At 39.1% G+C, this 144179-nt stretch overlaps 5 protein-coding genes across 7 annotated transcripts; 2 read left to right on the forward strand and 3 right to left on the reverse strand.

The window, feature by feature from the left end:
* Positions 1–27989: 27989 nt before the first annotated feature.
* Positions 27990–63650, reverse strand: poc1b (POC1 centriolar protein B). Of its 3 annotated transcripts, none has more exons than XM_039614295.1 (12): positions 63348–63650; positions 62743–62827; positions 62169–62340; positions 62011–62015; positions 60464–60571; positions 60239–60354; positions 59932–60065; positions 59781–59849; positions 59519–59671; positions 59274–59351; positions 29627–29935; positions 27990–28825 (listed from the first exon to the last, which is right to left on the reverse strand). In XM_039614295.1, exons 3-12 carry the CDS (start codon positions 62307–62309, stop codon positions 28667–28669), a joined length of 1272 nt encoding a protein of 423 aa, XP_039470229.1. In that variant the 5' UTR covers positions 62310–62340; positions 62743–62827; positions 63348–63650; the 3' UTR covers positions 27990–28666. The 3 variants fall into 3 exon arrangements, with proteins under 3 accessions (XP_039470229.1, XP_039470228.1, XP_031592111.1); XM_039614294.1 differs by having other exon boundaries at positions 62743–62911; XM_031736251.2 differs by having other exon boundaries at positions 61836–62015; positions 63348–63649.
* Positions 63651–64053: 403 nt separating this feature from the next.
* On the forward strand, positions 64054–72706 carry cep41 (centrosomal protein 41). The gene is made up of 11 exons (XM_031736306.2): positions 64054–64239; positions 64556–64619; positions 64720–64767; positions 67211–67272; positions 67523–67592; positions 67685–67829; positions 69443–69609; positions 69692–69759; positions 69870–69984; positions 70996–71211; positions 71565–72706. The coding sequence occupies exons 1-11, from the start codon at positions 64207–64209 to the stop codon at positions 71681–71683; spliced, it is 1107 nt and encodes a 368-aa protein (XP_031592166.1). The 5' UTR covers positions 64054–64206; the 3' UTR covers positions 71684–72706.
* A 3590-nt stretch (positions 72707–76296) lies between these two features.
* LOC116317513 (carboxypeptidase A1-like) lies at positions 76297–83264 on the reverse strand. The gene is made up of 11 exons (XM_031736302.2): positions 83117–83264; positions 82443–82524; positions 82125–82259; positions 81911–82018; positions 80382–80483; positions 79987–80088; positions 79744–79854; positions 78776–78866; positions 77100–77296; positions 76856–76940; positions 76297–76603 (listed from the first exon to the last, which is right to left on the reverse strand). The coding sequence occupies exons 1-11, from the start codon at positions 83191–83193 to the stop codon at positions 76416–76418; spliced, it is 1278 nt and encodes a 425-aa protein (XP_031592162.1). The 5' UTR covers positions 83194–83264; the 3' UTR covers positions 76297–76415.
* A 1110-nt stretch (positions 83265–84374) lies between these two features.
* On the reverse strand, positions 84375–88962 carry LOC116317505 (carboxypeptidase A1-like). Its single transcript, XM_031736294.2, has 11 exons — positions 88807–88962; positions 87636–87717; positions 87337–87471; positions 87141–87242; positions 86656–86757; positions 86389–86490; positions 86152–86262; positions 85807–85897; positions 85365–85564; positions 85148–85232; positions 84375–84716 (listed from the first exon to the last, which is right to left on the reverse strand). Exons 1-11 carry the CDS (start codon positions 88872–88874, stop codon positions 84529–84531), a joined length of 1266 nt encoding a protein of 421 aa, XP_031592154.1. The 5' UTR covers positions 88875–88962; the 3' UTR covers positions 84375–84528.
* Positions 88963–93443: 4481 nt separating this feature from the next.
* tes (testis derived transcript (3 LIM domains)) lies at positions 93444–107132 on the forward strand. The gene is made up of 7 exons (XM_031736293.2): positions 93444–93686; positions 98107–98192; positions 100559–101081; positions 102748–103485; positions 104675–104890; positions 105037–105195; positions 106327–107132. Exons 1-7 carry the CDS (start codon positions 93660–93662, stop codon positions 106516–106518), a joined length of 1941 nt encoding a protein of 646 aa, XP_031592153.1. The 5' UTR covers positions 93444–93659; the 3' UTR covers positions 106519–107132.
* Positions 107133–144179: the final 37047 nt, after the last annotated feature.

Consider the following 144179-nt stretch of genomic DNA (forward strand, 5'->3'; position numbering starts at 1 on the left):
AACAGCAACGACACTTTTATCATATAAGAGGAGCTGAAGCCTGGAGCGGAAGCCATGCTACAACGATGTTATTAAAATGACCCAGCAGGAAAACACAAACATGCACAAACCTGCACTATTACATCTTATAAAGCCGATTTGATGGATTCATTTGAAGACTGACTTGGGAAAAAATCTGGATACACTTATGTGGCGAAAACGATCCAACACAAATATTTAATTTCTTATTGGTGGCATGAATGTATGAATTAGTGAGGCTCTGGACAGGTCAATGGAAACGTAATTAACATGGGTGAGTATCCCAGCAATAACTCAAGTGGATCTTTGATCATTAAGGCTGAAAGTGTTATCACTTTATATGCATGACACTATGGCTCATGAAAAACTATTTACCGAACATTTAATTAGATATGGTAATCCTGTAAAGAGCTCAGTGCACTTAAAAAAAGACAGTGTGATTTCCTTCAGAGGTAGTTCCTGTTTAAATATGGTGGTGTTTTGATAGTGTGTTTATCTCTGTTGCTTCCTGTCTTCTTCACACCTCAGAGAGTAATAAGATAGAATCACTGTAAAGGAGGAGTTTCTCAATCAACAAGAGACACAAGCTGAGAGACTGGATGGCAGATGACTCAGTATTTTTCCATTCCATTCCAGTCTTGGCTACTCTTGGCTACTAAAGTTGTTGTATGCATTGTTTTTGTCTTTTCTTTTTTTTTGTTCTCTGTAGTGAAAGAATTCATGCCAGCATGTTCACAGTCCTCCACTGTATTCTGCTATACAGTACATGTTTGTTTATATCAAACAGCATGAAATCTGTAAAACTTGCTGCATTGCGCTAAAGACCTTGTGAGTGAAAACCATGATTGTTTTCAGTTTAGCAGAATATACAATAATATACTCGAGTTTTAAAAACCCTCTTACAATAATGATTCATTTGTTGTCTGGAAATTGTGTTTTTATGTATTGTGATCAAGGAGGGGCCTCTCTAAAATACGCTCTATGAGTGGTAAGCAAAAGATTTGGCTTAAAGTAAAATGGAGCATGTATGTGTTTAGTCTTTAGTGAGTTTCAGTCATACATAACACTTCCTGTTATGTCAGATATGGCTCATGGGTGCGCCTGTGTTGTGGCTCCCCAGCAGTGTCTCTGCATATGAAGTGTGTAATGGCTCCAGTGTTAATTTTGGCCCAAAGACTTCTGCACACCCCTCCACCTCCTGCAGCCCCCTAGGCATGACAGAAGCCCCTATGAAAGAAGCCAAGCTGTTACTATTCACCTTCAAATGAATTCTATTCTATTTCAGCTCTCCCTCCTCCTCCTCTCTGCGTTTCACCCTCTTCAGTACCTCTACCTCTTCCCTGCTGCTCGCCCCATTCTTCTCCCTCTGCCCCCCCTTTTTTTGCCCTTGGCCCTCTTTTTTGCTATTGCCCCCCTCTCCCTTCTTCTTTCACCCTTTCCATTTCATTTGTCTGCATACATGCACATAAAACACATCAAACATGCCAGAAATCACTAATTTGGGCCAGACATATATAAACGCAGTGTGTCAAGACTTTGTGAGGTCATTTTCAGACTTGCTCTGATCAGCCTGAATGAAGCGTTTTTAAAAACCTTAATGATTTAATGTGCGAGTCGTTTCTGGCTGGCCAGATTATTTTCAAAAAGCTCAGTTTTGCTAGCTCAGTCGATTTCACAATGCAAATTCAAAATGACAAGAAAAAGAAGCATTTTTAAAATAAACTCATTTGCCTCACTTAGGCACAGTCTCAGCACAAAATTGGGCCTCTACACCATTTTAACTGACATGAAAACACTGTTTACATGCTGAAACTTAATATGAGAGCTTTCAAATTTTTTACCCTGTCCGTCCTGATCACATCAACATATAAACAGTGTATAAAGGATGGAGTTAGCATCACTGAAATGAGGGCAAAATATGCAATGGGGGCTGTGCTTTGCAGTGGTGATTGTGTATGTACACATAGTATCCAGGTGCCGACTATACTTTTCTGGCCTTTGATACTAAGCTATGGGCACACACAACCCATGAAGATGAAAGTAGTTCCAGTGTTGCTGACTGGCATGAAAACAAAAGTGATAAACCATAAATACAGAGAAAATAAGCTATGAAGACAAATTGTGGCAGATGCTTGAAGTTCAAATTGTGTGTCCTCACTTGTGTGTTTTGTACAGAGAGCACGACACGGGCCATCATCTCCATGCCTTGATCATTGTTACAGTGTAGGCTGTGGTTGCAAATTGCATTACCAGCACGTAAACATAGGGATGACTTCATCTTCAGGCCAACCTGTAAGTTATCACTGCTCAGTTTACTCTGATAAAAAGCCAATATAATCATTCCCAGGGGGGGCTGAAGGTTTGTGATACTTGTGTTTTGTTTAACAAGATAATCTTCATAAACTGATGTCACATAATTTTTTTCAAACATAAACACAATGGCCAGAAATGCAGTGTTACCTTTGAACTACACTATGGTCACATGACCACCGCACCAAGCCTTCTGATGATATCTCTGTGACCAATTCTGCAGTCTAATTTTGCCACTTGTTAACAAATATTGTCTCAGATATGTGTAATAGCTGTCCAAGCTAACCACTAAATAACTTGTTCGTTTCTCAACTGAAGTCATTCATTAACTGTTTACATGCTTAGTCTTGCCTTGTTTATTACTAATTTCTTTGTTTTGTACTGCTGGAAAATCCCCTGACTCGCCTTGTCAGCTTGTTTCACTCCACTCATTTCCTACAGACCTACACAGACTTATTACACGTCCACTTTGTGGTGTCATGATCTTATCTTTACTATTTACAGTCAGTTGGTTTACATTTCCACACTGAGTGACTTAATGGATGTCTTACTGATTCTCTTAGAGACTGTGAAGGCAGTGGTAAGATGTGTTTAAATCACTATACTGGAGCCAGGGAGTTTAAAGGTCAGTGACTTCCTTGATTTAATATCTCCTACTTTCTTGACGCTAATGTGCAACTTAAAATGAAGATTTGCACTGTGTACTTTCTTTGCTTTCTTTTTGAATGGTGCCAAATGAAACACCTGCAGTGTTGTAGCTTCTGTTTCTCTGGGTGTTTTCCACCATCAGGCTCCCCCACGTCAATCCCAACCCCCTCCACATACACACCACACCACCAACAACAACAACAGCAGCCACTCCTTTAACCTCAAACCTCTTTTCTCATTCAGCAACTAATCTTTCCCTCCTTGTTTCTTTGCCACCGGCTGCTCGTCTCAGACGAGGAAATCCTTTGTCCACAAACAAAGACCATGCACTAATCAGGTCTGGAGTCTCTGTGTGTGTGTGTTTGTGTGTGTGTGAGATGTATGCATATGACACATACTCAGGAAGTAACAATGTCTTATTGGTGCCTGAGAATGACATGGAGAAAAATTGAGACAGACAGTGAGAAAGTGTCTGCAGATATTATTGCACTGCCAAAAAACTAAAGTTAGCATATGACACATAGGAAGTCTGCATTTGAACTTGAACAAGGAACCTTTGTTGAGCATTAAAACTGATACTTACTTGGAAAAAAAAATGCAAAGACAACATTTCAAGAATTCAAGAATTAGAAGTCAATAGAAGACTAATTTGGGGTAATTGCTTTTAAAGAACTTCTATTCTTATTTGGTGAATAAAAGCAAAGGAAGAGAAACATGACAATTATGGGAGAAATGGACTGTGGGTGCGGGTGAACCTACAGGCTTCCAGAAATAAATGTGTGGTGAAACCAAAAGTCATGTGATCCACAAAATTAAGCAAACAAACAACAAACACAAAAATGCGAAAGTTAATGGATAAATGTAATGAGGACCTCTATTCAGTTCAATTTATTGTCATTATGCTGAGTATGGGTGCTGTGTGTATGCCTGTGTTCACATGCTGAAGCACACTTATGTTTAAAAAAAATATGAGTGGGTGGTCAATTATAGTGGTATGTTCAGAAAAATATATACCATATTTATATGATGTGTTTAATAGACTCTAAGCACACTCACATGAACACGACAAAGTACCATGGTTCAAAATGGACAAAATGCAGCACAATCCAAAGGCGGGCCAACCCTCTGCGAAAGCTGAAGAGTACGGCATTGAACAACAGAAATGTCATGCATCATGAAGACATGATGAGGATTCTTTTGAAGGCTTTGAGCTGTGGTGGAGGTTCAGATTAGCAACGAAAAAACAAACAAACAAAAAAAAAGCCAGGAGGTGCTGCCAGGTTTCTGCTAACAGATAACAAGTGCATGGTTTCCTCCCTTATCCACTCTATCTGTACAGGGGCACCAAAGTAACACTCAACACACAAGCACGCAAACTCATAGGTGAACGGCACGCAATACCAATACATCCTGTTCTCTTGTTCTTTCTATTTTTTTACCTTTTGAAGGCAGACGCATTTGTCAAAAAACTGTGTATGATAGCAGCTTGTTAGGTTTTTTTATGTTGGCTATGACGATTGACTCCATGAAGAATGGAATGATGGTTTTGTCTGTAAGAGCAAAATGCAATAATAAAAGAGCCCTCCTTTAATTTAAATGAGCTTCTCTAAAATCCAAATGAGAAAGCTTTATGCTTTATTAGCTGTTGTTGTGAAAGGATGTGTTGGTTTAGGGTCCTATGTTTTTCCTACCCATAACCCATTTCTAAAATCTGTCCTTTGAATGATTTGTAGGAGGAAAAAAAGGTGAAAAGTGCATTCTCAGATACAGTACACGCTCACACTTTGATATCCAGGGAGGTTCCCTCAAGCTGTTTCGTGACAACTCCAGACACACACACAGACACACACCCTAGTCTGAGCTCTGTAAAAGACAATGCTGGCTCCAGTGTTATCAACAGCTCCATCGCTTTGTCTCTGCTCTGCACCTTGTCACTGCTGTCCTGTTTCTGCATCTGCGTGTGTGTGCGTGCATGTGCGTATGTGTGTGTTAAAACAGGCAGGATGGGCTAGGGATTGCGCAATGTGCTCGGTCACCTTCGGCGAAGTGTCACATTCACATGCTAGTTGTGTGAGAGACCCACAGAGAGGATTTCCCCTTCACTGTGTGTCCACTTCCCTCTGTGTTTGGTCCAGTTATGTCTGTCACTCTGCATTCAGTCACTTGGATTCAAAACAGGTTTATTTCCTTTCATTCCGCAGCTTTCGGAAGTACATTTAGAAAGTGATTTATATATCACCTTAAGCTCGACGGCGGAGGTTGCTCCATGAGGAAACGGGAGCTGCCTCATTACATTCATTATTGTTTGTTCAGAAGGGGATTAAGCTGTATATTTATCTGATTCATACGGGCCACACCTAGACTGCATTGAACCAGCATCAGTGGTGTGCTCGCTGCTTTCTGTGGCACAATCAGGATTTCTGAAATTCAGAATGGCAGAAAGGATTTTACCACATCCTCTACATATTGATTTAACCCTGCTAAAAATTCTATTCAGTCCAATTTATTGTCATTATACTGAGCAGAGCCAGTGTAGAACTAAGATAGAATAGTAAATGGTAAATGGACTGATTCTTATATAGCGCTTTTCTACTCTCACGGAGTACTCAAAGCGCTCTATACAACATGCCTCATTCACCCAATCACACCCATTCTCACAAGCACTTTATCTACACTTAGTGCTTTCTAACAACATTCATACACATTCATACTCCGATGGATGCATCGGAGAGCAAGTTGGGGTTAGTATCTTGCCCAAGGATACTTGACATGCAGACTGGAGGAGCCAGGGATCGAACCACCGACCTTCCGATCAGTAGGTGACCTGCTCTACCTCCTGAGCTACAGCCAATTTCTACAGTGTGGAAATTGGCACAGTAGATGGGGTACAGTAGCCTTTCTGTACCCTATCTGGTACAGAAAGGCTACTCTAGGCTACTAGAGTTTGTTTGTTTGTGTATTTGTTTGTTTTTCTTACTGATGGACACATGATCAGTGGACATGTTTTGGGGGTTTATTTTCTTTAACAAAGGTTACACTTTGATCACTTGATAGCATAGTACTTCCTCTCTCTTTTTCTACCAACTCTTAGGGGGTCCCACAGGAAGTAATTTGTAGTGATGTAGCAATGAAGACACCACAGAAAGTCAATGACAGTCAGTGACTTCAAGCAGCTACAGGGGAAATATCACATGTAATGCAAACTTAAAATTTTCTCAACTTTGAGATGGGCAATTGAAGCAATGACCAATAAGAGTGCAGGATATTGCTGACTAACATATGGCACTGTGGTACATACATTGCATTTACAGCCTGGTACTACTGTACAGTGTCCGGCTGTAGCATCTTTCCCTGTGCAGATGCCACTTTAAGGGAAATATCAGCTCTTATCAGGTAATCCCCAACTGTGTCTGTCAGCAGTCTGATGTTTTTTAGAGATATTGTGTGTTTATTATTATTATTATTATTATTATTATTATTGAATAATTATGTTGAAAACTTTGAGAGAAATGAAAATAACTAATAACATTGCAAGGAGCTGTATCTTTATCTGGAAATGAGCTATAAGTTATCACTGAGACACACGTGAGTTCCTTCATTCAAAATGTTATAACTGTAAATGGTTAAATGAGCTAAAGATCATCTGATATACATTAGGCAAAAATTCTGATGAATATTTTCAGCATTCAATATTAGATTTGATCTCTAAGATAACCTTGTTATACCTTAATTTGCCCTGGAAAGACCTGATTCCAAAGGTTTTTCCCAAGGTTTATAAATACTCCGGTCTCTCAAACCTTATCCTATCACTTGGTAGACATGGGCTTGTCAGGCTACCGCTCTTAATTCTGAAAAGGTTATGACAAGAGAGCAAAATGTCATTATGAAGTCGTGTCCTAAAATTTGTAAAGGAGTTTAAGAAATGGTAGTGATGACAGAGGTTAAGGTAATGTCTGAAAGACCAAGAAAAGCCTCAGAAAGAACTGATCAAAGGATTTCTACAAAGGCAGAGTGAAACATTGTTTAATCTGCAAAAGATGTTCAGGATGATTCAGTAGAGTGCAGGTGTAGTGTTTTACAGTTTCATAATGGTGAGTAGTGAAAGTAGAAAATATATTTTTTTAATCTGTTAAAGGAGAATAGGAGAAAACAATCTCAAAAAGAAGAAGGAGAGCTTATGACAGACAGAGTGGGGGAACTGATTCAAATATTAATTAATTTTATTAATGCAATTTTTTTATTTGCATAATACAAATACTGACATTTTGACAAGGGACACAATGATTCACTGTCTCCTATATGGCCCATACAAGCTCGAAACCAACAAGTGACCCTCCAAAACTCAGAAAGATTATGGGGGAAAAAATGTAAAGATGTGCATTTTTAAAAATTTTAATGGCAACATTACTCACTTTCTAATATTTGATGATCAAATTCAAAGCCTTTTATCCACAAAGCTGGATTTTTTTAAATTTTACTCTATATTTATAGGGTGATTATTGACTGAGTCTTTTTTTTATGTTCAGCATGATTTTTTTTTGTATTAAAGTTTAACATTAAATCTGCGCTGTGATATTTTTGCAGCTGACACTGTTGTGGCACAATTTCACATAAACACAACAGTAATGTCAATTTCATCTCACAACACTGACAGCTGTCCAGCAGTAAACATGACGTGTTTACTGCTGCACCGGCACCAAGCTCTAGTATATTTTGGTAACATAAGCATATCAACTGTTGCCGTCAGAGAGAGGTAATGTAAAACACTAAAAGAATGTTTACAGTGTCAACAACGATCCTCCCGAGTTATATAATATCAATAGTGTAGTATAGTATGTAATCTTTGAGGAGTGAAATTACACAATGTTTACCATGAGCACAGGTGCCAGCGTACTAACGTCCTTTCTGCCGTGCATTCTTTAATTCTGTGTTCTAGTGAAAACAGGAAGAGTCACACTAAAGGGAGTCCTTCGAGAGCATGTGTGCAAACAAACAGACTTGCTGGAAACAGACAGTCATGAGGAAAACAGGAAACACGCATGGGGAGGGTTTGGAGACTCAATGCTGAGCTGTGAAAGTGTGTGCTTTGTTTTGGTTGCATTTCCATATAATTCCATATATTTTGGGATTCTGTTAAAGAAAACGAAAGACAAGAATCTGGAAAACAGAGAAAAAGCAAAGACAAAGGAAGAAGAAACGATTCTGACAGAATAAATGAAACCATACGGGAGAAAAACTACGCACTCGAATAAGAATTTTTCAAAAAAAAGGCCATCACTCCTGCATGGATCCACTTTTTGTCTCTTAAATATCACTCACATTCTTTTTTTGGCCCACTTGGAGGAAGAGGGTCTGTTTTACTTTCTGAGCAGTTGGATAGGCATTTAAAGTATAGCTGCAAACAGTCTACCATCAAAGCACCTTTATGAGGTCAGCCTATGGGCAAGTAAAAGCTCTAAAACTTCTTCTACAGTCACCTGGTCCCCTGGGTAGGAAAGCATTAACTAGCAATCCATATCATTTGCACCACAGTGCTTCACAGTTGTTATGAGTTTTCTCTTCTGAAAAAGTGTCCTTATATGTACTATGTACAAGGATGTGGGTAAATTCCTTTCTGAAACAACTCCGCTCCTGATTCCAACCATTCCTAAACACCTGGGATCTCATTCATAAAACAGATTCATGAAAACCACCTATAACTACGTATTTACTTTTTAAAAAAGCAAACTAATAAATAAATAATTTACTTTAAAATGTTATAATCAGTGTTAACACAACTGATTGTCATGTTCATTATGTTGGGGGAGCTCTGGAACCACATATCTCCAAGTCTGCTGTGATCATTTGGTTGCTGCACATAGGGAGCACAAATAAAACAGAATGCACTGTTCTACAAAGAGCATTTAAGATAAAAATGAGGTAATCACCCCTATTCTTGTTTCAGTCTTCCTTCACATTGCTGTGTTCTCGTCTGTGCATATCTGTGCAAGTGTTGCAAAGATATTCTGTAATAAAATCTGGGGTTCTTTTTTTTTTTTTTTTTCAATCCCCATTTTTAGGGGGAACGCATTATTTTAAAAAATGTTGGTCAAATTCACTTTTAGATGATCTGAAATCAAATAATAAAATAATTGTATTAAATTATACTATATGCTATAGAAACACACGGGTTAACTTGCCTTTTTTTTTAATTGCAAAACATAAATACAAAATGACAATTTTATATGTCAAAATATTAAGTGCAAAAAAAATCCAAAAAGCCAGCAACTATCATGGGAGGCATTGCTATAGGACTATACATATCTCTAGCTGAAACTTGTTACATTAGAGCAACAGTTAAACTCCACATGACAGCAGATGAGGAGATCTGAGCTTCTTGGAATCAGCATCACATGGCCTCCTCTCACCATCCGCAGCATCCCAGAAATCTCTCCCCACAAAGAAAAGCAACCGCACGTCAGGAAATGAGTTGAGACACACAAGTTCAGACAGGACCTTTCAGTCTGTAACAGCTGTTTCAGTCTTATACACAAACAGACAGATACTGTCGTGTTGGTCTGGAGCTTCCCATGCAAGTAAGGCTAAAGTATGGGAGGAATGTGGTAAACACTGAGAAAGGAAGAGGCCCTGAAGCACCGTCAGTAATGACCCTACAGAGCAGAGGATGACGGGATGGCGAGCAGGATAAGAGTAATTATGTGGTTGTTTGTTGGTAATTTGCTGGTTGCTGTGTGACCTTAAGTGAGGAGGCCCCTGTAATTGGGCTCCCATTACAGTTATTACTATCAGAGTCAGGGAAACCTACATGAGGACTGTGTGCATTTGGAATTAAGCTCATATGGATTTGAAGAGAAGTTAGAGTTGGAATTTGAAAGCACATGTTATGCTAGTATGAAATATGCACGTTCAAATTTGACTTTCATTTTAGTTTCTCTTTTTTGCTTATGATAAAGGGTTTCCCCAAGCAGCACTCTGAAGACTGTTAGGGTTTGGCCACACCTGTAAGCCTCCACGCACAGCATAAATAAATTCTGTCTCACATCCTCCTAAGATCAAAACTTTTGATATTTCAGTCAGCTTGGGATTTTTCAAATCCTATAATTATCATAAACCAGGTGTAACCTTAGTTATTACACTTGTTTTTACTTTTGGTCTATTTAATTTTGTTACAATAAGAATTAATGTTGAATATTTAGTTTTTTAATCTTGTTTTATGACTTTGCACAGCTGAGTTTGTTATTCAGTTAATTACTTCAACATACCTCTATAATTAGGTATAGAGATATGTTCCCCTCGCCCCTGCGGGTGGTCTATCCTTCAAGCTCAGGTCCTCTACCAGAGGCCTGGGAGCTTGACCTTGTACAGTTCTAGGCATTTCAGGATCGAGGTGTGGGGCATTGAGTCATAGGCCTTCATCTAATCAGTCTGGGCAGTGCACAGGTTGGGTAGCCTAGTCTTGCACTTTCGGCTGACTGCTTGGTCTACCAGTAGCCAGTGTTTCGCTCCTCTGGTATTCCTGCCAATCCCTTTCTCTGCCCCGCTCATTTATTGAGCCATGTGCTTGTTCATCTTAGCCACTATGATACATGACAGGAGCATGACAGGAGCTGTGGTACTGAGGCAGGTTATTGGTCGGTAGTTGGATGGGACCGGCCCCTTCTGGGGGTCCTTGAGGATCAGGACTGTCCGGCCTTCTGTTAGCCATTCCAGATGTCTCTCGTCAACTAGCAGCTGGTTCATTTGTGCTGCCAGACGTGTGCAGAGTGCAGTCAGCTTCTTCAGCCAGTAGGCGTGACCCATGTCAGGGCCTGGTGCTGTCCAAATCTTTGGACTGTAGACCCTTTCTTGGATGTCTTACACTGTGGCTACTGAACCCGTTCAGGGAGGTTGCTGTGGTCTGCTCTCAGATCCACTAGCCACTGAGCATTGCTGTTATGGGTTTCGTCCTTCTCTCATATGCTCTTCCAGTATTGTTCCGTCTCCAGCCTTGGTACTCAGTGGTACTGAGAGTACACCTTGGCTGGTTCCATGGAGAACAGCTGGTTTACTCTCCTGCCTTCTATCTCTCTGGTGTACCTCTTCAAGCAGCTGGCCAAGGCTGTGAGCAGTTTCCGAAGGCCTCAGATATGGATAGCTTGCTATACTTGTTAGGCACCTTCTTTGCCGCAACTTTCTGCAGCTCCAATAGTTGGCTAACCTCCCTCCGTGCTACTTTGATCTTGGCCTCTAGTCTCCATGTTGCTCTTCAACTTGTTCACAAAAACTGTAACCATTAGAGAATCAGATATTCACAACCTCAGATGTGCCATTAAATACAGCAACTTTAACAACTGCTGATATTTACTTTTTCCTATTTATCTTTGAGTTCATTTCAGTAATGTTTTCCTCTAAATGATCAATGTGCCTTTTAAACCCACTCAACAAGGATTGCTTAAAGAAGTTAAAACATTAATTAATGCATCACATTTAAATATGATGAATCTCTCTTTATTGACAAACGACATACCACAGGCTTTTAAGGTGCTCATGATTAACCATTACTTAAAAAGCCCTTACATGGTCAGGCTGTCTTTCTAAATATAAATCAATTTATTTAATTAAAAACTTTCAGTCAGGATTAAGAGTGCATCATTGCACAGAAACAACACCAGTAAAGGTTGCAAGTGATCTTCTTATGGCCTCTGACTGTGAACTGATCTCTGTGCTTGTCCTGATACACCTCAGGGCACCATTTGATACCAGTGACCATTTTACTACAGACATTAGAACACACTTTGGTATTAAAGTAACTGCACTGCAGTGGATTGAGTCATATCTATCTGATAGACTCCGATTTGTGCATTTAAATTGTAAGCCTTCCTCAAATGTAAAAGTTAATCACAGAGTTCAATGTGCTCATCTCTAAATATTGTGTTATTTATTTCTAGGCTGGACTATTAAATTTCATTCTTATCAAGTTGCTCTATATGCTCCCTGAAAAGCCTTGATTCAAAATACATGACTGTTGGAGTTTGTTTCTAATATTACTGTTGTTGTGAATTCGGGTATATAAATAAAATTAGAAGAATAGAATTGAACTGTAACATAGATCAAACTATTTATTAATAAATTCCTAAAGAAGGAAAGACAGAAAGAGAGAGAGAGAGTGCAAGCACGAGAATGTCTTAAGGCAGAGAGAGCAGGTGACATGAAGGTGAGCGAGAAAAGAAGATCATTGTTAAAAGCTGCATACAGTAAAACAAGAAGAGATCAGTTAGTCAAGGGCGACCCCAAATCCCAGGCACTCAAATATATGGCCTTGGTAGATTAAACCAAGGGCATATATACTAGCAAATTTTTCACAACTAGTATGTGAAAAATCTTACATATGCTAGTTCTCTTAAAAACTGCTTTTAAAAAAATGTGTAAGTAAAAGAAAAACTAATCATTTGAGTCTTATGTCATTTAATAAATAACGGTAAACTAAAAAGTCATATTTGAAAGAAAATTGCTTATATTTTATTTGAATTTTTTCCTAGTCTAACTAGAAGCTTGATTCCAAAATATGACACAATGTTTGATTCTCTGTAGGTTTTCTCCATCTTGTTACAGAATCTGTTTAGCTAGCAGGTCCTTTGTGAATTGGCCCGAAAGCTGCATTCTGTGTGCACAATTGATACATGTTTGTTTTGCTCACCACACCAAACTCCAGAGTGCACTCAACACTCCTGTGACCCTTGACAAGAGTCTCAGGATGGTATTGGGTGCTCTGCAAATATTAGCAAAAAAAGTAGGGGACTGCTCTGCACACCAAAACAAGAACACACACACACACATACACACACACACACCACCACCACCACCACCACCCTTCCAGTGTAGTGCGGCTGTGGACCACCCAGACTGTCACACACACAGACATACGCATACACTGGCTCACTATTGTTCAGATGTCTGGAGTCGATCCAGGAAAGCAGGCCTCGCTCCACTCCACCTCCTTTGGAATAATTAGCACAAGGAATGGCCTTTGACCCACTGAGCAATAGGGAAGAACTGACCTTTGAGGAACACACAGGGGTACGATGTCCTGAATTGTACATGCCTCTCTGAAGATAAACAATAACTTGGGTTTTAAAGAAAGTGGTTAATTAGCTTCTGCAAAGTGAATGACTGATCTCCATTTAACTATATCAAAGAAGCTATTGGAATATTTTTAGTGAGAAGCTGAACTTTGAACAACTTGCTTCAGGACATCTTTGTTCAAAAGACAGCAGCAGTGTCAACGCCTTTATTTATGAGGGTTATCATAAACTGTTCTTCGCTGTCACTTTGTGGTGGTATGAGTCTGCTGGTATGTTTATGTTTTTAACTACACGCTCTCAGTTAAATAATGTTTGAATGAAATAACATAAGTTGTGAAAGTTTTAAGCTTCACATTTGAAACCTATTTAAATATTTAGGTTGGGTTCACCTTAAGTTGCACTTTCTATCACAGCTTGATAGTGTGGACATTTAAAAAAAAAAAAAAAAAAGGTAATAATATGGAATATGGAACTAGTTTATCAGTGGTGGATAAACCATTTTACTGGCAAAATGTATTTATTTTAAAAAAGCATGTGCTCAAGTGCTCTGGCTTAAAGATTCACCAGTTTGATTTTGCGTCATTTTATCAGCTGAGACCTGCAGTATGGTCAGTTTAAATCAGCTGACAGATTTTCTTTCAGTGCTTCACCAGCTGTGACAGTGACACAGAGTGACAGTGAGCAGACGGACGCTTTACGCAAAGAGCAGATAGCTGTTAGCCAACAGCCTGGGATACAGCGATTACCGCCGTCACTGCTCCACAACCTGGGCCACCAACTGTCACTATATTGAGCTACATCACACACAAGGCAAGGCGGCACGTGCCTAGTTACACATGCCAATCTTCAAAGACCTACAATAGCCCCCTCATTACATTCTTTACATTAAACCCAAACAGAGCATTTTTCATATATTGTACCATATGGATGGAGAACATGTAACATATTCTTTCATCCAAGGACAGCCATGTACTTGATTTCTTTTGATAAACACATATCTCCAACTCCTGTCCTCATCTGTGGTGCCGTCTGACCCAACCATTCTTCCCTGTATGAATGATATAAACATGGAGCAAGTCAGTGTTGGTAACGCTGACAGACCAAGTCAGCACCCACACATCCAGTTGCTAACTTTACTCTCCACTTCGCAAACCCCAATACAAACTAACCCCCACCATAGCCAGCACTCCCTGGCTCCCTCAATCCCATCATCCCTGCGTAGGGCCGGCTGCCCACAGGTCTCGTGCATGGCTGTGCCGTCTTAAAGGATCTCCCTACCGTTAATGCCACTTAAGCACAAAGCACTTCAGCTGTGGAAGGCTCAGTGCCGACAGTGCCTCCCTGTAGATCAAACATCACCATCCCACAGCCGGCTGTGTGCTGGCTGGCCCTTTTCCGGCTCAGCATGCTATGGCAAGCTGCTGGGACAGGAAGGGTGGGGGTTACTGTACCACAGCCTGCAATGACTGTAAGGGCTGTGGGAGTTTGCCAGCAGCAGAAAAAACAAGGGAAAGACTGAAAGTTAATGGGATTTGATGTGACCACACAGAGATCACACAGAGGTCCACCTGCTTCTTTTGACTGATGTATATGCACCTTTAGACATTTCTGGAAATCACGCTGGATGCTGATTTAAGAATATGATGGCTATGTAGTTCGTTGTGACAGCGTTACTTTTTGCTCACAGCAAATTCTGAGGTTTGTACTTCACTCCAGAGCCAAAAACATCTGACAGGAAAGGAAAGTAATGGAATGCAATCCTACTGTGGATCATGACTATTGCTCGGTCCCAGGACCTGCTGGTCTCGACATGGGAGTAAATGAAAACATAAAGTTAAAAGAAGAAAAAGTAGCTTACAGGAAAGAGATCTAGGAACTCAAAAATCAATCTACTTTGGATGACAAAGATTCACCAGATTCCATTCATTTCTACACAATGTCAGCTAATGCAGCCCAAGTAACTGGACATGTTACACAGAATATCAACTTAAAACAAATTTGAACAATATTATAAATACACTGTAATATTACGGCAGATTGAGCCAGATATCCGCGGACTGGATCATACCTCAGACTTAGGTGTTAAATATTACTGTATGACAGCTATCTAACTGACATACTGTGAACATGTCATACATGTGCACTGTTTTAAAACTAACAGCTTTCCAATGTTTGTGCCATTGCTGCTCTAATTCAGTACAGCGATAAACAGGAGGAACAACTGGCTGAGGTGGGAGAAGTGGACTGTCTGGAACAGCAAAGCAACTGTGTGGTTGCCAGTCACACAGGAGCGCCTGCAAGTCACCATAGCAACAGGAACTGCATCTCAGAGGTATATCTGTGTACTGATTTTCAGTCATTACATTTTGTTAAATTTGGTTCATAAACTGGTGACATGATATTTAGCGCCCTCCTTCAAACAATTAAAAATGCTGTGTTCAAATGAAATTAGTGATTACAACATGTGAAATCTTGTACGCTAGCACACAAATAAAAATTCTAAATCGTGAAGAGCTCAATAAATCAAAACCTAATGTTATAGCATTAGGAGCTTAATTTTAAAATGAATGTAGGTATTATTATATGTTGTTCCTCTCCCAAAGTGATTTTGAGCAGTTGGTCTATGACAAGCAGGTAAGACTACAGAATCACTATTCCTTCTATTAGTTCATAAAGCTGATTGTGTCCCCAGAATCAGATCTAAGGGTGCTGAGGGAGTTTTCAATTACTGTGATCCTGGTTCTCTGGAACAAGCTGTCTGCTGACCTGAGGTCAGTTACAACAGTGTCTATATTCAAAAACAGGCACGAAACCTTTTGAATCTCATAAGCCGACACTTATTTGCTAAGTGTGTATGTTATCTTGTACTTATTTGAAAAGTTTTTCCATTTTCATTATAAACCTAAATAGGTTTGTGTTGTCCGTGTTAAGCACATTAAACACACAGAGTTTGAGTATAATGAAATGTGCTATATAAATAAAATTGCCATTGCAATGAGGTGGTAAAATAATTGTCCTCAGGTAAGACAGCAATAGGCAAACTGTCCAGCTGCATGTCCATTAACCTGTCTTTTTGTTAGTGCCACTGTTTCCAACCCATACATCATAGCAGATCTGACTAACGTCTTATAAACCTTCCCTTTTCACACTTGCTGCTGTCTTTTTGTCACAAATCACCCCACGTCTCCACCCACTCTACCCTGGCTATACTCCCTTTTTCTTGGGTGGTTGACCCCAGGTATTTAAAGCCATCTGCTACCTCTCCTCCTTGCAGCTTCACCGTTACACCTTTTTCTCATTCACATGCATGCATTCTGGCTTGCTTCTGCTGATTTTTAATGCTGCTTTTTTCCCCCAACGTGACAGCTGCACCTTCAAACTCCAATTGTTTTGACTAATTTCAAAGGTTACTCAGTGTTCCTCTGTGTTTTCCGGTCTGACACTCTCTTACAGCATGATAAAGGACATATGGAAATCACTTCAGTTTGTCATCCAGTAAAAGTGAAATTAACTTCATTGACTGAATAAGAAATTTTAATGATACACAGCAAAAAAAGAGCAGCTGATCAGTTTTCTAATCTGTGTTATAGTAGCAGCAATTCCATTAACATCAAACATTAGGAGCAAACATAAAAATGTTTATTTACATATATATTACACATAACATTATGAGTACCGACGTGTGAAGTGAAAAACAATGATTATCTCTTCAACATGGCACCTGTTAGTGGGTGGAATATAATAATATGGAGGAAGTGAACATTTTGCCCTCAACGTTGACGTGTTAAAAGCAGGACAATGGACAAGTACAAGGTTTTCAGCAAGTTTGACAAGGTTCAAATTGTGATGGCTAGATGACATGTTTAGAGTGCCACCAAAATTGCAGCTCTTGTGGAGTGTACCCAGTCTGCAGTGGTCAGTATCTAATAAAAGTGGTCCAAGGAAGAAACAGTGGTGAACCAACAACAGGGTCCTGGGTGGCCAAAGGTCACTAATGTACGCAGGCAGTGAAGGCTGGATCTTGTGGTCCAGTCCAACAGATTGGCTACTGTAGCTGAAATTGCTGAAAAGGTTCATACTGGTTCTGGTAGAAAGGTGTCATATTACACAGTGCATCACAGTTTGTTGTGTATGGGGCTGCATAGCTGGAGACCAGTCAAGGCCTCCGTGCTGACCTCTGTCAACTGCCGGAAGTGCCTACAATGGGCATGTGAGCATCAAAACAGGACCACAGAGCAACAGAAGGCGTGGTCTGATGAATCATGTTTTGTACCACGACGTTGGCCGTCGTTGGGTGCGTTCATTGCTTACTTGAGGAACACATGGCACCAGGAAGCACTATGGAAAGAAAACAAGCCAGCGGAGGTACTGTGACACTTTGGGACAATGTTCTCCATTTCCATTCATTTAGCTGCACTACAGGCTGCATGATGTAACTTTCAAGATAAAGTTTGGGGCTTGGATGGATATTCACAGTGACTAGAGCTCATCAAAACTGTTGTGCAATTATTGTTACATGCTTGTCTTTATGAATTTGCCTCTGTATGTTGTTTATGTGAGCAAGCAGTTGTACAACTTGCTTCAAAAGTACGGAATCTTTAGTGTTTATGTAAAAAAAAAACACTTCCTGCCTTCCTGGCGCCTGCTCCTGACTTAGCCACAACATAGCCCCCCCCCCCCCCTTTACTGCTCAGGAAGACCGTCTGTGAGGTCATAGGGTTACAGTGTGTTTAGCAGAGGGACAGTCCACAGAGACTTAACTGAGCACTTCTGATAGAGCATGACGAATTATTCACAAGTTTAGATCCAATACTGCAAGCTGTGCTCAAACTTCCACAAACCAATCCATATTTACATTTTACCTTGGTATATAATAATAATCTTTCATTTCTATTTTATGCTTCTGTTTTCACAGCGGCAGTGAGGTTTGAAACTGTTGTGCATTACAACAATGAGCTGTGGAAAATGAAAACTCTTATATGGACATAAAACAAGATTCCAAGAAAGCAGAACAATGTTGAACCACCACTGAGTTCACAAAACAAGAAAATAATAATAATTTTAAAAAAGAGTTCATGTGGTTGACCGGTGAAAGGTAATGGGCGAGGCACAGCTGTTGATGGAATGGAGAGCAGACTTAATGAAATCAATCAGTTTACCAAAGAGGGGTTCCCCTCTTTTAGTCACTACACTGATGGCTTTCCAAATGGGGGGAATCTGTTTTGTGCTATTAATCTCTGATTGATCTGTGGACCAGCTCTTTGAACTAAAGAACAAAGGCTTCCTATTGGGTTACACAGGTCAAGATTAATGGTGCGTGAAATCAAGGCCTCAAAGCGGTAAACCAGGAGAAGACACTTATTATCCCTCGGGAAGATTGATGTTTCTCCAATACATATCTGTGTACAAAATTTCTATGGAATTTTGACATCCTTTTTTGTCTACAAATAATAGAAAATAATCAGATAAAAACTGAACTTCAACACAGAGTCCAAGGTTTAGGTTCCTCTGTTGTTGACTAAGCAAGAACGAAGGTTTTTCCTGCATATTTAGGGCACCTGACATTTACAACTTCAGTCATTAATCAGTACAGGAAGTATACAGTAATATTTCTGACAACACAATTTGCTCCTCACTTTCTGTTATCTGTGACCACTTTCTTCTGGGTCACAGACAACAGAGGAGAGACACTGACAAATGGATGGAGAACAACTGGACGTAGAAGAGGGAGGGAAACAGGAGTGCAGAGTGGAGAGAGAAGGGTGGACCCAGAGAGAAGGAAGCCACAAAAGAGACAATTTCAATTCAATTTATATAACACAAAATTGCAACTAAACAACCATCACTTCAAGGCTGTTTAAATTGTATATTGTATGGTAAAGTCCATGGTAATATTAGAATAAAACATTTGTCCCTAGCCACCAGTTTCAGACCAGTGTCACCTGCTCTGGTCCCAGCAATATAATTAACTAGACAGATACCCTAGAGACACGCACTGGTTTTCTTGAGTCACCAATGACCAGATTTTTGTCCTTGTAAGTAGTGTCCCAAATGTGAACATATCAGTGGTGTATTGGGCACTTCGGTTTCAGTCAATGCTTCCTTTCACCCAGCCAGGACTGGCTTCCCAGCTGCTTTTGAAAATCTGTACCAACTACAAGGGCCTAGCTACTTTTGCCTGTACCAACTACAAGGGCCTAGCTACCTAGAGGGTTATTTTGAAAGGTGTGGAGCTGTGTCTCCAATTACCTTAGCCTGGCCTCTAAATCTATAACCTGGCTACATTTATTACAAGTACCATTAATATTAAAGGAGACAGAGGAGTAACTAAACATTTGACAATCTGAGCAGGAACATGCTGGCGAGACAGTTGCTGCTGCAATGCTGCGGGTGTTTCGATTAGGATCTAAGCTAATAGCTATGCTAAGCAAGTGAATCCCTAAAGACAAAATGAGTGAGTATGTATATAATTTGCTGGGGACTTAAAATAAAGTGAGCACTATGTAAAAGTTAGCAATTTGTTTACCAAGCTACACAAATTTCACTACAGAAGTAAAGTGTTTCCTACCGCATCAGGAAACACTTTCAATATTGTAGCGCAGTTAGAGCACCACCAAGCTACATTAGCAACTAGAAAAAAAAAATAGTGTTTCTTCTTGCAGGCAGTAGAGTAGTCTGCAGTGTGTGGGCCTTCACCAACACCTGGTAGGGATTAGATGAAGGATTATGGGTGGGACTAAAGGAAAGACTCTATTGTTTTGGCAGGTTGCAGATTAGTGTTTGTGAGGAAGAAGGGTTTTTCCAAAACACTTGCTTTGAAGGTTCTATTTCTTAAATCCTAAAGACTTTCTTAACTTAGTAAAACCCAAATGAACAAACACACTCACACCTATATCTATATGTGGGACTTTAACTTGAGTTTTATGGGGTTTAAGTTATTTAGAAGAGAAAACCTTTGAAGTAGAAAATTAGGAGCAACTTTGCTTTTTGACATCGAGTGAAAAGGTAAAAAGAAAACAGTGACGTGACACTAGGGCTTGCTTATTGAGATCTTTCCCTTGAGTATTTAACTCTGGCAAGCTAAATCAAAGGGTGAAAAAAAAACGTGTATGGTGAGCTATAAAATTGTGTCCAACAGTTGCATTTCTGCTTTTATGCAGATGGTTTATTATACATGTGCAGCTGTTTTTTGATTAAACACTGTTTTGTGCAATAGGGGAAAGGCCTTAATGCAGGGCTGACAGCTAGTATGACAGTTAGGATTAAACTGCCTTATTATTCATCATTATTATTGTTGTTGTTGTTGTTGTTGTTGTATTTTTAGTCATTATGAATTGTCAGCCCGAGCTTTACATTATGTAAGGTTCCCCAACTTTGTGGATTTCTGTTTGCAGTATTAACCACATGAATCACATCCAGACCTCTTAAGAGAAAAGCTCTGACTGAGCAAGGATGTCTGTTTTCTTGGTTTGTTTTTCACCCTTATTTTTGTGTTAACCCACATTTATACTGTATGTAAGAGTATAGTGTAAGTGTAACAATGAACAGTAGCAAAAGTGGTGCATCAACAGCAGATTGAAAGGCAGGGAGATGCTCTTGAAATCCAGTGAGTAAATATAACGAGGATGGAAGGATAAGATAGGGTGAAAGGGATCAGAGGAGGAATGGAGTCAGGAGACACTATTGTCACGTACTGGGAAGTGGGCAACACAATGGTGCATTGTGGGAGTTGACACAGAGGCTCGAAAATGCTGAATAAAGAGCTTTGGCTTGGTGCTGTGTTGAAAGCACTAGAGTGTAAAAACAGGCCAGAAGCATCCATTCACAATAATAAAAAAAAACTTTTACTCTGTCCTATAAAATGCTTTAATTTTGTACTCTTAAATCTTATTGACTGATTTTGCTGCCACTAAGTAAGTGGAATTTTAAATAAAAGTACATACATTACGATTATTTTGTTAATCATTGATGCTAAACTCTTAGCTGCTTGTCAAGATTGCTAAAAAAATGTATTTTTCTTAAAAGTTTTAGTGTAATTTTGGGGGTATTTTTGAACATGTTTTCTACTGAGGATTTACATTTTGTACTGTAACCTTTTAGGTTGGGGCTTAAACATATGTGTTTATGTATAATCACACTACCACTGTATGTTTAAACCAAAAATGATTGCTATTATACAGGAAACATTTGGCCTTAAAATAATTACAGGTTGTTACTATAGTGAATTTCCCCCACAAAACGTATTCCATTAGCTTTGATAAGAACCCTGTTGTAAATGATGAAATTCTAATTTAAGTCATCCAGCCACTTCAGTTGAAAGGTTTAAGTTGTGCTTTTCATGTACTTGCTTGCACTGTTTTGTCATGCTTCATGTTAACTTTCACACACTGAATCAAAAGTGAAGCTTGACCCAGTGTGACAGGGAATGTGGGATGTCCTGGCATCTTCAGGCCCCGGCTGTGACAACAGGCTTAGAGAAAACACTATTAACCAGGAAAGGATTCTTGAGTCGTGAGCCAAACACATGACTAAAGAGACACATGGAGACCTGATGGGAAAGGAGTAGTGACACAGTTACCACATGAAGAGAGAGCATCACACTTTCAGGATCTGCTAAGCTGTCTGTCAGTCTCAAAGATAAAGACAACATGTGAGCTGTTTGCTTAAAAACTTAAAACAAAAAGCTTTTAATTACACTGGCAGTGTTAAAACTCTTTTCCTTTAACTTGTAATTAACAAAGTAATTAACTGCATAAGCATTGCTTCTACTATTCAGTTATGTCTGCCATATAAATAAAAAAAATATCACACTACCAAATCAGGAGTATCATAGACTGTGTTTTCTCTGGCGGTTAGTAGTTAGCTGGAATGGCAAAGGGTGAAACTACCAAAATAATTGTAGAAATACTGTGTGGTAAAACAATAGGGAAAAGATGAAGGAGGAGAGACCAAGTAAATCAAGAGTAAACCTTCGACAAGTATTCATTTGGATGGAGCTTCAGATTCAAAAGCAACATTTGGTTTCTTATATTTAAATGTAGCTCAGCCTACCTAGACGACTACAACTGGGTAACCGTCACAACTTTCTGTATTTGGCAGTGTTACAAGTACCAGCATGTACTCTGTTTGAGATTATCAATGGCAAGCTGGTAAGCATGTCTACCTGGCCCGTTAAGCTTCTTATGACATCTGTCAGCTAAAAGAAAGTGTTCCTGGAGTGCTGTAAATGACTAGTTTAGGGCTGCATGTGGGGATTCTTTTAAAAAAACTTCTTTTTTTTAAGTGAAGCAAAAGTCAGAAAAACCTGAACTAAAGTTATATATATAGAGACTTACATATCTAAATCTATATATTAATAATCTTTTGGTTGCTTGAGCACTACAGTTTGTGATGGGTATGGATCTTTGTTGTATTCCTTGATCTTTGAGTATTCTTCTGAAACACTGACAAAGTGCAGTGCTTTTCAATAGGTGTTTTTCCTCATCAAAAACATCAACACAGAGGTTGAAATATTGAATAGGAGGCTGAAACAGTCAATAAATGTTGTATTTTTAAATCATTTTTATTAGTTTAGACATATGAGACGAGAAAGGCAGGAAGAATAATCTACTACAGCTGACGCTAAGTGTTGTTTCACTGAGATCAAACTGACATCAGCAGAATACATCATGGTGGAAATAAACTGTTACACTTGGCTACAGCGTCACTGGTAGATATTGGCAGGTATTATAGACATTTCGGGCTAATGATTCATGCAGAGAAGCAATATTGCCCATTTATAGTAAGACTGTGTAAATTGAGTTTTGGCCCAGTCTGTGTTTGTCCCTTACATTGTGGTGTATCTAAAACAACCTGTAAAAGACTAAACACTAAACTCCTAATATGTTGTATGGACCATTCCTCACAAAGTGAATAACACAGCCAAAAAATTATTTTATTTAGTAGGTGTGTGTGTGTGTGAGAGAGTGAGAGAGAGCGAGAGAGAGAGAAGGGTTAATAGGATATGGCAGTCAGAGCTGCTACCCACAGCCCAGATGGCACTTCCCATAAATCTGTGTTCCTCTGCGCACGCACGCACGCACACGCACACACACACACACACACACACACACACACAAAGAGTTTGGAGCAAGTCGCTGCTTAAGTGTGCTCACTTGCAGATCCTCTACTGGAACTCCAGAACGACAAATAGTAAGTCAAAAGACAAAGTGGTTTCTCTTGAGACAGATTAAATGCACTCTGGAGGCTCACCAAGTCGGTTGAGGCAAAGCAGGAAGGATGCGTGTCCCACTAGAATGACCTTCAACCGACATGGCCCAGGAGCAATAACACCCCACGATGTCAGGAAGTCCACCACTTCCTTATCTGAGGAACTGAGACGACCTGTTCCCACATTGTGTCCCTTATTCCAAAGAAAAAAGGAACGGGGAAAAAAAAAAACGCTGAAACGGAGCCACATCGGAAGTCCAGCAGGATTTGTGGGAAGGGAGTACGAGAGATTTATATTCTGTTTTGTTTTATGGTTTTTTTTCTTTTAGTTTTCTGGGAAGTCAAAAAGAAAAAAGCTGAGTTTGAGATCAGTCTGATAAGGCAACTGTGAGTCTTCGTCTCAAATTATGATTCCTGTACTTTACAACTGTTGAAAAAAATCTTCCTTCGCACTACCAGAAAGTAGATATAACAAAATGATGTTAGTCCCGTGTTTTTACAGTTGTGCACACACAATATTGAGATTAAGGTTGCATTTGGAACTCATAGGTTTTTTTTAATAGATGAAAACAAACGTTCTAAGCTGAAATATTCCTTTAAAGTTTACTTCTTTTAATTTTGCATTATCAGCTATTTAAGAGAGCTGTTCGTCTTTTTAGCTGCACAATGTGTCTACAGACAGAAAAAAGAAGACAACTCCTGTTTAGCAGTTAAATTGAAAGTCTTAACCCAATCTGTGCAAATAGGAAGACTTAGGAAGTGCTTAAGACTTCATTATGTTTTTCTCTCAAAAACAGCCATAAGAGCTTTCATTATAATTGCATTATAAAAGCACTGTTGAAATAGTCACCTGTATTAAATATGGGATAAAAATATGTCATGTAAGCACAACTATTTAGGGTTCAATACACGCTGTGCCCAGGATACAGGAAGTCTGAGGAGAAACAAATTCCATTTTATTGGCAGACAAAGGAATGGAAAAGGCTGAACCTGCTGTCCGAGTTAGAGGCCTTGTGTACATGCATCTGCGCTTCTCGTAAGTGAAAAAGAGGAACAGGAAGGCTGAAAGACAGACAGAGAGAAACTTAGCTTAGGGATCAAATGACAACAAACAGATCTAACAGGGCTACAGGTCGCTTTGAACCTTCTCAGTGCGGAAGTAAACTTTTTTTTTTTTTCCTGAGCTCTCTTTTTTTCATTACGTTTCTTTTTTTTTTCCTTTTTGCCCCCCTTTCCACCGGAGATAAGCTTTAACATGCCAAGCCCTGTAAAAACAGGCCTAAGTGTTTAAGCTGAGACCATTCTGCAAAGGTATCCTAATTTGTGATGCTGCATCACGCTGCTGAAGTGTGTGGCACAGGGGGGAGATTCCTAGTTGTATGGCAGATATAGACTGCAAATACATATAGCCTTGTTTTAAAAGATGATGGCCCCAAAGGTTGAATTACTATTATAATCAAATTTTACTTGTGGCTTTATTTCCATCAATCCAATGTCTCTGTTGTGACCTCCAGCGTAAGCAACCACTTAAGATCACTTCTTTGCATATCTGTATTGCCAAGACATATTCCCAAATATTTGTGATTCCTTATAAATAAAATAATGAAAATAAACAATCAGTCAAGGTCAGTTCAGAGAATGTTTTCAACACTGTTTTTAAAAACATTTTTTTCATCTTCCTACCAGCAACATGTGTCCTCATTTTTAGATGCTGAACCAAAGGCAGTGATTAAGGGCTGTATAAGTGTCACATTATACAGTAAATGAAGTAGCAAGAATATCTTTCTGTACATGTGCATCTTAAATAAAGTACAATCAGTAACTGTTAAAGCCATATGCCGAGACCAGTGAGAGCCGATACTATACTGCAACTTAATAGGCGTGGGTGGAGGGCCCCCTTCTCCCCTGCAGTCTTTCTTCTTTTCTCTCTTTCCCCTCCTTTCTCTTTTTTTTCTGGCCTCCATTTATCACCTCATCCACCTAGCGTGGGTTACCATGGAATGTCTGAAAAGACAATCCCATGGTTTTTTTTTTTAGAAATGGTGTAGAAGCAGTAAAATAATAAGAGAAGTTGCTCAGTTGGGAGCTAAAGGTGTTTGGTTTCCAGCTTGTGCTGGGTTTGAGGCAACAAGCAGGTTTACTGGGTAAAATGATGGTACATGAAAAAAGGTTGGTGGCCAAGATTAGCATCTGAAAACAGAAGAGTTCTTATAACAGCAGGGCATATTAGAAAAGCAGTCCAAAAACAGAATTCTCTTCTTGGCAGACTTGAAAAACCTGTGAAACACAGGTTTTCACACATTTGATCTGTTAAACTGCAGGAGAATTTTAAGAACTTTGTTCAACTTTGAGTTTTATTGATGTTTTTCAATGTTAAAGAAAACAAGTGCAGTGAAAACTGTATGTTAAATGTTTCTTAATGTCAGCTTTCAGTGCTGTAAACCTAACGCCTCTGTTGTGCTGGGGTTGACAGTTTATCTCTTAAATCCCGCACAAATAAAGACACCAGCATTACAAGATATCCTCAAGGTAAAAGAGAACGTTTTTCTAGTCTTCTTTTGGGGATTTGGGTTGGCAGAACCTTAAAATGATAAAATCTGAAGGATAAAGATTTACATCCCCATTTTAAATTAGCTTTACATCCTTTGTTTCTTGACCGGTCACCGTATTTACAGCAGACAAAGACCAGCAGATAAGGCTCATTTAATAAAATAGTCAATACTGGTTTGACAAGTCCTTCAAATAGGCATCAGAGCATTGCTTCCGCAAATAATTCCATGGCTAATTAACCAAAGGACATATGCGTACACACACACACAATCATCATTCAGTAGTAAACTGTGACCGTGCAATTGCCTGGTGGCAAGTCCGGTTGTTAGAGCTCCTTCCTCAATATAAACAGGAAGCCCCTCCTCTAGGAAGCTATTAACATGTTATGGGATCATGTTCACAATGCACTAACAACACACACAGCACTTGTGCTCACTGTAAAGCAAGTTCTGTGTGCACTTAACGAGATCTAAGTGGAAGTGAAGGGGGAAACTGGTCATTAAATGTTTGCATGTGAGTCTCCTGCTTCAGTGCACAAAAGATTTTGTGACTGCGTTTGTTGGTTTGTGTTTTCACTTATACAAAGTAATGAGAGTTGCAGGCTGCGAGGGCAAATTTCAGCAAAGTGAAGTCATTTTCATCAGCCCTCTGGTTCACAGTTTAGAGTTACATTCAGTGTTAGGCATCTGTTTAAGACCTAATGCATTTCAAAGGAATCACCACTCAAGAACCACTTTCTTGCAGTTCAGGAGCTCTTGATCATATTTCACCGTCTTCATTTTCCATTTTTAGCTGTCATGGAACTGACATTATTTTAAGGGACTTAAACATTCATCTTCTTGATAAATCACACACTTTTCACAAATGTGTCAGTGAAGGAGATCGGTGAGTGTATAAATAGTGATTTTTACTGGTGAGTGCAAAAGGACATTTGAGAAATTTACAGGTGGCTAAGTACTGAGCAAAACTGGAAGATTTTTCATGTAGAAGTCATTTTACATCAGATTTCATCAGCACCTATGGTCATGAGTTTTGGGTAGTAAGTGGTTTCTTCATAATTTTTTCTTCTTTATAAACGTTAGCAACAGTTAAAAAGATCCTTTCAGCATTAGGATGGTAGATCGGAAGTACAGCAACAAATACTGAATGTGAGCGTGTTCAGTCTTCTACTGTTTTCAGTGGTTTGAGTGTTTACTTCAACTTTCTATATTTGTACCTCACCCGTTTATGCTGTTTATCATTTTTAATATTACAATAGAAAACAACAGGATTTCGACCACTGCAACACTTCACTGTGCTTCAGGTAAAGTGGACCTGGGTTTCTCAGCAGCCTGAACCGCGTTATGTAACTGGGAAGGAGAACAGGGAGCAGGAGGATGAACACCAATGAAGCCAGAGAGGAAGCCAAGGATGTGGTGGAGGGAGCAAATGGCAGCCTCTGATAGCTCCCTCTTTGTGTGGCTTTTTTTTTTTTACTGCTTCCTCCCGTCCCAGCCGCATCGCTCACCGCATGGCCTCCGCTGGAACAACATAAACAGCTAGAGACCATAGACTGGGCGAGAGCAAGCCAGAACATTTCAGGCACAGAGCCACATGGAAACAAATTACAGGAAGGGCTTTACCACATTTATGCACAGTAGCTGAACTGAAAGTAAATGATTTTTCAGATAGAAGGTTGAACTTGATTAATTATGAGTATATTAATTCAAAACTGTCAATAGTAAGAAAATACTAATATAAAATCTTACTGGCTACACATAACCTGGGGACACATAAGTGCTCCTTAATATTTGGCAGTAATGTGAATGCATATAGTTGACGAGCCGGAAAGTTCTTAAGTGACATACCTTTTGAATAGTATGACTGTATAGTCTATAGCTGGTAAATATATATTTTAGTCAAGCTGTTAAAGATGTCCTGTGAAATTATACATTAATCCACCAATAGGCCAAATATCCCAGCTTTCCACTAACAATTGAATGCACCATGCATTTGAGGACTTGTTGCGCTAAGACAGTAAAGAATCAGCACAAATGTATCATCCATAGATACATATCAAGTGCACCTTCATTTCATGATGAAAACGTGAAAGTGAAACAATCAGTTTCTTTGACACATTTAAAATGTGCATCTAAACATTTATAGACTTTTATTTGCCTACGGAAAACGGTTTAACACAAATCCCAACTGCTGGATATTTGAGTGGAGATTTAATTCAAAATTGAGCACATGTCATATTTTGGTCATCTCAGTTTTCATTTTTGACCATTTTGAGGTTCTCTCAGTACAAGGCTGTCTCCTTTTGTCTGGATACAGTAAGTAATAACCAATTAGCTATTTATTCATAAAAGTTACATTTATATTACATGTATTTTAGGAAAAATGCACACAGCTTGGGATTTAAAATGGCAAAGCATAGCATTTACAATCAAAACAGATGTTATTCTTGAAGCAGTGAACTGCTAAAAACACCTGCAAATGAACAAGTAAACACACACAGGCAGAGGTCATATAGCAGACAAGGACTCTTTGTTTTTTTAAATATAGCTGCAGCTCTTTGAATGTGCAATCCACATAAACAAACACACACACACGTACATACATACATGGAACGCTTAGCTGTGCAGCTGGATGTCTTTAAGAAGTACCGAAAGGCATGGAAAAACTATGTTGGTACTACACACGCACAAGCACGCAGACACACAAACTCACTGCAACCACTGACCAATCCTGACTGACCCATCGACCTATGAGAAAGACCACCATGGAGGGCATTTAAATTGACACACACATACACATCTGGCAGTCTGGGGACTTAGCAGAACAACACACTTCATGTCTTTGTGTTGCTGTCTGAGGCAAAGTTGTCTTCAAGTGGAATGAACAGGAGATTCATCTGTCCCTTCGCTCTCTGTCCTCCGCCTCGTTCTAGATGCTCGCAGGTCTTTCAGAATCTGAGACTGATGGCTTAGACACTCCTTCAACTTGTCCTCAGTCAGGGTGAGACGCTCTTCCAGCACTGAAACAGTCTGCATGAGGTGAAGCGGTGGGGGTGGGAAAGCATGATAATTACAGAGAAGTCATAGAATAATTATACATGTAGAAACTAAGCAGAGCAAAGTTCAGTCTGAAATCAATCCTTTCCCAATGTAGAAAAAAAAATAAAATAAAAAAACCCCCCACAAAAGTAAATGACAAATAGTCATGGCTTTCAAATTATCATTATTATCATCATTATTATTATTCATTTTGGCCTTGATGCATGAGATAGTCGAGATAGTAGAGAAGGCAGAAGTGATTTAAAATTAAATATTTATATTACAAAGATTATTTGATAGTTCATTAGGTGTCAGTTTCTGGGAATCAGAAAATGCACCAAATATTTCTTATAGATGATAATGTCTGTGAAACAAAGTACATACAGCAGCACATTTTTTATTTCTGGAGCCAATTTTCTCATAAAACTGCAGAAGTGAAAATGTGTTCAATTTTTTTCTTCTCTGTCCGCAAATGTCATAAAACATAAAATGAGATAATGTCTCTGTTCATCTAATGGTGACACTTCTCAAACAGACGAAGAAGTGGGCAGGCAAATCAAATCTTCTCGCTCCACCGTTTGCTTTTCTTTACCTTTTATGAGACTTGTGCACACGTGGAGGCTCTCAATGTCTTTTTGCTTCTTCAGTAAGAACAGAACATAGCAATGTTGAATAGTAAACAACCTGATGCTGGGCTTAAACACTTCAGAGGGAAAAATTGTCCTCCTTCAATGTTTTTCACTGCTGTCGATATTGTGAGTTGACACATATAAGCTTTACCTGATAACTGACCTGTGTGAGAATATCCAGCTGTTGAACAATGTGCCGCAGGGTAGAGCTCACACTTGATGGATGACCAGAGAGAACTTCCAGTGGGTGTGTCTGCACCATCTCTACTTCTTCCTCTCGTCTTCCTTTTCCTTCTTTTCTGTCAGCCCTCGTTTCATTCTCAGCAGTCGATTCTGCCCTACTTGCACTCCCACCCTCGATCCATCCGTCCAGTCTTGAATTGGCAACATGACACGCTGGCAAACCGTTATAGTGGTGACTGTTAGCAGCAGCAGACTGCATGGGTGTCAAGCGGGGCCAACTGTTTAAGAGCTGGAGATGAAAGCAGGAGAAAACGCAAACTGTGTGGATATTGTTTTTGCTCCATTTGTGTTCCAAATGCACTGTATCACACGAGAAACCCATATTAAATCAAATCACTCATTGTGACTCTCTGACATTTAATTGAGAACAGGCCACTGAAAACAAAGAACTCTTAAAAAATACAAGGTGTTTCCAAGTGCTTGCTTCAGCATCGTGGTGGAAATGCAAAGGAGTCAGAAAGAACTAGAAAACAGTTGAAGAAACATCTGAATGACGTTAAATGTCAAACTGTTAAAGGAATTAAAGTTTCAGTTTGCAGTGAAATGACTGATTAAGTCCCTTTTATTTTTAAGTCTGACATGCAAGCTGAAATCTACTTGATAAAAAAAAAAAAAAGTTCAGGCTGAAATGAAAGTCTTGAAAAATACAGGTTGGGCCTCCTGGAACTAATTTCATGTGGGAAATTTATTTTTAAGTTGAGAGTTGTTAAGATACCTTTGTATCACTCAATCCTCATAGTAACAATAAAGTTCAACGAGACCAACGTTTGTGGTACAGGGGACGGTTTAACATTAATTATAGTGGGCCGTATCTGGGATGCATCAGTGCACTCAAAGAATACTATAAATCATGTCAGAATTACATTCTCTCCCATCATTTGACATCATACACAACGTGCCAAAAGGAGTGCTCTTTCAAGCAAATTAACATTTGGTCTTCGTTAGTCTTGGCAACCCATGGAGCAGCTTTTTCCCCCTTTATTTTTGTCTTTTCCAAACACTGTTAGTACCTGGCATCTCCTTAATGACGCTGCACTCATGGCAAAAATCGACTGGAATATGAATCGAAGTATTGGATGTTACCAAAGTATCAACTGGAGTTTAATTGTAACTACTTTTTGAACTTAAAGTTGATTATAAAACAGCTATGCCAGTACATTACCCTGTTTGAAATATACATGTATCAAACAGTGACAGAAAGAATACATCAGAGGTTTTCATGATCCTGGATGATATGCAATCATAATACACAACACTATGCAGAGATGGCCAACATGCTTCCTATCTCACTGTTCTGTGAGTGAAGTAGGCCTTGAGCCTGTTGCAACTTGGCAGACTGAAGTAGGTGGATGACTCACACTACTGGATTACTGAGTGAAAGGCAGATTTTGTGACCGCCTGACTACCTTGCTAGCTAAAGACAAGTCCATAGGCTGTTTGCACTGAAGAGCTACAGACAAAGAGCAAAGCAGAAAAAAAAAAAAAACTATTTTGTTTTTAATGTGACCTTTGTTTTTGTATGTAATGTAATTTTTTTCCCTTTCACAAGAAGAACATAACAAGGGAAAATGAACAATGAGAGAGAAAAAGAAGGGGCGGCTCATTATATTCAGTGTAATCAGAGTCAGAGACTGCATTCATTACAGCAGAGGCATTTAACACAGTAGCTATACAGCAGAGAAATATCTATTCTAAAGAACCAATCACTGCTCAAGGACAACTATCCCAACTTTTAGGAGGTATGGGTTCAAACTAACATTTTTTAGTTTTCAAACTAAAGCGAAATAATTCCACAAACAGATTTAATAAACTTTTGCTTAAAAACCACCTTAGCTCCGTAACCTCTTTCCAAACATTACTGTCATTCTGCAGATCACATGCCTTAAGGGGTTAGCAGTGACATTTAGTAACATCAAGTGATGATAGGAAAAATAGCCCCTGGTGACATGAAGTGGGCAGGTCCCAAGTTACAAAATTCAGACGCAAACAACGGAAGCAACTACCAATGAGAGCGAAGAATATTGTTAAGTTGCCCCGAAACAATGAGCTATCGGGGGCAAACAAATTGTTTCCAGTTTGGATCATGATTCCATTATTTTTCAATAAATCAACTAATTTTAAATAAAATGTCCATATCTCAATCCATATTCTGAATCACTTATCTAGTTCAAGGTCACAAGGGGAATGAAGCCTATCCTACAAGTCATAAAGAAGAGGCTGATGATACACCGTCAACAAGTTGACAGGGCTTTAAAAAAACCCAAACGTTTATTCAACGACTTAATCTACAGCAGTGGCATCTTAAAACTGTTTAGTCTTGACAACCAACAGTTTTGGCTAAATAAATATATGAACTGACTTGTTGCTGGTCCCAAAAATCATTTTGTAGAATGGATATTGCTTAGCCAGTCGCTTTATGATAAAAGAAAATCAATAATCCAGACAAAATTATGACAAGTTAGGTTGTAGCCAATAATAATGTCATGCATGGGTTGCACCAAAGAGAACATAAGGACGGGGACGGGGGAGGCAAGGGGATAAATGAGAGATGTTTTAGGAAGATCAAGACAGGCAGGAAGAGGAGGGTTAAGAGGAGGAGGATGTCACACATTCCTAGCCTAATGCATGGAGCAATCGATTCCGGCTTACTTCCTGCATACTGTCCTCACTTCAAAGAGAGTAGTGGGCAGGCAGGAGAGGGTGGAGGGAAGAGAGGACGAGTAAAGAAAAGAGAGGGTGGGTTGCGATCGACTGCTGGGAGGAGGTGAACATAGCTGTCAGTGTGTGGATGGTAAGTCTCGTGGAATCTTAAACACCTTTTCACTCCTCGTTGAGACATCTTGTCAACATATGCTCAGCTCATTTACAGTTAACATCCCTCCACCCCCTCACCCACCAGGCAGTTTGGATACAATTAACGTATAGCAGGCAACATTTAACTGTAGTTCGCCTGTGTGTCAGTCAACACACACACACACACACACACACACACACACGCACACACGCACACGCACACAGGAGATTGCTTCTAACTATAATTTGTTAGAAGCATGTTAAAAGGTGGTGCACAGCATTATCAAGTATCTAAAAGATATACAAAATCAAGGAAACATGGATTGTTTAATGTAAATGGGTAAGTGGAGCTAAAAACTCACAATTTACAATAAGGATAATTTCAGAGATTAAATCATGTCTGCTACGCTGTGCGGTCATGGCAGGAATGTTGCAAAAGTTCTGCTGGCAGTGTTTTCTGTTTGATAGGAGTAGCTGGTTGGGTTTGGTTGGTCGAGCCAAGCAGCGCAGAGGAAAAACTAGACACTATGATAATGAGGTGGCAGACTGTGTGAGCTGAGTGTGCTCAAGTGTCAATAGGAAGGCAAGAATATCAACACAGCCTGTACTCAAAGTACATGTGCTTGCCCAATCTATGAAGTGCTTCCTAATTTGGCCAGTTTACTCCACAGGTAATGAGATGCAATATGAAAGACACAAATGTGAGTGTCTAATGGCAAACCAGCACTATTAAATGCTAATCACTGATTATTCAAAGATATTGTTGATAACTTGACTGCAGCAGATTTACTTAAAAAGGGAAGTTCATTAGAACCACAATCCAGATTCAAATGCTGATGGCAGCTGTGATGTTTACGATCAAAAGGATCCCCAGGAGAAAACAGATCGCAAATAGCCTCACCTCCGCTTCTAAATCAAATCACAGATGTCTGATCAAAAACATTATTTCCATGAGCACCAGAATTAGCTGCACTCTCTATTGTTGGCAGGAAACCTCAGGCATTGTGACCCTTGTATAACAAGCCATTTCATCTTAATTGAAGGGCCTCTCTGATGTTCCTTCCCTTACCACTTGTGAAGCCACAAGCGCATCTTCAAAACCTGCCTGATGTTTATTAATTAACATGGAAAATCCTCCCTGTGAAGTAGGCAAAGGGTTCTCCAAAGCAGCACTGTAATTGTTTTACCAATATTCAATCCACCAGGCAGTTTCATAATAGCTGGAAAAGCACTGGCTAACCTCTTCCTCATTAAGGCTCACTGCTGCACTGTCATCACACAGATGCAGGCATTTACACCTGCTGTTAAGGCGCAAGAAGCCGCAGCAGTATTCTCCTAAACGTTAAGTGCCGCCACTCAGATAATATCGCAGCAAACGCGCTGATAAAGAGGAGAAGTCAAAACCGGAAGCCAAGAATTTGAAAACCTGAGTTTTTTGGAAAGAACTTTGGAAAAACAAAACAAAAAAAATACTTGACAAACAGTTGCAACATCTCCCTCTGTGTCTGTCTCTAAAATTGTGGTTAAAAACTGGCATAATCTTACACCTGTGTCTTCAATCCAGGTATGACAGCGGTCGCCAAAAAAAAAAAAAAAAAAAAAAAAAAAAAAAATAAAAAAAAAGGAGGCGCACAACCGGCTGATGTGCCACAAAGATTGTGTCGCACAACACATGGATGTGACGTGAAAATTGTCAGGCAGACCAGCCACGGACAAGCATAAAAACAACGTTAGGATCCTGTTTTGGTTCAGGCTCCATTCTTCAAATTTGCCAAGCTTGACACATTCACGGGCATTAGTACACCTAACATCAGTGCTGAATTTGTTGCACATGTATCAAGTTTTAGAAGAGTTTCAACATCATCTGCATCTCTTGCTCATTAGTTTATGACTGCTGTTTTGCATGTACATACTCTCGTACTATATAGAGCATGACATGTATATGAAGTTGGGTTTTAAACTGATTGTATATTTAATAGCTATTAAAGCTTTTTATCAACAAGCTGATAAATTTTAGGAAAATTGTAGACAATGGGAAAAGTTAAACTATACGTAAAGCTTTTTGTCAAAGAAAAAAAAGAAAGAAAAAAAAATACAAAGAAAATTCAAAGAAGAAAAGGAAAGAAAAAAAAATACAAAGTCTTACTACGTGACATTCCACAGAGTACATCAGTAACCATCATGTAACATTGGCACTCCTTTCCTGTATCACACAGTTTATGCACCATCGATATTTTTCCTGTAATGGGAAGGGAGCGTTCTCTAGTCACAGGATGCCATGTAATGCAGTTAATAAAGCAGACTCCATGGCAGGAGGAAATCCTTAACCCCCCTCTTACAGTCCTCCACCCTGGTTTCACTTTTTTCACTTTCACACACACAAGCAAATGGTTTGCCTCTGGATGCATTAAAGGTGGCACGTACACACGTAGGCCAGCAATTGTTACCAACTCACGAAGATGCATTACTCAAGACAGCTAAAAACAACACTATATATTGAAACCAAAGCCAAAACAAATGCACATCTTTTATTGTAGAATGATAAATGTTAATTGTGGTACAAATCCATGATTTAATGGACCGACTTTTACTTTTTCGTGTCAGATTGCTGCTGGCCTGAATGTGGCCTTAGCCCTGTGTGAAAATCTCATCTCCTTCATTCGAATGAGGCCAGCACATTGACACAGTGAATGCTAAGGATTCTTAGCTTTTTCAACAATGACATGAAAATACACACATAACTCAGTGAAAGGGCACTGAACTAGCTAATCAAATATGTGGAATTACTACAATTTTGGTTGTTCTGTAATGTGAAGGCTATATGACTCCAAGACAACTGTGAAACCTCTTTCCAATGATTTGGTTTCTGACAAGCCTTTAAAGTCAGACTAACAACAGTTATAGTATCAGATTTAGCATTGATTGCTGAAAGTGATATGCAATTATTGATTTTTTTTTCCCCTCACAAAAATGAAAACCACTTTTTTAGTGATGAGAAAAAACAGCCAGTCCTCTTCCCATCTGCCCCTAACATTTAACCTGGCAGGACATCTGAAGCCTCCATTTCATGTTGGTCCTGCCAAGACACCACAGCAGACGACTCATTCTCCTTTCATCTCTGTCACCCCTAACTGTCATCTGACAAGGTGCTCTATACCACACCCACAAAACGGAACTGTGGGTGTGGTATAGAGTCGCACAAACAAAATTAACGAAAAAAAACAAAAAACAAAAACCCACAACAGTTAAGTACGTTCACATCCACCTATGAACACAGTGACGTGTCAAAAAACACACAGAGAAAATAGGCACACCACACAGTCACATGAATTAGCACAGATGTTTGTCAAAGGTGTGGCGACACTGATGTTTTTAAAGCACAGAGCTGACAGATGAGCAGGAAGCAAGAGGACGTTCATGTGGCTTTGAGGACGTGCATATATCCACTTGATTTCTCACCCTCCCCTCTCCCTCGCTCCTCTGTCTGCCTCGAACATCCGCACTAAAGCCACCCACACACAAACGAAAATATCCTGCTTGCCATTAGATACAGTGTTTTCTGTCCACATCACACACGCATAAATGGGAACTGTAAACACCTCAACCACAGCTAATAGAAAAACAGTAGCTTCCTGCCATGTTTCAGTGGCAGATGACCCAGACACACAGAGGCTAAAAGCACTTGGTAATGCGAAGAAAAGAAAAAAAAAAAAAAGTAATAGTGATGCTGTTACAAATGAAAGCATACTCATTCTCAGAAGACCACACACACAGAATAGCGTGGTTAGACCCATAACACCACACATAACGCACTAAACAGCAGCTTGAAAACTCCCTCACACACCAACACATATCTTAAATAGAAATGTGTGACATACACACGGAAGCGATTCTTACAAGAAATGTTCCATGTCATAGCTCAAACAAATTTGATATAATCTCTCTCTCTCTCTCACACTCTCACACACACACACACACACACTAACACACACGGTGTTATTGAAACTGGTGCTGAAATGAATGTGTGCTGCTTTTAAATAAGGTGTGCAGTCCCTTCAAATGCAGAAGTGAGAAAAAAAAAGGAAAGAAAAAAATCATCAGTAAGAGGAAAGGAAATAAAGTGAACCCCACACAAAAAAGGTGAACAGTTCTGGCTGAATGCTCCTGATAAAGAATAAACAGTTTAAGAGTAACCAGTATAAATAAAATGCTAGACAGGCAGTATTTTATGATGTATTATTTATGGAATAGCAGAGTCCTTAATAGAGCTATCAGGATCTTTGAAGCTGCACAGACAGAACTGACATGAAGCAAGAAGTTCTGGGGTCAGATTTCTCTCAAAGCTTGATAGAGATCAAAACTGAACAAAAAAGGAGGATGAAAAAAAGTAAAGGAGGATGAAAGGATCTCAGAAACACGATTGCTTCACTTCAGTTTACACACTCACAAAACAGTTAATAAGGCAATATTACAAAAACATTGCAACCAAAATTTATTGCAATACCAACAGCGGACAAGGAAAAAAGAAAAAACAGAGTTGAGAAAATTAAAAAAAAACAAACAAACAAACAAAAATAACCTCACCAGCTCATGAAAATCTCATGAAAATTATGTAATCCAAACCTTCTGTCACTCATAAGTTGTGGATAGGGTTTGAGAAGTTTTAGCTTTGTTAAATGTGAAATATGTAGGAGTTGCTTAATGGGTAAAGCACAGCACTCACATGAATAGTGTTTATAGGTTACCACTCATGCTAAAAGTGGATACAGTGGTATCAGAGGACTTTTCATGAAAGCCTCTACCAAAAAAGGTTGTTCAGTGTTCATTAAATATGGTCAAGCACTTGCAGCGTAGGTGTGGAAACAGCCTTTGCGCACCATGAAGCAGATTTTTTTTTAAACCACAGCACAACAGCAGCTTTATCACCTGATGTCTTCATTTTTAAGGGTAATGAGTCAGAGTAAAGCCCTCATTATCATTATCATTAGTTGTGTGGTTCAAATATAAATAACTAATTACTTGATGAATGGACTAAAAACCCTTGACTGGCTTTATCAAAGATGTGTCACAGCAGCAACTCAGAGACGACCTGCAATTTTGTGTTTCAGTGGCAGTGGTTACATGTAATCCTTTGTCTGCCATGTTTTTAAAATATAGTGCTCAAAAACATATATAGAGAATAGGACATGGGATTGTAAATCAGTTTCAGCTGCTTTAGTGTTAATTAAATTAACAAGAACACTAGAGGGGCAACAATGACACAAGGAATGGTTTTACGGGAAGAGGCCACTGAGATTTTTTCTTCTCCTTATCTTTTCTGGTTGCTTTTTTCCCCCACTAGTTTTACATTTGGCTAGGATCGGTATCACTACTGGCAGCGTAAGGCAATACTTGGAACCTATAGAAGTGTAAAAACCAGTCTAACTCATCCAGGATGGCACATCAATACATGCCATTGCCAAAAGGTTTGTCATGTCTCCCAGGAAAGTCTTCAGACCATGAAGATTGAAAGAGACAGACAGTTAGTGTTGGAGAGTCTGACAGGGTCATAGAAGGACAGCCAGATCCCATAAAAATGACCTCCAGCAGCCCACTGGTATCAATGTCTCTGAACAAGCAGTAAGAACATGAGGGTGGCCTGAGGACCCAACATTCTCTAGTGGGCTCTGTGCTCACCATTAAGGTTGACTGGCATTTGCCATTGATTACTAGAGTTGACATGTCTACCATTTGCGCACTGTGCTTTTTACAGATGAGAATTGAATCTGATGTGTGACAGATGTGAAATGGTCTGAAGAAGCCATGGCCACGTCACTGCTAGCTGCTTCCTGTGTGTTTGCTGTATGATTTTACACCACAATGTTCTCCTTGGCTTCTCCAGACCCTTTCACATCTGATACATCTGCCCAGGGTGAACCTGCTTTCATCAGTAAAAAGCAAAGTGAGCCAGTAGTAGATTTTGATAGTGGGTCAGTGATGCTCTGGGAAAGCATATCCATACAGGGATGCTAAGACCTCTACAGGATAGGTAATGGCATCCTGCCTGCCATTAGGGTTCAGGATGAAATCTTTGGATCCATTGTGCGACCCATTGTGAGACTCAAGGCAGGCAGTTCCTGGAGGATGAATGAACTCATTTCACTGACTAACCCCAATGTTCACCTAACTTAAATCAATTACAACATCTCTTGGACTGATCCCCGACTGTCTGGACATGGAACATCACCTCTCTGGTGGGGAAGGAGCTTGCGCTGGTGTTTGAGAGATACCAGCTAGATATAATCAATCTTACCTCAATGCACAGGTTGGGTAATGGGACGATCAGTTTTGTAATTGTATCTTTGGATCTGTGGCCATATGTTCCGGACAACTGGGTGAAGAGAGGAGCTATGCTGTTAACTGATCACCACGTGGTGGGGAGTTTGATCAAGTGGCATGATGTAGGATGCCAGTCAGCCCTGGCACACCAAAATGTATTGTTAGGGTGCGCTGCAAAGCTCAGTCAATCTATATCGCACCTGCACCTGTGGTCATGAGCTCTGGGTAGTGACTGAAAGAATGAAATCACATTTACAAACAAATGAGCTTTCTCAGAAGAGTAGCTGGCATCTCCCTTAAAGATGAGGTGAGGAGCTCAGCATCTGAGAAGGGCTCAGAGTAGAGTCACTACTCCTCTACATCAAAAGGAGCTGGTTGAAGTGGTTCAGGCGTTTTATCAGGCATGTCCCACTGGAGAAGGCCCTGGGGAAGACCCATGACACACTGTAGAGATGACATCTCTGGCTGGCCTGATAATGCCTTGGTGTTTCTGTGGATAAGCTGGACAAGGTGGCTGGGGAGAGGGAGGTCTGGGTCTTTGGTTAGGCTACTACACCTGTGACTGAGCCACAGATAAGCGGAAGGATGGATGGACGGATGGAAGGATCTAGACAGTTTTGGTCATTATTAGCTGTGGAACTTTAAACCATTAGTGGCGCCATAGAATCATGCTGAAAGAAACTGGTTAATCGGAGGCTGCCAATGAGCGGAAGCAATCCAAGTACTCTGACCTGGCAGCTGAGTGCAGGTAGGCCAGCTGGAATGCTGGAATGTAGTATTCCCAGTGGAACTGGAGTGTCAAGGCTTTGTCAGCTTTTCAACCTCACATCTACTCCACTTCACAGGAGCAGGACAAAGAAGAGTCACCAAGGAACTGGCAGGGGAAGCAGGAAAAGCTAGTTTCTTGTTGTGTTTTAAGAAATCGGGGGGGGCCAAAAAACCCCTAAGGTAGCAGCAATGGATGCCAGGGAAAGATGATGGTCATCATTCTACCACCAGGAGATGTACTGAGGTTAAACCAAATCATAATTGACTGGTGATCCTCAGCTGATGACCCAATCAAGGCCCTATAAGTGTTTACCATAGCTCCCCCAGAGTAGTCCCTTCGAAGAGCATCTGAGCTAAAGAGCACTGTTGGAGGTGCATCAGGTAGAAATGTCTCACAGGTTTTACACCTCGTGTGTCGATCTGTTTGTATTTTGTATCTAGATATAAACAGCTACATACCCAAATTTTGTCCTGTAATTGATTTTTTTTTTTTTTGTTTTGTTTTAAACTTTTATTGGTCTCATCTAATCAAAGTACACTATTGTAGAAGTTTTGTGATATGTTCGGAAGAAACTTTGAAATGCTAAGCCATGCTGTTCTATTTGGAAAGTAGCAGTAGCACCTGGATTTTCCTGCAATTTCTCCAAGCACTATATGGTCTGAATTCTTATCATGTAAGTGGTGTACGTCTGTGTTTGTCCATGTCCATATTCTTTTCACCCATGTACCAGTAATATAAGGGAGGCATGCTGTGGTGGAAATAGACAAGCACGAGTGGCAGCATGGCTATAATGCGTGCGAGCAGGAAGCTATTAACATGGCATTACAAGACAACCAAGGGGCAGGAAATTAAATTTTGCTGCCTCTGAGAAGGTTATGTCCAAGCCCTCCCTTACTGTGGATAACTGATTATTAGTTAGTTTTCTATCCACAGCTCTTCTACTTTTGTGCATTTTTATGCATTCTTTTGAACATTCGAAGTTTCCTACATTTTTTTAATAAAATACCTATTCATCCTCAAGTTTTGAGTATAAAACACAACTCTCGCTCTGTTTATGGACTGCCTTGTGTGTTTTCTAATTTCTGCTACATAACTTTGCACTTTGCTGTAACAAAACAAATTTCCCACCTGTGGGACTAATACAGGTCATCTTATCTTATCTTATCTTAAAAGATTTCTGCAGGTTTCCACACACTGAACAGTTAGCAAGCAGATAGTGTTAGTGTTACAGGTGTTACAGTGTATATAATTTCACTTTCTAGTTAAATAAAGGTTTAAAAAGAAATGTGTAAAAAGGGAAAAAAAAAATAAGTAACATTAAATCGCACCACACTGCCCTAAAAAACTGCTGGTCGACTGGGTCTAATAGTTTCCCTGGTGAAAACCCTTCCTACTGAGTAAATAATGTTTAAAATGAATCTTGTTAATCATTAATGCAGAGCACCATTTGGTTCCTGCCACAACTTTCTTCACACCAAGATAAGACGACAAAGTAAACATGACCTCCACTCAACTGAATTATGACGACAACAACAGAAGGGCACTAAAGGTTTTACACCAAACAGTGTTGATTTTAATCTACTGAGTCAAGGTCATAACAACATAAAAACACTGGGTCTGTTTTGGTTTTGCTCTTGTGGAGACGACCTCCAATTTATGCTATGATAAAGGCAGGCAGGGACATGTTTTCTTGACATGGCTGTAATTCACTCTCAAACGCCCGCATAGTAAACACAAATCTGAAATGAGCAGGACTCGCGCACCACTTGTGATCCTTTCAAAATTGAGGCATCAATGGACAGAATCATAAATGATCACACCCATGCAAATATGCCCACACACCATTTCAGTCCTTGTCTTCATGCCAGCAATTGTGTTTGCTGTCGGATATGAAAGCACTGTTTAACCTGTTCACTTAATAAGTCTGTTTTTTTTGTAATGGCTGAATAAGCTCACCCACTACATGACACCTGTAAGCATGGTTGAGAGAATTTTTGTCAGTCCATGCATTGCCACTTATCTGGCTCCAGGTTGTATGATGAACAAATTAGTCAGAGACTAGATACCAAATGAAGAGACAGACTGATAGCTATAATAAAAAAAAAAAAAAAAAAAAAAAAAAAACCTCCAAAATTGACAAGACAAGACAACAATTTTAAGAAATAGAGTCACTGAGAGTTTTAATATATTAGTTGTATGAGTTTTCTATGAATCCCAAGGGATTCACAACTGAAGCTTTTAGATTACAACTGACGCTCAGTCAGTGGCCTTTCTGAGACCTCAATATTCATCTCTATTAATTCACCAAAGATCAATTAGTAATAAATCATTTTTTTGGTTTTTCCTAGCCCTTGCATACTGTTCTCATTTATGTCAATTTGAAAAGTGAAATCCTTTTTTGAAACTGCTTCACCTCAGGAGATTTGAAGTAAGAGTCAACAGCAGTACCCATGGGGGATAAAAAAAAAAAAAAAAAAAAAATCACCACTTGGCTTAATGACACTTCTGGAGGATGTTTACCGTCATGAGAGCCTGAACATGAAACATGGCTCTCTAGGTTCACTTGTCGACAGATTTAATCAATGCTGCACATACGGATAGCATTAAACAGAGATCTTTTTGCCAAAACCTGAGCTAACAATGCATCACTGGGCTGAACAGGAGGTACCAACATAACCCGAGGCACACTCATTTAACTAAATCAAATTTAAAAAAAAACCCAAAACTATTTACGTCATTGATCTAGATGCCAGGGAACAGGAAAAGTCAATTTTCTACTTTTGTTTTACTTCCAGTTCCTTACCTTATTTTTTTAAACTGGATTTCCTCTTTATACTTCCACTTTTCTCTCTGTTACGTGCCAAATGGCAGAGTCTCTGCTATCTGATTATATTGGTACACCCTATACAAAGATCTGACTAAACAGTGCAGACACCAAAAAGGACCACAAACAGAAATAGTGAGCTCCGTCTGTTTTGACAGTTTCATCGCAGCAGTCAATTGTATCTTGAAAAATCTTTGTATGCTATGATTCATCACCATCTTAAGTTTTGAGTTTACTCTGAACCTATATTATTTTAATGCCAAAAATAACATTAGATAAAAATAAAATAACAAATCTAGGAAAACCACTTTGCAAACCAATCTGAAAACTCTCCATCCTGATGACATACACCTGTAGCTTTCATTTAAATGGCTTTGAATAGGTATACATCACAGCAAAGGTTCCTAAGAAAGACTCTTGTTAGAGAGGAAATTAGCCTTTCACTGAGAAGTTTAGAAACTCATATCCAGAGGATTGCCTTTGGTTTCTTTCCCACCAAAGTCTCAAGAGGAGGCGAGTCCTTTCACAGCGAGGAAGTGAATGAGCGTCATTGTGGCTTTGCACTGGATTAGCCCATTTTAAAGCCCCTTAGTAAGATTTAACCACATTATTCACATTTTAATGGCCATTCCCACCCACACATACACATGCCGGCTAAAATCAAAAATCCATAGGAATGAAATAAGAGCAGAGGTCTAATGCAAAGGAGGAAATACCAATGTTCATTGAGCTCGCTCAAGTGTAAGCACTGTGCAATTGAAATTAGAGCAGTGAAATTATCGAAATGGAGAGGTGTATAAATATTAGAGATGGCACGATACCACTTTTTTATGTCCGATACCGATATCATAAATTTGGATATCTGCCGATACCGATATGAATCCGATAGTGTTTTTTAATCAATAAAACTGTTTTTTTTAATATCTTGCAGCATTTTGTATAAGTTCATACTCAAGTTTAAATAAACAACAACAACACTAAAGCTATTCTGTTATACCTGTGTGTAAAAAATACACTGCACCCAAAATATTTCATAGTTCAGCAACACTGATCAATCTAATAAACCTTACCTAACTTAAAACCTAACTTAAACCTACTCCATCCTCCCTATTCTGGTATTTTAAAGAGTACTTAGCAGAAATATTAAGCAACCTAACTAATAGGGTTGCAAACTCCCAAAAAAAAAAAAAAAAAAAAAAAAAAAAAAGGAACCACCCCCACCCTCCACCTCATGATGCTTAATCGATGTAATCAACTTTAATTTGATGCAGGGTGAAAAAAATGCACAGAAACAAATTATTTTTCAAGAATAATTAAATAGATTCAACATCTTTCTTCAACAGAATTGCAGAATTCACAGACGGTACCTTCCCAAAGGAAAAAGTACTATAGCTTACTAGGGTATATAGACTTAAGAGTTAGAATATATAGTAATGGACTTCTATACATTTTACATCAGATTAAAACTTTGGGTGTAAGATTCAGATAATTATTTATTAAAAGCTACATATTTTAAATGAGAATAAGAAAGAAAAGTATGTCTTTGTGCCCCTTTTCCCTGTTCATGCCCTATCGGCCCCCTGGCTAAACTTTGCTAGATCCGCCCCTGCACAGTTACCACCCGTCAGCTGCGCGAGAAAAGGATCCTGGTGTAGAAAGTAATATTAAATACATTCTAACAACAGCTTATCAAGCTTAAACGTGCTGCTGTTGTTCAGCCGCTGGTTTCCTCTTTCTGGCGCGAAGTGGGCCAAAAACAAAGAAGAGAGACGGACTCGCAACAGAAAAGCCGATCAGCTGATCGTTAAGCAGTTTCACGATTGAAGTAGGGCAGGAAGGTGAGGGAGAGAGAGAGGCAGTCGCTCCATATATCGGTTGTTAAGCTTAACATGGGAACACTTTACAAACATTCAGAGATGAACTTACACACTTGCTTTACTTCTCTCTGGGATAACTTCCTCGGAGATGAAATGCTGGTTTGGTAGCAAGGCTACAAATACACACAGCCGCTCTATCACATGAGGCATACTGCTGCAACGTGCTACGGTTATGAGCCGAGTTACGACGTGTTGCAAGTTTTGTGAGATGCTTTTTTTGATATTTAATGGATCGGAGTACATTTTTTATTTTTCGCCGATATCCGATCCAGTAATTTAGGTCAGTATCGGACCGATACCGATACGTAATATCGGATCGGTCCATCTCTAATAAATATTGCAACTACTTTAATCAGAAAGCATACCCATAACAAATGCAGAGTAAACACCAGAGTAATCATTCAGGAAGTGAGGATATATGGAAGCCAAAATAGTTGAGTGCAAATCAGGTCCATGGTTAAACTGAATGACCTTCTACAATGACAGACACCCTCCCCACATGCAGATGGCCTTTCCACAGAAATTCAGAGGATGTGACGTTTATGTTCTTGGCTCTCTTCTGCTCCCTTACAGTTGTGAGCAAGATTAAAACTGGCCAAAGTAATCCATTAACAGTCACAAATGACTGGCTGACGGCACAACACAGATTCCACACAAGAGTAAAAAGGACAAAAACTTAAACTGAACGTGGCTTCAAATAATACTGACAAAGTGTATTGTACTGGCAACAAAAAAATAAATAAAACAATAAAAATGTCATTAAAAATGCATCATGTTGAAAAACAGTTATTTAAAAACCCTCAACTACCAAGGGGAAAAATAAATTTTTGAAACAAATCTGAGTGAATCACCTTCACTCTTTATCTGAGTGAAGGTGAGTGTAGGTTAGCTTGACAGATTACTTCACCAGTTACCAACATCAAAGTTGGTATTTTCTATCTAATGTGCAATGTTTGGGGGTTTTAGACATCAATAAATCATGCAATGACACAAAACTACACAAAACTACCACATGCTGCTGTAATAAGTAAATTTCCCCAATAAAGTCTACTTCAACATTTAACTGTAAATGCATGAGTGCAATATAACAATGCACAACAATGCGTAGCCAATGCAAATGCGCAACAGAATGCTGGCAAGTAAAATCTGCGAGAAGCTAACATCAGCTGAACACAAATACAAGGCTGAGGGAGGGGACCTAAAAAAACTAAATGCTGCAGTCAGCGGAGCCTGAAATGTAACCTTTTGACTTAGATTTATTTATTTATTTTATTCATTTTTACATCAGAGGTTTACCTTTAAAAATTTGGCAAATTTTTAAATGAGAACCCAAGATTGTTACATTATATCATTTATACAACAAAGTTTAATTGGATCCCTTTAAGAAGTATAAAGCTTTGACTTTATTTGTACGTTCATGCTACATGGAACAGCTGCTGAACAGAAAAAAAAATCCTGTCCATTACCAGTAATGCAACTGATTACAGTTGCTTCAGTTACAATTACAGATGACAAAGCACAGGACAGTATTCAAACAAGGCCATGCAAAGACTTGACAATCACTGAAGTACTGCTATACTTCACTGAAGCAACAGTGTTAGGTGAGAATATAAAATTTAATGGTGCTGTGGAAATAAAAGCTAACGTCATCTAATATAGCTCAAAACATTGGGCTTGCTTATTGAAATGTCAACAATAATTCACATACAGCTCTAACACTATCTACCCCCTCCAAAATGCCAACCTGTGGGAAACACTGATAGCAGGTGGCTAAATGAATGACAAGAAAGGCCAGCTGATTGTGCTGGAGAGGTCCTCAAAGAGGAAGCAGCTAGTGCTTCCATCAATGTGGAGCAACAGAGGGAGCACTCAAAGAAGGTGGTAGAGCTGGACTGTTTGACTGACTGCTGTAGCAGCGGGGGGTTAGAGGCCATGCTGTGCCTCTGCCCTTAACAGTACAGGCAGGAGGGAGCAGAGCACTTCCCCAGGCACCGGCAGCCACAGGTGGGCTTTGTGGTTTGTCTTCATGAGCCCTGTAGCACCCAGCTGCCTGTCAACCCTCTATCCAAGAGACAAACAACAAGCAGGCCTTTTCTGTCCACGCATGTGTCCATGTATTAGTCAGTGTGTGCATCTTCACAGCAGTCTTTCTTTAAAGATTAAAATTAGCTTCAGTTTTTAGGTAGATGCTCAATTTTTTGACAGTGCACCAGAAGATCAGCAGCTTTAAGACGACAAACCAGGATTTGAAAATGTGGAGGAGGGACACATTAAGGTGAACACAGTAAGCAAATAGTGTATGTGTAAATTTGCCATACATCTTCAGCTGTCTTTTCAGGCTAAAGTCCTTTGTAGACATATTTAGGCTGCTTTTTGGCTCACACAAAAGCTACATGTTAATGTAGCTAATATTTAGCTAATATCATAGCTAATGTTTGTATGACATATTGCAATAAGCAATCTCACACAGCCATTCAGCTAACACAACGTTTAATAGGGAAACATCATTTTTGATTGTTTTAAAACCATATTTGAAAGTAAACTGTGTTAGTTTGTAACATTTTCTACGTTCTTCAGCTTTAAGAACTTTTCACTAAAGTACTAAAACATTCAAGGTTTTTATTGTTTAAAACAAGTTTAACAAAAAGTAATCAGACACGCTGTGACCTAAAATAAATAAATACTCACTTCCTGGAAACTATTAAGCTTCAGATCCCAGTTCAAATAAAACTTCCTCCTCTTTAACAATATTTAATCTGATTAATTTGTCTGTAGTTTTTTAATGAAGCTCTGTCTGCCAGCTGGTAAGCCTGCATTCTATGTGTTTTAAAAGGTTGCCAAAGCACAGATTAGTAACTTGGTAGTGTGCCCAAGGCTGATTAAATTCAACAGCAAACATTTTGCCTATTTTTCTAAGTAGAACATTGCTTCCGATTCCTCCAGCTACTCCAGGCAAACTGAATGACATACAACTCAAAACTTCCTAAGAAGCGAGCTATGTATTCATTTCTCAAAAGCAGGAGCAGTATCACAATTGTGTAGACAAATGTATAGGTGTGCTCCGAGTCGAACAGACCTGAATGTGGGTGGAGGTGGTGGGTGAGCAATAAGAATGTGCTTCTTGAATTTCTGAAGATGTGACAGGATTTGTTGGCAGCAGACATGCTTATTTAGTAACCCCAATGACATTCCTGGGTTCACCCAACTCCTCTTAACATCAAAGCCAGGTTTTTATGTAGGCGTCCAGTCTAAATACCAGAGCGGATGGTTACATCAGATTCTGTGTGTATTGCTAAAATGTCTCGTCCACTTCTGCCTTCAAGGCCAGAACAAAAGGTTCTCAGGGTTAGCCTGGTTCTCTGCAGATTTAAGCCTTGGCAATTTCTAAATCACTATTTGATGAGAAATGAATTATTTGACCATTGAAAGTGTGAATTTGAGTGTGAGTAATAATACAATGTAATTTTTTATTTCAGGAGGTGCCAGTTATTCTGCCAGAAGGTAAGCAAATGTACAGCTTCATCCATTGCAGAGGAGTTAAACAACTCCAGAGGTAGGAACGGTAGGGACAAGGAAAAATTGTAGACAGTTGATCCTTTCTTGTGATTTTATTGTACCACCTCCACATGGGTCAAATGTTAATGTCAAACTGGCCAAACCTTTCAGCCCACTCTCTCCTGCGAAAGGTGGTTGTGGAGACCATCAAGTGTTTCCTCCTGTGCAATCCCAAACACCAAAGCTATTGTGTTCTGCAGTGAGTGGTAGGAACAAAGGAAACATGGTGTATTGCCAAGTTAAAAAAAAAAAATCAAACTGCATCAGGCAACGAAAAGCAGGAGAGAAATTTTCAGAGAAGAAAAGGACAGGAGCAACAAATGAACTGAACAGTGATGGGAGCAAAGAGCTACTGACTTCTTTCTGGATGTCTATTTTAGATAAAGGTCCAACTTTAAATGCCCCAAAAAATAGCCCCAGTAGCACCATTGATATCCAACTCCCCTCCCCCCGAAAAAAATATCAAAAAGTGACAATAAACAGACAAAATGTTAATTTTGCTTCAATTTTGTAGAATTTCCTCTTTGGCTGTAGAGTCCCAAGGCTTCACAAGCATAATTATTTTGCATTTCTGCACTGCTGAGAGTGAACCCAAATGTGCCACAATCTCTCCATCTGTACAGTTTGTTCAGTCTAACTACTTAAAGCAGTTACTACAGTAAGGAGCCTGGATACCTTTTCACAAATAACTCAACACAGCTATACCAGATCGTTTAATTTTGTAGTTTTGACTGAAGCAAAACTATAGAAAAATTGTCCAAAAACGGTTATTCTTCTAACTGTAGATTAACAGAACAGACTTTGTTCACAACCCCATCAATCCAACTACCCACGCTGCTGTCACTGTACCAGGCAGCAGTACTGACACCATAATTACTATCATTGCAACTGTGGTGCTGCACAAAGATGGAGCGCACAAGTCACCAGATGTGTCTATACCGCAAAAGTCTACCTGGTGCTGATGGTAGTTAACAAGCCTTAGAACATAAAACACACAACGTTACACGAATTCAAGAGAATTTGTAAAGCATTTTGTCTTTGAGGAGACTTCTTGTCAATTGGCTTCACATGAGCTTTTCCAAACATAGCTCCTGATGTGTGTCACAAGATGTTCTTGACAAGGGTCATGGATGTCAGTTTAGACTGGGGCCTTTGAAGTGGTGCAGCATTGGGACTTTCTAAGAATAACTAACTGTGGAGAGGAAATAAATGGGCAACTTCCCTTCATTAGGCTCACTTATGATTCCATATATAGCTGGTCACAAGGGGACTTGCAGCCAAAAAGGTAACATGTGGACAAAGTGAGGACATCTATGCTTTTGTTCAAATTAAAAAGTTTTATAGGCTCTTTTTAAATATGGCTTATTTTTACCATTTATTCATAGATTATGAATTCTATGACGCTGAAAGAATAAATTTGAGGATGTTATAAATGCACTGTGAAAAGCAGTTTTAAATTACTGCTATAAAAATGTGGAAACCATGATGCCATGAGTAATTTTAGATCCAAATTTTGTTGAATAACACACACACTAAAAATAAATTATAGTTTGGATGTGCCTGCTGTTATGTCACAGAACTATAAGACTACCTCACCAACTTACCATCCCAAGAGATTTTCATTTCTTCTCTCCCTTGCATTACTGAATCTCAGCAACAACAAAATCCTTGAAATATCACAGAAGACAACTATTAAATTTGAACTTCTGAAAAAGGGGGGCACTTTAAGAATTATAACAATGTTTGGACAAACCGTATATGCAAACTTTTTGTAAAACCCCTTGAAATGATGCCCCAAAATCTGCACTTTAATCTCATATTGATTGTTTAATTTGGAATCTGCTGGAGCACAGAGAAAACCCAAAAACATTGGTACTGTGTCCCATAATTACACAAGAGACTATAATTTCAACAAGCAGTTAATTTAACATCTGTGTTATGCTTGAGAACATCAAACACTGGAATCTGAAAACACCAAAATGGATAAAAAGCCAAGTAACAAAATATGAGAAAACTAAGAAACATTTTCTAAGATGCTTCATAGCATCACTTAAACTTCAACAGTTACATATTGCTTGCATGTAATCATGACACATATCCCACTATATATCCTTTTACATCTTAGAAAGTCAACTATGCAGTTGAAAGTTAGAAACCCTGGAGCACTGAATGCTAAAATACTGCTACACACAATTCACACAACTATACAACTGCAGTTTCAAAAGCTACAACTCTCACAGAAACAGCCAAAGCAGATGGATGTCCACAAGAAAGATTTGACTGAACTGCCTTGCCACATAAATGCCTGCTAATCAGCTTTAGCTCTTAAGCTAATACCAAAAGGACTGCAAAGCACCTGTGGGAAAGGCATTCGCCATTCAGAACAACCTCACAGCTAATTGCTCATAGTCTCGTTGTAAAACAATGCAACCTCTCAGACTATAGTGGCGACCTAACCTTTCCTATGTTCCCACACATACTGTGCGCTAAGCCTCCACAAAATACTTAAGCGTCTTTAACCAAAATCCCTGCATCTAAACTGTGGCAAACAATTAAAGAAAAATAATAAGATAAATAATACAGTAAAACACACAATTCAACAATATCACTAATAATCACTCTAAAGAAACCACAGTCACAGCTTTTAGCACAAAAGCTTCATTACGTTTCCTTGCTGTTTGGGTTTAAATTTGATTAAGACATGACTTTCTCAAAAGATCAAACAGGTATCCCCCCCAAAGTCTGGATACAAAGAGCCAAACAATCATGTGCAACGTGACTGCTGTGAGTAAAATACTTTGCAGCAAAATGTGACCGGAAAGAATGGCAACAAAAGTTGAGTTAGAATCATCCCGTTTACTGGACAAATCCCTGAACCATTTGTCTCTCTGAGGTTTTTACGCAAGTAAAGTCTAATCCATTTCCATTTTTTTAACATGTTTTCCAAGTGAATTCTGGAGTCAGTGCTTGTTTTCCTAAAAACACCCACTATTTTGCACTGTGGTGTGACGTTCTACCTCACATTATTTGATTAGACAGAAGTGGGGAAAATAAATGTAAACGTATAATGTGCGTGAAAATGACTTAAGAGGAAACTGGACTTATGCAACAAATGTGAATGCTCAATACATGAAATGTCCATGGAAGACTGAGAAAAAACCCCCAACATATGCAGAACAGTAGTATGAGGAATAATGTGTAACAGCAGTATAAAGATCTGAGATTAGGTCTGGAAAAGAAAGAGGAAGAGAAGGGTTACATCAAACAATAAAAGCCCATTATTGGCATCAGGGCAACTGTGGTCAGAGTAGGGGGATCCACTTATCCCTCTCCTGGGAGCAGAGAGATGAATGACTTCCTCACAGGTGGACTATGAGCTTAACAGGAGGGGGGTAGCAGTGAGAGATGGTGGGGTTTAACCTGGGAGTGAGGAGGTATTGGGTTACAGCTGCACCTCCGGAGAGAAACCGTGACCAGTGGCTTTCTCATCTCACAGGAAATGGATTTGTTTTCTGAGCCCTTTCCATTAATCCTCCCTTGCAGACATATGCATGGGTGTGCAAACAATTGTACAAGGGTTCACGCATACAGAGTAATGCGCATACACACCCATGTGTGAATAAAAGACTGGCGCACAGCCACTTTTACAAACATGTCATTCCAAGTTTAAGAACTTTTCCCAAGAACTAGTGACGTTTGTTAGGAATCACTACATTTCCACTGCAGGACTCAAGTTCCAGGTGAATTATTTTTTCCACCGAAAAGTCCTGAACTGAAAGTCCTTATGTGTGGGGCTGATTCTGAGTCGTGAAGTAGCCAGCTTACAACATTTTAGTTATTTCTGCAATAGCTGATGAAAACCAGTTTACTTACTCTGAAGTATACTGCATAATTGTCAGTTACTTTTTGTAAACACGGGATTCAAACTTGGGATCTCATACCAATGTATGTGTGTAAGAGAGACAGAGAGAAAGTCACAGTGGTAGAGTGAGCAACTAAGTGATCTAAGAGGCATTAATGAAAACAGAAAGGTAAATAAGAAAATGTTCTACTGGTATATTTTATAAACCACCCTAGATGGTACATTTGCTTTGAGACTGTTGTAAACAAAATCAGGTTTCACAAAAACACACCATACTGATTCAGTTTGAGCATTATATTGGGTTTTATCTAAGCACCCAGGGCCTAACACATTTAAAACTCAATTTCTTAGAGTCCATTCAAAGCACAGTCCTGTTTTAGCTAACCTTGCCCCTAGTCACTCAAGGTTGGCAGCTAGATACCTCTCAATGGGAAGAAAAAAAAAGAATATAAAAAAACTGTTCAGGAGAAAAAAAGAAAAAAAAAATCAATGTCCACTTTTTCTGCAAGCCTAGATGAGTTATACAGAAATAAACTCGGCCAGCAGCAGAGCCATGAGGCGTCTGATCTGCCTACACAGTTCACCAGGCCACATCCTCTCTGCCTCCACTCAGGGAGAAAATAGCATCAACGTGCAACACAGCCAAACATTAAGGTAGCCTGTTATTTCCAAAGACATATGCACTGGTTCTCTTAAATTGGTTAGCTGCAGTTAAGTCCACCACTGTTAGATGAACTTAAATATATTAGATACATTTGTAGCCTGTATTTTCAGTTAAAGCAAATGTGTGAGTGCACATTAGATTCAAGTCAAAGTATATTTCCTTCATTCTAAAAATCAGACATTATGAAACCTTAAATCAAAATACAGATACAGTAATCACCTACAACATTAAAACTACCCGCTTGATACATCTAACTTGTGCAACAAAAACATTTTTCACTAGTCTGTGCATCAGCACATTGGTAGTGGACTGCTTGTCCCTCACATTCCAGGGACACCTGACTGGATCAAGTGACTCCAGTATAGATTCCAGTTCATGGCCTTACATTTTTGGTAATTTCCCTAAAGCTGTTTTACAATGTCTTGCTGCTGCCATAGACAGTGTTTCTTGTTGTGTTTCCTTTCTCACTTCTGGCCAGATTCTCATTGGTAAGATGACATCATTATCAAATTTGTCCTTCTTTGTCTCATCCAAGTTCTATTTTTATCTCTCACCTTAGCCTCCATTTAATTCTCACAACAAGCAGGAAAATAAAATGCAACACATCTTTGCCTTTCAGGTGTCCTGGTAATACTTGTAATAGACCTCACAGTCTATTCTTAGCTTAGTGCAAGGACCGACTGTCAGCACGTTCCTACCAGTGGCACCTGAGGATACCGCTGTAACCTTCAGAGAGTATTCAGAGAGCAGGGAGTTAGTCAAACGTGAAGAACTGGTTGAGGTAGGTGGCAGAAAAGAAGACAAAAATGAAAGTTCAGAAATAGTTGTATTGTCCTTGTGGAAAAACGACAATTATAGAATTACAGTTAATTTAATAATAGCAAATTGTACTACATGGATTCTACACAAAATCACCCTTGAAAATGATTCTACTGAGAGCAGATATAAACTAGCATTTTCAGTATCGGAAGTAACAGGTTTGTGCAGGGAGTCATCTTTTTAAAAATGGATCTATATCCAGGATGTAGTTGTGCTGTATTGGTATCATACCTTCATTGTACAAATTAATCTTGAACAAAATTAGCCTATAAATGAAAAAAATCAATAAATGAAAACTTTTGGAGAAACACCGCATGAGTTGTTGACCATTATGAGTTGATGCATAGCTGGCCCACCAGAGGGCACTCTGCAATGTTCGTGTTGGCAAAAGGTTAAGAAAGCCACAAACAAATCAACCAGCTGATCCAAACAGTGTTAGGACAAGCATAAATGAATAATCCACAACTTGTTGTGACAATAACACAAGTTTAATATTAACCTGCATCATTATATTATCTAAGTGTTGACTTAGAGGGATTAATAGCTCTCACACTATCATCTAATTTAACTTGGAAGTGCAACCTTGCATCTAAATCTTGATTAAGACTTCTGTGGGAAATTTACGTTCCAACTTACATAGTAACCAGAAACTCCTTTTATCCATACAGGCAACCTTCCTCACCATTCAAGTCACTGCCGTATGCGTCAACCCAGCGGTTGCATTTCTTTGGAGGTGAACCTCAGGTTACGTAGAAGACAACAGCGTAGGGTACAACAGAGTTCCGGTTATGGTGCAAGTCACAACGTAGATCTGACACAAAAGTGACAAAATCCAAACAGAATTTTGGATTGGTCATCTGACCTTACTTAAGTCAGATGATAAATAAATGATCTACAAGAAAAACATTTTGCCCCTTGAAAGAATCTGAAAAGTCAGTGCCTCGAAAAACATAAAGAGAAACTGTCAATAAAATAAACCTAAAGTAAGTCTAAATACCAAGAAATCAATAATGTCCCAAGCAATATCTAACAATTAAATATCTTATGCAATTGGTAAGGCAGATATCAAACTTACTCACTAAACACCAGTGACGCATACCACAACTAAATGACCCATCCAATCCACGAAAAGCACACAGAGCCGAAAATTATCTGATGTAAGAGTACAAAGATATATATTTTTAAAAAAAGAAGGAAAAAAAAAAGAATGTTGATTTCTTCATTGAAACTTATAGGAGGCAAAGTGTAAAAAAAAAGTCCACATTGTAAGAGTAAAGTGTTAATGTCTCCTCCTCTTCTTGGGAGCTGTACATGCTCAGCCAAGATAGACAGTGATTCACAAAGTGCCACACTATCTGTCAAACTGTTCATGTTGGAAAACAACTGTTTGACAAACAGCAGTAAATTGATCATTACATAAGTAAATATGTTTTAGAGGATGTCAAGTTAAAGCGTGAGCAGACCGTACACACAGTGGCCTTTTTGACAAAAGCATGTAAATGCTATCCATAATTGTGGTTATGCAACATATTTAATCTAAGAAACAGAGAAGCAACACCATTTTTATACACAGCAATCAAGAGCTATAACAAAAATGTTTCTTTGTTTGGAGGACACCACAAAGTGCTTCCTGTAAGTCGGTGTTGCGCAAGGTTGAGATTAAAGGCAAGCAGAAAAAGGAAAGAGGGAGGAGGGAAAGAGGAGAGGAGGGGAAAAGGACAGATGTGAACCTGAAGAGAGAATCTCGTGAATTAGTAATAAGGCTTGCCCTTCTCTTGTATTTTTGATGAGGAGGATCAGGTTTTTGGACACTTACATGCAAGCATCGGATAGACTGGAAGCGCCATGGGGAGTCTCGCAGCATTATGTGACGTGTACAGTGTCTGAAGAAGGGGTTCCGCTGTGACTGCATGGAGTCATCATATGCTCAGGAAGCCTTAAGTAATATTTCACTTGCACAGACTGTGCTCCACTCTGTAAGCTGCATTAGGAAAACTGCTGCCCACCAGAAAGTCAAGGCCAAATATGTGGCTCCTTAATTTTATGACTATTAATAGTGGTTTACTGACTAGAAGACAGAACAGCATTTAAAAACAAAACATAAAAATTAATAAATACATAAAACAGGTCAGTATACAATTTTAAATCTTTTTAGCTCATCTCTTAAGAGGAATGCTCCTGTATACATTATGTATTTAAAAACACTTGGCAATATATTTGACAGCTTTACTCAACCAAAACAGATAATAACAGAAGGCCATCTAATTCATTTTAAACACAGTGCTAGTTTACATATGAATAGTGCTTTGTAAAAATGTGAAAACTGCAACCTAAGGGGCAAAAAATTGCACACCTGTAAAGTTCTTAAATTACATGAAATCACACAAATCAAATAATCATTAAAGTAAATTTATATTAGGTGCATAAATGTTCTATATTCCTGCATTTTATCAGTATATCCCTTCATAACCATGTGAGTAAAAGACAGTGTGAACCAAACAGACTATGAGAGGATATAGTATGAATGAAAGTGCTTGGACCAAGTATACAAGAGCACGTTTGCCCAAGTGCAGCAGTGTGTATTTGTGTGTGGGTATGTGTGAATGTGAGGCTGTTATGCAGCCTCTGGGAGTCTGTGTCCTGGTGGAAAGTGAACCCCTCCTCCACCCATTACTATCTTTAGCTCATTTCCGTCCTGTCTTGTCACTCGTGTTCTCCTCTACAGCACTTAAATCTGGTATCTAAACCTCCGGGCCATCCAATATCCTGTACTTCCCCTACACAGAAAGCCAGAGAGGACTATAGAGAGGCGGGGTCTTCTGTGTTCTATGCAATCACACAAATCTACATGGCCCAACATGTTCAGAATTGACAGATGTTCCTAATAAATGAACATACTATCAATACTGCACACTCATTCACATAGAACTGTACCATATATGGCTAAAAAAGAGGCACATACCTACACAGATCAATGGTAGGATGTCTGTTAGTAGAGGACACCTTGTCTGTTTAAACCGGTATTGCTAACGTCTGCAGGGACACTAGAGTTGGCACAAGTAACCAAATCTAACCTTCTGCTTTCTATTAACTCTTAAAACATACACATGCACAAACACTTGCCATTCATTGTATTTCTTTTACAGCTGACTGGAATCTGTTCAATGGGATGGTAAAACTCTCCATGTGATATCTTGTGATGCATTTCCACTTAACTATAAGAAACGCAAGCAGGGACTGTGCTACATTCAAGGAATGCAAAAATATACAGTTGCACAATGCAAGGTAGTTGCAAGAGAAGCTCAAATAAACTGACAAGAATGGATAGCACAAATGAGTTGTTTTATTCAGCTGCATCATCCAGTTTCATTAGACTTTCTAACTCCCCATGGAGATGTTGTCACGTTAACAAACAAGCACAAATCCGAAGGCCTCTCAGTGACCTCTGTGGTTTCCAGACAAATATTTAATCCAGTTCCTGGATAAATTCCATGTTTTGTCGGAAACGTAATGGATAAAGTTAACATGCTAGAAACAGAACTTTGAAACGAGATGTTCATACTTATAGCCTCCTCAATCATTCAAAGACAACCAGCAGATGGCAGCCGATGATGATTAGATACATCATTTTGTGAAACTGGTGTGTCTGTCAAAGTTTAATGCTACAAAACAGAGAAAGGCCCAGATTCTCACTGAAAAACCCTATCCTGCTACTGCTGCTAGCTCAGTGCTCAGACTTAGTAATGTAAAAGCGGAAGACAAAACAGCTGATGCCCCAGGAGAGTCATCATGTCATTACTGACACCTGCACTTCCATACAAACATCCTGAAGGTAATCATGCAGAATTGCATAGTTTTGTAAACACTTTTGCAAAACTACAAACATCTTCACCAGTTAAACAATATTTAGAAAGAGAGAAAAAAACAACAGTGTTATTCACACTTGAATGCTTGCAGATCTATGTAATGCTCAGTCAGATTTCTCTCCAGGGAACTAATACACACTCAGAATAAAAGGAAACCAAAGTGAATACTAGCAGGTTTAAAGGCCATTAGTCAAAAAAGCTAATAAAACATAAGTGATAAGAGGAGATGGCCCTAAATTATAGACAGGGAGGTTACCAATGGCAGCAGGAAGGCCAGAGTAACCTTCCCATGGGGCCACCCATGTAGCCACCTCAGGCAACTTGCATGTCCCAGTCGTTTTTTCTCACTCTCTCTCGTTCTCTCTATTTTCGTTTTTACTTGGGCCCATTAGGGCGATGAAGGGGAAACATGGACACAGAACGGAAGGGAAATCTCTCTGAGGACATCTACAACAGTGAGAGACCAAAGAAATTAACCAGAAGGGAAGATGAGAGGAAAAGAGGACAAGGCAGAGGGGGAGGAAAGATGAGGTTTCTAAGAGATGGATATCAGGAGATGAGAGCTGACAGGAGGAGTAGCACTGAGGGCTCCCTGCTCTGAACCAATTTAAACAGGAATGACCCTCACACACATTACACACACACACACACACATTACACACTACTAGTGACTCATGTCATGTACAAACCCCTGAAGCACGACCACAACACACACACACACACACACACACACACACACACACACACACACACACACACACACACAAACAACTGGGAAATCACTAGCACATTCAAACACTGTAAATGCTCATGCAATGCTCATATTTATGCATATGCATTCATGCAAAGACAACCTGAAGAAGGCACTGAAAAGTGATGACATATTATAATAATAAGTCAGAAGCTCTGTGTGTGTGTGTGTGTGTGTGTGTGTGTGTGTGTGTGTGTGTGTGTGTGTGTGTGTGTTTAGCTGAGGAACACACTGAGAAATCAAGTAAGGGACATTCATTCATCTTGCCATTTTTGGCAACGAATAACTGATGTACATGTATAAATTTTGGGTGACATCATGGTGAGGTGATTAAAACTTGTGCATAATAATGGATGGCAATGGATTCAGAGGATTGAGGAAGAGACTTATTCTTGGATTCCAGTCTGGATATTAAACTTCCTGCCTCTGAACTATTCTGTTTGAAATGCACATCTAATTCTCACAGTAACCTAAAGCCTCGATTTAAAATCAAGTACTCTGCAGTCTTTGACGTAACAGTGGATGAGTTATTTTGCAATCAAATCAAAATCAGTCAGTGTGCATTACTACTCATCTTCATTAACATTTCTTCCCATTTATGCCGGATGTGCGTTTATGAAGTTGGGGGATACCTTGATACATGACTTTCTACTCTAGTTCAAGGGTTGGTCAATGATGCTCATGAGCCTCGAAACAACAATATATCACAGGACTGAAAACATGAAAATACAAAGTGGGATTAACAAGAGAGAAAAAAAAACAAACGCACACAGAGCAGCTGAAAAAGGTGGAGCAATAGATATATGGTGGCAAAAACGCATCCTGCAGTGAACAAAAATGTATCCACGTATCTGACAGAACCACTGAATGGCAAACACAACTAGTGGCTGTATGTTATTAATGACAAAAACAAAAATAAATAAAACAATGATATACATCACAGCATCCTTAACATCCACTGAAGCAAGTTTTAGAAAAGCTTCAGGATTTCAAAACTAAACGCTGGTCTGCACTGCCACCTGGTGGTGATACAAGCATCCCCTCCAAATGATACGAGTATGAATTAGTTTAAGTCGTCTATAAAATGTTCTTATAGACACTATAAGAACATTTTTCATCAATATCTTGAGTAGTAGCTAAATATTGCTGTTTCTGTATTTCAATATTTCTGTGTTTCAAGTCATTTTTTTATGCACACACTAAACAATAATCTACATAAACACCTGATTGAATATCCTACGGTTTAGATGTGTTGAACTTACAAACATTAACATCTATAGTGGTGAATCAAAACTTGCAGTTTTGCAATTACCTTTTAACTTTAACCATATATAAACCTATGCTTTACAGTAAAATAAAAACAATGCCGTAATTGCCAAAATGCCATTTCCTCTATTTGCACGCCATATATTCCAAGCCCATTCACTTTCTTACATACTTTACTGTATATTTACTGCTCTGCATCTTACCGTGTTGCCATGGACAGACTGTCCCAGCTGTATGACATGTGGCTCAGCTGATCGGGTGTCTTTAACCGCTGGACTGACCTGGCAACAAAACACGTAATTAAGCAGCAAGCACTGCGCCTTCCAAACAAAGTAAGATAGTTAAATGTTTACATCTGCTCTTTATATCGAAATGGCAAATGCCTAAAAAAAATGTAGCACAGAGTTTTGATGGTCTGTTAGTATTAATGAAGTGAAACAAGACTGACCTGAATGGCTGTAGGCTGTGGGTGATGAAGGTGGGGTCCCCTGGGATGAATGTCGGACAGGTGGGGTGGGGGATCTGGTGTCGACCTCCGGCTGTGTTGAAGTAAGACATCCTGATATGACCTGCTGTCAAAGTTAGTCTTCCACAGCAGCACCTAAGCAACCAAGATGCAACCACATGACCCAAATTCAGCACATTTTCCAACAGTAAAGATATGACCTCGAATGATTTTGGTAATCCTTTGTTTAGTCATCGTGCAGAACCTGACTGTCAGCTCCTCCAGAGACAAAGAGATCTCCAGCCCTGGAAAAGGCCACAGTGATCACAGCACCCTAATAAAATATTAAAGAATGTCAAAGACTAAAAGTAAACACCATGAAGGACTAATAAAGTGGACATTTCTTTAAGCATCACCTTGTGCCCATGAAGAGTGTAGATCAGACGGCCTTCCAACAGGTCCAGTATCTTAATAGTGCCATCATTCGAACCACTTATCACATAGTTGTTGGATGGGTGGAAGGAAAAACTATTGATTCCTGCACTGTGAACTGATCCAAATTGTACAAAAAAATAAGCCACAACCACAAAAATACACATATAAAATTGAATTTTACATTAAAACTTCAATTAGATGAATTAATTGCATCCCTAGTAATCTAGGGATGCAATTAAAGTCTTAACTGTAGGATGAAAAAACAAAACAAAAAAAACATTAACATACCACGATAATGCTGAATAAGCTTGTTGGTTCGTAGATCCCAGATTTTCAATGTACTGTCAGCTCCTGACGACGCAATACAGGTACCACTGGAGTTGAAATCAACAAATGTTGCTGATCTGGGGTTTAAAAAAAACAACAACAAAAAAAAGTCAGTCATTGGCCATCATCATATATGAAACATACTGAGAAAAGAGAACACTAGATCAGTTTTTGGAGAGATTTTACCCTCCACAGTCAGTCAAACAGTTGATGCAGTGTTTGGTAGATGTGTCCCAAAGCCGGACAGTCCGGTCATCCCCACAGGAAGCTATGATTCTGCCATCTGGAGAAAATCTACAGGAAATAAACACACAACAATAGTACAGAAGAAGTCTAAATACACTTTTTGCAGTGCTGTGCTGTTTCACACTCATATAGTTACAAACGCTCCGTTGATCAGTGAGTTGTTTGTACAGTTATGATCAGACGTTTCCTCAATTTTTTTACTCAGTACTCTCAATTTTGGGTTTTTAATGACTTCTTTGAAATGTTCTATGAATGATTTTACAGCAGGCAGATTAATTAAGGCAAATAACAAGAATTGTGTATACATTTATTTTTGGATTCTTTTTTAAGTGTACAGAAGTACACATACGGGCTCAAATATATACACGCACTCACTTAAATATTTTAATAAGTGGATGCTGAAGGTTCAACAATGTCTTCTAACTGAAAAAGACCAAAACCTATTAACTTGCCTGTTACCTACAACTGGACTTTCTTGATAGTAGTTATTGAACTGATCAATATTAAGAACAATGGGAAAAGTGCAAGTTAAGATCCAATGAGAATGTCACAGATCCATTTCTACACAACTGCAGATTCTAAAATTTTCAGTTCAAACAATTGTGCACGAGCATGGTAGTGGTAGCATCCCGCTCTGGGGCTGTTTAGCTGCCGGTGGTGCTCTTAGATTGCAAAAAGTAGATGAAAACATGAAGGAGGAGGGCTTCCTCCAAATTCTGCAACTCCACAATTAGATATTCTAACAGGAAAATGATCGCAAACACACATCAAAGCTGGTTAAGTCACGACCTCAGTCCTATTGAAAAGTTGTCAGCTACGCTTAAAAGCCAGGTCTGTGCCAGAAAACCAAGCAATTGAAATGAACTCAAGGAGAGTGGTGAAATATCTTTGTTGATGAGTACCAAGAATGTCTGGTTGATGTGCAACTTTCTAAAAGACATTTAAATAAATATTGGTCTTCTCTAACCCTGAGCAGATTAGAGAAAATCTCAAATTCACATTTCTGCACCCACTTCTGTTAAAAAAAGAAGAAAAAAAAAAGAAGAAAAGAAGCAATTAAAGACATATGCTGCACAATAAATCTACCCTGGAAAAAGAACAGTTCAAAGAAATCACTAAAAGCCCAAAAAGTATGATGAGATTTATGCCAATGGTGTGTATGTAAACTTTTGATTACAACTCTATATAACATATTAACTTCTTTCACTATATGGGAACTTCAAATGAGCACAAACATATAAACCAAATATCAAGTGAGTTATAACACAACTACATGAAAATAGACTATAGGGATTTATGTGCTCTTTGGTACCTAGCACAGCGCACCCAATTAGTGTGCTGATTGAGGGAGTAGATGAAGCACTGCCGGTGAACACTCCACACTTTAACAGACTTGTCATCTGATGCTGTCACCAGTCTCTGGCCATCATGGGAGAAGGCAACACTGCGTACAGCAGCTGTGTGGGCTTTGAACACTGTTGACTCACCTTTCCTATGAGATGCACATGAAATAACAAAATATAGCCATTTTATTTTTGTTGCCAAGTCACTGCAAGACATTAATTTATACACCAAACTGCAAGTTATTGGACCAAGTTTTAATTCAGAGGTTCAACATGTCCTGGATAAAGTGACTGATGCTTACATTGAAGGTGTCCACAGTCTGACTGTTCTGTCCTTGGAGGAAGAAGCCACCAGATTGCCAGATGGAGAGAATTGCACCCCAGTGATGACATCCTGGTGCCCAACAAATTGAAAGGCCCTCGCCTTGGGAGCCAAATTCCATATCATCAAGTTTTTATCTAATGACCCTGAGGCTGGAGGGACAAAAGGTAACAAAGACACATTGAAAAATATCAAACACAAAATAGATCATAAAACTCCCATCAGTACAGATGGCCTTTGTTAGAGAAATAATGCAAATACATTGGACACTTGCAGGTTAAATGTCCACCAATTAAAACACCCCATTTTGGAACATGGGATAGGTGGTTTCAATATTACTTGCCTAGTTCTAAAAATAGCTTAAATCTGTTCCATCGTTTTAGTTCAAATATTATCAATAAAAATTTGAAACACCTAGCAATGTCAGCATTTCTGGTTAAAAAAAAAAAGTCTTTTACTATAACGTTATTTCAAGGTCAAAAGAATGACACAAGACAACAGCAAATATATGCATGATGTTAAAAGCATGTCTGCATTTGAAAAGTAAGGATTACCCAGTTGTTTGCGGTTGGGATTGAAGTCTGCACAAGTGACAGCATCTTTGTGTCCCTTAAAGTGCCTCTCCAACGTAGGATCCTCCTTCAATTACAATGCTCAATTAGTGTAGAAAAATCTGCGTTCATTGGCGGTGTTTCAAAAAAGTCATCTTGACAGGAAAGTAGGCTGTGTGAAGAATAAATCAATTCTGACTTCTTCGAACTAGGAAAACTCAGCGATTATAGTAAAACATTTGACTTTGATTTTCGAAAGACACTCTGGCGTTGCTCTGCTTCATGAACACTTTCACTCGTTAGGGCCAACTTGCTCAGACTCAAGTCTACTGTTGGATAACCGTGGTAGTCTTTAGTTCCCTGCTCTGCTGCGTGGTCTTCCGACATTACAAACATTACGCTTGGCGAAGCTGAAGAAAGGCACGTGTAAGCGATGCTTTAATAAGTTAATATAGTAGACCCCGTGTGACAGCCCAATCAGTAAATCCTCTTAGCAGACGTAGCTAAAAGAAACTTGCCGACTCGGCTAATATTAGCGTCATATGACGTTATGTACACAAAGTTTCGCTCATTTCTTTTAACGCAAGTATTAAAACAAATATACTTACCATAACAGACGCCATTGTGTGTGTTGAGTAAAATTGCTAAAGTTGTCTGAAGGAAATTTGAACTAACCCGCTCGTCTGCACCTCCATGACTGTCAACACACCACTGCGCGTCCAGCAACTCGTTCAGACCTGGCTTATCGAACTCAGATATAATAGCTCAACACTTGTTTCAGTAAGCTGAATTCTCGTCGTACTTTATGGTTTCCGAGATCAAAAATACACAATGAGTTTCGTTAAACGCATAACAGAATTGCACCTTTCATCTGCAGCGTGAAGCTAAAACGAAAACAAAAAACAACTCGTGTTCTGTAGCAAAGACTGGTGTTGCATTCATGACACATGTTAAAATGGTAAACATAAAAATCTTGACTGGAAATCATCTTTACAAGATAATACTTGAGCACAGAAACCATTCGTAAATACAGAAAAATCACTCAAAATGAACAAAATAGTATTAGTATTATTATTGAATTATTCTATTCAAACTATATGAAAAACTGGTGTCATGTTAAGGATTGAGGGGCTCACTGTAAATATGTGTCGGACAAATCTAAAAATGAGCATGTCATAACAAAGAGAAAAGACTGCGTAAAAATATCGGGTAGAACATACCAAATTCACAAACCACGGATATATTCTACAAACTGTAATTGTGTTGCGCTGTTTTAACCTAACTAGACCTGAACGCGGCATGTCATGAGGGTGGAGCGTCTTCGGCTGCTAAGCGACTTGCCAAACCACTGTGTCGACAGAGCGGGAGAGTATAACCATACCTGATTGGTCGGTGAAAAAACATTGACGAATCAAAACTGAGATTATTAACCTTGAAACTGGACTTTTGATATTGCGGTTTAAAAAGATGTCGCTGAATCGGAGCATCGGCAGCGCAGAGGTAACGTTGGGGAACAAAAACAGCACTGGTTATTTTATTTACCCGCTAAGTGGCATTACTGCACTGTTGAAAAATCCACGTAACTTAATGCGGCTACAGCATGAGCAACAAAAACTAATGTAGCAATCCAAAGAGGTAGCTAGTCGGCTATATTGGTGTCACTGTTACCATATCAACGGTAGTGCACCTGTTAAAATGACAGCATTAGCTAGATTACTCACTAGTATTGAAAAGGTCCTCTTTATTCTAGACTGTACGATTTGCGTTTAAGCTATCACAGCTAACGCAAACTAGTGTCTTTCTTTTCTCCCTGCAGTACATGAAGAAAAAGATACCGAAAAACGCAAAGTATGAGCATGTGAAAACGAGGCTTGACACAGGTACATGTGCGAGATTTACGTGACTGTGTAGCTTATTTTGCTATATGCTCTTTAACTTCCTTATACATGTTAATGTCACATGTTAATGTTTATTTCCTAGGATGTAGTCTCACGAAGTATATGGAAAGACTGGAGGAGATTAAAAAAAGTGAGTAACCTGTCTTTAAGAAATTTGTGCTTGCAGTATCCTTATAAGCGTTCTCATAAAACAGGAACCCAATTTCACTGCGTGGCAGTGTGCATCAATATTAAAAGCACTCTGAATGATTCCATATGTGATCCTTTCGACTGCAAACCATGAAAACAAGCATCCATGCAAAAGCCTGTCCAGACAAACAAGCACCCAATAAAAGAACAACAAAAAGGTATTAAATGTGGATCATTAATGCTCTGAAACATTTATCTGCCTTCTTAATGACTACCAGTCACTTTTAGTCCTAAAACTCACATGTCAGTGTTCCTGCATACAAGTACTCTGCAAGCCAATGCCCTCATGGACTGAGGTGTGCACGTGCTTGCTCCACTGGGTCTAAGCGAAACACAAAACATCTGTTTCTCCAGGCAGCTGGTTGTAATAATACAAAATCCCTGATTAATGTACCACCCCCTTGTGCCACCTGCCACACAGTTGCATCAAAAATAACAGCTCTCTTAGGAGATAACCAACTATTCTTGGTCCTCACTCCTTTAATTTCTATAACCAAGATCTATACTTCATCTTTCTCGCCAGTGATCAATGATCAATGGGTGTCTTTTTGCTCCCCCTGTACTGTCAAAAGGTAAATGAGTGAGCTGCTAACCTACTGATATTTCCCAGTTTAATAAATCAAATTTGTGGAGAGTGATTTTTTTTTTTTTCCTTCTGATTTCTTAGGGATAAGACACACTGATTCCTCCATTCTCTAAAGCAGATTGTACCACTGTTCACATTTTTTCCTCTGTGGGACTGAACCCAGTTTTAAGGGACATACTGGCAAGGTGCCAGCAAGGGTCTTTTGTCAGAGTGTGAATTACTGAGGTCTGAATGGTGATAATACCAGCATGAGCAACACTGATAAAAACAGGTTGAGCAGTTTGATTTGAGCGCTGGGGTGGGAGCTTTAGTGGTAAGGTAGAATGGGAACAGACACGTTAGAGTTGTGGCTCTGTGAAGCAATGGAAGGGGATAAAGAAATACAGGACCTGATAGACCCAGGTGAATTTGATCTACTAAGGCTGCACGCGGTGGCTAAAAGTGCTTTTATACTCTTTTGTTCACGCTTATCAATTACATTAGACTTCACAGAAAGCATTTATGTTCGTCTTCAAGGGTTATTCAAAAGAAGCAGCTATCATCAAGACTGTGATGGTTTTCAGTAGGGCTGGGTATCGTCACTAATTTCTAGAATCGATTCATTTCCGATTCACAAGGTCCCGAATCGATTCGATCTACGATTCGATTCGATTCGATTAAATTCGATTTGAATCTGGGAAATTTTGACAGTCAGAAATATTATAATTCAGATCAGTACATTGACATCTTTTTGTATCTATAAAAAGAAAGCTGACACGCGCAAGACTTTATCAAAGGTGTGAGCATCACAGCAGATGCCTTTGTGTCAAAGTAGCTGAAGATAAAACACAGAAAAACATGAAGGTGGTTTTCCTGGCCTGGGATTTTATAAAAATATTCTGCAGTACATCAAAAACGAAAGAAAACCATTAATCAACATATGAACGTTACCTCTGACGTTACAGCGGTTTTATTAGAGACACGGCTAAGCGTTTTGCATTTTGCATAATTTTAAAAAGTTTAAATTTGTTCAGTATTGAACGGCAGAAATTAGGTTTTCTTTTCGAAGTATGTAAGCGAAAAAAAAAAAAAACAGCGGCCGACAGCGCTGTAAACAACAGTAGACTTGTGCGGAACAAGCAAGCGAATAATGCAGAAAACAGTACACAGAGAGAGAGAGCTGTGCATGAAGTGTGATTTTATCGTGGGTGAAGCAAAACAGTAAAAGTCAGAGGGAATTCATGATGATGTTTACGTGAAGCGTAGTTTGGATCTTCTTTTGCTGCTGGTTCAGTCAATATTGTTTGAGAGAGATAAAACTAACAGCTTTAGAATCAGCGCAAAAGGGCGTGAACACAAAGCGCGGACCATGAAACATCAGAATCAGGGAGCTGTCGGCTTTCAGCCCCGACCGTGTCCGTGCAGTTGTTGTGCCAGAAAGTGATTGCCGTCCGCGGGAACGCGCGCAGCCGCTTAAAGCTGCAGCGCCCGTCGGGTGAGAAAGGCGACATCTCACTGATTCTGATCCGCGGGTCTGCGCTGTGTGTTTACGTCCTTGTGCAGAATCCGTGTTCCTGCTCTCATTTACTGTCTTAGCTCTTTGGTGGTTGTTGAAATTTTGTGAGGTTTCACCTGAGATTCTGGCGTTTCGGGCAAAATAAATTTATATTAAAAAATCGATTCAGGATTTTAATGAATCGATTTCACGTTATCCAAGCCAGAATCGATTTTAATCGATGAATCGATTATTAAAACCCACCCCTAGTTTTCAGCATTGCATATATATTAGATTCATGCATTTGTTTTCTTTCCATTTAAGATTACAGGTATCGAAAAGATGAAATCTTCAAACGATTAAAAGTGACAACATTTGCACAACTGGTAAGCATGAAAATTGTCTTTTTCCAGGACTGTAACATTCTGTAAGTTTGTTGTTGCAATCAGTGGAAAGTCTACCTGCCAACTTGATCCATAAATGGTGATTAAACAAATGGCTCTCTGTTTATTGATATTTTTTCTTTTATTTTCCGCAAGCTTCAGGATGTGTATATCTTTTGTTACATTTTCATTTATAATTCTGTTTAAAAAATTTTCTTCTCCTTTATCTTCAAAATGTTCTTTTCCACACCAGATACTGCAGGTGGCCTCTGTTTCCGACCTGAATGAAAATGAGAAGGATAGTGAATCTCACAGTCCAGATGGTAATAGTTGCAGTCAGAATTACTTGTTCACTTAGCATGACTTACTGACAGTAGCTGACAGTGTATTGTAATGTATGGTTATTTATTTGTAGATGGCCTGCGGTTGGAGTCTGGAGGAGACTCAGAGTTTGCGTCTGAACACACCAATGGCGCTTTGCTGACATCAGTCCTGTCAGACCGTCAGGAGACAGGAGACGCCAGTGAAGTCTGCTACACTGCTAGGTCAACACTTCTAAGGTCATTTACAGCACTCCGTAAACCTTTACAGAGTTTTCCATACTATTTGTATTTGGACAGACAAACTCTATTATGACAACATTTACTATTATTATTACTGTTTATATTAAATGTATCCTAAGGCAACAGCAAGTATCATTACATTGTGTTTCCTTTTTAAAGATTTTGACAATTTCTCGATGCAGTATCTGACTTCTACATAAGGTCAATTTTCTTTTTCCAGGAGTCTAATTCGTATGTGCAACTGCACTAGCAGATAGATCAGATCTGGATGGGTATTACATTGTGATTTCACCCATTTCAAGATGTCTTTTGATATCTACCCACATTAATAGATGGCTTATAAAGTCTTGAGAATTGAACTTTCTATGGTGGCCTTGAGAGGTCAAATGGACTGCAACAAAACATTGAAAAAGCACACAAAACACAACAGAAGTTGAATAAAACACAACGGAAGTAGAAAAAAACAAAAACAAAAGTTGAATGAAACAACAGAAATAAAAAGAAAAACGCTTCGAAAGCTAAAAAATTCCAAAATAAAACTGATGTGTTTCTGGGGACACAATAAGTTTTTTTTTGTTGTTGTTGTTTTTTTAAGTGATAGGTTTGTTGTCCTTGGATACTTCCATTTTTTTTCTAAGTGATTTAAATGTTGACCTATGTCATTGTTTACATTTTGCACAGCATCCCAACTTTTTCTTCTTGGAAGTGTTTTGTAGAACGATACACAGAGAGTTTGTTGAAAGCCAACCTGCGTTACATTATCAGCCTCCGTCACACCCAGCACATAAAAATCGCTACATTAACCCCAAGCACACCTGAAACCTACACCAACTGTTCATTATCTGTTTACATACAACATACTTTTTGCACCTAAGGGCATCCGTTTGTCCAAAAACCCTCACTTCCCTGTTTATTTTACACTTAATGACCTCTCTCACTCTGTTCTTTGGATCCCATACTCTCCAATTATCATCATTATCATCATCGTGCACTTTAAATAGGAATCCCACAGGTGTAATTCTATCGGTGGCCTCTCTGAAGGGACAGACTGCCATTGTAATGGGAGCCCTTTGGAGCATGCGTCACCCTGTGCTTGGGGACAGATGGAGACAGAAATAAGGGGAGCACTGGGTTAAACTTGTGACTCGTTGTTTGACAAACTCTCATTAGGCCTTCTGTCCTTTATGAGACAAAGTGACTACTCTACTATATTGACTCAACACTGCTGTCACCAGGCTTTTATAGTTATATGTCAGGAGAAGTTACAAGTTCTAAAATGAGTGGAAATGATTTGTAGCCCATGTTAGACTAAGATTAACTGTAGAGGGTGTCGGCTGGGTGAACTGGGTGAATCACATCAGGCAAAAAATATAAAGTGTCAGTATCAGGTTTTAGTCTTTGCCTCAGTGTACACATAATAATATGCTCTGTCCACACAATATATACCTTCAATCTTACAATTAAAATATCTGTTATTTTCATATGTTGGATACTTAGTTATTTAGCATCCCTGAGTTATACATGTGACAGATGCCAGACTCAGAAAAACTACAATATAAAATGCCAGTAGCTGCAGACAGTCTGAGGCTCTCCAACCTTTGACCTTTCAGTGTTATTAGTGGTGTGGGAGAGCTGAATATAGACAGGAGCAGTCAAAAGATGACAAGTGAGTTGGTGTCCAGCCCAGAGCCAACTGACAGGCCCTACACCGATTGCCCCTACCTGCTGCTGGATGTGAGAGATCGTGACGAGTATGACTGCTGCCACATCATTAGCGGTAGGTAAACATGAAGCTGGATCACTGAACTCCTTGTACAAAAAATTTAAAATTAAATTTCAATTGTATGTCTTTCGTGCAGCACACAGTTTTCCCATTGCCCTGCTATCTCGGACAATGAACCCCTACACCAAAGACGTGCTGGAATACGTATCCTTTTATAGTCACATCACAAATTCGCCAGTTGTTAATGTTTCATATCACAAATGTGAATAGTAACAGTTGACTACTGACTGCACCTTAACCCACCAATGGTGTAGAAAAATGCCCCAGGAAAGATCATCATTGTATATGATGAGGATGAGAGAATAGCTAGCCAGGCAGCTACTGCCATGTGTGAACGAGGGTTTGAGAATCTGTTTATGCTCAGTGGAGGTAAGCTCTAATATCACTGAAACCTTTTAAAGTACTTTCTCTCGAAGTAATCTGTTTCATAGTGAACATGTGATATGTGTCCAGGTGTGAACCTGCCAACCTTATATGTTTTCCTATGAACTCAGAGATTAGGGCTGTTCGATATAACGATATATATCGGATGACGATATAAAAACATCTGTCGTCTCATTTTACGCTATCATTTGTTTCGTAGTGTCGCAAAATAAACGTTTACGGCAATATTTTTTCATCATTTTGATGGTCACTGTAGTGGCTATATTAATTTCTTAAAGTTCTCTCTTTCTCTTATATTTAATATAACCACACTACGGACGGACAAACGCCTAATTTTATGTGTTGTCGTTAGCACCAACAACGGTAAAACCATCGCGTGTCCGCTTGTTCCACATAAACCTTTCACAATAAAGCTCAAAATCCTGTTGAGTTTTTTCAAAATAAACTGAATCACATGAAAGAGTATGCAGAGTATTTATGGATGAGAAGCAAAAAAGAGCCGTCAGGTGCTAAAAAATAAACCTTAGACTCAAACGTTAGAACAGGCTTTTCCCCGCAGCACGACTCCAGGTACACGACCCCCGGTTGGAAACACTTCACGCAAGTCGAGCTGCCTGAGATTCACAGAATTTACAGAAAATGTTAAATTTTTGTGATTTATATCGTTATCGGGACAATAGATGACTTATATCGGGATATGAGATTTTGGTCATATCGCACAGCCCTATCAGAGACTGTGGCCAAAATGCACCATCGCCCTTTTCTGCAGCAGCTCTGGCATGTGAACACTAACTTCTACAATTTTGTTTTATTAAAAAGAAGTTTTGTAAAAATCTGGAGGAGGATCACACTACAACAGGTTCAATTCATCTGCTGCAGAAAAAGGGCGTTGGATTTAAGTTCATTTTAATTCAAAATTATAATCAAAATCAGCCAGTTTAAGCTTGTCCTGTTAGTTTGACCAAGCCTTTGTCTTCATGTGTCCTGCCTTGCCAGGTCTCAGAGTAATTGCTCAAAAATTTCCAAGCGGTATGACAACAGGCTCCATCCCCACCTCATGCCTGTCCTCTCCTACGTCATCAAAAGGGAAAAAATGCAACGCTTCACAGCAGCTGGCATGGGCAGCAGAGAAGAGGTGGCGGTTCACATCAGATGAGCTGGCCAAGATCCAGGAGCAGCTGGAAGAAATACTCATCCCCAGTAACTCTAACAGTAAGAAGACACTGTTAAAGATTTAAAATCCAACTGGAAATCCAATTTGTACAACACAGCAGTTGGCAGCCGCTTGCTGCATTTCCAGACTTTTCTCCTTTTAAACTATTAAAACAACGGTCTTTGTTCCTGTATTACGGTATTTAAAACCTTGTGTCCCATATGCAATATTTTCTATTTCATAGACTACTGAGGTTGAAGCTAAATACTTATTTGATTGTTCCAGTTGTTGTTGTTGTTGTTATTATCATTATTATCATTATTATTATTATTGTTATTATTATTAACAATAAAAATAATAGTATTACCATATTGCTTCCATAAAGTAATGCTGTGGCCTATGTTTACTGCAGGTCGAATGTCCAGCCGAATGTCAACCAGCAGTGCCCGATCTACTGCATCAAGTCGTCACAGTTCCTCTACAAGTGGTAGAGGCAGTGCGCGAGTTCAGAGCAGTAGATCCTGGAAATAACCCCACTCCTTTCTTAACCACAGTTGTTAACAAATATACCTCTAAATAAGAGTCCATGTCTTTCAGTTAAATCTAGCATTCAGCTGGATCCAGTATCATTTGTGGAAAAAACAAAATAAGTAAATAAAAATTCAGCTTTGTTCCAGGATTTTCTCTGAATGCTAACATTCTCCTCGAATATATTTCTGTATGTTGGAAATGTCATGCTAATCAGTTTACAACCAGCACACTAGCAAGACATTCACATCTGGATAGTAGTGTGACACTGCATATGAAAAATATGTTAGGAACAACACAGATGTTTTATTTGAGACTCTGAATGGTTTCCAGTTGATTTCTTACACAGTGCTTCAAAGTGAACCTGAGATCAAAGCACTTTTCTCACACTTATAACACTATTAATCAGTTTACACCAGCTAATAAATCTGCACAAATAAATCTGTGGATGGTCTGGTCATATTTCTGCTGGAGCCAGGGGAAAAATGAATGTTAATATGACATGAAGCATATGCTGGAAATCTCTTTATGAAATGAAGTGTAATGTATTGCACAAGTGATGTTATAGAGTTTAATCCAGTGTGTTAGGTTTTGAAAAGTTGTGCTGTATTTTTGTAACTTTTGTCATTCTATTATGACAGTTCACCAACAGTCTTTAACTGCAGTTTCAACATTTTAGTGTATTTTTTTTAATCTTTTTGTGAGTTTGTAAAAAATACTGTGAAATGTTCACATTGTGTGACTAATGGAAACCTTCACACTGACATTCATGATACAGATCAGTCACTAAAGAAAATATATGAACGTGTTTGTCGTGGCCAGAGCATATTTATTACAAGCATTGCCTACATCTTAAGAGCAGTATTGCTTTTTGTGGCCTGTTGTTTGCCTGTTAGTGACTTTACATGTCCCTGGTCAGCTTTCCCTGTCAAGTGCATTTTTATCTAACCCATCTTTTCACCATCTGTCTTAAATTGGTTACATGATTTTATTTGTAATGAATATCAAATAAAGGGTAAAATGGTTTTCCTGTATCTTTTTTGTTTTATTTGACCCACCACCTACTTTCACACAGGTACTCCTGTGGTTTCATCTGAGATGCATAGAATTACCTTTTGTATTTAAAATGTCACATAAATTATATATACTTCTGCAGTGGTAAATGTTTATACGAAATATGGCGAAATGGCAATGACGATCATGGTTCAAGCGAGTCTTATTCCACACAGACAATAACACATTCTTTACTTCAGCTTAATGCAATGTGTTCTTCTTGTGAATCTTCATGATGCCAGTGATTTCAGTGTTTGATATGACCATTTCAGGCACATATCAAGCATTAGGTGCCTGGGCCTTGGCCCATGGGGACTGGCCGAGCTCAGCCTGAAGATACTACTTGGGTCAGTCCTGCTGTGAGGTGGGAGTCCTGGGCCTCTGATCCCCGGTTTCCAAAATTGGCATGTGGCACATGGAACATCACCTCACGCAACTAGCCTATGGGACGTATCCTATTTTAACCTTGGGATTTCCGGGCCATACTCCTCACCCATGTTTCTGTATACTATGCTAACCACTTGGCTAAGGTGCCCCATGTATGTCCTGCCTGCTAGCATCTTGCCTCCTGCTGTTATGTGCTAAAATGTGTCCAGGCCATTGTTGCACACCCTGCACCTGGGGTCTTGGCTGATGTGGTAGAGCACAGACTCTATTCATCTTGTGCTTAGAGTTTGTTGCTGTGCTGCCATGATTAGTGCCTCTGTGTTGTCTTTCAGTCCAGCCACTAGTAGGAATTGTGGATGTCAACCACTCCTATCTTACACTGGTGCATACTGTGCAGGGTATGTACTCCTACCTGACGGTAGACTAATAAATGTCTGAAGTATTTTTGTGCCAAAAGCTCTGACCAAGTAAAGATAATTATTTCTGTTTGAAATTGCAAAATGTGAACATTTTGTGAAGAAAAATGTGACTTTGCAAATATTAATTGGGATCATATTACATCAATAGATAATTTGGATCTGTGTTGTTATTCCACAATGACATTTTGAGTGAAATAACAGATAAATATATAAAAACAAAAAACATCAAATGCAAGCAAAGGGAGACAGATTTACCGTGGTTAAATAGTGAAGTACATAAAGTTAAACACAAATAAGATTTTGCTTTAAAAACGGCTTTGACTACCAAAATCAACACTGATCACATAAAAGCCTAAGAAATTAAAGTAGTCCTGAAATTATGTAAAGCTAAAGCTTTATATTGCACTCGTCTTTTAGAAAAAGCTAAGATCATAAATTTCACTTTGGAATCACTTAAATAAGTTAATTAATAGATCATCGAGTCGGAAGGAAATTAAGGAAATAAATTTAAATGGTACAATTGTTACAGATTAGGGTTGTTTCATTAAAAAATACAGGAATTTACTGACATTTACAAATTGGTCAATTAGAAATAGAAGATGAAAATGAGTGGAAAAGGGTATTAATTACTCCAGTTTTTAAAGGAGAGGACAATGATTTGATATGCAACTATGATCCAATTTCCATACTTCCTGTTCCGTCAATGGTACTTGAGAAAAGTGTCGCTACACACAATTGATCAGTCTGAGACTAATCAACATCTTCATCCAATGTAGTTTGGTTTTAGACTAAAATGTTCTACAGGAAATTTCTACAAATTCCTACTTTCTTGAAAATATTAAATAATTTTTAGATGATGACAGTGTTGTGGGGGTAGCATTTCTTGGCCTAAAAGGCATCTGACACTGTCAGCTATAACATGCTTTTCTCTTAATTGTTTTTAATTTGATTTATCAAAACAAGCACTTTATTGGATTGTGTAATATCATCACACAGGATAACAGTGTTTGAAGGTTGACCAAGAAATGTCAATGGGTCTTCTTCAAGGATCACTCCTGCGTCCACTGCTGTTTAGCTTGTTTATTAATGACTTGCCTGCCAGCTACATTGTGAATGTTAAAGCCCAACAAGGGACAAGAGTTGAACATTTGCAACAGCTATAAATTCTCTGTGCACTACATCAGTTCCTTGCTTCATATTGGAACAATGTTAAGTTCCATTGTCCCTTTTAAATAAATAAAGAATAAAAGAAAGAGAGGTCAAACGCCAGCCACTGCTCAATAGAGCGGTCACTCAAGATTGTAAGGTTGACTACAACACAGCCTAAGATTTAATGCCTCACACATGGATCCTGGAATGGTTGGAACTATTTAAGATTATTGGAATGTAGCAATTGTCAGCCACCTCCTCTACATGTATGATATCAAGCTGTATGACAAGAGTGAACGAGACATCAACTTACTGATCCATACCACTAGGATCTAAGGCATCGACATCAAAATAAAGAAGTGTAGTTAGATGGTAACAAAGTGAGGGAAGGTAGTCAGAATGGGGGATTATACAACTAGAAGGCAACATTGCAGACACTGAGGGAGCTACAAGTATCTGGGAATCCCACAGGCAAATAGGAACACTAAATAGGCCATTGGGAAAGCTTCATCCACCAAATGCCTCCAGAGAATAAGGGAAGTCCTGAGGAGTCAGTTGCATGTAAAGAACAAAATTAACACCCACACCCTGCTTGTCATCAGGTACCCTGCTGGGATAATAAGCTGGCCAAAGGAGGTGATAAAAGCCACTTCCATCAAGACGAGAAAGTCCTTATCATGTATGGAGGGTTTCACCCCAAATCCAGCATCATGACACTCACTAAGAACCAGTGAATGTCAGAACCACTGTCCAGAATCAGACAAAAAACATCCACAAGTACATCAGGAAGTTTGCCACAACTGACTGTGTGCTTAGTGAATATCACAGGCAGCATAAACCTGAGAAAAAAGAGGAGCAAGGGGAGGAGCCATCATGGAAGACAAGTCCCTGCACAGTATGTCCCACCATACGATAGGAGGAATGGCTGACATCCAGAATTCCTACCAGTGGCTGGACAAAGCTGGACTGAAAGACAACACAGAGGCACTAATCATGGCAGCACAGGAACAAACTCTATAGCACAAGATGAATAGAGTCTGTGCTCTACCACATCGGCCAAGACCCCGGGTGCAGGTTGTGCAACAATGGCCCAGAGACAATTCAGCACATAACAGCAGGGTGCAACATGCTAGCAGGCAGGACATACATGGACCTCCATAACCAAGTTGCGTGCATAATATACACGAACATCTGTGCCAAGTATGGCCTGGAAATCCCAAGTTTAAAATAGGATATACCCCTAGCGTTGTTGAGAATGACCGAGTAATCAGCCTTAGTGATATACTCGAGTTCAAAGGATATGACCATGTGGATTTTCTTTTTTTTTCCCCTTAATAATAAACACCTTCATTTAGAAATTGCATTTTGTCTTTACATGTGTTAACTTTGTCTAATTTTTAAATTTGTTTGATGATCTGAAACAATAAAGTGTGACAAACATACAAAAAATAAGAAAAACACTTTTTCATACCACTGTAAATGTAAAATGCAGTTTAAAAAAGTTTCAATAGTGCCTTTAGTAATTGTAAAAAAAAAAAAAAAGAAAAATCTTGCATAAATATTTGTGCAATAGACTGTGAATTAAATCATAATACATGGAAGTACCAATTTCAATGCATGATCATTTATTTCTTTGTAACTTTCACAATGTCTAATAATCCACTGAATATAACAACAGTGATTTTAGTTTTGAAGATGATGCTTAAGTGGTAATATTTGTACACAGATCAGTATGGGTTCTTGAGGGTGTGATCCATGATAGTCATCAGAGCCAGCCAAGTCTCCTGAGCAGTGGGGATGATCTGAGTTGCAGGGAGGAGGAAGCCATATTGGCCGGTGTCTCTCAGCTCAAAGGTGTACGAGTACTTGATTCCCTGGTTGTAGGTCCAGTCAATGCTCCCACCACTGGCTTGGTCTATAAACAAGCAGTTACCATAAGTACAAAACAGGGATTTTTTGATAGCACCATTAATAAGTCGCTAGTTTTCAATATCTAACTAATTAATTTACAATTAATGTCTTTTTGATTTTGATAGCAGAAGTTTTGATTGGTAAGTGTTTTCCAACTTTCACCAGTCATGTAAGAAGAAAAGTGAGCAAGAAAAAAACATAAATACTCAGTGTGGTCAAACACGTCTCCTTTTTAAGATGTTTTGCAGACACTTACAGATGGCGTTGATGATGCTGCCAAACTTGTAGGAAGTACCATACAGGGACGCCAGATCAGTGACAGCCTTTTGTGCTAGGTTATTCTATATCAAGAGAGTACCATCAAACTTTTTCAAATTAATGTTATACATTTTTACATTACAGGCAAACACAAGGTCTAAGAGGTTAAATGACTGGTACTAGACCCAGTTTGATCATTAAAACGTTTTTAAGGATTTTTTTTTTTTTTTTTTTTTTTATACCAGCTCAGTATAGTCCTTGATCCGACTCCTGATGTAGCCATAGGGAAACATGAGCAATTGGGAATAGGAGTGGATGGAGATGAAGGCCTTAATGTTGTGAGACTTCACAAACTTCACAATGGAATTGACCTCAGACTCAGACTCAGCTCTGGGTCCACGATACGTCTGTGAACAGGGGTCGCCACTGGAACCAGGTCCTACACATGATGATAAAACAGAAAAAAGAAACTATCTTTACAAACTTCTAAGTTTGGGTCAAAGCTGAATACATCAAAAGCATTTAACTAACTAAATAAACAAATGAATAACTACCCCCCAAAAAAAAACAAAAACAAAAAAAAACAATGACAATGTCATCTCATATATTTTTCCCACAGTCTTGAAGGAGTTCAAATACATGCACTTCTTGACTCCTTTCCCTTTACTCTCTGGTCCATCTCATCCCAAAAAGTTTCATATGGATTCACGTTAGGTGTTTTGTAAGGGCGAGGTCACATGGCACAGTGCTGTTTCCTGCTGGTACTTTGGTCATAGAATTTGGTCAAATTTCCATTGGCCTAATGTTCTTTCTTGTATTTTTAGCTTAAGCAGCACTTGGTTCCCTCAGCTGGGATTTGTTTGCATGGCATGATTCACAAAAGAAACTGGAAACTCCTTATGTGTGCTCTAATCTTAGCTGGTCTGTGCTTTTAATTGTACAATTCTGGCTGATATTACTAATGAACTTATCCTCTGCAACAGAGGTCAGCCTTATTCTTTTGCCTTTTCCAGGGAGCCCCTCTTTAAAGTCAATTTCATCATAGCATTCAAATCAGTGGTAGGGCTTTAAAAAAAAAAAAGATAAAAAAAAAAAACCTCTGATAAACAATATCTGAAAATCATGTCCTTAAGAAACAGGAAGAAATCAAGCAAAGACCTGACGTAGGACAGGCGAGATGCACTTGGCCTTTCAGTTCATAGTTCATTAAAACCTCAGCAGAAATGGTCAAATTGGAAAGGTATATTGAAAACCCATTGAGAAATAGAACCAGGAACCCTGGGGAACTATTCCTCAAGACTACTTAAAGAAATTACAAGAAACTTTGGCTAAGAAATGTCATACTGTGTTAAACAGTAATGGCGGTCATACCAAATATTGATCTTCAAACTGTTTTTACCATATATACTGTATGTCGGCATATTGTGTGTTCAATAAATCACTGCATCTATTTCCCACTTTCCTACAAAAATATGAAGAAATGAGTTGCACAGTACTGTAGTACATACTGAACTATATGTTGTAATTTGCTGCAAACACATTGTTGTTAATCAAAATAAAGAAAAAAATTATATGCATTGTCCAAATATTTACTGGTACTCTATCATTTATGATACTTCATTATTTGTATAGTGTATATTTGCTGATAATTTGTACAAAAAGACAAGGAAGACAAAACTAAGAAATACGTTTTAAAGTCACTTTCTCTTTGTATGTGGGTTTTTCTAATGTATTAATTTATTTATTTCCATCTTGAGGCTGGAAAACAGATGATGTTACTAAAGTTCAAATATTTTGAAGAACAATACTGAAAAAATCAGGAATGCCTCTCTCTAAAATGTATTCACAGTAAAAGTAAAATTGCAATAACCTGTAACATGAAAACATGAATAGATGCATATTTAGATAAAAGATATACCTCCAAAACCAGCTTTCCAGTTCCTGTTGGGATCAACACCAACACAACGGGACCCGGGATTAGGTTTTCTGGTCTTACGCCACATACGGGACTGGAAACATCAAAGCATCCCAATATGTGTGGGTTATTAGTTTAATTGTTAGGTATATTTTCGTTAAGCTTTGATTTAACTTTAAATAAACACATATTAAATTCTTCAATACATTTTATCCATTCAGTCATCTACTAATATGGTGCAGTGGTTAAGACTGTTGCCTCACACCAAGGACATTCCTGTGTGGAATTTATATGATCTCAGCTTTTGACTTTTGCTGATTTCTGCTCCAGTTTACACAGTTCACACAAAGACATGTTCATTTGTTTAACTGCAAATTCTAAAATCCTGTATATATGTGGAGTGTGTTAGACAGGTAATACAGTAGCTGAGCACCTCATGAATGACTGAGCTTCTCAGCCTATCACTAAGATAAACCTGCCCATGGTAGAAACATAGAGTGGCAGCCTCATTTTTAAGCTCAGCTCTTTCTTCACCACAACAGACTGCACCAGTTCATATATAAACCTCCCGCTTCACCCCACATCATAAGATCCCAAGATAGTTAAACTGTCCATAAAAATTGTGAACAAAAACTGTGACAGAGGACAGCAGTGCTGGAGTCCAATATCTGCCAGGAATTGTTTTTTTTTTTTTTTTAATTATTGCTGTATTACTGTCAATACAGACCAAGCTCTCACTGCGATTGTACAAATATATAGGATATTACATATTCTGATAGTACAGAGTTAGAGTTAGGGTTATAATCATTGTGATGTCCTAGGCTTTACAAGGTTTAAACAGATAGTTTTTGTTTATTGGTTTCTTCTAATTATTATTTTTTACAAAAGATAATATTGTAAAATATAACAAATTCATGTCACTCCCTGAAAATGAAACTGTGATGTGAAAAGTCTAACTATGACAGACTCACATTGGTGTGGGTGAAGAAGTAGCCATCAGGGTTGGTCACAATCTCCAGAAAGATGTCCATCTGATTGAGGATGGCGGTGAGTTTAGGGTCACGTCCAAAATCAGTCACAATCTAACAATAAAAAAACAACAAAAGGACACAATTTTGAGTGTATTACAGTTAGTTGTTGGAACTGGAAGAGACAGAGAAGATAAAACCACAACAAAAAAATTATAGATGCTAATAGCCAGACTGCCAAAACACCTTCTTGGCAAACCATAGTCCGCTAGCCTGGGTGACCCATTCTCTTGAGTGGATTCCAGTATCAATCCAGATGGCAGGGCGGTTGGTTCCACCAGTGCTGAACTAAAACATGGGAAAGGAAAGCATGAGGTCCATCCATCCATCCATCCATGCACCCAGCTAGCCATTCAATTCAATTTAATTCCATTTATATTTATATACTGCCAAATAACAGCAACAGCAACCTCAAGGCGTTTTATATTATAAGGTAAATGCCCTACAATAATAATCTATCCATTTCTAAAGGCTAATAAATTTAAAGGTACTTGCTGAAATTACAGAGTGCTTGTTCTTTTTAAAGAGCATGCATTCACTGCCATGATGTTCATTCAGTTCTTTTTCGATAGCAGGTTTACCTTGAGCACATTAAGGGGACGGTCCTCATAGCTCTGACCAATCACTATCTTGCTCACCAAGTTTGGGTTCTCAGCCACCAGCATGTCCTGAAAAGAGTAGATCTGAAAGACAAGTGAAGTCTTAAAACATATGCATCAGGTAATTGTTATACAGTGGTCCCTCGTTTATCGCGGGAGTTACATTCTAAAAATGACCCGCGATAGGTGAAATCCGCGAAGTAGCCAACTTTATTTTTTCCAATTATTAGATATTTTAAGGCTGTAAAACCCCTCACTAGACACTTTATACACTTTTCTCTGACCAGCATGAACATTTTCACACTTTTATCTCTTGTTTAAACACTCTCAAAGTTCAAACCTTAGTATAAAAATAAGTCCAGTATTTTAGAATGAAACCAAAGATTAAACCCTGTTTCCAGGTCCAGAACATGGGAATAGAGCAGCTGCGAGAGAATTCAACATTAATAAATTAATGGTACAGAAGTAGAGGAAGCAAGAAAAATGAGTTGAGCAAAGTTTGACTTATCTAACTGTTTTGTTTCGCTTAATGCGCCTTATAATCCGAAAAATACGGTAACTTCTACCTTCCTTTAGCATGTCCAGCAGTCCAACTTTTTGTGCGATGTTTAGCATCTTCCTCTGCCTTCTGGGTGCTACCGTCGGTGCCTTTGACCGTGCAAAACATTTCGTCGACATTATTGTGTTTGTTGGGGAGAAAATTTACAAACATACAGTACAGCACTTCAGAGTCGCACTGCTAGCGATCGAAGATTTTTGTAAATTTTACAAGCTGAACGCATTCTGTACTGTACAGGAGACACGGCACAGAAGAGATTGATTGACAATGGTCTACAGCCGATCAGGACGCAGAACACAATGCACAGTGAAAAAAAATCTGCGAAACAGCGAGGCCGCGAAAGGTAAACCGCGTCATAGCGAGGGAAGATTGTACATGTAACTCAGCACTCAGAGACTCCACTCTGTGACTTCACAAGATCTTCCACTTTGTGGCTGAGTTGTTATGCTTCCTGAATGCTTCCTCTTTACAGTATTATCACTTATCACAACAGAGTATATCTAGAACGAAAGACATTTTACAAACTCACAAATGTTTCAAAGGCAGACTGTATAGCTAGGCACTTGATTTTATACACAGTTGGAATGAAAACGCCTGAAGTCAACCATTAAGAGAAATGACCAAATATTTTTGTCCATATAGTGTATATGTTGAGAAAAATGTGGTAAACATAAGTGAGTAACAAAGTTATTTGCAAGTCTGAATAATAAGCACTCAACATCACCCTTTCAAAACTCACATGGGCTCCATTACCTGTTATTCTCAGACATAGTTCTAAATTAAGAATATATTGGATATGTTGTTGTATATAACCAAGAAAAAAAAAAAACAATACTCATCACCTTTAGTGCCAAGACTAAGGTCAAAAATTATTTTTAAAAAGTTGCTGTCTCAAAATATTTGTAATTATCCTTTTACTTTTTACTTATGAAAAGGAAAAGTGTTTGCTGACCTCACTGAGGTTGTGGTACCTAAAAAAGTCAAAGTTATCAGTGTTTCTGGGCTCAGGGACACGGGCTGAAGCAGACTCCATTGCTTTTTGCTCCTCGTCCAGCAACACCTGCAGGACAGTAGCATACTTATATGAACGCTATCAGAGAGGTGCTCTCAGTCTCAAATCCAGGTGCATGAATTAGTCCAGGTTGATTCCAGGTGTCATACGCTACCTGCAAGTCTTTAATCATGGTGGAGAACTGTATATCGTAGGTCTTCAGGTAACGTTTGACAATCTTTAATTTATGTCCTGGAACTCTGATATCCACAGGAGAACCCACATCTCTCACTTCCCTCCAGATGTCAAGCTAAAAGAACAAACAGTTATTATTCTGAAAACTGAGTTGAATGGCATTCAGTTTATTAGAAAAAAAAGGCTCGGCATAAAAAATGGCGTGTCATGTGACATAACTGAATCTGTTCGTTCCATTTTAATTTATTTATTTTTTTTTAGATTTGTCTTGACAGTGATGTCATGGGTGATAAATAACCTCCAGCTCTATCATGTTGTGCAGGTCCCTGATGAGAGACAGATGGCCATCAGTCTTTGGAACGAGTCGAAGCACCTGATGCCTGCAAAAAGAGAACCGCACTGTTTTACCGTTTTTTACTCAACTCAAGCATTTGCTAAGAAATTGGGACAGAGAGAGTGAATAATGGTTTCTCAAGCTTGGTGGGTTTTGCTTCTTCAAAAGTTGAACTATGGAAAATTGTCATTTGTTGTTGTTGTTAGTGTTTTCCAATGTCCTAGGCTCTTTCAAGCTGCCATTTTGTGTGAAAGGTGCTCTTTAAATAAAACTATACTTCTTTGAATGGCAACTCTTGACTTCCCAGTGTTCAGCTGATTGCATTAGGTTATCAAAGAGAAACTACACATGCATTACACTTTAAATCATTAAAATTTAAAAATATACATGTAATATAGCTACAGTACTCTATTAAAGTTTTCAAACACAAAAATTGCACAAGTGTACCCAGGAACTATGCTGCTGTTGTAAATGCAGTGACTAGTCAGGGTGCTTTAAATCCAAAAATGTTGCTGTCATTATTTTTGAACGCATCCTTACTTTACTTTTAATGCTCACAGCTTTTACACATTGCCATGTAAACAGCTGACTTTCACCCTACTCCAACAGCAGCGAGAGGTTCAGGCTGGCCCACTTACCCATTAAATGTTTCCTTTCCAAGACCAGCCACAAAGAGCACAGCGCACGCGACGAGCTCCCTCATCGTGGCCAGCATTGTGCGACCAGTTCAAGGTTTAACACCATCTTTTTAAGTGTGCGGGGTCATGTGATCAAGCCACAGCCTTCTTCAAGTCCATGGTTATATATGTTTATCTTTGGCTGACTCACAAGAAAGATTGCACCATGGATTTTGACATAGTGAAATTCTGACCAGTTTGAAAAAAAAGGAAGATGACTCAACGCTGTGGCTTTTTTCATTTAATTTTGTTACAGACAGCTTGTGACGCCCTACATAGATTATGTGGAAGTTCTAGGGCTACCTTTTCATTATTGATTAATCTGTGGATTAATCAATAAATAATCAGCATCCTGAAACTGCTCATATGAACATCTGGAAAAAATATATCTAACATATCTTGTCATATCTGACAAGCTAGACCCCAAGATAAGCTTCTTCAGTAAAAAGCTATCTAGCTATACGATCACTTAGTGATTAACTAAATAATCATTCTGACATTAACAGAAAGATCTGCATTCTATTTTAAAGGCCTCTACAGTGCATTGACATGTGGAACAATGTGCAAATCAATCAATAGATTTTTGTTACATGTTTAATAATTGTTGTTGTTGCTTTAATAGAATTTATCAAGGGAATAAATGCTTTCTTTCATGTGTCAGAATATATTAACAGACGGCATTCATGGGGCTGCCATAAAAAAGCAACAGTTTCCGTAGTTCAGAATTTGAAAATATCCTGTCTAAAGCTCAAAATGTAATTAAACTGCTGACCACAGAAGTTCCTCTATATATGTAATGTTTCATCTTCCTTTTTGCGATGATCACGGTGGCATTGCAGTTTTGTGTGAGTGACATAAAGTGCATGAAATACTCTTCTGTATGTGATGGATGGTGGCGTGTGGTGGTGTCTCAGCTGCAGAGGGTGAGATGGAGTGGAAGGTTCAGGGGGCAGTGGAGAGCCTGGCTGGGGTATGTTTTCTAATTCTGCCTCTCCTATTTACGCAGTAGTGCCCTGGGACCAAGGCGATACAGTATGCTGAGCCGCTGGCAATGATGCTGAAGCTACGCTTTGCAACATCTGAAAAGTCACATTGTATACTGAGAAAAATGATAAAAGAAACACGCAGCCCAGCACACAGTGCTGGGACACTCCTGAGGCCTGAATGCGCTACAGTGCAAGCAAGATCACAAAGAATAATCACAAAGATCACAAAGAAATTCAGCTTTGATTTTGGCTTGTGTTTATTTGTCTTTTGGTTTTGAGAAAGTTTGAACAGCCCTTGATTGTGATGGGTTTGAATTACTCTTAGGATGGAAAAACGGGGGCACATTTCCCAAATGTAGGATTTCCACTTTTATACACGCACACAGATTAGTATGGGTTCTTGGAGGTGTGATCCATGATGGAAATCAGAGCCAGCCACGTCTCCTGAGCGGTGGGGATGATCTGAGATGCAGGAAGGAGGAAGCCATAGCGACCCTCATCCCTCAGCTCAAAGGTGTAGGAGTACTTGATGCCCTGTTCATAGGTCCAGTCAATGGTGTTACCACTGGCTTGGTCTAAAATTAAAACAGACATTGTTAAAACAATGAAACTGTACTGTAAAAAAAAAAAAAAAAGAAAAGAAAAGAAAAAAAAGAAGATGCTGAAAAAGCTTTCAATTTCAAGCCAATAATGGTTAAATAAAAAAAAACAACCTTGCACCAGTTGCACATTTAATTTTAGCCCAGTTTAGACTTGTGCGTGAGTGGTGGTTGGTTGGTTGATTCATAAACACCAAAAAACTGTCTGAAGTACCTGAGTCGTTTTACTTTTATAAAAATGGCTACAATTTAAAGCGAGTTTGAGACCACTATTTAATACAACTATATTTGCATTTGCAGAAATTAAAGTTATAGGAAAAGAAGAGAAGTATTCATATATCTGATGATTATTAAGTAAAATAATGTAAAAGAAGTCTGTATTGGTATGCAGTGTTGCTTAAACTTACAGATAGTATCGATGATGCTGCCGTATGTGTATTTGGTACCATACAGGGAGGTTAGATCACTGACGGCCTTTTGAGCCACCTTGTGCTGTAGAAAGAATATTATCATACTTTTTAATAATGACTTTTGACAGATCCCAAAGAAGATCTAAGAACTATCGTAAAAATAAGAATTCTAAAGAAAGAAGTTAAATCAGAAAGATCTTTTTTTTTTTAATACCAGTTCTGCCGCGTCATTGGTAGGAGTGGTTTTGTAGCCATAGGGATACATGAGCATCTGAGAGTAGGAATGGATGGAGATGAAGGCCTTGATGTTGGCATGAGACTTCACAAAGTCCACAATAGACTTGACCTCAGACTCAGAGTTTGCACTGGGTCCACGATACGTTTCTGAGCAGGGGCTGCTGCTGGCACCAGGTTCTATTTATTAATATAAAGAAAACCAGACAAACAGACACTGTGTTAAGCATTAGAACCTAAAAATATGAAAGACTTATAAGCCACACACACACACACACACACACACACACACACACACACACACACACACACACACACACACACACACACACACACACACACACACACCTAATCATTATTACCTCTTACAGTGGCTGTTAGAGGTTTTAAATACAAGTGAAAGGCATGGGAAAAAATATTACCTCCAAAACCAGCATCCCAGTTCCTATTGGGATCAACTCCCACACAAGAAGAACCAGGATTGGGCTTCCTGGTCTTACGCCACATACGATTCTGAAACAGTAATGTTAGTCTTAGCTTAAAGAAAGATATTTTAATCTATATGACTCTTGATATTTTATTCATTGTGCAAGACCGACTAAATACATCATTACTAGTTCATCTGTATCATCTTGTCAGCTTAAGCTAATTGGGATAAGCCCTGAAAAAAACATTTAAAAAGTAAAATGAAGTGTATAAACAGACATTTGGTTGTACAGCAAATTACTCTAAAACAAATCAGACAGTAGACCATATGAAAGACTCACACTGCTGTGGGTGAAGGCGTATCCATCAGGGTTGGTGGCAATCTCCAGGAAGATGTCCAATTGACTGAGGATTGCGGTGAGAGTGGGATCCGTTCCATAATCAGTCACAATCTAATGACAGAAAAGCAGAGGACACAATATTCAGTGCAACCTGTAAGTTGTGAGAAGCGGCAAAGACACAGAGAAAAGCAAAAACTGTTAATAATATTATTAAAGAAAATGAAAAAAAACTCCCACCTTCTTAGCAAACCATAGCCCGCTGGCCTGAGTGACCCACTCTCTGGAGTGGATTCCAGTGTCGATCCAGATGGCAGGACGGTTGGTTCCACCAGTGCTGAACTACAAGACAGGAAAGGAAAGTAGCAAACTTCATTACAAATAAAAAAGGAAGAGCAGCATGAGAGTGAAAACTCTTGCCAGAAGAGTATAGGAGGTTTTGCTTTTTTCAATTTTAATGTTTGTTCAGCTCTGTTGTGCAGTTGTATTTTTGCTTGTTTTTTTTACCTTGAGCACATTAAGAGGACGGCCTTCGTAGCTCTGCCCAATCACTATCTTGCTGACAAAGTTGGGGTTCTCAGCCACCAGCAAGTCCTGGAAGCTGTAGATCTGAATGAAAGTCACAATAATGCATAAGCATCAGTTGAGTACGGCGTGATTCTGTACCACTGTCTAGTCTCAAATGTCATGGGGATTGCGACATGATGTAGCAAATGCTAAATGCTTGCTTTTAACATTCAGTTTAAATGTCACTGAAATATTGAGCGCCTAATTTCCAGCGCTGACAGGCACATTACACACTGTGCATGGCCCCTGTACTTTTAGAAATAAACATCCTTTGTTGTTCTTCACAAATTTAGCATATTCGCAAAAACTTTCAAAGGGTTTATTTACTTTTGCTTACTGCTTTGCATGGCTAGTGAAAGAAAATACACTGTTAGTTACAATCTATTCACTGGATAACAGTAGCCAGAGGAGTTTTGTGTACTTACCTCTTCAAGGGTGTGGTAGTTAGCGAAGTCAAAGCTATCAGTGTTTTGGGGCTGAGGTACACGAGCACCAGCCATCACCTTCTGCTCCATATCCAGAAGTATCTGCAGCACAATGATAGAATTTATAATATTAGAGTTACTGAGCAAAACTATTAACAGAAAGAACTCCAGGGTGTATTCTGATCTTATAAGCTACCTGGAGGTCTTCAATCATGGTGGAGTACTCAATGTTCTGTGTCTCAAGGTAATCTTTGACTGAATTCAAAACGTGGGAGGGAACTCTGACATCCACGGGGTTAGACACAGTAGTCAACCCCCTCCAAAAATCCAGCTGAAAGAACAAAAGTATATTAACCAATGCATAAAAAAGAAGTTTCTACTCAGTTTAGAAAACTGAGGCATATTTTAAATTTGTGGTTTTGTTTGTTTTCTTCGTTTTAAAGTTTATTTTAAACAGTGGTGGCTGGTGATGCCATTTAGTGGCTGATAAATTACCTCGAACTCCATCATTTCCTCCAGATCCTTGATAAGAGACAGCTGGACTTCATCCTTGGGAACAATTCGAAGCACTTTATGCCTGTAAACAGCAAACAGCCAAGTTTTACAGCCTTCTACTCAGCTTATCTTGCTTGTGCTGTCTCTGAGGTCCGACAGAAAAAAGTCATTGTCTTTATTGTGAAACCAGAGTTATCAGTTCAGGTATCTCAATCAGTTCTCATTGGCAGGCATCAACTGGATACAGGAACAGTCCAGGTTTTCTAGGCACTGCATCATAGCTATTTCACATGTATGTGTATATACTATGTAAAACTGCAAGCAACTTCAGATTTTAGGGTTTTATTCATGCTGTAGCAACAGTGAGGTGTGGGATAAATTACATACAAACAGCACTATTTTAAATAACAGGAAGTGAGAGGCCTTTAGCTTCATAACGTTGGAAGTTGTAAAAGACTGCTTGCCAGTGTTTCCTTTGTAAACAATTTTTCAGTTTGAGAAAAGAACTGTTTGACATTCCACACATTGCTGGGACTGATAGCATAAACCCGAAATTCTGTTCTCTGATCCACACAGAGATTAGTTTGCAGGCTGAAAAATTGGTTTTCAGATCTCTACACATGCATAACTGTGTGTCCTGATCAAAGAATTTATTTTTTTCTTCCCAATCCGGAGTGTCTTAAAGTTAAAAAATGCTTTTTTTTGGCTCAAACAGGACATGGAGGAAGTTGAAAGTAAAGCTCTTGGTCTTTCACACAGACAGCAGCTAGCCACTGCTACAGATACATAGATGACACCTGGGTCAAAATCCAAACCAAAGAAGTAGAAGCATTCACTTTTCAACTCAATCAATTCAGTGGATAGAAACAAGAAGTTCACCAGGCAAGATACAAAGGATAACAGTTTGCCATTTCTACCAGCTAATTCAGAGCTCTCTGCCTGAGTGGTACAAAGAACATTAAGGAAAAATAGGAAAAAATAAATAAAAATGTTAGAATCCATGCCTGGTAAAACATTTTGCTGTGGCATCTGGAAGATCTCTTTAAGTCTGACTAATTCATAACTCTTCTTAAGGAAACTGATGAGAGTGCCAACGTTTGCTCAAAAACACTGATTTATTTTAGTCTTTACTTAGTAGACAGTCTTAGATTTAGTCGACAGGTCCACTTACCCCTCAAACGTCACTTTGCCAAAAACTGCCACAAGCAGCGCAGCGAACACGAGCAGCCCCCTCATCATGACCAACAGTGTGAATGTTGCACCAGAAACAGACTTTTCTGGCTGCCTGTGCCGCCTGATATATGCCCAATGGTTGACCTTGCCACAGTTCAGAGAGCTCTGTCACCGGCTGGTCCTTTTCCCACACCAGCCTAGAGACACCAGAACCAGAAGTTGCATCATACACATATATTTTGAACAAACTGAATTTATGTTTAGTTTACAAAATAAAAGCACTGGTGCTAAATTTAATGTCAGTCTGACTGAATTTTTTTTAACATGGGTTCTCATATGGGAACATTACATTTGGGCTGTTCTGCACTTCCTCCTTCATTCTGCTCAGCGAAGTATTTAATACTTTGTTACACAATTGTCCCCATGATTTAAAAAAAAAAACTTGGAAAAAAATTTTCTTCTACATGTGTCCAATGTAGACAGAGCTCATTAAAACACCAGAAAGAAATCCGCAACTTAATCATTCCATGCCTAAATTTGTCACTCTGTAAACTTTCTTTTTATTATTATTATTATTATTGTTGTTGTTGTTGTTGTTGTTATTATCATTACTAATATAAAAATACTCATTTAAAAAGGCTCTGACATCTTTAAACTGTTTATGTTCTCACAAATGCTAGCAACACACACACACACACACACACACACACACACACACATATATATATACATATATATATATATATATATATATATATATATATATATATATATATATATATATATATATATATATATATATATATATATATATATATATATATATATATATATATATATATATATATATAACTTAAGAACTCAAGAAGTTTATTGTCATTTAGTATGGTGTTACCCAGCCTGAAACGAAATACTGTTTCTCACCAGCCTCTACAGTTTCAAAAGCAAGTCATTATAAGAAAAGCAAATAGCAAATAGTCAGCAATTTTGTTTGATGGCTCAGTCGATGTATAAGTTGCTTAAAGATTAAAAAAAACTGTCACACTTTCCATGAAGAGATTTTAAAAGGATATTTGGGAAATAAGATAACCAGCTTAGCTCCTCCCAGAGTTGCTGTATTGTTGTCATGCAATAGCTGGGAACTATGTGCACACACTGCATACGGTCAGTGTGCTTATTTAACTTCCTGTTCAGTTTCCTGCATGGCCTATTTATGCTCTGGTTTTGTTCATAATATGCAAATAAGATATAAAGTATGTTTATAAATGAGCCCAAGAGGTGATGCTCAGCACATTTTCCTAACTTTTGATGGAGCAATTATAGCTGTTTCCACAGATTTATTTAACCTGTGGGTGTTTATGATATAAACTGGCAAAAATTGATTTCATCAATCACTAAGATATCATCATCAGTATATATGGCTTTATTTTTGCTATGAGAATGTATTTATTTATGACTTTATTGTTGAATAATATATTTATTCAACCGTATTTAGTCACTGCGTTCTCATTGCTTTTCCCCATTTTATTGTTTGAAAAACAAAAACGGTACTTTATGTGAAATAGACAGATTATCTGAAGGAAAAAAACAATGAAACATTAATAAATCATAATCCACTATTAGCTGTTATTAACTGGCTGGCTTAAATACTGTATATACTGTACTGTATATGTATTAGGCGCTATAGCAGTGTCCTGAGCTTCCTCTCTCTTACTGGTGGAGCAGCTCTACAGATGGACTGCATCAATGAGCTAAATTCAAACCAGCTGCCTGGACACATGCACTGTGAAGCCTGCATGTCAGTAAAAATATTTCCAGACATGAGATAACTTGTTTTGTAATGCTACAAAAACTTTACATCTGGCATTTTAGCAGGTGCGAGGCTTTTTAAAAAAGACACCTACCAAATGTTAGATGAATTTTCCCTGTGAAGACGGCAGGCATCAAAATCACTTTTTAATATGCTGGGCATCAATACCCAGCTTTTGTCTTGTTTTCTTCTCTTACAATGGTCACCTTTAGTGGATGTAGTTCTTGGGAATGTTGACCTATTGAGGAGTAAGTATTGAACAGCTAAGACATTTAGTAATTTGAAATGCCTTTAAAATTCCAGCATTCTAGCATCTTGGATTGCTTCTTATTGCCTGATTTAAAAGATATCTAGCACATACTTGGGAATTTAAGAATTGAAAGGAAATTTACAAGGTAACAAAATAACGTTACTCACTAATGCCATCTCTCTCCATTGGCTGTCTTCTGTCTGCTATCTAGAAGTTTTTCTTATGCAACCAAGCTGATAAGCTCAGCACAGAGGAAAAATAAACAGTAAAAAGCATCTGCAGAATTCACAGAGACTTACAAAAACAAAGCAGGCAGTATCTTTGATCCATGTCTCTGTTAAAGTTTCCTTGAGCTGAACTTATCCCCTAGTTTAGAGAGATAATAAGTACATGAAATGTGAACTATACAAAAGAGTGTAAATTCTGTTGAGGCCACAATGATGCAGCACTTTTAGAGTGTACAGCTTCCTTATTCTTGTATGTTGGGGTGGGGGGTCCCTTCCATGCATCATGTACTCCTTCCATGCATCCACACAGTTATCCGTAGGGTGAACGGTGGGGCACACTCGTTTGAACTTTTTAACTTTAGTTACTCTCTCATTTTGTGTGTGTGATTTTTAAAAAGTATTATAGTTGGTGTATTCTGGTTCAGGGTCACTTTTAAGTGACCCACTTCCCATCTTGGAGTCACATATTTAACCGCATTGTGCAGGTTCTTTGGACATGATGCGATTTTATTAGGGTTTGGATACAGCAGATTGAATGACGAAATCCACTAAAACAGTTGCCTGAGAGTTTACAGGCATACCAGAAAGCATAGATCAGACATCACAGTGAATGAGCGCATCGGCGAAAAAGCTGGATTAAAACGCGGTTCTTTAACAGCTAACATGACAGATCAACTGGCCGGGTGTGACAGTGCTGCTTCCACTAAACATACACACAGGAAGTTGATAACGACTATTGTTTCCTGTCACTGAGTCAAAAATGAAGCTGTTTCGGTTCAAACCACAAACATTAGTTCACAACACGGACCAGCTGTAAGTCTGTGGACAACGTGTCCTAAGATTATTTCAGTTGTTATATGTGATGAAAAATGACTTTTCTTGTCTTATCTTCTCTCGTCACAAATTCCCACACCGTTATTAGTGTATAATTAGATAATTTAATCATTTAGAATGTATTTACACATAATGATGAGGATCGAAGGAGGGGAAAAAAGGTTCGGGGGAAAAACCGCAACTGCAGCAGGTTGAATGTGTCAAATACACTCACATCCTTTGTTAGGTAAAGACACGCCCCTGTTGTTTCCTGGTTGGCTACCCTGTCCTCCAGTGCCTCGTTTTTGTACTCTTATTGGTTAAGACGAAAACTCTGTCAAACCGGAAGTCCCGCCCTGTTCAAACATCAATGAAAAGTGTACGGGACCTCCTGAGTGAAAGTAAAGTCAAGCTAGAAAGGAAAGAAAGAAGAGATGAGGCAAGTCCGGAAGTAATGAAAGTGTTTTTTTCATAGTAAAAGAGCCCAAATTGTTGAAAAAGATTAAGAAACTGCAGTGTCGTAACTAGTTAACACCAGGCTCCAAGTAAGATAGTTAAAGCAGGTCTTTCCATCACAGTGTACCTTTTATATGTCTTTGAGGATTATAAATTGATAGTCATACTGATTTTGACCAATAATAAGCATACCCAAGTGTTTACAGGTGTTTACAATAAAAACTCTGTTTTGCTTAATTAATGTGATTGCTGTGCCCATGTTTATTATTTCATGCCAAAATAGCCGTAGTGAACAGAACCAATTATTATTTGTCCAATACCTCATTTTCACTATCTTGGGTTCTGTGATGAAGCAGCCTCATAAGTCTGTAAAAGTAAATATTTTTGTTGCGTTTTCCTTTTAAAGTCCTTTCTGAGACCGCTTTATTTGGTTTTACTTCGTTGTTGCTCTGGAGTGCCAGGAGTGCCAGAATGAAATAAATATATAAAATAAATATATTGTTAAATAATTATCTGAATGTGTCATTAATTCATTAGGATCTAACTGTCACTTCAGCAGTTGAGCGCAGTGACAGTTTGATTTGTTTGTCTAAAAACACAGATCCCCAGGCTAATTTTAAAACTTCAGATCACAGCTTAATATTTTCACATGGAAAACTAGCGAATGGATGACGCTGCTTACTTCACACCAGCACTGGCAACCCCCCAAAATTAGATAATAATTTTAATAAACATGAGCGCAAGAGAGAGGAAGACACTCTACAATGAGCTGAAACAATCACTTCTTATTAATTCCTGCATATACAATTTTTATTACTCATATTGTGTCATTCTGTATGTCCCTCGCGATTTCCCGTCATCACCCCCTTCACTCTGGCATGTGCCGACCCAGTATTTTTAGTGGCCACCCCTATGAAAAAATCCTGGAGGCGCCCCTGTAGTTCAAAACAAAAAAGTCAATTTGTAAATTCTCACCTACAAATGCACATATAGATTTTGAAAATACATGCACAAGTATTTGAATATTTCATCATACCGACACAAATAAGACCCGACTCATTAATGGGCAATGTGCATGTTTTATTTTGAAATGCCCAAACGGAAACTATCGACTTGATTCCGGCGAAATTACCACCTGTGCGGAGTAGAAGCAGGACCCCCAAAGAGAATTCAGTGAGGACAGCAGGATTTGTTTTACATTTTTCCGGCGCATTCTTCCTGTTGCCTGTGTTTGGATTTGACAGTTTTTTTTTTACGAGAAGCACGTCTGGAAAGCGAAAACGTTGAACACAAAAATGGAAATAGAGAAGGAGCTAAAGAAGGTAAGCTTTGCCCCCGTGTTCTTCGTGGATATCTCGCACAGTCCGGGGAACGCCCTTAAGGTGTGCAGAGCAAGAGACAGGTGGCAGAAAAGTTACAGTACTGTAGGTTATTTTAGAGTTTAAGTTTCGGTTTTAATTTCGAGATATTAATTGTCTTTATTTATTTATTTTTTCAATTAAAAATCTACTTACTTCGCTTAAATAAGCTTTTTTTTTTTTACATCCTTGAGTAGTTGATATTGCTGGAACAAACTCTAGTCGATCGGTTTACAAACTTGGAAAACGTGGGTCGCGCCCTTTTTAGTTACTTCCCTTTCAGAATAAGTTCCTATGTAAGAAACTGCGTTTGAAATAGGACAAAGTCTCACTCTGCGTATCAACCAAACCCCCAACCTCTGTAACTTAATAGCGGAACAGCTTGACCCATTAACGGACCCATTTTACGTACAAAGTCGTCCCCCTTGTTCAGGGTTTTGTTACTGTATTAATCCGCGTTTCTCAGCGTCCTCAGCTCTCTATTAAGTGGAACAAATCACCATGACAGTAAAATGCAAACCAGGTGTGATAGTTAATTTGTCCATAAGTAAATGTTGCCGTTACAGCTGCCGAATTGAGTATTGAACTGTCAGCAGGGTTTCAGGAATATTAAGGCTCATGTCACTCATAATACACTTGAGACTCTAAGCCAGATGCTTCAAAATCTAATGTTTTTTAAATGGAGTTTGGCCATCCAAGGGAGAAGACAAAAGTTAAGAGTCAGGACAGGCAGGAAACCCTTTTACAGTACAGGCTTTGTCTAGTGAATAGTCATTCATTCCTCATCAGGGGCCACTGTAGATACTCGCTGTTCGCATTCATTAGATTCCTCTTATGCACCCCTTCTGCTTAGTTTACTTATGGTCCATAGATAATCTGTATAAATAATTCTGTTCGAGAAATCCAGGTTTATGTAGTGAATACACATGAATATCAGCCAGTCAGCGTTTTCCACAGAAGCTATTATAACCTCTTAAGTAGTTTAGAAAAAGAAAAATGCATTTTAACATTCGTTAAAGCTTTTGTAGTTACCAGAATCAAACTATATGGATTATTATTGTTGTTGTTGTTATTTATTATGGTTATTGACAAGTTTGTACACAAACAGGGATTGTGTTTTGGTGGCATGGTGCAAAAACATTGGTACTGTACTGTTAACTTATGCTACTAAGTTAACTTGAGCTTTGGGGGTCCTTGCACAGACCTGAAGAGATTTGGCAGCAGTAAAGGTGGTTACACAGACTGGTGGTTCGTTTTGTATGAGTTATTAAGCTGCAATTTTAATGTCTTCAGCCACTTGTAAAAATATGGTTTACATTTTTCCTGCATTAATAATCTTTTGTATACAAATTTCAGAGCTTTCAGCTTCAGTCTGAAAAATTGACTAAGAGAGAATTTTACTGGGACAAACTGTTTCAGTGAAGATGAAGGAATCCTCTGCTTAAATAGGTCTGAGCAGCTGGATAACCCAGACAGACAGTCTGACATCTGCCTGTAATCCCTGGGGGAGATCAGCCTGCCACAGCTGCAGGGTTTCTGTCTGCTAGTGGCTGCAAGTTCACAGAGATGCTGCTGTGATCTGTGTTGCGCTTGTTCAGGAAACATTACCATTGTGTTTAGGTGATATTATACTCAATTAAGGTGCTGCATTCTATTTAACAGAACGTCTGAGGTAATAGGCTGTGACTATAGGGTTGCGGTGTACAGCACTGCCATTCTGCTGACTCTTAGAAGTCTGTGGAGGTCTGGCTAGGTTTATTTCTTACCTAAACACCTAAACCATCATTAAAGCTTTCATATGACTTTGTGGTCGAAATAGAACCAGACCAAAGGATTTCTCTATTTGTTTAAATCCTGCAATGATTACAGTGTTATGAACTGAATTTCAGTTCAAGCCAGTGAGTCATGAGACCAATTAAATCTTTGTCTAAAACAACAGTAAGTGAACTGAACAATAGTAATATGTTTTATGACCGTATTCCACCTTTACAGAGGAAAGTTTGCCTTAAAAATAGAAGAAGTTGTTCATAAATTTTAAGGGTGGTTTGACTGATACTTCTTTGACACAAGATGTATACATGTAAGTAACTGAGCATTCTTTTAAAAAATATGTGTTTTACATGTTTTACATCATCTTCATGATGTTACAGAAACTGTGTCCAGCCTCTGAAAGGAGCTGGTCAGCTCCAGCTAAAGCGACTACTTTCCTAGCCACTGGCCTGCAGCTCTGCCCTTCTCAAGTAAAGTGACTCATGAACTGAATCACTGGACCTGAATAGACTTTGTGTCTAAACTGGCTTGTAGCAAAAGTGTTGTCACCAAAATGAATCACCCCACAGGCTTAGTCATGAAACAAAGTCATTGATTAACTTGAAGTGTGAATCCAGATGGTGCAGCTGCCTTCCAGGGAAACATACATACATGCTGAATGAGCTCTGCCAAAAACAGTCGTCTTCCCCATGCTTGAGATAAATATTTAGGCTTTCGACCACTTAGCCTGTCCGCCCTTAAAGCATACCAATAAACGTTTGCACTTGCGAAGTTGAAAACGATGTTTTAGTTGGTGCTGTAAAATGACACTTTAAATAATTCGTCGTTTTGTCTCAAAGTTCAAGTACTTTGTTGTTAAGGTGTGACATGACAGAACATCTGCAAGAGCCTGAACAACTTTGTAGTACCATCTGAAACCCCCTGAGAATCAAGGACTGGAAGTTGGCAATAGATGCCTGCACAACTTTGTAATCTTGTTTACTTTTTCATAATTCAGGTCAAACTTTTTATTTAGACAACACTGCCTTCCACTAATATAGTATCATTTCTGCATCAGTATTAAAATGCAAGTAAAATCATACACAATCCTACCCAAAAAGAATCATTCTTAATTACACAGAAACTCTCATCTTTACTTCCCTGTGACAGGCTACTCCAAGCTACTCCTAAAGTTCTGTTTAAGCTGCACATTGCAAAAGACACAGCAGGCGAGTACATTTTACAGTTTAACTAAGATTTACTGATGTGTTTGGTACTTTCTAGGATCACCACAAACCACGCTGGAACAACTTATAATTGGGTTTTTTAACATCTCCCAGAGGACAAACGTCTCACTCTGGAAATCGTGGTGAATGTTAAAAGTCTGGCATCAAAGCTTCACTCTTAAACAGGAGCCACTGTCTGTCTGCATTTCTCACTCATGTCCACCTTAAGCCATTAGGATGGTTTGTGACCATATATAGGCAACTATTCAATAACACTAAGAGGCTGGTGGGATCCCATCAGGCACCCTGCTGTCAAGAGATGTTTTTGACCCAAAAAGACATTCTCTGCTGAGGAATGCAGGCAGACAGTTACTGCTGTTTAAAAGTTAAACTTGCAACAATTTCCAGAGTGAGACTTGCTTCCCCTGGGAGATGTTAAAAAGCCCAAATTAAGTTGTTCCAACATGATTTATGGTGGTACTACAAAGTAGCAAAACATCAGTAAATCTCGTTTAAGCTGCACATGTACTCTCATGCTCTGTCTTCAGTAGGAATCCCTCTGTATTGGGATGTACAGTCTACCAAGACCTGAAGTGGGCGTCCAACATAGACAAAATGATCAAAAAGGCCCAACAGAGGATGTCCTTCCTGTGTTAGCTCAGGAAGTTCAGTCTGCCTCAGGCACTGTTGATCAAAATCTACTCTGGTGGCGGATCGAAACTATACAGTGATGGATGTGCAAAGAACAGACTGAAGTATTGCAAACAGGATATAAACAGACTACAACGGACAATTGGGACTGCAGAAAAAAAATTGGCTCAGATTTTCTCTCCATTCAGGATTTCAGGACAAATCCAGAATCAGACAAACATCATACCCTGGACACAACGGGTTCCAACTCCTCCCCTCTGATAGGCATTACAGAGCACTGTACACCAAAACAACCAGGCCATAGTACCTCTACTAAATCACCATACCTGCTACTGAACAAATCATGCTGTATTTGCTGTTTTGTTCTATCTATGTACTTTATCTATCAATGTACATATAATATACTGTCACATTTCCATATAAGTAGGCACTTATTTGTTTCTTACTCATTTCACAAGTTGTTCTAACATCTTTGCACTCTCTCTTTGCAACAATGCAAATATAAATATGTTAAACATGTTATTGTCTGTGTCATGTTGCTATTGTCTGTTTGTCTAGCCTGTTAATTACATAATAAATAAATAAACGGGGCCCAATTCCTTGTATGTATACATATACTTAACCAGTGAAGCTTATTCTGATTCTTCTCCCACGAGTATCATCATAAACCTTTTTCTTTATTTAAATACTATGTTCTGCTCAACAGAAAACAAAACTCTGACAGTATGTGTCATTTCCTTTGTGTGCTTTATTTACAGGTGACGCTTGGCCATGAGTTTGGTGCTGGAGCCGCCTGTTTGAAATGCAAGGACAAGTGTGAGGGCTTTGAGCTGCATTTCTGGAGGTTTGAACAGTTTCTCTGCACATCATCACAGTTTCACAAGTTTCCTTTTCTATGCTTCCTGTGTCCACACTGCTGATTAAAGAGTGAGTCACTGTTGTCTTGAGCAAAGCTGTGAACTCTTCGATACAACTTTAGTTTAACAAAAATAAACAAACAAAAAATAGTATTTAGTAAGGTTCGGTCAATAAACACCATATTCTAGTGGTTTTTGGACTGAATGAAAATAAACCAAATATACCTCCTTATTTTCATGCAATGGGTAAGATGTCTTAGGCAGTAGGCTGCCATTTTCAGGAAACTTAGCAGGAGTATATCTCTTGTATATCTCTTTCTGATAATAATAATTCTGATAATTAGTGTTTGACTTCTGCAACGCTTTTCTTGCATTGAAGGATAATATATTTTCTTTGAAATGGAGTTGTTCAACATTCTGAACTGCAGGCAACATATTATTTATAGTGGATGGTAGGTGACACGCCTGCTAACAGACAGGAGTAAGAGCCTGTGGTGAAGATAAGCACTGGTGTGGACATGGTCAGCAAATTTTAGTCATGTACAAGAAATAATTACTGCTTTAGCTGTATCCCATGTTTACAACATTTTCGGTGCTTTATCTGCTGTTGGAAACCAAAGAAAGCAGCGTTGCTCTTGTAAAAGCTGCCAAAGTTCTTTGACAAAACATTTTTACCTCACAACATCAAAGAACTTGCTGATTATTTTTGTTGTTGGTTTACTTTGGCATTTATTAAATTCTCTCAGATCCAAACTAACATGTTAAAACACATCGGCACACCAAAAACTCCAGAAACTATTCTTTGCAATGTGGAATCTACTGTTTTAGTCAAAGGAGATTGGTGGCTTTGAAATGAGCAGTTTCTTTCTTTGTTTGACTTATACAGTAGAAATGACATACTCTTTGTCAACTGTTGCCATACTTGTAATTATAATATTTACTCAGAGCTTAACTTTGAACCTTAGTTTATTGCTGAGCTTGCGGTGCAGGAGGGCAGTAAATAGAGATGGAGCTGCATGAGATGGTAATTGTAGTAAGAGGAGAAATGCAGACTCTTTGCAAAAAAATATGATGCAATATTAAGCTATATTTATATAAAATATTTACTTTCCTCCTGTAGCTTATGTAAAAATATATCACTATATATTTTAAAACTCAACTCAGTAATGTTGAATACGATTATGAATCAGAACAGTCATTTAGAAAAGCATGCTTATTCTGCATGACAACAACATTTCACTCATTGACCCAGTCTGCCAACTTCCCAGCTTGCTTAATTAAAAGGATTCCTATAGCAGCAGGAGCCATCGGCCTAATGGGAACATGCTGTTCTTGAGAATAGACACTTCTCATGTTTGTGTTTGGGTACAGAGTTCCACGTCCCATTCGCTCATTGTGAATAAATTTGATAGCAGTGGTGGAAACATAGGCCAGTGAATTTAGTCTAATGAGGCCGGGGCTGAATTTTCAGGGAAAGTTTTGATCATAATTCTATGAAGACGCTATAATTAAAGGTTGTCACCTGCCCTCTAAAGCCACAAGTTAGTTTTGATTGTAGAGCCTGTCATAATCATTTATTATAGTTATACAGTGTTTTTGTAAACGTAAAGTTAATGGCCCAATCAAGCTAGGTAAACATAATCTAAAACAAAACAAAACTCTATTGTAAGTCATTTCACTGACACACTTTTTTTTTTTTTTTTGCAACACTGATGAAAATGCCTTTCATTTTCTTTAATATATGTTATTTATCCCAAAGTTGAGAAGTTATTTTTCTACATCAGTTTTAAAATGAAGTTAAAAAACATAAAGAAAAGAGAAGATATTTTTCTATTTCTGTGTTACAGAGCTCTCATCTGGTTACCTATGAACAAAATAAGGGCTTAGAAAGACATCTGCATCTGCCATTTAAAAGTGGCCCAATGACATCTTAATATAAATACTCTCATATTACACATTAAACTGGCGTTATTCAACTGAAAGTATTGCCTATTCCACTAAAATTCTGAAGGCCTGTTTGGGCTGGAGCATGCCTTCTAGTTACAAATTATGTCATAGTTATATCGAAAGATGTGTTGAGGCATGATAAAAATGCTGGTAGTTCAGTTTTAACACAGAACTTATTGTGTTGGTATAATGGCGTAGGAGTTTTATTTAATATTCTAAAAATATAGGGAGGTGAATGAAGTGAGGATTTATTCAAATTTATCAAATATACCGGCTATACAGAAGAATATGTAGTTAGAAAAACTGAGACATTGCTTGTTTAGTTTGAATAAAGCAATGGTAATTTATTAGTATCAATGTTTAAAAAGTCTAAGTCCTGAACATTTTGTTAAATTCTTCTTTGCAGAAAGATATGCCGAAACTGCAAATGTGGCATCACAGAGCATGATGTGGCGATGAACTCAGAGGAGAACAAGAAGGTGGGCAAGCTGTTTGAGGACACCAAGTACACCGGGCTCATCGCCAAGCTGAAGACGGATGGGATCCCCAGCTACCAGGGCAACATGGTGACCATCACTTTGCCTAGCCCTGCCACTGCTTACACGGTATCACCCAGTGCGACCTCTACTGTTGTTCCCCCTTCTGCCAGAGCCGGCTCTGTGTCCCCGTCTGCCACAGCTGGTTCTCTGTCCCCGTCTGCCACAGCTGGTTCTGTACCCTCAGCTGGAGCCTCTGCAGGTTCGGCAGCCACTGGGGTTCAGGGTCAGGCTCGGGTTCAGCCTGTACCAGCCAGTGCCACACCAGTCAGGGCTAGCAAAGTGCCAGTCACTGTCAGTGCCACATCAGCCAACGTAGTGCCAGTTCCTAAAGATGTACCAATGAAGACTGTCACCTATGAGTGGGCACCACCAGTGGCTAACAAGTACCTGGTAAGACTTCATATTTGTTATAAAATAACTTTTCAAGTCTAAATTGAGGCACGGTGGTTAGCACTGTTGCCGCACAGCAAGAAGGTCCTGAGTTCAATTCCACCATCAGGCCGGGGTCTTTCTGTGTGGAGTTTGCATGTTCTCCCCGTGTTTGCGTGGGTTCCCTCCGGGTACTCCGGCTTCCTCCCACCGTCCAAAGACATGCAGCTTGTGGGGATAGGTTAATTGGATAATCGAAATTGTCACTAGGTGTGAATGTGCGAGTGAATGTGAGTGTGAATGGTTGTCTGTCTCTGTGTGTTGGCCCTGCGACAGACTGGCGACCTGTCCAGGGTGTACCCCGCCTCTCGCCCTATGACAGCTGGGATAGGCTCCAGCGCCCCCCGCGACCCTGAAAAGGATAAGCGGAAGCGAATGGATGGATGGAAGTCTAAATTGAGTTGGGGGGGGGGTTTCATCCCCCACCCTCATGAAAACCTCAAAAAGCATTTAAGCATTATCATATGCTAAAGGATTCATTGGTCTAAAAAACAAACAAACATATTAATAGATAATATTCCTGCCTTGATCAGGAAGTATTGGTGGAATTGCATCATTTTGGATTTGGTAATAGGCAAAAACGCATGAACCATAGATCGATGTAGGTGTAGTCAACTAAAAAATAACTTGCCTCTTCCTTTATGATTCTTCCTGTAACCTTGTGCTTGTCTCCAAAGTGAAATTTAAGGCAAGATGTTACCATTTGACCGTGGCTCAGGGGGTTGGGAAGCGCACCTGTAACCGGAAGGTCGCCGGTTCAATCCCCGGCCTTTCTGTCCTGGTCGTTGTGTCCTTGGGCAAGACACTTTACCCTACCGCCTACTGGTGTTGGCCAGAGGGGCCGATGGCGCGATATGGCAGCCTCGCCTTTGTCAGTCTGCCCCAGGGCAGCTGTGGCTACAACCGTAGCTTGCCTCCACCAGTGTATGAATGTGAGCGTGAATGAATAATGGCATTGTAAAGCGCTTTGGGTGCCTTGAAAAGCGCTATATAAATCCAATCCATTATTAGTATTATTATTATTATTATTATTTTAACACACTGGAGGAGTGTAGATGTTAGAATTAGACTTCCTGGCATTGTTCAGGTGCACAGTGAGAGACGACTTTGAAGGGGAGATGAGCCGAATCATTTTTGCTTGTTTATACCTCCTAAGGTTCAAGGCATTAGAAAACCCTAGGCTAGCTACTACAGAACAGAAAGTCTACACTTTTGATGTCTCAGAATCAACAGTTTTTTGTTTGTTTGTTTTTGTTTATGTCTTTTTCTATTTAAAAGGTCTGTTTCTTCTCAGTAGCAACTTTTTTTTCCAGAAATATTTTACAAAATGTTGTTTTATTAAGTTGTCTTAAATGTGTGGCAGGGACTTTTGAAGCACTGGTGATTACAGTAAAGAGGATGTCATTTTTTAATACCAGCATCTCTCACCACCACATTAATCTTATGTTTGACATTAACTCAACCGTCTCATCTTTTGTTTAGTCTGTTTCTGTATCTGTCCCATGTATTCCTTCATTTTCTTTCTGGTTAGTCTATCTAATCTGTCTCTCTGGTCTTCTTCTGGTTGTCCTTCACATTTTTCCTCATTCCCTCTGAGGTGACTCTTTTATTGTCTGTCTCTCTGTAGGCTGTGCGTTATATTGAGTTGCTCCCACCAGAAAAACGCCCAGTGGCTGGTACAGAGGGAGCTGCTTACCGTCGGCAGCAGATGGCCCGACAGCTGCCTGAACACGACCAGGACCCGTCCAGGTGTCATGAGCTGAGCCCTGCTGAGGTCAAGCAGATGCAGCAATTCGTTCGCAAGTACAAGGATGAAGCCCTGGGGGTTGGAGATGTCATGCTGCCTGAAGAGATGGCTCTGGTTCAGGCAGGAGGGCTGGGTGGATCTGGTATTGGGGTTGGAGGGGCACCTAGTGCAGGAGGGGCTGAGTTTGGACCTAGAGGTGGTGCTGCTGCTGGGAGTATTGGTGGAGGTGGAGGTGCTGGCTATAAACCAGAGGCTGGGGTTGCTGGAGTTGGATTTGGTTCAGGGCCTGGAGCTGCAGGACCTGGTGTTGGGGCTGGAGGTGGTGGTGGTTTTGGACCTGCAGCTGGTGGAGTTGGAGCTGGTGGTGGTTTTGGACCTGCAGCTGGTGGAGTTGGAGCTGGTAGTGGCTTGGGACCTGCAGCTGGTGGAGTTGGAGCTGGTGGTGGTTTTGGACCTGCAGCTGGTGGAGTTAGAGCTGGTGGTGGACCACTTTCAGGGCCTGGCGTTGGACCATCTGCAGGCTTTGGGCCAGCTGGAGGAGCCATGGGTACTACTGCCACCGCTGGAGCCATGAGCGTCCCTGGAGTTCAGCAAGCTGGACTACCACAACAGAACTTTGTAAGTTTTTGTTTTTTTTCCCCCTCAGTTCACTGACCATCTGCACTAAAAGTCTTTACCAATATTCAAATTCCAAGAACACAATAATATGTTTGAAATCTAGTTAATAGATGGAAACAGTGATTTTAAGAATGAACTTTATTTTAATAATAATAATACTAATAATTATTATTATTATTATAATATCATGAATAAAATAGAACATGGTCAGAATACCTGTTCCCTTCCTATCTTCTAGCGTACCCTCAAATGGGGGAATTACACATGTTGTAGTTCCATTTAGTGGTTTTCCTGTTTATTTCCTGTGTGTAAGTCAAACTTAGTTTCATAATATATTTTTCCTTTGGTCAGCCACACTCCTCTTACAGTTGCTCTAAGGCTCATCAGGAAGCCCGATCAACAACTATATAAACCTTTGAAATTACATAGCACCTACTTGTGACCTTCACATCTCATAACAGTTGCACCCACCCCACACTGCAATACAAATCACCTATATACACACCTTTATAATATATGTTTCTGTACTTTCACATTTTCTTCCCTTTCTGCTCATCCCATTCATCTGGAAACCCTTTGATGTCTTCAGCTTAGAAATCATGCACAAAATGTTTCTTTAGAGGTGTGATGAATTGCTGGTAATATATGAAAATAGAGTTTTAATATAATATGTAAATTGCCATAGTTCAAGTTAATACATTTGACTAAGTTCAAATCTATTAACTCTAACTTTTGTATGACATGGTTTATTTAGATTTATCAGTTTTCAGTCATTTTCAAACTTAACACTAGGTGGAGCCATAGACCAACCATCCCATTTCAGGATGCTGGGTTCTTATTTAATGCAGTAGTGCATGAGTCACGGCTCAAGTTTTTCTCATCATTACCATGTGCAGTTAATTCTTTTTGTGGATTTTTATTTCATCCTGATTTCAATTTTACTACAATTCATGTAAAATAAAAACAAATCCAACAACATTCAAAGAGCAAAGTTACCATTCATGGAAACTTGTTATGAAATACTGTGCAGTGATAGTTTGTTCAAATCAAATGGGTTGTAATAAAAGCTATTCAGGACACGATGTAACAAACTATTCTAAATTTTTCTTCTATATAATAAAATATCAATAGAATATATTTTCATAATGAACTATACAGCCGTACCAATGTACTGTACTTTCTTTTAAAGTCATGCCATCAGTGCCAGCAGCCCATGCGTAAGGGTGAGCCAGCTGTCTATGCTGAGCGGGCCGGTTATGACAAGATGTGGCACCCAGCATGCTTCGTCTGCTGCACCTGTAACGAACTGCTGGTGGACATGATCTACTTCTGGAAGAAAGGCAAGATGTACTGTGGACGGCACTATGGAGACAGCGAGAAGCCACGATGTGGAGGCTGTGATGAGGTGAGATCATGTGATATGATCATTTGCTTCTTTTTTGATTCTGGTTAAAAAAATTTTGTATATTACATACGCATCTGTGTGACCATTCATAGCTAAGAGTTTGTTAGCACCGCTGATGCTACATTCTGATGCATGTCTGTTTACAGCTGATCTTCAGTAATGAGTACACTCAGGCTGAGGGCCAGAACTGGCATCTGAAGCATTTCTGCTGTTTTGAATGTGACTGCATTCTGGCTGGAGAGACGTATGTTATGGAGAATGACAAGCCTGTCTGCAAGCCCTGCTACATGAAGAACTATGCTGTGGTAAGTCTTTGTTGCTGTAGGTTTCTTTCTTTAATTGGCTCATTGGTTTAAATACACCAATGATCCATAACATTATGACCTCTCAGAGATGCATGTGATGGTCTGGGATACAGTACAACATAAGTGGGAAGTCTGTTCGCATATGAGCATATTGCATATAGCATATTGAATATGGCCACTAGTCAGCAAGTCTGATATGCAGAGGCTACAGCTCATTATATACAATACTATAAGAATAATTATGCTGCTGATGTCTTGGTGCCATGGGGTACCTTTGAAGTTCTAGAGCAGTGAGCTGTTTTGTTGCACACAAATGAGCACAGCAGGTAGAAGGTCATATTGTTTTGGCTTATTAGTGCAATTGAACTTGAAGAATTTGTTAGCAGGAAGCTGTAGCCTTACCAAAATTCTGATTCTTGAGTGCATATTTTTGACCTTAAACACCCTAATGAGCTCTATCAAGAACAACAACATCTTATACTGGACTCCACTGTGGAATTTTATGGTTTGATCTAAAAAGCCAATGTTAAAAATAGAAGATTGTCACATTTCACTCTGATCACTTTCTTTTGGAGGCCATTATAACATATCAGCAATGATTATAGCATTTTACTTGTTACCAAAGCAAATTACTTAGGGATTCTTAGGGCTTGGTGTAAAATCGTCTCACCCAAGTCAAACTTTGTGAAAAATGCATAGGGGAATATATGCTGGCCACCCTAAGCCAAGAATGTGAAGCGCTCGGTGTGTGTTTACTGTGTTTTTTTCCAACATAATCCACAGCAAAGCTTATGTTTTCACATAACCAAATACTTGCCTTTGCTTGTAAGAGTTGAGGAATCTCTTTTTTGTTTGAGATAGTAATTACACTGTGCTACCAAGCATTTTTTAAAAGTTTCTAAATGAAACATATTTCAACGTGTCAGGTATTAATTAGGCATCATGAGGACACCTTATAGTTTAAACCACATACATCCATAGTTTGGCTGCATTGGAGGCTAAAGCTGTTAGGGGAAGAAACTACATAGAAATAATATATAAACTTGAAGAGTTTGAATAATAATTCAAAAATGAATTGTGGAAAACCTAGATATCTGAAAATTGACATCATTATTTCCTACCTCTTGCCAGAAATGCTCATCCTGCCAGAATGCAGTGGAGCCTGAGGCCCAGAGGGTTTCCTATGGTGATTATCACTGGCATGCCGAGCCACAGTGCTTCAAGTGCTCCGGCTGCTCCAAATGCCTGATTGGCCAGCGCTTCATGGCAGTGAAGAACTTCCTGTGCTGCTCTGTGGAGTGCAAGAAGAAAATCATGGCTTGAAGGGCCAAGACAAGTCCCTCATCTTCTTCATGATCACTTGCGAAACCAGGAATCGTGCAGAGAGAACACTGGTACAGCTACGACGAGCAATAGTCTGTTATGGTTCATTTAACAGAAATAGTGCCTGATCTCTGTAGTATGAAGATCTACTGTAACAGTGAAACCGTTTGAATTCGGGTACTTATTGTAAGTCCAGGAAGATCGCAGCACTGATGTATCTTGTAGTCTCAGATAGTTTAAAAAAAGGGGGTTTCCACTTTTTTTCCAGCCTTAAATTTCTTGTTTGCTTTTCTTGCACTGTTATTATTTACAGATGAGATTTTTTTTCTTCTTGTTAAACCTATGACCACTAACCTATTGCTGTTTTTTTTGTTTTTTTGTTGTTGTTGTTTTTTGCTACCTTTTTACTACTTTATATAAAAACTACTGACATTCCCTTTCCATGCAGCAATGTTACTGTCAGTGTTAGCCAGATTTGAGGCTGGTTGAAAGTAAATAATCAAATGTAATATCAAACTTGCAGTCTGTAGCTAAATTAAAGTTTTGATGAATTAAATTTGTGCTTTCAATGAAACATTAAAAATAAATTCCTCCATCTCTGTCAACAAATGGCATATACTGTCTTGTTTTATTGTCAGCCAGCAAGGTTATATCGTAGTATTTGCATGCTTATATTAAGGAAACAAGGTGTTCCAAATGGCTCCTTATTAGTTTATTTGTGGTATTATAAACAGGTTTTTCTAAAATTACTTCTCCCACATATGTTCATGACAAAAGAAAATGCTGAAATCATTAAATTCCTGCCTTTCAGGGTCTTAATAGGATCTCTACAAATCTAATTACAGCTTTAGCCTTGGATTGCTCTGCTGTTTCTTCTATTTGGGTGAACTTGGATTACAAAACTATTGGATGACAAAAATTGAAGACTTTGTTGTTAGGGAGTTCAGACTTTAATGTGCCTCTTTTCAGGTTATCCATCTGTTTTAATACAATGCTTACTTGGATACAAGGAAGGTTGAGGCAATTTGAAGTTATCTCAATAGTTTATTAGAAATGAAAATCCCACAAATTAAAGCAATTAAATCAGATAGGCAGGGTACTGTCAAATTAGTTAATTTTAATGTGCTGCAGCCTGGTGTTTCTTCCAGTGGTGGCATGGAGACGCTCAGTAATGAGAATATAATGACATCATTTGTTATCCCTGTGATGCATTCGTAGTATAGAAAGTTGCAGTTTCTTGTCACACAATGTGTCTGCAAGATTATGTACTGTTGCTGTTTTGTCTACATTGAGGAAAAAAATGTTAATGTTAAAGATGAGATACAATGTTCAAAGGTAAGGGCTGCTCTGCAAGTAAAATTTAACAGAATGGAATTTTAAAGCCTACACGCAATGGCCAATTTTTTCAGAGCTTTTATGTCAGATGTTGGATCTATGATGTGTTACTGAATTATGTTTTTGTGAGAGGTCTTGCGAAACTATGTGAAGTATAGTAATTGTACGTTATTTAAAGAATGCAGGAAAATGTACTAGGCAGTTTGGTACAGCTTAGTGAAGGCTAAACTGGTTAGGGTGACACTGACAGTGATGTTGGACTGATGTGTGTTGTTCAGTGTTACATTAACCAGTAGCAGACATAAATATATCTTTAAGGTTATATTAATAGATTTACTCACCAAATGCTTCCTTTTATACTAGTTTTAAAGTGTAGGGGTTGGAAATCAGCTTTATAGCTTGTTAAACATCTGTTTATATTGTTGAACTGGGAACCAGGGAGAAAAGGATAATGTATGACTATATGACTGAACTGGACTGAAAATCAGTGGCAGCAGGTCTTAGGAGTGGTCGATCCAAATTGGAGGAGGTCAGGGGATGGTGCTCACAGGTATTTGTAAATGTCTAGTGCTGCATTTTAATGAGTGGTGTTGGGGATCTTGACAAAATTGATGGAATTATGAACACAGAAAAGAACAGAGTTTGCACCAGCATTCACTGGAAAGCCTCTGAGTGACAATAGGTTCATTTTTCAGTGTGACAATCAGTGGCGGTCCTAGCCTGTTTGGCGCCCTGGGCGAACACTCCCTCTGCCCCCCCACACACACACACACACAAAACATATTAAGGATTGTACATTAACATAAAACTGTTGTACACACACACATATGAAGAGAAAGTATGCATAGTATACAAACGGCAAAATTGTTTGGAGTTTAGTCTGTTACTGTTGCTATTTTTACCATTTCTTCTTGGAGCAACTGTAACCCACATAATTTCCTTAGGGATTAATAAAGTATTCTGATTCTGATTGTTTCAGGATGACCTGCCATTATCCAATGACACATCTGCTTACCTGTATCTTTTGCTTGTTTCTCTTCCTCTTCTTTTCTCTTTTTCTAAACTGAGCACCTGATGGCTTTGAACTTTTCTTGTCCATCTTCCATTGGTTTTAATTTTGCACTCCAGTATGAACACCCATCCCTCAACCAGAGGATCGCCACAACATAACCTAACAGACCTACACCTTAGTTCACAGATTCACTTTGTCTAGGGTGTATTTCTGGGATTTCACACAACCCAGGATTCAAATCATGAATACACAATGGACTTGGATTTACAACATTATGAATGAAATGTGCTCTATTTGAAGCAGCCCCCCCTCCCTTTCGACGGGTTGTGTGTGAGACTTTAAATCATCAAACTGTAAATTATAAATTATAAATTTTAAATTGTTATTGATCCCTTTACCCCGAGTCCTAAAGTGTATATTTATTTTGTTACTCTTCTTATATTTATTGTTTGTTTACTTGAACTGCTGTAACTGGAGCCTCGTCGTCTCGTCTCTCTATATACTGGACTGTATGTAGCGGAGATGACAATAAAGTTTACTTTGACTTCAGCAGCGCGCAGGTGCACCGAGGGCTCTCGCGCTCACTTTTCGTGTATAGAATTTCGAAAAAACATCGGTGCAAATTATAAGTCTGTATCATGATGTCTGGTGTTTTCGTGTTTGTTGGTTTGTTTTTATTTTGTTTTACTTTGCGAGTTGGTTATTAGATGCTGCTCCAGCCGGTCAGAGAATCCCCCGCCGCCCCGCCCTCTCCTCCCTGTGCCGCAAGCAGCAGGCGCACCTCGCAAACGGAGGGCGCCCTTACTCCCAGCAAATGGGCGATAGAAAACTAATCGGAGCTCATGCCATTCCCAATATGCGCTGGCTGACGTTGGGGCAGCATGAATACGAGCATTTTTTTTTTTTTTTTTTTTTTGCCGATGCCCGTGATGCCGCCCCCCACCACGATGCCGCCCCGGGCAACCGCCCGTGTCGCCCGTATCTAAAACCGCTACTGGTGACAATGATCCCAAACACACTGCAAATGCAGTAAAAGCATATCTGGGCAGAAAAACACACAATAGGACACTCTCAGTGATGGGTTGGTCTCCCCCTCAGCATGGACCTCAACATTTTCACGTTCCTTTTCAAACTATAAAGTAGACATGGGTGGCTCAAGACTTTCGCACACTCCTGTTTCTCAGCACTTGTCAAAGGTGCATGCAAATGTCCTGTGCAGTCAGTCAGATGAGACATTGACCAGTGTGTTCAAAGTTTGTGTGTGTGAGTGGCTCTAACGCTATATCCCAACTGCATTATAATACGTTTTCTGAAATTCATGTGTGAAAATAGCTTCGTACAGCCACATCCTCAAAATTACAGGTAGATCTTTGAAACGTTATATTGAATCATCACAGTGACTCACTAAATGCATCATTAATGCTTCTTACCATAAATTGTCAACTACAGTGATGCTTTTTCTGTGTGAAAAGGATCTTTTAGATTTATTGTCTTGGCCTCATGTAACTTCCAGCATGGTTTCAAGTACCTGTGGATGCAGAATTACTCCTGATGCAGATACTGTAAAGGTGTTGTCACTATTCCACACTACACATGCGCATGTGCAGTAAATGCTACAGTATGCAGAGTGTGATCAGTGTACACAAACATTTAGGAACAGTATTTATCTGCTGTGGGAGAACCAGTATGCAATCCAAATACAGCTCACTTTAACTCCTACAGGACCTATGTTGCTCTCTCTGATGAATCACCTGTTACTCTCTGGGAAGTCAGTGGTAGGTTGGCCATGATGGAAAAAACACCACTGAGGGGCTTGTATTTTCATTTACGATATGGAAAGTGTGCACAATTCAAGGAAGTGCCATTTCTGAGGCGGCCCATTGTCTTAAATGGCAGTCGGCCCAGAACTGTGCTGTTATTTCCCCCCTTTCAGCCACAACTCTACCAGTCTTCATGTGACTGAATTGCCTGGCCAGGGTCACATATTCATTACCTCTTTCCAACATCTTCCCGTGACCTTGTTCTGATTTTCTCATTTCAGAGATTCCTTCCATGGCCACTTCTTCTGTCATAGGAAGTCAGGTCATTGTTGGCATTTCATTGAAGTGTTGATCAAGTTTTGTTTTACCTGGCATCTTGAGTAAGGGAACAGTTAAAAACTGTAAGAAGCAGAAAAAAGGGGACAAGTCACCTTCCTGTAATATGTACAGGATGGAACTTGAATGTGATTTTTTTTAAATAAACTGAATTACATGGTGCTGTACATAGAAACTTGTATTGCCCATATGTCACCAGAATTTGTATTAGTCAGTCTGTGTATAGAACCAGCTGCAGTATACTTTAATAAAAACATGTGTTTCTCAATAATAACACATTTGTGTGTTGGAGTATAGGTTTAAAAGCTGTTGAAGTTGAAGAAAAGTTTTGACTCAGGTCTGATTTCCATAATTCAGACTGTTTGCTTACAGATCATAAATCCTTCTTAAATGCATGAATGTAGGGCAGCATCTATGCCTATCCAATATGCAAACAGTGAGTCATATTCATATGAAGAGCGATACAAGATTGAATCAAGATGAGATTTTATGAGGAGTTTTCTGTTTGTGTAGTTTTTCACCATAGTAGAGCGGTGAGGAGAAACATGTGGAAAGCACCAGAGACTGTTTGCAACAGAGTATATGCATGGATTACATTTCTTCAGCTTCACAAATTGGCATACTGTAGAATATACTGTAGAGTAATGCTTGAGTCCAGTGTCAAATGCAAATGAGTCTGCTCAAGTTTAACATCTCTAATTACTGTAAGGAAGCATCTACAGTATTTCCATGGAATCACTTTCAAAGCTTATCACAAGCCTTCAAATGGAGCTCTTGAAAATGTTTTCCTTAGCTCAGTTAGATAACCCATACTCAGTTTGTTTTGGTCCTCCAGAGAAATTTGGAGATACATTCAGATGAAATCTTCCTGATTACATCTAATTTCACACCTCAGCTGCACTGGCAACAAACCTTGAAGTCAAATCCAAGTTCCACTGGCTCATAAACTAAAATTAAGGGAGGAACTATATGAAATGTCAACAAGAAAATAAGAAAATGAAAAAATTAGCACCTTATACACAATTGAGGATCCAGACTAACTGTGTAGTTTCACAGATTCCCATCTGGATGAAGCTTCTCGTGAGTTTTTTCTTTGAGAGCTAACTGGGACTGCCCCAAATGCGGTGAGATGAGAGCACCTGAAGATCATCTGATCTCACATTCTTTAGTTCATGTCGTGACTGCAAAATAAAAACCAGTCATTAAACTTAAGGATATGTTTGAGGTACTTGAAGGAAGGAGCAGAACAGAGCAGTCTGATGACATTCAGGTAACTCTACAATCATAATGTAAGTGAGCAGTTTCTGCATGCAAAACATTTGTTATTACTATGATAAAGAATTTGAGAAGATGTGGAAAGAACAGACATGCAGAGATAAACTTTGACACTTTTTCTTTCACTGAACTTGTGGAAAAAATATTGCGAGGATATTAAAAATGAGAAGGGCAGGCATTTTAACCCAGATGGTATAAATGCCAGCTACATGAAACTTCAATAACTCACCACCCACATTCCTCCTATGAGGAGGGAGCCAGTGAGCAGGAGTGACTCAGTTTAATGGAATGTCATTATAAAGCAGGCCTGGCATTACAGGCTAACAGCAGCCAACAGGAGCAGTCATGTTTAATGGTAGCATCAGACAAGTTATGTTCATGTGTGGCTCACAAACTCAGACTTCAGTTGAGATTCATTTCACCTTTGCCATTATTGTAGTACAAGAACTCAAGATTAAAGGATAACAGGACATCTGCTTATCCACAAAGGTTATGAGATATCTGCCATTGTCCTTGCTAATATGGGTAATAAATCAATCTCATTTAAGAGAAACTATGTTCCATTAAACTAACAAAACAGCACTGATCCTGAATAGGGATTATTTCCATCCAATCCATCCAATCCATTTCAGAAAGTAGGTCAAATAATTGGGGAATTGTCGAACTAAGACATCCATCTTATTTTTATTTTTCATCCCCTGTTATATTCATTTGTCTCTTATCTGATCATCCAACCTACAAATCTTCTTTAGTATCTTTGTCACCTTCCATCTGCCCTCTCCATATCCTTCCTTCTTTTTAACTGCTCTCCTATGGTCTATCTGAATATTATACAGATCATTACCTTTTTCTCCATAACAAACTTTGTAATCAACTTTCAACATCTTCGTTGTTTTTAACAAGGAATCCTCACAGAGTTGTTTTGGTGTGAATTACACATGGACAAATACTTCCAGATACACAAGTTGTATGTATGGCTCACATGGTTCTTCTTCATGCTAAAATCATCCTTAGTAGAGATCCCAGTTGTGACACAATCAGTCTCACTGAAGCTGTTCATCAGGGTGTCAACATTCTGACACTATATGAAGGCAATGCAAACAAAAGCAAACAAAAAAAACCCCATTTAGCTCCAATGTGTTTTCTTTGTATAGCTGCTTAGCTATGTTTTATAGTTACATGTTATTAAGCACTGAGACTTCCATGATTTTATCTATGAATGCAATTAAAATTTAAGTATAGAGTTCGGTGGTGCTACTGAACATTTTTAGAAACCCAGAACCCAGATAGAAAGAAAGGGGGGAAAGAAGAAAAGGATGCCTAGGTGAGAAGAAACAAAGATTAACATCTAAGTATTTTTCTCCCAAAGGACATTTTAAGAGTCATTTATGGGCTAACATTAGAGCCAGTCAGTTTTTTGTTGTTTCCAGCAGGAGTCACTCTTCCCTATAGGCTTGTGCTTTATAATTTGGAGTTTCTCTGTTGTACTAACTTTGTGTGTTGGAAATCCTTCCTACAGGGAAGGATTTCAAGACTTCAAAGAATGTCTGACAGTGTAGGAGCTCCTATTTAGAAAGCGCTTTCTCTCCACAGCTTGTAACATTATCTCCATTATCTCACCTGCTCATCTTTTTTTCTACAGTGCAGCTCTACCTGACAAGCTTTGCTTTTTGTCTCTAAGACAACAAGTAATTCATTTATTCTTTCATATAAAAATGAATTTAACAAGACAAATGAATTTTGTGTTCAGAGTGGAAAGAGCCCTGCTTGTTTTGCAGGATTATTGGTTCTCAGCTACTTCACATTGAGTCTGGGTTGCTTGGTTACTGTTTGCATTTCATGATAAGTCACCAGTTAATGATTGTGTCTTACAGCTGGCAATATTTGTTTCAGCTACACATGCTGATAAGGTGTGTTTAGAGCCATCCGAAATATGATTTGCTCTGCGAGGACTCGCATGTCTGTGTTCAAGTGAGTTGGTTTTTCAAAATTCATAGGTTTCTTGGGTTTTGGTGCTCCCTGGCGCCTTCTGTCTCATATTTAGAGAAGCTCCATCATTTATTAAGTCAAATGTCATGGGACTGTAACACATTGTAAGAGAGAGTAAAAATGATACTAGTGAGAAAGCAGTCATTCGAGTTACTGTGGAAATACTTCAAACAGCAGTATGGTATACAGTGCATCCGGAAAGTATTCAAAGTATTTATTGCGCTTCACTTGTTCCACATTGTGTCATATTTCTCATTTCAAAATGTATTAAATAGATTTTTCACCTCAAAGTTCTACATAGAATAATACCCCATGATGACAAACTGAAAACGTTTGCTTGAAATTCTTGCAAAATAAAGACATAGTGCCTGTGAATACTTACTTAAGTATTCACAGGCATTGAAGTGACTGCAGTCCACCTGTGGTAAATTCAGCTGATAATTTGGAAGAGCGCACACCTGTCTATATAAGGTCACATAGTTGACAGTGAGCACAAACAAAGCCATGCAGTCCAAGGAATTGTTTGTAGACCTCAGAGACAGGATCGTTTTGAGGCACAGATCTGATAAAGAAAAAAATTCTGCAGTATTGAAGCAATGAGCACAGTGGCCTCCATCATCCATAAATGGATGAAGTTTAAACACCAAGACTCTTCCTAGAGTTGCCTGCCTGGGTTATGGGGTACTGCGTAGAGAGTTTTGAGGTGAAAAATGAATCTAATCCATTTTGGAACAAGGTTGTAACTTGACACAATGTGGAACAAGTGAAATGCTGTGAATACTTTCCGGATGCACTGTAACTGAGTGGGTTTGTACTTCAAAACGAAGTTAAGCTGTGCATTTTTTCCACCCTCAGGATAAAGTATAATTAAAACTTTAAGTTATGACCAATTTGATTTACATCGACTTAGATATCTACAAGAATGAGATTAAGGGAACAAAATGCTAAAAATATAAAGAGACATCAAAGTATAAGTTTGCTACCAACACCACATTACAACCAAGAAGTTAACATTTACAGTGTCTCCAATTATTTTAAGCCTGCACTGCCATTAATGTGCTTGCTGCCAAACTTCTCAAAACAAGTTTCCCTTTCCTGCCATTGTTAACCACAGCCTTCCTCCTTTCCATTCTGCAAGCTTGAAAAAGCTGGAGATAAATTCTTACAGAGGTAATCAGTGTACCACTCAAGGTTATAGTGCACCATGATAATGGTGATAGTCTTTCAGGATTATAGGGCATTGATCAAAACGATGATTTAAAAATGTTAAATTGAGGGGCATTATGTATTTTCTTTTAATTTCCCTCAACAGATCCTTATGGGTTTGGCTTTCACATGTGCATCAATTTTCTGTCTATGCTAAATGGTATTTTGGAATTTTTAATTTACTGTTGGATAACAGCAGCATTTTGAGAACAAAGGAAGCAGTATCACGTCCTGACTGCATCATTACTTTATGTGCATGACTCATTTCAACCTTATACACATGCCCCTCCCCCCCCTTAACGCTGGCTTTTTATTTAGTTTAAAGGAAGGAGAAAGAACCGTTGACAATCTGCAACCCTTACGTAATAATACCTGCAAGAGTAGTTTCATCTACATTATTTATTTGCAATTTTAAGGCCACGTCTTCCAGTGGGCTGGGGTTGGGAATTTCTCTGTCGATTCCCCAAAAAACTGTAATCACATTAGAGAGAATATGAAGAATAGGAAGAAATATGTTTTATTTATTGACCAATTTGGACCAGTAAAAGCTGTACAGCAGTATGAAAGACACTTGGCACTAAAATATTATATTATAAAGTAGTAAGGACTTACAGGATTTCATCCCTGCATTTTGAAGATGATGTGGTTTTGTTGCTTAATTGAGTGCTGACCGTGTACTGACAGTTTGTGGTTTGCAGCTGGGATAGGAATTAGCATCCCTAATTGGTTCTCTGCCAGGAAAAGTGAGAAGTGGGCTCATTTAAAGACAGGATGAGCAGCTCAGTGTAGAGCTGTTACTCCTCCACAATGAAAGAAGCCGGATGGATATGTAGTCGGATGGTCGACCCATCCGTTCATCCTCTGCCGCTTATCCTTGTCAGGGTCGCAGCCTATCCCAGCTACCATAGCGCAAGAGGCAGGGTACACCTGGGACAGGTCACCAGTCTCTCACAGGGCTAACACATAGAGACAGACTGCCATTCACACCAATGGGTGAACTAACTGCTTGTCTTTGGACTGTGGGGGAAAGCCAGAGTACCCAGAGAGATGCCACGCAAACAGGGAGAACATGCAAATACAACAAAGAAAGGCCCCGGCCTGGTGGTGGAATCGAACTCAGGACACTCAACCCACTTGACCAAAATACAGTATAAGGGCAACATTTACTTTTGTTCCACTGATTTTGGTCTCCACAACAACTGTTGTCTTCCTGGTACTAACTGGTGCTAAGTAGAAAACATTTGAAATTGTTGCTGGTTTCTGTACGGAAGCGTAGAGCTGCCACCCAGGCAAAAGAAAAATAGAAGTATATCACGTTATAACGTGAAAAGTTTATTGTTCTAACAAGATACTTTTCATGTTTGTACAATATACTATCATGTTTGTACAATAAACTTTTGACGTTTGAACAATATAATATCACGTTATTACAATATGCATAATTATCACGTTCAGTACAATATAAATATCACGTTCGGTACAATATAAATATTATATTGTGCTAACGTGATAATTATGTATATTGTAATAACGTGATATTATGTTGTTCAAACGTGAAAAGTATATTGTACAAACATGAAAAGTATCTTGTTAGAACAATAAACTTTTCACGTTATAACGTGATATACTTCTATTTTTCTTTTGCCTGGGTGGCAGCTCTACGCTTCCGTATTTCTGGGAAACAGCAACAATGAGAACTGCAAGAAGCAAATTATAAATAATGATGAAAAAAGGTCTGTCAATACATATTTACAACAAAGATGTTTAACTTTAAAGCACACACACACTCACAGATGAAATGTTGAACCCATGACATAGAACAGCACTGATGTGTGCCAGTGTGTGGGTGTTAGTTGACATTCTGGTATCTCTTGCTAAACTATCATGGATTAACCTAATGACCTGCTACAGCATGTGAAATTATTACTTCTTGCACATAATTTAAAATTACACAAATACTGATGATGATTAATGATACGTACAGAGTGATTCATGATAACAATATTGAGTACAGACATTTGTGGTCAAGTTTCTTTTATGCATGCATTGAAAACAGGTTTTCCTCAGTATGAAATATGTATCAAACTTTTAAATATAGAAAATGAAGACACTTTTATAAAAAAATTTCCCTGTTTTTGTCTATAAGCATGATCAACTACACACAGTACTGGATATTATGAAAGTGTAAAAGAACCCCCAGGCAAGGAAATTTCTCATTTTAGACCAAGATTCCCATTTGTCTATTTGATCCCATTTTGTCTCCACAATTATTTGTTCTTGTTCACCTTTAATATAAACTTACTCTTCCTTCCACTACTCATCATGCTCCCATAACTCCCTCCATATACTATGAAAATACTGATAAGAATTCCTCTCTTCAGTTTTGGCAAGCACCAGGCCCCAGTTTAAGAGCCTGTAAATGTCCGAGGCAGGAATGTGGCTGCCTTGTATGGTCATAAAAGTTGACTGCTAGTTCTTTTTTTATACTCATGTCTTTTTTTCCCTCCTCACTGAGGATGGGCTAGTTCTGTTTCACTTTCATGAAGAAGTGGGCTTACATGGGAGGTAAACGAATGCAAAGCAAAGAGGTGTCCCCTGACCATTCCCATCACTTGTTCTGGTTATTATATTTATATTAAAAATGAACAATTAGGCTACCATAAGATTTTTTTCCCCTGCTATTCCAGTTATAAAATCCATAGCTTTTGCAGTCACACTTATAGGTGTTACAGATTGATATATTTTCTTATTACTTTTTCAATTTTTTTCTTCAACATCTATTATCCCCCTCTGCACGTGTCCAAACCATCTTAGCCTGCACCCTCTTCTTCACCTCTCTTGAGCGTTGTGCATTGCTTTGGTTGATAGTTGATCCCAGGTGTTTATACTCATCCACCTTCACTACCTCAGCTCCTTACAGCTTCACTGTTACACCTGTTTCCCTCTCATTCACACACATGTATTCTGTCTTGCTTCTGCTGACTTTACCACCACCCTCGAAGGCTTTCTTTCAACTGCTCTCTATGATGGTTGCACTACAAATCACATTGCCATCTGCAAACATCAACGTGCACAGACACTCCTATGTCTACCTGTCTATCACCACTGCAAACAGGAAGGAGCTCAGAGCTCACCATCACTTATTTGTCCAACCTCACCACTTCCTCATGCAGCTCCTGTCTTGGCACCCTATTGTATGCTTCGTCCAGATCCATAAAGACACAGTGTTACTCCTTTCGACCGTCTTTGTACTTTGGTGTCTTTTTCATACTATTGAAAAAAAGATTTGTATAATAAGGAGACCATAACATAACAAGATACCACATAAAGAATGTCTAGGACTTATACTATCCCCATGTAACTAAGCTTTATTTATATAGTGCTAACTCACAACAACTGTTGTTTTAAGGCACTTTATATTGTAAGGTAAAAATCCTGCAGTATTGGAAAGAAATCCCAACAATCACATGACCACAAGAAAAGAAAAAAAAAACTCCTGCTGCAAGGTGTAGTTGAGGGGAAAGAGGAGAAGCAAAAGGAGACTGGACAAGAAGACACCTCACAGGCTTTAAATAACACTCACTCCCCCGATTCCTAAACTGAAGTGTAGGCCAGTTACTTTGATTCGCAGGTGATTGCCACTCAAATTATCTCTATTAAAATCTTCCAAAGCATATCCAAACCAATGAAACTGCATCATGCAAAGATTACTGAGTTTGGTAGGTGCAGCCAGTCATACATCATCAAAACTAAAAACGCGTTCTCATTCCCAGTTCATTTTTTATCATTCTATAAATGTTGCAGGAAACACAGATTTGAACAAGGTTACTGACACCTTTAAAAAAAAACCTTTTTGTCACATTCAAGCTCCCTGGGTAAGTATCATTTTATAACAATCAGTGCGGCTGTTTTTAGCTAAGCCTAACCAAGCATTTAACAGTTTTTGTTTACATGTTTCTTATTAATTGGCAAACTCAGCAGTATAACTGCTAAGTGCCAGAACCCTGATAAGGAAACAAATTCTCCACATACAGTAGCAAACAGGGATTGGTTACAGTTGGTGCCTGATTTAGATTAAAACAACAACAGCAACATGTTTAATATTGTCAATCATAAGAATGCATTTATAGAAACATACCCTCTATCTCTCTAATTCTATCCAAAATATTCTGTCCTATTCTTCATCATTGTCTGGCCAGTCCTTTTACCCAGCACATAATATGTCATTTATATGTATAAGTCAGATGGTAATGAGTGTGAGATGCTTACAGATAACTCCAAGATCATGGCTCCATAACACCTACTTCTCTTCTACTGTCCCTATTTACTTTGTCCCCTCCCAGTGCCACGCATGCACTAAATGTTCTGTTCCCTAAAGTGAAGACTTAACACTGTGGAGACTTTCCAGTCCCACCAATTAATCATTTTAATGTGACTGGCCAGTATATTTAGCCTCACCACAGTGAGATATATATACTAGATCACTAGCTCTTGATATGGTTCTTGCACAGAATACAGAGCATGTTATATCTGAATCAATGGTGCAATGGATATAGCCATAGTTTACTCCGCCTAGTTCTGTTTATCCGTTTCCAGATTCAGATGTGTTACCAGAATACCTCAGAAATTTAAGAATGCATTAGGTTCAACAGGCTTAGTCAGGCCAACTGTGTTAATTACACCCATGGGAAACCCCCACCTGAATCATAACAACAAGTACAACTATTGCTAAAGGCACAAAAGTAACAACATGATCCCGTACACTTTAATCCTGATCGGCTGTGAGAGAGAAGAATAGATTTTTGTTGTTTCTGCCCGTAAAGGTACAAACTTGCCAGACTAAGATACAGCTGAGAATGGCAACTTTAAAAAAACAAAAACAAATGAGATGATACCATGCATTTTAACAGGAAGGCAGCAGTTTAAAAAAACTGACCAACAGCTTCTACGTATGGGAGTTTGTTAAGCCTGTGTAGGCTCCCTTCTACTTATCAAATTGTATTGCAAAGACGGTGGAAACCAGTGTACTATTACATTGCTATGTTTTTTTTTCTTTGTTTTCTTTCACATAACTCCGCCATATAAACAGATTCATATAGATTTGTAGAGCAGTTCTGCAATAATCAGGTGCAATAATCTGTTTAAGTGATATCCCTGCATTTGTCTTTACTTTTACTGTAAAGTGTGTTTGCAATGGTTTATCCCTCCCCACTCCCTGCTTTCACAGGGAGTGGGCCCAGCACTCGCCTTCTGACCTTTGACTACACACATACTACTTACTTCTAGCCAATGCCAAAATCTTTGCTGCTAGATTAAATCAGCTCCGCTCTTTGACCCAGCCCACACTAACCCAATCCCTCAACCTACCCCACCCTCTCCACCAATCATAACAAAGCATCCCCTGCAGCCACCTTCTGGCTGATACAGTTTTGCACTGACCTGCCAAAAGTGAGTGAAGATTTCCATGGGCAGCCCTGCGCTGCTTTCTTGATGAATAGCTGGAGGAAAACCCACATGCACGCTGAGTCAAAGGGAACAAACGAGACATTATGTGTGCACTTATCAGCTGTTTGTTGGCAAGTGAAGAGAAATGTAGACGCTGATAAGAAGACATAGATTGAACACTTAGCGATGTAATTACTTCATATATCTCTGTGGACCAGCTCATTTTCCTGGCACAAGTAGTGTCTAAAGTCATATCTCTGTAAGAGATTAATTTTTCATAATTACAGGACTTGCTGAACATCTTGCAGATGTAGGTGACGTTATCAAAATGATCGACTTGTTTCAACACTGCTTATATTCACGCTTTCCAATGAACAGTGTCTAGATCTGACGTATACTATATGTTTCATGTGTACCAGTCTGAATATATTGTAAGAATGTTTTCATGGGATCTTCATAGCGAACATATCAGGTATAAATAACACTGCTTAAGTCAAAAACAGCATCTAGGATGTGGGTTGCAAAGTGGCTTGCAGATGCTGCAGCAACTCCACACAGTCTAAAGCAATTTACATACCACACTCTGAGATTCAACTGAGACGATGTTTACAACTGCAAAACATTCCCATGAAGCTTTAGTTGTTTATGGGCATACTGTTGGCCTCAAACCTGAAACATGAAATAACTCCCAGAAATCTTTAATTTTTTGATAATGGAGTGTTTGTTGAACATTTAGATAAAATATATAAAAATACATCAAATTTTAATCTGTATATATGAATTTTAATTTGTATCATATTTGCTACATAAGCTATATTTTTGCAATTTAATTATTGAAAATTTGTCATGCAATTTATATCATTTTTTTAGGGTAAAAAAAAGTCACACCGATGATGTAGAAGTCTCAAAAACACAAAAAACAATGTATCAAATACGATACGCTTGGCTTTAAAGGGTTAAGGACATTTTTGCTCCTGTGACTGCTGTCACAGTTTTGTGGCTCAAGCTTCTCTTGCGTAAGGAGCATGTAAACAGATTAATGTTGCCTGCATAAAAGCCTCTATGGAATGTGTTCCATTATACTGTACATATTGATATCAAGTCTGTATTACAAATAGAGGGGCCTGAGGTGCTTTTTTTTCACTTCACATCTTTTAAATGTTTCTTCAGTTTTATAAACTGCTGTCAGATTGTGGTATTATCTGTTTTGGCACAGATTAGGCTGTTTTGTCAAATACAACAGAAGCTGAATGCTTTACGGCATGAGTCTCCCAGATACCAATCCTGCCAGCTGACAGCTCCTGAACTAAATCAACTCTCACACAGAAAAATTATTAGATGCAGATGTTAATTTTGAATAACAACTGAATTATCAGAGTTATGATTAAAAAGAAACACAAGTAAAACGCACAATTATTCTCCAAAACTATTTTATTAAAGTTACCATGTGCACCTGAAATTGAACAAGGTAGCCAAATAATAGGGTATTCTATGTTTTAATTTAATCACTTCAACTTTTACCTTAACTGTTCTGCTCCTGTCAATTCTACAACTTCTTGTTTCCATTCAAATAATTATCAGCTAGGCTCCATAGCCAGAAAGTTTTCTAATTGAAAATCTGACAAGGTTGTGTATAGATGCAACATAAACGCACACAAACACACACACACAAGCATGACAAAGAACTAAACATAAACCTTTAAACTGGTAAACCTCACTGGGCTGCAGTTGTTGTCTCACATTCTTATAATTCTCGTCATGTTTATCCGGTGCTTTATAAATCCATGTGTTTAACACTGGCTGTCTGCATCTGGGCCAACCTGCTCTGCATCATCTGTCAGTGCTTCTTTTTGCATAACATTCACACTCAGCAGGTAAAGAAAGCACTCTAGAGGTCCTTGACGTAAATGCACGTTTCATACTTGGACCTGTTGCCTTCCAGAGAGGAGAGGCATACGGGGAAAGTATATTTACAAAAAACACAGATGTCAGAGTGTGGAACTTCAAGCGAAGACAGTGAAATTCTTAATCTCTGCTGTTCCTTGATCTCTCGAACAATTAATTGTTATGTTTCTGATAAAACTGAGACATATCAAAAGAGTTCCTTTGGCAGCATTTGTCATTTTTCCTCTCGTTCTTTGGAAGTTAGGTAATGGTTAGGACACATTCAGGCTTGATGGGCAGACCTGAGCATGTCTTTGGCATTGGGAGTAGACAGACATCAGCTTTAAGTACTCATTTAGCAACAAAGCTGTTGCAGGGAAGGAAAATACATCATACCTTAAGAAAATTCAGAGTTTTGGTGTGGTGCAACTCTCTGAAACTCACAAGAACATCCAGTACAGTACGTTTTATGGTCCAACTTTCTAGGTACATTTGATGTTGCGAACATGTCACAATTTATATGTAGGAAAATCCATCGTCTTTTACTACTTGGGCTTATTGGCCTTGGGTTTACTGTATGACTTCAAGGAAAACATATCAAGCAGTCAGGCTTTAAAGTAAAAGTTAAAAACACTGTCAGTCTTTTGGAGATTAAAAAACATAATCTATAAAATGATGACCTGGACTTTCTAATAAAAGCAAGATTTGTTTTAGTTTGTTTTACTTCTAGCTTTTATTGTCTTTCTGAATTTTGTGCTTTTGTAAAATTGTGGACTTTCTTTATTTCCCTATTAAATCTTCATCTTAGAGACTTTGTAACAGCCTTAAATAGACAGCTTGTTTTTCATTCCTGCACTCTGCTTCTCTGCACTTGGGTCCTTACCTCAGCTACACTCCAAGTCATGACAGTGGAAGAAGTGTTATGATTAGAGTTAGATATGGAATATAAATAAAAGTTAGAACTACACCAGTTAGATATAAAAACAAAACCATAATTTGTTTGCACTCGGCTGTATTTATATCCTTGATTGCTTAAGTGATTTCCCCTTTCTAAATAGATCTCACTCAACACGACAGATTGCTTCACATGTTGATCTGGAGCTCAGATCAGCATCAAGGCAGCCCTGGCAGACTGCTGTGCTGACTGAGCTATGTGTTTCCCAATGGGTTGTCGAGATAGACACCAGTATGAGGCCCTTTATAGCCCTGTGGTGTCCCTGAAAACAAGCATCTATTGAGCCAGCCGACTCATTTTCCACAACTAATTCAAGTCGAAGCGAGACTCTGTCTCCATGATTGGACTCAATTAAAGTCACTGAGGTATGAAAGCACAGCCACAGGAGAATGAGAATCACACATGTAGCATAATCTGTAGTGCATTACACAAATGCACAAACACAGACAAGGCAGTCATTGTTGAATTTCCAGCTTTTGCTGTATGCCTGATGAGTTACTGCTGTACTTTGGCACCGTTCCCAAGAAAAAATGTTAGGAAAACGTGTTTACCTCTTTCTGTGATTGTCCATTACACACATTGGTCTTGCAGCTGGTGATTAAAGGATAAGAAGTATGTAGTATAATGCATAAGTCATTGGAAAATCCTGTGCAATCTCGCTAACTTTTTAAGAAAGGTATTCCCCAGCCCTACTCATGCTTTCAGAACCCAGCACACCCCTAATCCAAACACATGCAGAATACCTCTCCCTTTGGGTTCCTCCTTCTTTCTTCTGTCTCCTGGTGGTACTGTGTATTCTTTGCCCTGGTTTAGGGATTGTGTGAGCAGATGAGTAAGACACTAACATATCTTTATCAGCAAGTAAACAACTGTATGACAAAATGCAACCATTAAGTCCAGATGAATAAAAGCTTTCTTTCTAATGGCCAGCAGGAGGCAACTTCTCTGACTGTAAAAAGATTTGTGCTTATTTGGGTCACTGGTAAAACTTCAGTTGCAAGTTTCAAATCATCTGTGGATTATTTTGTCTGATTCATCTCCTACCGGTTCACAACATCAAGACTGTAACACCAAAAAGTCTCATCTCTAGCTTCACAACGGTTTGTATATAACCAGTGGCTGTATTCATCTTTTATTTACAGTCTGTGTGTCGCTTGGAGATTCTGTAAAATAAATTAGAGCAAAAGATAGATAACCTTCGTTTTCTCTTCTCTTTCTGTGCGACATACTGTCAGCTTTTACCATTTGCCATAATGTTTTCACTGGCAATGCAGAGATTTAGGCCATGAGCTATATCTAAAAGATGAGCATAGCCACCATAGCATTACCGATTAGGTCCCAGTTTGAAGCCTTCTTTAGATAAGAAGGATGATCTCTTAGTTAGCGACTTTAACAAGAAGAAACCTCCTGCAGAACCGAGCTCAGGGAGGGGAAGCAATCTGCCGTGACAGACTGAGGGTGAGAGGAACAAGAAGAGGGTTTGCAAAGGGAGACCGGACAGTTATTATCCCAACTGCAAAGCCCTTACCATTTCTCTTCAGGCAGTGAGTGGAGCCTCAATATTTCTCTGTGCGGCTGTTGGAGAATACACTTGGCTCCGCTCACTGTAATAAATCCTATCTACTAACAATGTGAAGTACCATGGAGCCATGGAAGGAATTAGTGCTTTAGCTCTTCCTGTGGTCACTGCGGCCACACATGTCTCTGTATTTGGCACTCAGTCCAAGGAGAGTGTGAACAATGTGTTACTGTGTGTGGACCTGTTCACAATAGTGGTAAATAGTGTTGCGTTGTTTCTGCTCATATAAAGTGCACATTAATGTTTGAACAACCTTAGGCTATGTGTGTGTACAACCTTCACACAGATTGTGTTTTTTTTTAACCTAGCTAGCTGTCCACCATTTCCAGATGAACCCAGCAGACTGAATACAAATGTGTATTCCATGATATTATCTGCACTATTGCTCCAGCTGTTTATTTTTGTCTGTTGAAATTACTCTCCAAAACCATGGCACAGGGTACATGTCAAAGAATGTTTTCAACATGGAAAGTTTATGCTGTGTGACAGCTCCTCCACTAGTTCCACCTATTAGCCTACAGGGGTCTACTTGTATGTTTATAATAGTGTCATAACATATCATAGTGGCATGAAGAAAAGTAGTTATTACTGCCGCCAATGTTTTTGGTAGCCTTTCCGTGCTTGTGTGTGTGTGTGTGTGTGTGTGTGTGTGTGTCAGTGTTGGTCAAGTTACTTGAAAAAAGTAATCAGTTACTAATTACTGATTACTTCCCCCCCAAAATAATCCCGTTACTTTACTGATTACTTATTTTCAAAAGTAATTAATTACTTAGTTACTTAGTTACTTTTTAAAAACACGATTTACAACCTGAATAGGTGATAAAGCGATAGATCTTTCAGCCCAATTCTACTTTTTCTGCATAATCCATCATACAAAATGTAATCAAATGGAAAAGTCTCTTTTTAAAACTTTAAACTTTAAATCTTTTAACTTTATGCATCAAGCAAAAACTTAATTATATGCAACATTCTCTGACTGGAAGAAATTTGTTTAACATTTAAACCCATTTTCTGCACATTCCAGCACATAAAATAAAATATTTTTTTGTGTTTACACTCACTCTTTCAAATAGATGCAAGTAAAACACAGCAGAAAATAAATAAAATCAAAGACTAGCGGTCCTGTTGCTCTATTTTCACCTGTAAAGCAGGAGTGGGTTAGGCGGAGGTTTACCCTGGTGCAGGTGTGCCGCAGCGGTCAGTGGAAGAATCCGCGAGTTTCTCTGTGAATTTCACATTACGTCATAGTACACTCGCTGCTTGCTTGGAAGTTTAGGGGTTTTTCTCGCTGTAAAAAGAAGTTTTCTTCCCAGGCACAATGGACACTAATGTTTTTGTCACTTTTTATGGAATCAAACTCAAAATAAGGTCAGTACTTCCACGCTTTAAACGCTGCACGCTACACTCTGTCCCGCACACGATATATTATGATCTGCACACAGCTGTTGTCACAAACATCGCACTCGCTTACGTCACTGTCATGAGACGTTCTCGCAAAAAATCACGGTTTTAGTAACGCAGTAACGCAGCGTTCCTATGTGAAAGTAACGGTAATCTAATTACCGTTTTTGCAATAGTAATCCCTTACATTACTCGTTACTTGAAAAAAGTAATCAGATTACAGTAACGCGTTATCTCTGGTGTGTGTGTGTGTGTGTGTGTGTCATTCTGTCTGTAAGCTCAAAAAGTTTTGAATGAATTCTGATAAAATTTTGTAGAGTGGTAGAGTGGGGTCATGTTAACAATCCATTACAATTTGCCTGATATCTACCAAGGTCTTCAAGGTCCACTTAATGATTTATTGGTCAAAGATTGACAAAAGAAAAAAAGCCTTAGAAACTTCAAGGTCAGCAAATTAATCTCAAGGTCAAAGTGATAATAATATAGTATCGAGCTATTTAAAATGACAACATGTCCTTTTCTACACAAAAGGAAAGTTTGACGTGTATGATTTCCTGTTGCTCCACAGATGCTGCCCTGGACTAGATAATGCCGTTTATGGTTTAACATCTGGTTACAGAAGTTTATGGTTCTCTCTCTCTTTCTCTCTCTCTCTTTCTTTATCCCTCTGTCTCTTCCTCTCGCTGTCTTTTCCTTTAGCCTGAACTTACACAAAAGAAAAAGCAGACGTTACCCAGCAGTGGAAACCTCCAAATTAACTCCAGATGCTTCATCGCTAGCTATTAAACAGTATTTGGCAAAAAGGAAGGTCAGCTAGGGACGGCAGGCTGAACTTTGATCATGAGCAGAACAAGATTAACCCCTTAAATTAATTAGAAACCTTGGCTGACCTGGGCCTGAGGCCAGCTCCCCCAGTTACAAGAGAGAAGACCCAGAGCCAATGTGGGCATACCCTGGTCCAACACTGCCAGTATCACAAACTTCCTCATTTACAACTGCAACTGCTCACTGTACAAGTAATTTACAGAGACGCTCTACTGACACAAACTCAAGTATTTGTTAATATGTGACTGTGTGCGGTATAATCGGTAGCCTGGTGTAAAACACACTGGTGTAAAGCTTCTTATGTCTGCTATTTATCCTTAAACATTTTTTGATTGTTAAAAGTAGGTATGCTAATGTTGCAAATAACTTTTAAAAAAGTTTCTTCCACACAAGTATGCTTGTTTAGCTAAAAAACATGCTTTTAGCTAAATGCAGCATTGCTTACTGAATGACTGCACTAAAACAGAGGCACAGGTGTGGGGACCAAGTAAACAGGCTGGTCTGTTTTCTGGTTGGTTGTACTTCTACAGAGCCCTTCAGAGGATTCCCTGTTTTCAGGCACAAGAAAAGCTTGTCCTATCACATCAAAGCTTTTCTTGGTAATCTGTGACATGGCTTCCCATGTCAGCTCAAAGGAAAAAAGTATACAGTACAGTTTACACCCTCTGGGATCATTTCCTCTATTGTGTTTTCATATTTTCCCTCCTGATTAAGTTGTTAGAAAGAATCCATTAGAGGAGTCTCTGCCAAGTCCCTCCACTGCAGCCACCTCCCCTCCTTCTCCCCCCCGTGGTGACAATACATGGAAGCAGTCAGCCGAGGCCTACTTAGGTAACACAGGAACATTCTCTGGGGTATCATTTTCACATCCAGCGCTCCAAAACATTCCGTCATATCCTCATTGCTACGAGGCAGCAGACAATACTCTGACATGGGACAAAGTGAGCCAGAGGATAAGGGTGTATGCCTGCATGGCCGGGCTTATGGACAGATTTACACACATCAAGTAAAAGCCCCATTAGCAAAGAAGTGTTCCACTAACAGACTGAGGAAATCCCTGCTCCTGGCCAAAACGTGGTCATGCACACAAATTGTATTCCATCACGTAGTTTGTGCAGGCATCTGGTTGAAGGGTTGTCCTCAGAAATGCAGGGACTGTGAAGTTCCCAATCTAGGCTCTGTTTGGGTTTTTTTGTTTGTTTTCTTTCCTGGGCTTTCCCCTTTAGGTCCACGATTGAGCATGAGGCTGTGTTGGATTCCAGTGTGAGAACGCATGTGAGGTCAGAGGAATGCATATGTTAGAACACTGTGTTTGTCTGTGTGTGTGTGTCTGACTGAGTGAGGGTGTGGTAAGAGGCTGTGGAAGGAATTTCGTGAGATGAGAGGGTTTCCCTCTCAGGCTTTTGACCAAATGTACTACATCCCACGGAGTTCCTTTAGATGTGGCAGACAACATTTCTAGTCTTTCTGTGCACTTGGGGTTTTTTTCTGATTGTGAGTTAGTTGTGACAACGCTATGATACTGCAGCCCATCACCATGGCTCTGAGCTATAAAGACACTGCGATCATTCTCATACTGAATTAGACTTCGCTATTTATGGAGCTAATACTTGTAGTTCCAGCATCCACACTACCCTGTGATATCCTACAGTTTGCATCATAAAAAAAATAATTTTTATTGCCAAATTTTAAAGATACACTCGCAATTTTTAAAAAAAAAAATGCATAAACTGTCAGAGGCTGTCAATTTATTCTGTGGGGTTTTTTTGATGGCTCATTTATAAAGTCGCACTTTTCAAGTTATTATAGTAGCCATTGCAGCATTAATTAATTTGACATCTGACAAAAATCTTCCTTTATGACAATCCATCTTTGTTTAGTTTTGTAGCTCATTTTCAGCGTGTCAGAACTAAGATTTGGGCTTTCCCTGCATGGCAACATTTCTATTCATTTGAAATTGAAATGATCAAAGTAAAGAAACTCTTCAAAATCGACTAAAAACCCACCAACGTTTGTAAACTGCTGCTACAGTAAAACTGTTGCAGTATTTTTCCTAAAAGCATATTTTGAATCCTGCTCTGGTTAAAATTCCATTTGAGCCAATTTGAATCACGGTCACAACTATTAAAAAAGAAGAAAAAAAAAAGCTTTTCATTCATGCTTTCTTATTTGTTGCCCATGTTGTCCTAGAGCCCAGTACGGTATCCAAACTTGTCCTGCCCCCCCATCCAAAATGTAATGTCCTTACCAAAGCAACCTGTTGTCATAGGAACCACCGATGATGACAGAAAAAGGAGAAAGGCAGGAGGCATAGCAGGGCAGGATGTACGTCAGCTGCAGAGTATTCTGACTGGCTGCATTGTGGTTTCACTGACTGTGAGCATGTGTGTACATGAGCTAGTGAGTGCATACATGTGTATCTGGGTTACTCATCGAGTAATTCTGTTTATTTCTAAAGGGATTGGCAACGTGTGTTAGCGCACATTTTTTCCTGGTTTTCGTTGTAGAGAATGTGTGTAGGCATGCTCGTACACACGTACTTACCACCCAAGACTCCATGGTGTGGGGATGAGGATTCCCAGTTGGCACAAATTGGTGAGGGTTGAGGGGGAGGAGCTAAACATGGCCACTGCTGCTGCATGCCTTGTTGAATGGTCCGTCCATTAACTAGCACTGTCACCTCCATGAAGCTTTTTATTTAGATTGTAATGATTCTATGGATAGTTATTTCACCAAATTACATACATGTTGTTAAGATAAACAGTTTTTTTTATGTTACGACAAGCACACAAAACACTGGTCAGTCATACGGAGAGAAAGAAGGGAACTTTGTTACTCAAAGGCAAGAATGAGTCAACCCAACTGAGGAGCACCAGAGAGGAAATATGCATTTTTCTTTTACCGCCAAAAATGGCAACACCAAGATGTGTTTAGAGGAAAATGAAGGGGGAATACTGACACTATCTCGCTCTGTTTCTGTTATTAACAATTTAAGACATGTATATTGTTATATCAAAGTAAATTTGTTAGTGTAAAGGCAGTGTTACTTTTCCTCATATTAACTGTCAGGTCAACAACATATTATCAAAAAGTTAAATGACGATCACCAAATCTTAATGCTTTTAGCTCAAGAATGGTGAGACTTTAGGTTAAGTGGCAACAGAAAACTGTTGCAGTTAAGTAATAGGGAGATTGATGAAGCGAGAGAAGGGAAAGCATCCCTGCTGATCAAAATTTGTATTAGTTGCTTGGGTTGAGTATGAACTTGATCTCTGTGTGAGAACTAAGAACACAGCTTCTTGGTTTTCTTTAATGGGATACTTAACATTGTAGCTCTGCATTTGCAAACACTTTTACACCTCTATTACAGAAGCTGTTGAACTCCCAACAAATATTCAGTTAGAGAATACAAATCTGAAAAGTTGGGAAAGAAAAGTGATGGAATTGAGAAACACTAGGACTGGAGTAGAGAGCAAGTGTAGTGCAAGACAGAGTGAAGAAGAGAGAAGTGAGGAACACCTCCAGAATGTTGCCTTTCCTTCTCTTGATCATTCAAGTATCTCCGTGTTCTCACATTATGTCCTGATAACAGAGACGTCGAGGCAGCTTACAAAGGCGTGTGTGTATTTCCTCTCCTTCAATCTCTGAATGTATGCGTGTGGTTGTGTGACTGTGTGTTTGCGTGTGTTTTATTATTGTATCCAAGGCAAAGAAGCCGTCTCTAAGTTTCCATCCTCCTCTTCCTCCTCCTCCTTCTCCTCCTCCTTCTTTGGAGCGGCAATTTCCTGAACCAAAGCCAGGAAACTCTGCGTCGGTCAGTTGGGTTGAGAGGCACAGAGGATTGTGGGAAGGGCAAAGGATGGGCGAGGGAGGCTTTATATAGACACTTCTTTGCTGATGTTAATGGCTAAGCCCTGGAGAAAGAGGGAAAAGGGGAGAAAGGCAAAGGATGATAGAGAAATAAACAGTAAGTAAGACGGCGCATGATGAGAAGCAAGTGAGCTAGAAGTGCTCTAAAAGAGTGAGGAAATAAAGAAGTGAAAGGTTGATGAATAGAGCAACGGGTGTTAAAAATTGCAAAAGAACAAAACATCAGCAGAGACAGATTGGCAACTAATGAAGCAAAAGGTGACAGGCTACCCAAAGAAAAACACGGAGAGCTATTAGTGTCCATCAGCTACCGTGGCTGAACGAGACCGCCTAACCCCACAACTAACACTCTAACCATTACTGATGAGGAGCGCTTGATTTAACCACCTCCATCACTGAAGAGCTAGTTTTTTCTCCTGTGTAAGCAAAAAAAAAAGGCTTTTATATTGTTTCTAGACACACAAATTATCAGAGATATGCAAGGTCAAATTAATTATATTAATTAAAATCATTTCAAGTTGCCTTTGGTTAATTGTGGCAGTGTTGTTACCTAGCTAAGAAGGGTGATAATGCTCCTTCTCTTTTACCAAAGCTGCATACAGCTGAAATGAGGATGTTTTAATCCACAAAATTAGGACATCATTATAATACTGTTTTCTCTTCCTTTAGTTATTGCAAGCCAGTATTAGTGACGTGACCTTCAGAAGACCTTTACAGCTCTACAGTTGCCTGACCTCTGACCTTTTTTATACAGCTCAATTAGAAAATCCCATCAAATCTTGGCAGACATGGAGACCGGGGAGCTGAGAGGCCAAGATAACGCCTGTAACTTCATGTTCAGCCGCACAAAGAAAACAAATCTTGCACTTCCTGGTTGTTATTAATTAGCCTGAGCTAAACCGCTTGTATTAAGTTCATGGCTAATTTGTGTACAGATACAAATACGTGAACATTTGATCTGCACGATGCTCCCTCTTCCCGTTCCCTCCTTATCTGCCTTACACCACTTCCTGAGTGGAATGTTGACGAGAGCTTGTCTCAGTCCGGCACAGTGTTGACATCCCTGGCAGAACAAGATACTGTGTTTCAGCGGTAACTTTCTGTTTGAGAGCAGGACAGGCTAAAGAAGAAGACTTGAGATTCCTGAGGAGTGAGGTTGTCAGAGCTTTTTAAATGGAAGTGCCTATTTTTCTGAGACACAGATCGACTATATGACAGTTCGGAGGATATATCAGAGCACTATGAGGGAGCTACTGGAACTATTGGTATATGTAAGGTCCTTGATAGTTGGAAGTGCATTTTAAATGTAGTATTAAGAATAGTTTTAAAGTAACTTAAAGTGTTATAATCTGTTTGTGTGTCACACACATTCATACACCATTCAGGCATGGCTGCCTGCCTGATATTGTGTTGGTCCCCCGTTTGCTGCCAAAACAACCCTGACCCATTGAGGCATGGACTCCACTAGACCTCTGAAGGTGCTGTGGTATCTGGCACCAAGATGTTAGCAACAGATCCTTTAAGTCTTGTAAGTTGCGAGGTGGGGCCTCCATGGATCAGACTTGTTTGATCAGCTCATACCACAGATGTTGGATTGAATTGAAATCTGGAAAATTTGCAGACCAAGTCAGCACCTCAGAATCATTGTTGTGCTTCTCAAAGTACTCCTGAACCTTTTTTGCTTTGTGGCAGGGCGCTGCTGAAAGAGGCCACAGCCATCAGGGTGAACATGGTCAAAGTAACATCCACATAGATAGACCCAAGGTCCAGAATCCTTATGCTTTTTTTTTCTGCTTCTAAAACGTCAACTTTGAAGAAAGAATGTTCACTTGTTTGCTAATATATCCCACTCACTCACTAACAGGTGACATTAAGAAGAGAAAATCATTGTTATTCACTTCATCTGTCAGTGGTCGGTGTGTAACCTGCTGTAAATTTAACTTCACTTGCACCCTGCACCACAGGGTACCCATTTCCTGCTTTCACCAGGATAGCGCACCATGTCACAGGTTTAGGATCATGTCAAACTAGTTTCTTTAGCATGACAGTACATTTAATCCCAGATCTCAATGCGACACAGCATGTGTGTGATGTGGTCACATCATGAATGTGACAAATCTGCAGCAACTATAAGATGCTATCATCTGATCATGCACCAAAGTTTCTGAGCAACGTTTCCAGCACCATGTTGAATCTTGTTGATGTAGTTCTGAAGGCAAACGGGGATCCAACCCAGTGTTAGCAAAGTGTACTTAAAAAAACATGGCCTGTGAACACAGCAAGGATGCAAAATGCTTTCAGTCACTGAAGCTACTGTACTCTTTTCCCCATCTGGTACTGTTCTATGTAGTTCTAATCATAAATTTCCTTCTCTTTTCCCTGCAGACCTGGGAGTTAGATCACCGGGAATGAGGGTGGGCACAATAAATCAGTGGTCTGACTTACACTGAGTGTCTGTATATAATAGGGTTTCATAAACTGCTCTGCACCTGCAGAATAGACTAAAATTAGAAAACAAAAGTTTTTGCATGACAAATCTTCAATAAATATCAGTCCTCTGTGTTCCTCCAGAGGAGCCCTTACCAAAATGGACTTTAAATGAGTTAAATAAATTATAAATTTAATTCAGCACTGTCTGACTTGATTTAGCAGTCTTGCAGAAATAACACACCACAAGGTGTGCTGATAAAAAGTAATAAAATCAACAGAAACATCCACATCGCACATGGTCCATGACGAATGATTCAGCTCAAGAGGTCCACAGGGGAGTCGAAAGTTACGCTTCTTTTTTGATCACAAAGAATTTTGGCTGTGATTTCAGAAGTTATCACATGCAATAATATAAGCTTGGAAATGTTTGACATTGTCAGAACATTACTGAATGCTCATTACCCAGTAATACACAAGAAGGTCAAAATATAGTAAACAAATTAACTGAGCTGAAATTCATGAATTGTGCAGTAAAATCATCTGTTTACATTAAAATTCAGGACAGACAGATTTGTAAATTTAATTAAGTCTCTGGATGTGAATCAGTCTGTTTTGCCTGTTGGGAAAATGGCTCCTTCTGATCCCGTGAGCAGCAGATTTCTGACCTTTCTGGCCAAAAGTGAATTGAGTGATTTGAGATGCAAAGCTCAGACATTTGCTCTAAAAATAACAGAAACTGAAAATAAACATGCGATCAGGCACAATTTGATGCACAATGTCAGAGTCCATGTGCAGAGCGTCTGCTGGAGTAATTTTCTTATGACAAAGTCATAAAGAATGTCTTCTATAAAAGGAGCTGAATGTTCCAGTTTGCTGCCATTTTACATCTGCTTGCAAGTGCAATAATCCCTTTGAACAATGACTCACTAACCAGTTAAACTAAACATTCACTGGAGCGAATTAGAAGCCAGATGTTAATTCTATGATTGGTGTTTGGGGATGATGTAGATGTGCAACAAATTTTAAATAACACAACACACTAAAAATATGTTCTTTGATTTTTTTGGGAAACTTTACTTTTTTGCCAGAGCAGTTGTGTTGCCATACTCCTTTTGTTCTCTGGGGTCAAAAATGACCCCACCTCAGTTGAGCGTTTTTTTTTAAAGTACATAGTATAAATTGTCAGTCAATTCTGTGTTACACCTTAGTTTTACTTAAGACCAACACATTACCACAAAATGTTCCCCTTCATTTTGCAATTTATGGCCACCAGACCTTGTTTACATAAAAGTAAACCCTGTTTTTGAGTGAAAATAAAATACCCTGGGGTCAGAAATGACCCCCAGGATAACACGAGGGTTTAGATGAATTAACAAAAACTCAGTGTCACTGTTCCTGCTCCAGCAGATAGACAAGAATTGAAGAAGTTCATATGTGATAAGGTCTCGGCAATGAGATCTACTCACTAGAGCTAATTAAGGTTAATGTGGATTATTATTATCAGTAAAATTTTGATTAGCAATTACCAATCATGAATTCTTCTTCAGTGCTGTTGCATTTTTAAAAAAAGCACTAACACTATCAGAAATCATACTGGGAGATAAATAATGGTTGTAAAATTAGGTATTATTGCAATGATGCAGAGTGGGAAAACTTTATTATATGTTAGTTTATTAAAATTATAAAGGTTCAAAAGACACCAAGACCACATAGATGATGTGAGAGCTCCGGTTCAGTGACTTAGTTTGGTTCTTTAGTGGAGAAGCAGCCAAGGAGACAGTGATCAACTTCAAATCCCCATGTGGGTACACCTTTCAGTTGAAGCAACCTAGTCTCTAACTTTAAGCCTTAAAACTATTGAAACATATGCAGTATAAAAACATTCCCCTCCATCCCTCCATCAGCATCGCTGTTATCAAGAAGGAAATTAGCTATAAAGGCTGACCCATTATTTTAAAACTAAGCGGTAAAGCTCTAACCCTAACACACAATTTCATTGTACATGTACAGCGACAATAAAGAGCTATTTTAGTCTATTCTAAAATACTCAGCTTCATCATTCTTCTGTCACCAACGACCATTGCGGGAACTGCAGTTTTTGGCACTTTATTTTTCAGATCTCGAGGTTGCTGGTTGTCATATCGTGTACCCTACGATGGATGGGCCGCTATGAAGGATGGTAAGAAAGGGATAAGCCAACTCCTTCACATGGGGAAAAGCTCGCTTTGCATGGTTCAGTAAATGCACAAGTACATTCAAGGCAGAAGAAACACACATTGCTTGTGTGTTGTGGGTTATTTCTGCCCGATAATGTGCAATATTTCTTTTAATGGCTATTTGCTTATTTTATGATGCTCATCATCTTAATTCCTGCCTCATCATTCACCTTTCAGTCTGATCTGATCCACTGATTCTTTGTAAGATTGAACCAAGTCTTGAGTTCTCTTTTGAAGTATGACAGAATTTCCCATGTCCTTCTTATTCGTTCCCACATAAGCTTCAACTATTATATCATTCCTTTATTCAACACCGATGAAACATGCAGAGACAACAAACTGGTGTGTCAACAGCTGCAGCAAAGAAAAGATGTAATATTTCCTAAAGGCACTCTTTTCATCAGTATCTACCCAGCAGTTCAGATGAACAAAATTTATTGTTACAGCTTTTATAAAATGTGTACATATTTGCTGACAAAAATTGTCTTCCCTAGTTTTAAAGCACAATATTTATAGTCTTTCATTTTACATTCTTCCTCTTTTTTATCTCCACCTTCTGTCTCTAGTCACCTTTCACACCCCTGAAAGGCTGCTGCTTGATGGCTCCCTCTTCTCTTCCTCTGAGTTATTCTCACCACATGTAATCTTTAAAAATGAGTCAAACACATTCATCTGCACTCTGCAGGTTGTGGTGTGTGGTCTCTGTTTCTTACACTCCTTTTTTCTGAGAATGTTCTTTGGCTGCACACATGTGACAATGAGACCCAAAAGGACACAGTCCAGCCCTCAAATACAAAGCCTGGCTGACCTGTGCATAGTGACTGACATTTAATGGATGTAAATGATGTCACTGAGCAGTTCCAGCCCTACCCTGAAAGGTCCTGAGCTTTCACAAAGTACCTTGTTAAGGTTTCTGTGGCAGATTTAGCATTTACTTACAGTTTTAGATAAAATCCCATTTCTTCAGTTACTTCAGAGGAAAATAAGATGAGGATTAAAGTGAATAGGATGGCCACTAGGATAGGATATAAAGATGGAAGAGGTTTTCCTAAAAGAAAACAAAAATCTGATTCTTGAAGTTTAAATAGCATTTAATGTAGTTTGACATATATTTGGTGGTAATTTGCGATAAATAAATATGTAGAATTTATGATGGACAATCACTTTTTGCTTCCAACGTGTCTCTGGCATTAGTTTCCTCACATTATCCAGCAGGCACTCCAACTGGCATTCTGAAATAAGGCTCAAATTCAGTCCAAATGGTTGCAGATTTCTAACGGCTCTGCGCTGCTCTGATCTGGTCTTCATCTCGTCGTCTGTTGATGAAGAAAGCAAAGCAAACAGCTGCACTTGGTCAGTAGGCTGAACTATGCATGCCAGATGAGGCCGTAATGAGTGAGTCAATTGAGTTTTCCTCCTCCAGAAGGGGAGTGGACTGCTTATTTGTGGAGCAAGGTGGAAAGAAAATGGGAGGGGGTGACCCCCTAAAAATATCATCCAGAAGCTATTTTGTCAAACCTATCTGGTGGTGAAGAGAGAGCAGCTAGGGTAAGGAAGAGAGAAGGTAACAGAGGGGGCAGTGTCTGGGCTTGGATAATGTGAGATTACAGAGGAACTGAATGTAAGCGAGTGAGAAATCAGGCGTAATTACATACGAGTCAGGTTTAGGAAGGGAACTCCGTGCACTAGTGAGAGGATGGGGGGGAGGTGGCCTGTGACTCAGAGAAGGGATGTTTGTTTGACTGGCCCTGTGGTTGCTTCCCAACATAGCAACCGTCTGTTTGCAGCATAGTAACCACTCAAACCAGTTCACCGCAGGGAGATTCCTCAGCAGAACGTACCATTGGGATTAAATGGGAACCAGATACTTGTCCTTATCATTCGCATCACCCTGGCAGTGAGCTCAGCTTCCCAGGCTATTTAAATATACAAAACCTAGATGTAGATGACATGATATCAAACAAACTATAACATGGATAGTACTTTTGTACTGTATATTCAAATTCTGGATATATGTTGGTTTTCAGAAACATTGCCAATTTCATTCAAACCATCTGTTTTACTGATCATTTGTAAATTGCTACTGAATGTCATGGTGTTATTCCTATGCAGAAAAATTGAGTCAGCATGTAAACTCAACAAGTAAGACTGCAGCTCTTCGAGTGTCCACCTGAGGCTGTCTCAAAAAGCAGATACCTGATGGCTTTTTGTCAGACTTGGGGGGCCTTTCTGTTGTTTTTAGTGCCGTCATTTCCCTCGTTGCCGGGTTTCAAAAATGGTGGTTTTGATTTTTGTGAAGGCGATGCTCTCAAGAGTCATCGAGTGACCCCACTGACGAGTCACTCAGTGCTATGCAGTCTGTTGACCTCGAATCGCCTCAGGTCGCTTGGAATCCCGGCCGAGTAGACGCTAAAAAAGTATCTGGTACCAGATACTACCACCTTATGGAAAAACCCTGAAAACGCGAGGGGCGGAGCCAACCCGAGTAGGGACTAGTGGAAAAAAGCTATAAGTGTGAAAAATTTATTTGCCATTTTTGTGTAAGCTGAGCAAGTTTAAGTCTTAGGCGTACTCTATACTACATACAGTTTAGAGAAAAATTTAACTATTTAAAACAACAAACTGGAAATAAGCAAAATTAAAGTTGCTCCATGTGCGTTCATGGAGCAGATGTCAAAGCTGCCAAGCTAGTACAGAGGAGGGAGCTAGTACAGATAAGCTAATACAGAAGAGAGAGAAGGCCACTGAAAAAAAACCACATTTTTTTTAGGTAATGCATTTGTTTCTCTGAATTCCGAGTTAACACGGATCGCCGTGTGCGTGTGGGCTGCACGGCGCTATAGCGTTAACAAGCTAAACGCGCTGACGCCGCGTTAATGAGCTAAGGGAGATTTGCCGCATTAATGTGGTTATGACGTTAACGTCATTTTAACAAGATTAACGCTGACAGCACTACTTAGAATTTATTTTTCTTTATTATTTCACAAATGGCATGCAATCACTCCAAGAGGTTTATGCTCCAGTCTTAGAGTGGGAAATTCTAGTCTTTATACTGAAGTTTTCCTCAATTAGCAGGGATTTGTGTCTGTGCAATGTACCCACATGTTCTGTGATACACATTTCTTACAAATCTTGACAGTGCAGCTTTGAAAGTGTTTCAATGCAATTCATCAGCTCTAACTTTAATTCTCAAAAACAAGATCGGGAGCCTGGACTGTGGAGCAAGTTCAGGATAACCAGGATGTCTTTATCTGGCTTTAATAAACCTTACATCAGCAATACATGGACAGGTCCACTAGGAGCAGAGCAGCATGTTTTCATTATCAAAAGACAAAAACTTTATGCTCTATCTTAAAGTAGGCTTTAATTTGGGACACAAGCGCTGGTGTTCCGGTTTCTTCAGTAAACGAGTAAGTCTGATAAAATTCCACCTTTATTCCAGCTTTATACTGCCAGTGCTGGAAATTAGCCATGACAGCTGTAGTAACATCTGCTTATAGCTCATTGAATTCACTTAGCTAAATCCACAGAGAGCAGTGAATCTTACAGCAGCAGCAATATAAGCTGATTACACTCAAAATTTATAGGCACTCACAATAGAAATTATAATTCTATTATAACAAATGCAAATTATTATATGAGCTGATTTGAAAAGATTCTTTTCGCTGCACTGCTACACCCACCAACTATCACTTAAACCACTGTTGAAAACCTGCTGACCCTGCAAGAACCCGTGCCCTGAGGTCCACTGGCTTTCACTAGAGTTGACCACTACAGTGATTTCATACGTAATAATCTCTGATCTTGAACATAATCTCCTCCAGTGCACATTAGGTGTGCAGCATAAGTTGCCATGGTAATGCACTCAGTTAGAAGTGAACCACCTGAAGTACTGAAAACACAGCGTTAACTCCAAAGTTATCTCGCTAAGCCCCAAATCCTGCTTTGTAGTGCAGTCTTTAGAAGATGAAGTAAGCAGTACACAAGTTTAAGTTTATGAAATGTCTACTTTCGATCACCCAACAGACACAAGTGATGTTTTTTCATACATTTCATTGTTTTTTTTCCTTCCTGGAGAAACTTCTGCACAGTTTTTAGAGCTTCACCTTATTATACCAGGACTGCATTAAAAACTCCATCAACTCTGTCTCTGGATCAGTTTCACCAAGAGAAATTCCTGCCAGAAAATTTACTGGGCATGCATCAAAGACTTACACTTATCAAAGTCAATTTTATCTACTTTTAATAAAAGGTTAACAGCAGGGGCTCAGTGTGTGCACACAGCTGAAGACAATGCAGCGCTGTATTTGTGAAAGTTACGCAGGTCGCATGCTATGTCTTAAGGGGGAAACCCTCTCGCAAAGTAGCATCATTAAAACCAGAGATTCCCCCACCGTGTTAAAAAGAAAGCTTTGTACCATTTTGAAAGCCGTCCAACGGTGGCCATTTTGTGTGAAAGCATCATTCACATCTCCAGGGTTAGATTTCTCTGGAAAACTACCGGAGAATGTGTGCGCGCATGCATCTATGTGTGAGTGAGCCAGGATGTCTATTGGCTCATAACTCCTCAGCTCACCACACCCTCCATGTGTGCATCAGGTGTGGATTTATTCAGGAATGAGAATACAGCACATTGATAGCAGGGAGCTTTACATGGTAGGTAAAGAATGTGTTTTTAATGGTTTATCTGCTGCATTGCTGACCCACTGAAGCACTCGGATCTATTTATTATCAAAAATGTTACTCACAATCTAAACAATAAAAGTCAGAAACTCAATAAAAAATAAGCCCATTTGTTCAGGTTATGACATCCTGTAAAGGATTATCTCCAGCATTATTGAACTAGTAGGGCACTTAGCTCCTCATCATCATAACAGTAATCTTTGTCACAATGGCAACAGAACAAAAAGGTAATCATTCTGTGCAGTCTGAGGTTTTAAGGGTTTATCTGCAACTTTGAACTCAGGTGGTCTCAAACTACTACTCCCATAAATCTCAGCAATCTCAGCCCACAGTGTCATGAAAACAGTTCGCTGCAATCAGACCTGCAGTCATATATTTCTTATTTTAACCAATATTTTGCAGCCGCCAAAGAGAATAAAAATGGGATCTGAATCCCACTGTTAACATTTTTCAACCCGATTGAAAAGTCTTAGAAATAAGATAAATATCAGACAATACCTCATCTTTCAGTCTCCAAACACACTCAAAGAACAAGGCCGGCAGAAGAATCAGTGTGGTATGTAAGCTACACATAGTTATCTCTGAAGTATTTCCCTATTCTTAACCAAGTGTTTTATTGCCTAAAGCTAAATTATGTTTGTGCCATAACTGTGATTTTCATTAACCTTCAACATGTAATGCTAGTTTCATAAATGGTAGCCATTAGTTTGGATGGTGGTGCAGTGGTTAGCACTGTTGTCTAACAGGAAGAACGTCCTAAGTTCAATTCCAAAACGTGGCTGGGACCTTTCTTTGTGGAGTTTGCATGTTCGCCCCATGTTTTGCACCAAATCGTTGTGATTTGTGGCCCATTTTTAGTCCAAGGACTACTGACCAATTATGTTTGAGTAGGCTCTTGTTTACAGCCTATGTAGGGAGCCAAGATGGAAAGCATTTTTGCTCATATTGCCAAAGTGCAGTCTTGAAACTATCAGCTACTGTCTGGCAACAGTTTAGGTTTTTGGTATATAAACAATAACTTGCAGGCAGAACAGGAAGTGTTTGACCAGATGGCAAAAAAAGTCTTTGTGATCAGATTGCTAGTCATCAAACAGTTCCAGGTCATTTTCCAGTTTGAAGTGAAAAAAACTGAGAGAATCTTCATGACTAAAAATTTAAAGCTGTATTTGGTTTATTCCCCTCCCGGGTCTTTGAGTGCCACAGTCTACACAAACGCAGGTCTTTTGAATTAGAAACCCCAGTTTCCCTGTAGCATTAAATGATTTTTATATTTGATTAATTTGTATGTGTTCGAGACTGCCATGATAATGAACATTATAAGCCACATTTTAGCTGATGAATATTCTGGTTTAATGATATCAGTTCTATGCTTTGGCCTTTTTGGACGCTTTGTTTTACAAATCTCTTGGAGCTTTGGCATTTGACATAAACAACCTTGTGTTAATGAGCAGAATGACAATTCCTCTGCCAAAAAATTAGTTTGCTGTGTGTTTTTGTTATATCCTTCAGTTGCATAGTTCTCAAATCTTGTTTTTGCCAAGTTAAAGCCAAGCCCTCACATTCCTCTGCATAATGGAGTGTGATGGAGCACACACAGCTAAAAAAAGAAAAGAAAAAACAGACATCTTTAAACGGTTATTCGGAGCTTCCAGTCAGAACTGCTGTGGTTTGGGATACAGTACGTGGGATGGTGTGTGTGTGTGTGTGTGTGTGTGTATGTACATCTAGAGGAGGATGTGCTGATTCACATGGAAGAGCCGGGTGTGTCAGACCAGCCTTACACTTGTGTCATGGTTGAAACACGAGTAAGACTTTATGGTTGAAAGAAGTGTAACCCTCCTGAATGATGAAGTTCACATTCTAATTCACAGAAAATTTGCACCGACACATTATTATCTATTATAAATGTTAGAAATACGAGATTGTGGAATTTTTTTCTTACTTTTTAATTAGACTAGATCTGCTTGTGTCTAGCTGGAGCATAAATAAGGTTCATGTATCAGTTCGCTCCTTTTGTACAAGAGATGGACTCTTCGGTGGCCCTAGTGGACTCCCAATGCCGCTCCATGTACCTCACTGCATCTTTTGTACAACCCAGCATCATCTAAACCCCTGTTTCATTTTTCAAAATTTTTCTAAACACTTTTAGCATTTGGGGAGCAAATTAAAGAAAAGCTTAGATTCATGGAGACATTCTAAGACATGTTGAGTCTTTCAGCTTTCCTTTGACCAACGAAGAAAAACAACTATCTGGACAGATGCAAATCTTCCAAGCACGCTATGGTTCCAGCATGGACCTCAAAGAGATCAGACTGTATCAGTGACCACATATTGATGTTCATCACTGGTGACGACCTGGTGCTACAACCTGGAGACCAAACAGGAGTCTGAAGCCTGAAGGTATTCGATCAGACATGCGCTTTTTGGTTTAGCTACATTCATGGGTCTATGTTATGTGAATTTTTCTCTTGGGTTAGATTTTAATACACTTTTATTGTTGCTGAAGTATCTAAAGACAACATTAAGGTGTCATGCAGATGTTCTATTGCGACACCAACACAGAGAGTGATGTCTTATGCACATCATGAAGGTACAAGTCCATGTGCTTATAATGGGATTTCCAGGGTGCAAACTAAAAATGGTTTCTTGGGCACACTCATGGATTTTTGATTATATCTTGTTTTATTGTGCATTACGAAGAATGTGTGCCAGACAAGGAAAAAGAAAGGGCAGTAGAGGCTGCCTAATGTATCTTTTTTGTAAATAACAAGATTCAGAACAAGAGTTTAAAATGTGGCACCATTCATGGCCACAGTATTGTGAAAAGTTCCAGCTGCACCACTGAGTGATTTCACAGTTTCACCTTTGGTTTAATTTGCACTGTCTGGATATGAAGTCTGGGATTCTGCACTATCAGGAGGATTGGGTCAGCTTTGAAAACACAAGATGAGAAATGATTTGACTTTAAGAAGATTAGTAGATTTTAAATACACGTAGACATTGAGGGCTATCAGGAGGGGCTATTCGCTTACCTGCTGCTCTGGCAGGTAGCTCCATGCCCTCCTGGGTTTTAAATGCACCTTACAACACACATGCATCAACACTACATATGAGCGAGGGGAGGGAGGTTTGGAGTCTTCACACCCCCCCGTTCTCTGTTGCCTGTTGGGGTGGGGGGGGCTGGGAGGAGGAGTTGGCCGTCCGATTGGGGTCTGGAATGTGGGGCCTCCCTGCTGCTGCGGAGTCGGGGCGGTCTGCTTCTCTCCACCCCAGGGAAAAGGGTAACACCACCTGGGTCTGGGTGCAGTTTCCCCCTCCAGGGGCAAGGGTACCTAGACCCGGTTCTTAGAGTACGCTTGGGGAGTGTGATTGTGTGTACAGTGTCTCTCTATGTCTGTCTCCACGTTGGGTGAGTGTTGAGTAATTGCATATGAGAGCATGAGGGTGGGAATGGATGTTT

This window comes from Oreochromis aureus, linkage group 7 (genome assembly GCF_013358895.1).
Source record: "Oreochromis aureus strain Israel breed Guangdong linkage group 7, ZZ_aureus, whole genome shotgun sequence".
Taxonomy (NCBI): domain Eukaryota; kingdom Metazoa; phylum Chordata; class Actinopteri; order Cichliformes; family Cichlidae; genus Oreochromis; species Oreochromis aureus.

Bases quoted from the DNA above. Each gene is read 5' to 3' on its own strand.
- cep41 (XM_031736306.2), top strand. From the start codon at position 64,207: ATGTCGCTGAATCGGAGCATCGGCAGCGCAGAG. The intron at 67,593-67,684 runs GTAATAGTTGCA...ATTTATTTGTAG, and splicing joins TGAATCTCACAGTCCAGATG to ATGGCCTGCGGTTGGAGTCT. The intron at 69,985-70,995 runs GTAAGCTCTAAT...CTGCCTTGCCAG, and splicing joins TCTGTTTATGCTCAGTGGAG to GTCTCAGAGTAATTGCTCAA.
- LOC116317513 (XM_031736302.2), bottom strand. From the start codon at position 83,193: ATGCTGGCCACGATGAGGGAGCTCGTCGCGTGCGCTGTGCTCTTTGTG. The intron at 80,089-80,381 runs GTAAACCTGCTA...CCCATGTTTTAG, and splicing joins GTCCCCTTAATGTGCTCAAG to TTCAGCACTGGTGGAACCAA. The intron at 76,604-76,855 runs GTAAGTGTCTGC...GCTTGTTTATAG, and splicing joins CAGCATCATCAACGCCATCT to ACCAAGCCAGTGGTGGGAGC.
- LOC116317505 (XM_031736294.2), bottom strand. From the start codon at position 88,874: ATGATGAGGGGGCTGCTCGTGTTCGCTGCGCTGCTTGTGGCAGTTTTT. The intron at 87,472-87,635 runs GTAATTTATCAG...TTGTTCTTTCAG, and splicing joins AGGAAATGATGGAGTTCGAG to CTGGATTTTTGGAGGGGGTT. The intron at 86,491-86,655 runs GTAAAAAAAACA...CCTGTCTTGTAG, and splicing joins GTCCTCTTAATGTGCTCAAG to TTCAGCACTGGTGGAACCAA.
- poc1b (XM_031736251.2), bottom strand. The intron at 60,066-60,238 runs GTATGTTAATGT...AATTTGGATCAG, and splicing joins GCTTATTCAGCATTATCGTG to TTCACAGTGCAGGAATCAAT. The intron at 59,672-59,780 runs GTTCTGCACGAT...TTGGTTGCTTAG, and splicing joins CTGGAGGAGCTGACAGTCAG to GTGCTGCTGTGGAAGACTAA.
- tes (XM_031736293.2), top strand. From the start codon at position 93,660: ATGGAAATAGAGAAGGAGCTAAAGAAG. The intron at 98,193-100,558 runs GTTTGAACAGTT...TCTTCTTTGCAG, and splicing joins TTTGAGCTGCATTTCTGGAG to AAAGATATGCCGAAACTGCA. The intron at 101,082-102,747 runs GTAAGACTTCAT...GTCTCTCTGTAG, and splicing joins CAGTGGCTAACAAGTACCTG to GCTGTGCGTTATATTGAGTT.